The sequence below is a fragment of the Macaca thibetana genome, chromosome 18 (genome assembly GCF_024542745.1).
Source record: "Macaca thibetana thibetana isolate TM-01 chromosome 18, ASM2454274v1, whole genome shotgun sequence".
Taxonomy (NCBI): Eukaryota; Metazoa; Chordata; class Mammalia; order Primates; family Cercopithecidae; genus Macaca; species Macaca thibetana.
In genome coordinates this window covers 45,015,924-45,160,102 of record NC_065595.1, presented here as the reverse complement: position 1 = coordinate 45,160,102, position 144,179 = coordinate 45,015,924, and the positions used below count along the sequence as shown (strand labels likewise).

General features: G+C 38.6%; 1 protein-coding gene across 2 annotated transcripts; it reads left to right on the top strand.

Annotated features, from left to right (window-relative positions):
- Positions 1-45,016: 45,016 nt before the first annotated feature.
- Positions 45,017-125,729, top strand: GALNT1 (polypeptide N-acetylgalactosaminyltransferase 1). 2 transcript variants are annotated; one of them, XM_050767258.1, is made up of 12 exons: positions 45,017-47,499; positions 67,369-67,605; positions 76,413-76,587; positions 90,839-91,005; positions 96,602-96,809; positions 100,508-100,678; positions 102,667-102,784; positions 104,485-104,665; positions 105,610-105,749; positions 117,344-117,442; positions 117,949-118,083; positions 123,727-125,729. In XM_050767258.1, the coding sequence occupies exons 2-12, from the start codon at positions 67,467-67,469 to the stop codon at positions 123,871-123,873; spliced, it is 1,680 nt and encodes a 559-aa protein (XP_050623215.1). In that variant the 5' UTR covers positions 45,017-47,499; positions 67,369-67,466; the 3' UTR covers positions 123,874-125,729. The 2 variants fall into 2 exon arrangements, with proteins under 2 accessions (XP_050623215.1, XP_050623216.1); XM_050767259.1 differs by lacking the exon at positions 45,017-47,499 and having other exon boundaries at positions 67,367-67,605.
- Positions 125,730-144,179: the final 18,450 nt, after the last annotated feature.

Below are 144,179 nucleotides of genomic sequence, written 5' to 3'. Positions count from 1 at the left end.
ACATATGATTTGCAAATCTTTTCTCCCAAGATAGAGTATTTTTTAATGATGACAACTTTATTCCAAAGTGAAGTTTCCTTGTGGAACAGTAACAGGCTAGTCATGATTGACTTTGTTTCAAAATATTATATAAGTACTTTTAAAATAGTAACTTTTAACTTTTATTTTAGAATACTTGGAAGATGTAGATAAGCAAAAACAGGATAGTAAAATTCCAGAGATAATCTTCAGGGTTTTTTTTTTTGTTTTTTTTTTTTTTTCCGGGCAGTCTTTGGTTATGTGAAGAGATGCAATATAAATTTAAAAGTTTAAAAGTGGGACCACTTAAATATTATAAATATTAAGTAATCTCTTATTGCTGCTCTTGGTTGGCAAGCAATACGACACAAACCTCTGAATTATTTAAGTAGAGAATTAATTTATTAAAATAATGGCTGGTTATGCCTCGCGTGACTGACAGAGCCAGGGTTTTGTCTTCTATCTTCAGGGCAGGGTACAGCTGGGTATCGGAATTGTACCAAACAGTGTTTCCCAAGGGGGCACAGTGGGAGGGCCCATCTCCAGGCACTGTGCGGGAGCCACTTCCCCAAACAGTCCCCGTTCTGCAGGGGCCCGGGCGTTGTTGCCCCCGAGACCCGGGTGCCTGCCCCGGTGGTGCGGGTGGTGGGCTTCCGCTCTAGCAGTCCTCCCTCAGTCCCGGGCCTCCTGCATCGTGGTCGCCAGGCGCAGACTCAGCGCGGCTGACAGCGCTCCAGCTCCCGCGCTCGCAGCCGCCTCGGGCAGCCCACCGGGTTGGGGCGGCCCCGAGCTCGGCCCGGGGGCCGATCCGCTGTGAGGGCTCCTCCATCTCCTCCCACCCCGTGACCCGGTTGACGCGCAACGGCCCGAGTAGTCTTTAACTTGCTGCGGCAGCCTCTTTGTCCCGACCCATGGTCGGGGGCACCTCTCGGCCTGGCCTGGCCCTGCCCGTAGCTGTGTGAGCTGGGCCCGGGACTGGGCTGGGGGTCGGGGAGGGGCACCGCGCCCAACCCCGGAGTCCCGAGCCCGAGGGGAGTGCCGCGGCCCCGCGGTGGGCTCGCCGCAGCGGAGGGGGCGCGCATCCGGGTGAGCGCCGGCGCCCCCGCCTCCCCCGCGCAGCCGCACGGGCCGCCGCCGCCGCGGAGCACGCAGCGCAGGAAGGACCGCGCCCGAGCGGCCTGCGGGGCGCCCCTGCGGCCCGGGCCCGCCGCGCGGAGCAGCCCCAAGTGAGCGGCAGCTGCGGCGGCGGCGGCATGCGGGGCAGCCCGGAGTAGCGCGCCGAGTCCGCGAGGCCGGGCGCGGAGGCGGGGGCGGGCGCGGCGGAGGCGGGGCCCGGGCCGGACCCGCCCGCCCGCCGGGGGAACCGCCGGCAGTGGCCGAGGAGGCGGCGCGGCGGACGGCGGCCCGAGAGTAGCGCCCGCGCTGCGGCCCGCGGGACCGCGCCGCGACCGCCCGGGCCGGCCCGGAGGAGCGCCTGCCGCCGCCGCCGCCGCCGCCGTCGCGCGCCGAGCTAGGTGAGTGTTCGCCTACGGCCGGGCAGTCCCGGAGCCGCAGCGGCTTGCGCGGGTCGGAGGTGGAGGAGGAGGCCCCGCCGCGGCCGCGTCCCCAGTCCCTTTGTGGCCGGCGCTGCCTGGGGCCGGGGCGCGGGCACGCTCGGCGCGGGTTCGGGTCTGGGATCCCGGGGCCGTTGGACACGCGGCGTCTCTGGTTGGCAGCTTTGGCGAGCAGCGAGTTTCCGTCCTAGTTTGACATTGAGTTAGAACCGTTTTTCTTTAGAAGACGGAAGTTTGTTTTATTGACAAAAATAAAGCTAAATATGGCTTCTGGGTTCGGCCGTGTGGTACTTGGAACCGCGGTGCCAGCCTGACCCTCGCGGCGCCACGGGGGAGGGGAGGACACGCCGGCAGCGGGGGAGGGGGCTGCCCGGCCCGCTGCCCCGGAGGAGGACCCGGCCCTGAATTACCAAATGTTTGTGGTTGGGAAGTAGCGGACTTTAGGTAATGTGGCAGCTTTTCCTGGAAGAATGAATGAATGAGATGTCATTTACTCACCCATTATCAATACAATGACCATTTAAACATTTACCAGTAATTGGGATGATCTGCATTGTCATTGCTTCTCTCTGGTCAGCCTTGCTAGATGAGGTTCCCTTACCCCCAGATTTGTGACCTTGTCCTCTTTCTCAAAGCCACTAAGCTAACCAACCCGTCAACCAAACTCACTTGGCATTTTTTTTGGTCAAGTGGGCAATAGGTAAAGTAGCCTTTGTGAACTGTTTCTGGAGGGCAGAGAATGTCACTTTGATCATATTTTATGTTTAATACATTGCTTTATAATAATTCATGTCAAGAACACTGAGAGTTAGGAGGTCTTGTCATTTCACAGATGAAGTAGTGAAGGCCCTAAGAAGTTGCAACTTTTCAGGTCACAAGCTGAGCAGCAGAGTTGGGATTCAAACCTAGACCTTGTTAGTCCAGTCCTCTTTACATCACATCTGTGTCCAGACCTGGACTGTCCGGCGTGGGAGCTACTATCTACATGTGACTATTAAAATTAAACTTAAATTTTAAAAATTCAGCTTCTCAGTCACACTAGCCACATTTCAAGTGTTCCATAGTTTAATGTGGTTCTCTGCTACAATTGAACAGCCCTGGTCTAAATTACACATCCATTTGTTCTGTCAGTAAATATTTACTGAATGCGATCTGTCTATGAGGCACAATTTTAAGTTCTGGGTATATGGTGAATAAGGGAGACACAATGTCGTTGCCCTAATGGAATTTACATTTTATATGATCCTTTGAGGATGTTTCTTTCCATGGTACTCCGAGTCCTGCTATTCCAAGTGTGGATGGTGTACCAGGCAGCATCCCTGTCTCCTCAGACTCAAGTAATGCAGAATGTGAAGCCCCAGTCCACATCAACTGAATCAGTATCTGCTTTACCAGGATTTCACGTTATTTGTATGCACTTTGAAACCTGAGAAGCCTTTATTCAGCGTGCTGGTGATAACTGGGTTTAATGACTGTTCTGCTGGCTTGTTTGGTGCCTCTTAAGCAGCAGACTGCAAAACTCTTGGGAGCACTCACCATTTATGCAAATACTTGTTAAATGCCTGGCTTTCTCATTAGAGTTTAAGCTTTATGAGAGCAGAGATTGTGGCTTCCTTTTCCAGCCCTGTGTCCCTGGAGACTTTACAGTGCCTAGTAAGCAGTCAGCACTTGGTATAAATGCTTGTTGGATAAACGAATGAGTGTGCTAGGATACTTAAGCGTGGTTGTTAGCTGGGTGTGGTGGCATGCGTCTGTAGTCCTAGCTATTCCAGAGTGACAGAGCGAGACCCTGTCTCAAAAAAAAACTGAAAACCCAACAACAACAAAACTGGTTGTTAATCCCAAGCAGTTATGGGCAAGGTAATTCTCATGGCATCAGGTGAGAGAGCATGGAACCAGAGTCAAAATGAAGATAGATCTGTTTGTAACTTTTCAGTGGGACGCTCCAGCTACTCTGACTGGAGTTTTGCTCCTGGCTTACTTGCATGCCCTATCCCTCTTTTTAATAATATAATAATAATTTTGAATCTGAATCATATGTTAGTGCTTCATATAGTTTTTTAAAAATTTTGTATTTTTTTAGTTAGCTAAGTTCCAGACATTATTTGGATTTCACCAGTTTTTCCATTAATATCTTCTTTCTGTTCCAGAATCCAAACCAGTGTACTACTTTGTATTTAGACAGCATGTTTCTTTAATATTTGGTTTGTGACAGTTTCTGTCTTGTCTGGTTTTCCATAATGTCGGTGGTTTTGAGGAATACTGTCCTCGCTTTCTTTGATGGACAGCTTTCCATACTCATTCTCATGAAAGGTCACAATCAGGTTGACCCTGTTTTTGCTTTTACTTATTTATTTATGTAATACATACATCTGTCATGCTTATGTAACATACAACTTCGGTACTTTGTTTTCAGTAACGGATTTCTTGGATACAGTTCCTAATTGGTTGAGATTCAGAAGAGTGTTATACCAATGCAGTTATATATCAAGTTTTATTTTTTGATGGGTTAAGAGCTGGGCTGAGGTAGAGGTGGAAGGAAAGAGGAGAGATCAGTTAAAAGAGGCAGTTAGGCAAAGAGGGACCAAGGCAAAGGGAGTGACAGATAATGGAGGAAGAGGAGTATGGCAACTTCGTAGAAGAGAGTTAGGAGTGAATACTTACTGTTTGTTCATTTATTCAATTAGTATTTATTGACTCAGCGGTCCCCAATCTCTCGGGCACCAGGAACCAGTTTCGTGGAAGACAGTTTTTCCGTGGACCAGGTTGGGGGCCAGGGGAATGGTTTCAGGATGAAACTGTTCCACCTCAGATCATCAGGCATTAGATTCTCATAAGGCTTGTGCAACCTAGATCCCTCATATGTACAATTCACAGTTGTGGTTGCACTATGAGAATTTAATGCCGCTGGTGATCTGACAGGAAGGAGGGGGAGCTCAGGCAATAATGCTCACTCACCCACTGCTCACCTCCTGCTGTGTGGCCAGGTTGCTAACAGGCCACAGACTGGTACTGATTCACGGCCTGGGGGTTGGGGACCCCTGTATGGAGCTATTAATGTGTGCCACACCCAGTGCTGTAGTCTCAAGATAACTGAGGGATGGACAGCATTAAATAAACGTGCAAATAAGTACATAAATACAATTCATGATTAGTGCTACACAGAAGTAAAGGATGCTGGAGAGATTGTAGGTAGGGGGAACTTCAGGTTGGCTGGGTTGGGGAGGAGGGCTTCTCTGGGTATGTAACATTTAAACTCCTGCACCTGACTTTTGGGGACCCTTCAGAATTACCCTCCACATTTCTTATCCCATTTTTATATTATTTCACAACCCCCGACACATGCCTCTTTCTTCATAGGCACTTTGCTTATTTCTGGTTCTGTACCTTTTTATGTGATTTCTTCTCCTTCCCAAGATGTCCCCTTCTCCACCTCCTCTTGTGGAAGTGCTACCTGTTTTTCATAGATTTGCTCAAGGCCTTTCTCCTTGATGAAGTTATTCACTGTTGTTTTATGCCCCTTGAGTGTATGGTGTTTAAGGGGAGGGATAACCGTTTACATTTATATCTGTGTGTCCTCATTTAGTCCTCAATTACCTGGTTGCTCCCAGTGGTATCATTTTGTAAAGCTATAGTACAATTTTCAGACCCATAATAGTGACATTGAAACAGTCAAGGTACAGAAAACTTCCATGGTCACAAGATTTCCTTATGTTTTTTTTGTAGCCACACCTACTACCCTTCTACCTCCATCCCCTCCTTAAACTCTGACAATTACTAATTTGTTCATTTCTGTAATTTTGCCATTTTAAGAATGTTTTGTAAATGGAGTGTCTTTTGGAATTGGCTTTATTCACTCAGCATGATTCCCTGGAGATTAATCCAGGTTGTTGCATGTATCAGTAATTACTCCCTTTTCATAGCTAAGTAGTATTCCATGGTATGAATGTACTTTTATGGATCTTTTAACCATTTACCTGTTGAACATCTGGTTGTTTCTAGTTTTTGGCTATTGTGAATAAAGCTGCTGTAAGCTTTTGTATATGGGTTTTTGTGTGAACAGAGTCTTTATTTCTCTGGGATATATGCCCAGAAGTACAGTTACTGGGTTGTGTGATAATTGCATGTTTAGTTTTTTAAAAAACTGGTGAGCTGTTTTGTAAAATGTTCTAGAATGGCTGGAACATCCCAAAGTGCCGGGATTATAGGCGTGAACCACCATGCCTGGCCTGTCACCATTTAGCCATTCTGATAGGTGTGTAGGGATATCTCATTGTGATTTTAAAGTGCATTTCCTTGAAGGCTAGTGATGTTGAACACTTTTCATGTGCTTATTTGTCATCTGTATGTTTTCTTCATGGAACTATCTTTTGTTCATTTTCCAATGGGATTGTTTGTCCTTTTTACTATTAACTTTTGAGACTTCTTTATATATTCTAAATACTGGTCCTTTGTTGGGTATGTGGTTTGTCTCTAGCTTGTCTTTTCATCCCCTTGATAGGGTCTTTTGCAGAGCAAAAGTTTTAAATTTGTTAAAGTCCAGTTTCTCAGTTTATTTGTTTATGGATCATTCTTTTTGTTGTCAAATCTAGGAACTCTTTGCCTAGCCCTAGATCCTGAAGATTTTTCTCTTGTGCCTTTTTTCCCTAATAGTTTTGTGGTTTTACATGATCCAGTTTATGAAGCTGAGGTTTAGGTCAAAATTGTGTGTGTGTTTATACATGTGTCTATGGATGTCCAGCTACTTCAGCACCATTCCTTGAAAAGGCTGTCATTCCTTCATTGAATTGCCTTTGTATCTTTGTCAAAACGCAGTTGGAGCTGGGAGAGGTGGGCGTGGGCCTGTAGTCTCATCTACTGGGAGGCTGAGGTGGGAGGATCACTTGAGCCCAGGAGTTTGAGGTTGTAGTGAGCTGTGATTGTGCCACTGCATGCCATCCTGGATGACGGAGGGAGACCCTGTCTCTAAAAAAAAGAAAAAAACTCAGTTGGATATATTTGTATGAGTCTGTTTCTGGGTTCTGTAATCCTGTTCCATTGATCTATGTCTCTGTCCCTCTGCCAACATCACACAGTTTTGGTTACTGTAGCTCTTTGATAAATCTTTAAATGGGGTAGACTGATTCCTCCTACACTTTTTTCCCCCCAGTTATTTTAGGTGTTCTAGTTCCTTTGCTTTTCCGTATAAATTGTAGAATAATCTTGTTTATATCTACAAAAAAAAAAAAAAAAAAGTCTTTCTGGGCTTTTGATAGAAATTGCAGTAGACCTGTATCAGTATGGAGAAGATCGACATCTTTACTATGTATGTTGCATTTTTCAATCTGTGAACACAGGTTTTCTCTCCATTTATTTAGATCCTCGATTTCTTTCATCAGCATTTTGTAGTTTTATCATGCGATTCCTGTACATATGTTTTGTTAGTTTTTATTGGATTTGTTTTGTTACATTTGTATGTAAATATTTCTTTTTATATTTTAATAATTGTAACGGTATTTTTAGTTTTGATGTCCATGTACTCATTGCCAGTATGTAGAAATATAATTAACTTTCATATGTTGATTTTGTATTCTATGATCTTGCTGAACCTACTTATTACTTCTAGGAGTTCTTCTGGAGATTCCTTGGGATTTTCTATGCAGACTACCATGTTACCTGCAAAAAGGGACAGTTTTATTCTTTTCCTTTTTAATCTGCATACTTTTTCTTGCCTCTTCTTGCCATATTGCACTGGCTGAAATATCAGCACTATGATGAATAAGAAGGGTGAGAAAGGACACTCTTTCTGATCTTGGGGAAAAGCATTCCTTCAGTCCTTAGCTATGAGTATAATGTTAACTATAGAATTTTCATGGATGCTGTTTATCAAGTTAGGGAAGTTCCTCTCTGTTCCTATCTTTCTGAGAGTTTTTATCATGAGTGAGCGTTCAATTTTGTCGTGTTTTTTGTTCATCAGTTGATCTGATCATGTGATTTTTCTTCTTTAACCTGGACATGGTGCATTGTATTGATTTATTTTTTAAATATTGAGCCAGCCTTACATCCATGGCATGAAACTTGGTCACAGTATAACACTTTTCGTACATATGTTGCTGAGTTCCATTTACTAATATTTTGTTATGGAATTTTGCATTTAGATTCATGGGGGCGTTTAGCAGTGTTTCCCTCTCAGCACTGTTTTCTCTGTGTTCCACAAGCTTTGGTTTGTTTTATTTTTATTTTCATTGAATTCAATGTCTTTTTTTAATTTTGTCTTGGGACTTCCACTTTGAGCCATGGTATGTCGAAGTGGGCTGTTTAGATTCCAAGTATTAGGAAATTCTCCTTTCATCCTCTGTTTTCGGTTTCTAGTTTGATTCCATTTTGGTTGGAGAGCACACTCTGTGATTTCAGTTCTTTTAAATTTATTGAGGTTTGTTTTACAGCCTAGAGTATGGTCTGTCTGTGGGTCCCTGAATGAAATGTGTTTTCTGCTTTTACATCCTGTTGATTGATGATGCTGTTGAATTCTATGTCTTTGTTTGTTTTTGTCAAGGCATTCTATCAGATGTGGAGAGAGAAGGCCAGTTATTTTCTCTGGGTATGGGATTCTGTGTTGATAGTTCTTTCAGCCCTTGAAAAATTATACCACTTTCTTTTGGCTTCCATGGTTTATCAGGAGAAATCCACTGTCATTCTAATACTTTTTCCTCTGTAGAAAGGAATCGTTTTTCTCTCACTGTTCTCAGGATTTTTTCTTCGTCTTTAGTTTTCAAAAGTTTCATGATAATACATTTTGTTGTGGATTCTTTTGGGTTTATACTGCTTGGGGTTCACTCAGATTCCTGAATCTGTAAGTTTATGTTACTTGCCAAATTTAGGAAGTTTTCACCATTATTTTTTTGAATACTTTTTCAGCCTGCTCTCTTTCTCCTGTTCTTTCAAGACTCTGATGACTGGAATGTTCAGTCTTTTGTTAGGATTCCACATGTTTTTGAGGCTTTGTCGATTTTTCTTTAGTCCATTTCTCTCTTACTCATATTGGGCTCTTGTCTTCCAGTTCCTTTCCTGTGTCCTCCCCTCCCTTTCTGCTGCTGAGTCTTTTTATTTTGGTATTTTTCAGCTCTAAAATTTGCTTTAGGTTTTTCTTTATGTCTTGTATTTCTTTGTTGAGACTTTTTGTTTATTTATTCTTAATTTGTTTCAAGCATGCTTGCAATTATTGAAGCATGTCTATCACAGCTGCTTTAAAATTGTTGTCAGATAATTCTAACATCTCTCATCTTGGTGTTGCTGTCACCTGATCTCTTTTCATTCCGTTTGAGTTCATCCTGGCTCTTGGTATGATGAGTGATTTTTAAATTAAAACCTGGATGTTTTTATATTATACTATGAGATTCTGGATCTTACTTAAGCCTTCTGTTTTAGCTTGCTTTGTTTTGATACCACCCTGGCAGGGAAAGGTTGGTGGGGAGGGCATGTGGCACTGTCTAGTGATCACTAGGAGAAATTAGAAGTACAGGCTCCCCATTTAGTCTTTCTTGACCCAAGAGGTATGGTATCTTGTTTCCACCAGGTGGGAGTAGAGGTCCAGGATGTCTTGGGGAGAGGGTGTGTGTGTAAGGATGCCTTGTTACCAGCTGATGTAAATGAAAGCTTGGGCCACCTACTTGGCCTTCTCAACACCACCCTGGTGTGTGGGAAGTGGATGCCTTCTTATAACCTGGTAGGTATGTGAAGTCTAGGCTACCCACCTGGCCTTTGTTGGCATGGGTCAGGGTAAGGCCACAGTTTTTTTCGGTGATGTTGGTCTGGAGTAGAGTGGTTTTTTTTCCTATCAGTTTTCTGTCTCAGTAGGATGTCCCTTTCTTGGTCTTTTGACTTTTTTCCCTTCTGCTCCTGTTAATATTTCCAGGTTTCAGGTTGCTGGCATTTTCAACTCCAGAAAGCTGGGATATATGAGGCAAAAATAAGTCTCAGGGAACCTACCATTTTATTGTTCCTTGCATCCTGAGGTCCCTAGCCAGTCTGCCTTCTTCTCTCCACAGTTAAGAATCTTCTCATGTTTGTTTTGTATGTAATATTCAGAGTTTTCAGTTGTACTTAGTGGGAGGAATAGGGAAAATACATCTGTTTCATCTTCCAGAAATTGAATATTCCTGAAGGATCAGTTTGTAACGTTTCTTCTTTTCATGGGCTGATGTTTTCCTAATATATGTAAAACATGAATTGCAAGAAAAATGAAATTAAAAACCACAATATATAATTTCCATTTCAAAAATTATTGGATTCAGTAGATGTAACATTTATTATCTGTCAAACTACTATCAAAGTTTCTAAATGCTTACTCTCACCCTCTCTCCTTACCTTCTCATGGACTAGGTGAGTGCCAGTTTGCCATCTAGGAACTAGACTTTGACTAGCACTGCCTGGAGTGTTACTGCTTGATTCTTTTTAAAATGATAAACTAGTGATTAGCCATTCAGTTGAACTTCTCTGCTGTTTTTCGTGGATTTTTGTAGGGACGCCTTCAGTGTGAAGCCTGTTTTAGTCCTTAATGTGGAGGTATGTTTGGGATTGTTTTGAGGACAGATGTAGCAGCGGTGATGAGAGTTGAGAGTGCATCTCTGATTTCAGGTGATCCGTTTGTTCTTCAGTGTTTAGAATTCTTACAAACTTTTACAAATTATACATTCTTATAAATTGTTATAAGAATCCCTTAAATCCTTCGTTGTAATTTATGACTTCTAATGTTAGAGAACATATGATTGGTTTTGATTCTGTAAAGATGTCTAAGTATTGGCTTCCAGTATGTTAATCTTTTGATTGACAGCCCTGAGTATAGGACAGACTTCTGTGGGAACCAGAAGATGATTTGAAGACAGTTCTTTAGGTTTAAGCATCATGGAAGTTATGACTTCTCACTGAAAAAATAATATTTTTAAAGTATCAGTTCATTTGTAGAAAAGAGTAGAATTTGCATTGCATTGGTAGAGACACATACTAAGTTATTGGATTGTCCTTTGGAAACTACACATTATGTTCTATAATGTATTGTTTTCTTTCAGCTCAAAGGGTAGGAGAAAATTTCTGGGAATATTGAAACTCTCATTTGTCCATCCCTAAGAATTAGTGAGTTATCAGTAAACACTTTATTAACATTTATAAATCCCTGTGCATGGCAGGGACTGTAAAAAAGGTAGGAAGGTGGCACTGTCATAGTGGAGAGGCCTGATGCTTTGGAGATTGAAGTCCATATTCTGTTCGTATTAGTTTTAATTATTAGTTTTAATTATTTTTAATTAGTTTTAATTATTTTAAGTGTTTCCGTGCAAAGGAAACACTATCTGAAGTAATAGAACTGATATAGGGAGAGTAGCCGTGAGAGTTTCAACTTTTACTTAGACTGGGGGCAAAAGATGACTAAAACAGCTCTGCCACTGGGGATAGGAAATGAGGGTAACATGTTCTCTGATCTGAAACCTGTGAGGGGATTGAGAAAGTAGAGGGTGGTTAATTTAGACTGAGAGTCTTTGAACAGGGCTGGAAATCCTTTGATGAGCAACCTCTGGGGCATTTCAGTGCATGAGATGTATACATACTCCTGGAGAGAAAGGACCTTTGTGGCAGGAGCTTTTCACTCAAAATGCTTTGAGGAGGGGATGCAACACTGGCAGCTTATCAGCTGGTCCTTGTGCTGTGGTCCTGCCCTGTGCAGTGGTAATAGTTAGTTGGTTCAGACAGATGTGAATGTAGGCTGTTGATAATTGGAGATGGGGAAGCAAAACACAAATGAATCACAACTTAGAATATCTCTGGCCATATACCAAGCACAGTTCTAAGTGCTGTGCTTGTATTAATTCATTTGCTGTCTATAACAAAATTAAATGGCACTGAGAAGATAAGTGGTAACGCTGAACAGGTAAACCTGTCCCCATGTCTGTGCATTTAATGTGGCAGTCTGGCTCCAGAGATTATGGTCTTAACTGTCTAACTAGACTACCTTGCTCGGATAGTTTGGGCAAGATTGAAAGGGGCTTTGAATACCAACAAAAAGAGTATGGATGTTCTTTAGAATGCAGGAGGGAGCTGTTGAAGGATTTTGATGAGGGCATTCGTTGACATAATCAGAATTAAGCTTTAACATACATGTAGGTGAGTGATCGCTATTTCAAAAGACTAGAGGCAGGAAATGAGGCTAATGCACTAGTTCACGTGACTTTGTATGCAGGAGCATACAGGTGCATTTTTAGAAATGGAATCAGATGGTCTCATCCATGGGTGAAGGAAAAATAAGTCAATCACTTGATTTGTAAGGGGTGTCACCATTAACAACAATAGAAAAAAACAGACTTTGAGAATAGTTAATGAGTGTGTTTTGGGACGTGTCCAGTTGCAGGTATCAGAGAAGGATTCTAGTTGAAACTGTCCTGTAGGCATCATAGTTGGAGCACTGCATCTTGTTGGGAGAGGTCAGGTCTGGGGGTACAGATGAGCATCATCAGCATTGAAATGATGAAAATAGGGAGTGGTAGAAAGGGCTGAGTAATAAACCTGAGGGGATACTTACAGTTATGGGCCCAGAGGAGGAAAGTGACTTTTACATCCTCACTGGGCAAATATTTATTGGGTATCTGTTTGTGCCAGACACCGTGACTACAATGGGAAATAAACAGACATGGATCCTGCCTTTGTTGATCATACAGTTTAATGAGGAAGATAAAAATAGAGACAATTAAGTAAACAATGGGAGAAATGACATTTCAGCTGAGACCCAGAGGTCTAAAAGATTTTAATAATACAAAGAGTATGGGCAAGAGGATTCTGGTAAAAAAGAATGCTATGCACAGAGACTGTGTAGCAAGGAGGACTTATTCTGTTTAAGGAACTGAAGTACCAGTGTGGCTGAAGGGCCACTGGTGCAAGGGATGGGGGGGTGAGATGAAGGTGGGAAAATTGGCATGGGGTAGCTGATGCAAGACCTCATTCTCAGTGCTGTTGAAAGGTTTTGAGTAGGAGAAAGTTCTGCTTCTGATTTTAAGCAGATCACCTCTTCTGCAGTGTGGAGAATGGATTTGGGTGAGAGGGTGGAATGGTTTTGTAAAGGGGAGGCATGGAGATCAGTTGGGAAGCCCTTGCAGGAGACCTGGACTGAATGGTGGTAGTGGATATATCAGAGGCTGGGGATCAGACTCTGGTGTTTCTCTCGGCAAGCTCCTCTGGCCTTCACCTTAGTACCTCTGTTTTTCTTTATCATCGTATGTATCATGTTACCCCTCTCTGTTTATCACTGTCCCTTTTAGGCTGTGAATCCCTTAGGTAGGGATAGGGACCTCTTACTGGTCTGCCTACCACCTGAAAAGTGATCAGTAAATGTTGAATAAATCAATGTACTTGTCTTCATACTGAGGTCGTTTACCTGTTGCCGTTGTTGTTTTTCCTTGAGAGGCGTTGCAAGACGTGGGAGGCTGTGGGCAGGGTTCCACGGGAGAAGGAGCATGCTGCATGTCTGGGGCCTGTGAGGAGGAAGCACTGAAGAAATCTCTGTGGCATGCAGAGGTGTTTTCAGGTGTTGAACCACAGGGAGGTCTACGTGATTTGCTCATTAGGATCAGAGAGGGCAGAGTTGGGAAAGCCAATAAAGGAGGACTTAGAAAGAAGACAGTTGCTGATGTCCAGTGCTGCTGAACAGGCAGGAAGGTGAAAAGATTCTTTGCCTGCTCTCTGTAGTTTTTGCAGAGGGGGAAGAGCAGAAATCTATTACCAGGGGATAGGAGTGACAGCAAATGTAGACCATTCCTTGAGGAAGTATTTGGGAGAGGAGAAAGGAGGAGATTGTAGCTTGCATTTGGGCATTTGGGGTAGTTGAGGCAAATGGTTTTTAGGATAGGAAGGAGCAGAACCTATTATTTGTAGGTAGTAGGTTATGTTGAGTCAGGGTAGTAAGGTGTATGAGAGTCACTGAGGGGTGACTGGGCACAAGGAAAGTCAGCTGTGGTGACTGGAGATGGCAAGCACCCCATTGCAGGAGGGCAGCTCATCAGCTACTAGGATTTCGCTCTTTGGGTATGCTCACTCAGTGGTGGCAGATGATTTTTTTTTTTAAAACCAGAGAAGCTAGAATACAAGTCTTTTTTTTTTTTTTTTGAGATGGAATCTTGCTCTGTCACTCAGGCTGGAGTGCAGTGGCACAATCTTGGCTCACTACAACCTCTGCCTCCCGGGTTCAAGTGATTTTCCTGTCTCAGCCTCCCGAGTAGCTGAAACTAAAGGCACGCGCCATCACACCTGGCTAATTTTTGTATTTTTAGTGGAGATGGGGCTTTTGTCATGTTGGTCAGGCTGGTCTTGAACTCCTGACCTTAGGTGATCTACCTGCCTCGGCCTCCCAAAGTGTTGGGATTACAGGAGTGAGTTACCACGCCCAGCCTATAATACAAATCTTGATTTTTCAAGTGTAATGTCCTGATTTTTAAATGTTGGCAATTAAATCAGTTTTTCAATCTTTTTTGGGCAGGGGGGCAGGAGTAGGGGACAAAACCCTTGTCTCTGGCATAACTTTGCCTGAAAGTTACCTTGGGAGAAAGGGCTGATGGCATTGGTTGGTGAATGTGAAAGAGAAGAGGAGTTATTTGTGAAGCAAGGCTTCCAAGGCTTCTTTGTAAAGGAATGTAATTAAGTGTACAAGTAAAGAGTATTATCCTTAAAAAGGAGAAAAAACTCAGAGGAACAAGGGAATGTGAGGTAAAAGTGAGGTGGAAGGAACTCTGGTCTGATGAGGTGGGATTTCTCTGTAGAGAGGCAAGGAATATGTTGGCTGGTCTGTGGGGGTGTGCACAAGGGAAAGTAAAGGGCGAGAGAGGGCTTCCGGGAGAGGAGCTGTAAAGAATAGTAAGGCTTGGTCTGGCTAGTTAGTGTAGGTTTACAGGGGACTCCGCCGGTGTTTCAGAACTTTCTAATGTCACTATCCTAGAAATTGAAGCAGAAAAAGTGAAGAGTAGAACTTACCGAGGGTTAGAGATTGTATGTAAGGCTGAAAGGTCCAATGAAGTGAGAGATTTTTTGTGTGTCAAAGAGTACATAATTACAAAGGTAATATGACTTCTGTGTTGGAAGCTGAGCACATGAAACTAGAAGGCTGGTTAAGTATACTAGGAGGCAACTTCCTGCAGATGGAGAAGAACGAGTTTGGCAGGGGTGAGGGAACCTAAACTCCAGTGGTCAGGAGACCATGATGGCGGTGTATTTTATGTCTGGGTTTGGTTTTGGCCAAAGAGTAGTTTATGGTATGAACAGGCAGGTTGGTGTTGACACTTGAGATGGACAAATCAGGATTGAGGCCACTGGGGACTATAAGCTTGGGTGTTGCTGCTAACAGAGGTTTGAGGTGAGCTTTGGAAATGGGGAGGAAGATGGTAAATCCAGCGTTGAAATCAACTCATTAGGGGAGGCTAGATGGTGCCTTAAAGATCAGTGTCAGTATGAGGATAAATTTTTTGGGATGGGGCCTAAATGAAGAGGCAGATTCTGACAAATACACAATTCAAATTCTGTTGTTACAATATGATTTTTCAATAGCATGGAAAATACCCCATGTAAAATACTCTTAATATATAACAAAAAAGTAACGTAATATTTAATAATAATACAGTTTACATAATGAAATGATATATGAAAAGATTTTGCTTAGAGGAAAGAGAGGTGGAGTCTGCCTGGGACACACACACAGAGAAGCTGTCCCTGACCTGGTTTGTTCTGATTTACTAGCAACTCCCAGACTTGTGGGAGGTAACAGTGGCTGATCCAATCATGCCATCACTTGGGAGCCTGAAAGTACTTGCAGTACCAACTTTTTGAGGGATGACTGACTTGGAAAAGATCTTCAGATTTCCCTTAAACTTTTAACAGTGGAAGAACATTGATTTGTTTAGTAACCAGACCATAAACCTGTGGCAACAAGGTGCTGCATGTCCACTCTCCGCCCTCCAAACAAAACTAAATAGAAACATTGTGAATTTAGGGATGCTCTTTTCTCTTGCCTAGGGTTAACATGTTTTTGCATAAAAATACTATTGGCAGAGTGGGACAATAAGATAATTTTTTTTGCATTATTAAATAATGGCAGTTTTTTTCTTGAGAGAAAAAATAACATGTTTACATAGTAAGATGTCCTGACAATACCAAAAAGTATACAGTGAAAACCAATTGTTCTATTCTAGTAATTTTTTCTAACGTTGTAAATGGAAGTCATAAATATTTCTGGGCCAGATGAGAGTTGCCTCAAAATTCTTTTCTGAATTAGAATATTACGAAAAGATATGATAACTAAAGTAGATGGGAAAGAAATTACCAGTTGGGTGTGACTTGCTGGTAGGCATTTTTAAAAAGTCAAATTTGGGGTGCATTTTGAGAAATGGAAGGAGGTAGGGAATGTGTATTTGGGAAAGAGGGTGCTGTGAAGACACAGGATAACAGCAGAGTTTGGAGAGAATTTAGGATACTGATTTTAAATATAGAGATTAGGGTAGATTATGTTGGAGAAGAAAAAAGCGCAAAGAGTCTTTCACAGTCAGTGGGAGTTTATCTGAGCCCTGAACTAGAAAAACTATTTTCCCCGGAGACCCCAAATGGGAGCTCTAACTGTAGCTTGATTCAGATTGGGTCAGAAGGGTGGAAATAGGTAGACAAGTCAAAGTAGACAGGGATCTAGGAGACTATGGTAGTAATAATGTCATTCCTGGAATAAATTGTTGAAGGCTTTAAACCTGAAGCAAGCCAGCTAGGTAACTTTTATACTCTTCTCTCACTTCTGAATGTTCTTTGCCTTCAAATGCTATTGAACTGTAATAGAGTTTCATTATGAACTTGAACCTTATGTATGCTAAAAAAGTGTGTTGAGCTGGAGAGGTGGGAGTTGGGGGGAAGGGCATAGAGACTTGGCTCTTTGTAAAAGGTCTCCACCCTTGTGTACTTGTAGATACCTGAGAGAGAGTGTTATTTTTATTTTTATGTTTTTTTAAATCATCACAGAACTCTTTGAAAGGGACTTTATAAAAGTACACCCTAGAATTTCACCAGGCAGAAATTTCAGGTCCAATGTAGGTGGGCCCACTTCCTCCCATGCAACTCAACTCTTCACACCATAGTTCCTCACTTCTCTAGGGGAAGTCTCCATACCTTACTCCATTGCTCATCACATCTTAGTCTCTGGCTTTCTCACTGTACTTACTAAAACATCTTTCGAAGACTTACTATTCTTATCCTCAGCAGAGCTTCCAGTTCCAGCATGAGCCCCAGCATAGTACCTTCATGCTGTACTCCATTGACTGATCTTCATTCACTACTCCATTGGATTCTTTGGTTAGAGGCAGTAGAATCCACCTCCGCCTAACTTAAGCGGGAGGTAATTTATTGGAAAGGAATTAGAATCTCACAGAACTGATGGAATTCTAGAGAACCAACCTTGGGAACAGGTCAGTGGAAACTAAGGCAACTCTTGGGGGCTAGGAAGCAGGATTGCAGAAGTGGTCTGATCAACAGGTTACCACTGGGATGATTGAACCCAGTCTGTTCTTTCATCCTCGAATATTACTTGCCCAAGATTTAAGAGTCCTGGAGAAAGCATCTAGTTGGTGAAACCTAGGTCATGCTTGATGTACCAGTGGTGAGAGTAGGGATTTATAGTATTTACAAGAACCTCCAGGAATCCCTTTGGCATCCATTAGTGGGAGGGTAGTCATATGGAGTTACATTCTCGCTGGGATTATACAAGGACAGGTAATTTTCCAGCAGGAAATTAGGATGGGGGAGAGATGGATGCTAAGCAGCCAAAATGAAATACCTCCTCCAGACCCCTTGTCAACATTAAATAATTTTATGACTCTTTACATTCTAGTAGTTTACTTATATGAGACAAATAATGACAGTTTATTTAGTGCTTTTCTCAGTAGAATTTATATTGTGTCTGATATTGGCCCTTTACCTGCTGCTCCTTTAATTATGTCAACAGTCTTGTAATACAGGCAACTTGTGTGAACTGACCTGGTAGTAGGTGTCAGAGTCAGGGTGCAAACTCAAGCAATCTGGGCTACCTTGCTTGTATGTGGTTTAAAACATTATCAAGAATTAGTTAATACTTTTAAATGAATTTGGATTCACTGGTTGTTAGCATAACTGTACTTTTAAAATAATAGTCAAATTCATGTAATAAAACAGTTTACATCTTTTAAGTCACAACTTAAGTTCATCTTTTCAACATATGTATGTAAACGCCTTGAAATTAGGCATTAAATGCAATGATTCTTTATGCTGGGGACATTCTGAGACTTCACTTCTAGCTTTTTTGAACTATACAATACATCATTGTTAACTATAGTCACCTGACTGTACTATCGAACACTAGATTTTCATCTAACTCCCCTCCGCTCCCGTCCCCTCCCCTCCCTTCTCTTTCAACAGTCTTGCTCTGTTGCCCAGGCTGGAGTGCAGTGGCACGACCTTGGTTCACTGCAGCCTCCGGATTCAAGCAATTCTCCTGCCTCAGCCTCCCGAGTAGCTGGGATTACAGTGCCCACCACCACCCCCGGTTAATTTTTGTATTTTTAGTAGAGATGGAGTTTCACCATGTTGACCAGACTGGTCTCGAACTCCTGACCTCAAATCTTCCTGCCTTGGCCTTCCAAAGTATTGGGATTACAGGCGTGAGCCACTGTGCCTGGCCAATCTAACTGTATTTTTGTACCCAGTAACCAGTCTCTCATCTCCCCTTCTCCTCCCTACCCTTCCCAGCCTCTGGTAACCATCATTTCACTCTCTACCTCTGTGAGATCCACTTTTTTAGCTCTCACATACGAGTGAGAACATGAGGTATTTGTCTTTTTGTGCCTCGCTTATTTCACTTAACATAATGACCTCCAGTTCCATCCATGTTGTTGCAAATGACAGGATTTCATTTTTTATGGCTGAATAATATTCATGTGTATCTATGTACCACATTTTCTTTATCCATTCATCTGTTGATGGATGCTTAGGTTGATTCCATTGTTTTGGCTATTGTAGACAGTACTGCAATAAATACGGGAGTGTGGCTATCTCTTCAATGTACTGATTTCCTTTCTTTTGGATGTATACTGCACTGGGGTTGCTGGATCATATGGTACTTCTGTTTTTAGTTTTTTAGGAGCCTCCATGCTGTTTTCCATAATGGCTGTACTAATTTACATTCCCACCAACAGCATATAAGGGCTCCCCTGTCTCTGCATCCTTGCCAGCATCTGTTATTTTCTTGTCCTTGTAGTAAAAAGCCATTTTAACTAGGGTGAGATGATACCTCATTGTGGTTTTCATTTGCATTTTCCAGGTGATGTATCCAGGCATTTTCTTTTTCATGTACGTTTTGGCTATTTGTATGTCTTCTTTTAAGAAATATCTATCGAGATCTTTAGCCCATTTTAACAATTGGATTATTTGTTGTTTTGCTTTTGAGTTCCTTGTAATTCTGGTTATTAATCCTTCATTGGATGGATAGTTTACAGATGTTTTCTCCTGTTATACAGGTTATCTCTTCATATTTGTTGTTTCCTTTGCTTTGTGGAAGCTTTTTAGCTTTATGTGCTCCATTTGCCTACATTTACCTTTGTTGCCTGTGTTTTTGAGGTCTTACCCAAAAATTTTTGCCCAGACCAATGTCCTGAAGCATTTTCCCAGTGTTTTCTTCTAGTAGTTTTGTAGTTTCAGGTCTGAGATTTACATCTTGTTTTTTTTTTTTTTTTTTTTTTAAGACAAGGTCTCACTCTGTCATTCAAGCTGGAGTGCATTATGGCACAATCACAGCTCACTGCAACCTCGAACTCCTAGGCTCAAGTGATCCTCCCACCTCGGTCTCCTGAGTAGCTGGGACCACAGGCATGCACTGCCACATCCGGCTAATTTTCTGTATTTTGGGTAAAGATCTGGTTTCACCAGGCTGATCTCAAACTCCTGAGCTCAAGCAGTCTGCTCGCCTTGGTCTCCTAAAGTGCTGGGATTACAGGTGTGAGCCATTGCGCCTAGCCAGATTTAAGTTTTTAAATCCATTTTGAGTTGATTTCTGTATATGATGAGAAATAGCGATCTAGCTTTATTCTTCTGTGTATGGTCATCTGGTTTGCCCAGCTGGATTTATTGAAGAGACTGTCCTTTCCCCAGTGCATATTCTTTGTGCCTTTGTCAAAAATGAGTTGGCTGTAAATGCGTGGATTTTTATCTGGTTTTCTGTTCTGTTCCATTGATCTTTGTGTCTGTTACTATGTTAGTATCATGCTGTTTTGGTTACTATGGCTTTCTAATACATTTTGAAGTCAGATAGTGTGATACCTACAGCTTTATTCTTTTTGCCTGGATTGCTATGGCTATTTGGGGTCTTTTGTGGTTCCAATTTAGGATTGTCTTTTCTATTTCTGTGAAGAATGTCCTTGGTATTTTGATAGGGATGCATTGAAGCTGTAGATTTAGTATGGACATTTTCACAATATTAGTTTTTCCAATTCATGAGCATGGGATATTTTCCCGTTTTTAAAAAGTCCTCTTTAATTTCTTTCATCAGTGTTTTATAGTTTTCCTTGTAGAGATCATTCCTTTCTTTCTTTAGATTTATTCCTAGGCATTTTATATTTTTTGTATTTAATAGCTATTGTAAATGGGATTGCTTTCTTAATTTCTTTTTCGTTTTGTTTGATGTTGGTGTGTATTAATGTTAGTGATTTTTGTTGTTGATTATGTATTCTGCAACTTTACTGGATTTGATTATCAGTTCTAATAGTTTGCTGATGGAGTCCTAGGGTTTTCTAAATATAATACCATGTTGTTGCAAACAAGGATAATTTGACTCCTTTCTTTCTAATTTGGATGCCCTTTATTTCTTTTTCTTTTCTAATTCCTCTGGCTAGGACTTCCAGTACTGTTTTGAAGAGAAATGGTGAATGTGAGCATCCTTGTCTTGTTCCAGATCTTAGAGGAAAGGCTTTCAATTTTTTTCCCATTCAGTACAATGTTAGCTGTGGGTTTGTCACATATGGCCTTTATTTTTTGGGGGTATGATCCTTCTATACCATTAACATTTTATTAATGTAATGTGTCAAGTTTATTGACTTGCATATTTTGAGCTATTCTTGCATCAGTGGGAAGAATCTCACTTGATCATGGTGAATAATTTTTTTTAATATGTTGTTCAAGTTGGTTTGCTAGCATTTTCTTGAGGATTTTTGGATATTATGTTCATCAGGGATATTGGTCTGTAGTTTTCTTTTTTCGTTGTGTCCTTGTCTGCTTTTGGTATATGAGTAATGGTGGCCTAATAGAATGAGTTTGGAAGTATTTCCTTCCTTCTCTTTACTTTTTTGGAATAGTTTGAGTAGAATTGGTATTAGTTTATCTTTAAGTGTTTGGTAGAATTCAGCAGTGAAGCCATCAGGTCCTGGGCTTTTCTTTGATGGGAGACTTTTTTTTTTTTTTTTTTTTTTACAGATTTAATCTAGTTACTTTTGATTGGTCTGTTCAGATTCTCTATTTCTTTATGTTCTAATTTTGATAGGTCGTATGTGTTCAGGAATTTATCTCTTTCTTCTAGGCTTTCCAAGTTTTTGGTGTATAGTTCTTAATAGTCTTTAATGATCCTTTGTATTTCTATGGTATCATTTGTTAATGTCTCCTTTTTCAGTTTTCATTTTATTTATGTAGGTCCTCTCTCTCTTTTTTTTTTTTTAATGAGGCGGAGTCTCGCTCTGTCGCCCAGGCTGGAGTGCAGTGGTGCGATCTCGGCTCACTACAAGCTCCGCCTCCCGGATTCACGCCATTCTCCTGCCTCAGCCTCCCAAGTAGCTGGGACTACAGGCGCCCGCCAACACGCCCGGCTACTTTTTTTGTATTTTTAGTAGAGACGGGGTTTCACCATGTTAGCCAGGATGGTCTCGATCTCCTGATCTCGTGATCCGCCCGCCTCGGCCTCCCAAAGTGCTGGGATTACAGGCGTGAGCCACCGCGCCCGGCCCTCTCTCTTTTTTTCTTAGTCTACCTAAGGGTTTGTTGATTTTATTAATCTTTTCAAAAAACAACTTTTTGTTTTGTAGATCTTTTGTATTTTTTGGTCTCAATTTACTTTTTTTCCTGCTCTTTATTATTTTTTCCTTCTATTAATTTGGAGTTTTTGTTCTTGCCTTTCTAGTTACTTGAGGAGTACTGTTAGGTTGTTTATTTGAAATATTTCTACTGTTTTGATGTAGATGTTTATTACTATAAATATCCCATAGATTTTGATATGTTATATATCCTCATTATTGATTTCTGATTTTACTTCATCATGATCAGAAAAGATACTTGATATAATTTTGATGGATTTGAATTTGTTGAGACTTTTGTGGCCTGCCAGATGGTCTGTCCTGGAGAATGTTCCATGTGCTGATGAAAAGAATATGTATTCTGCAGCAGTTACATGTTCACTAAATGTGAGTTAGGTCCCTTTGGTCTAGTGTGATTTATATTGTCTTATGACTTAACAGGTTGCTGTAGTTTCTATTTTTGATAGATTTGTGTTTTAGTCATCATTATAGTGATATGAATGGTTTACACATTGCAATTACAGTATTGAGTATTCTGAATTTGTCTGTGTACTTTTACCAGTGAGCTTTATACCTTCAAATGTTTTGTTTTTGCACATCAGCATTATTTTCTTTCAGATTGAAGAACTCCCTTTAGCATTTGTTATGAGTCAGGTCTAGTAGTGGTAAATACCTTTAGTTTTGTTTGTCTGGGAAATATTTGATCTCTCCATGTCTGGAGGAAAGCTTTGCTGGGTCATCGGGGTTGGTAATTTTTTTTTCTTTAGCACTTGGAATATGTTGTCGCACTCCCTTTTGGCTTACATAGCTTCCACTGAAGTCTTTTGCCAGATGAATTAGAGCTCCTTTGCATGTCATTTGCTTCTTTTTTTCTTGCTGCTTTTAGGATCCTCTTTTTGTCGTTGAACTTTGAGAGTTTGATCATTATATCTTGGGGTAGTGGTGTTTGGGTTGAATTGTTTGGTGATCTCTGACCTTCTTGTATCTTTATATTTATATCTTTCTCTAGGTTTGGAAAGTTTTCTGTTATTTATTTGAATAAGCTTTCTACCCCCCTATTTCTCAACTCCCAGTTGAACACCAGTGACTCTTAGATCTTCTGTTTGAGGTTATTCTGTATATCTTATAGGTGTTCTTTGTTCCTTTTTATTCTCTTTTTTCCTCCTGTGACTGTATTTTCCAATATCCTGTCTTTGAGCTCACTGATGGTTCTGCTTGATCCGTTCTCCTATTGAGACCCTCTAATACATTTTTCAGTTTAGCAAATGTATTTCTCAGTTCCAGGATTTCTATTTGATGTTTTAAAAACATTTCAATCTTTGGTAAATTTATCTGATAAATTTCTGAATTGTTTTTCTGCGTTATCTTGGAGCTTGCCGATTTTCCATGGAATTGCTATTTTGAATTCTTGATCTGAGAGCTCACACATTGCTCTCTACTTAGGGTTGGTCTCTGGCGTCTTGCTTTGTCCTTCTGGGGAAGTCATAATTCCCCGTTTGCTGTTTCTTGATATATGTCTATGACTTCACATTGAAGAGTTAGTTTTTTTTTTCCAGTCTTCTCTATATGTCTTGTTATTCTAGCGTATGTTTCCTTAGAAGTTCTTTGCAGTTGACTATAATTTTCATTTATCCTAGATCACTGCCTCCTTTTTGGCACTGGATGGTTGGTGCCTTAAGTCTAGGTTTTCCTTGGCTCTTGCAGATACTCAGAGCACTGCCTGTCCCAGATGGAGGTGGGAGGGTTTTTCTCCTTACAAGCTTCCTGTGGGTTGAGGCAAGAACAGGGAACCCAAGCTGGTGGGGAAGCTGGCCTTTCACCTTGATCTCACTTTTTCCAGTGTAGAAATTGTGAGACGGAGGAATTTTCCATGTGCAGTGCCTAGCAGATTGGGGGAGGGGTATAATGGATAGAGAAGTCTGTTTCTCTTACTGTCTACTTGGAGTTATTCCACTTCTCTGTGACCCTGGAGATCTTACTAGCCTCAGATTCAAGGTCTGGGATACTGCTGGTGATATTCTTGGTACTGAATATTTGTTTTTGGTTTTCTGCAGAGGAGGGTAAAGCCACGTTGCTGCAATTTTGGTAACATCACTTCCTCTATATATTTTGAATGATAGCATCATGTATCTGTGACACACACACAATGTTAATTTATTAATTTGTTTTGAAAGTGTTAATGAGGCAATTCCTTACTTTCCCAAGACTTGTGGACTATAGATTAGGAAACCCTGGCTGTCCTCTTAGTGGCATGTGATTGTCTCCCAATCGTGACTTCTCTTCTTCCCCACTGTGTGGCAATCATTGGTGGACCCTGAGCTCCATCCCTCTACAATTAAGCCAACTCTGAACTTCACCCTCCCCTGGAACTAACAGTTATGTGAGCCAGTAAATTTCCTCATGTTTAAGCGGTTAGAGGTGGAATTTCTGATCTAAAGCTAAAGGGATCCCAACTGATGTAGTAATGCAGAATTAGAATGTAAGGAAATAAGAGGGTTTTTCTTTATTTTTTTCTTTCCAACTTTTAGGTTCAGGGGGCACATGTGCAGGTTTGTTACATGGGTAAATTGCATGTTGTTGGGGTTTGGTGTGCAAATTCTTTCATCACCCATGTAGTGAGCATAGTACTTGATTAATAGTTTTTCTATCCTCACCCTCCTCCTACCCTTCACCCTCTAGGCCCCAGTGTCTATTTTTACCCTTCTTTGTGTCCATGTGTACTCAATGTTTCGCTCCCACTTATGAGAACATGTGGTATTTTGGTTCCTAATCTTAGGATAATGGCCTCTATTTGCATTCATGTTATTGCAAAGGACATGATTTTGTTCTTTTTAATGTCTGCATGGTACTCCATGGTGTATATGTGCCACATTTTCTTTGTCCAGTCTACTGCTGATGATGGGCATCTAGATTGATTTCATGTCTTTGCTGTTGTGAATAGTGCTGCGATAAACATAAACGTGCATGTGTCTTTATGGTAGAGTGATTTATATTCCTTTGAATACATACATGCCCAGTAATGGGATTCCTGGGTCAAGTAGCAGTTCTAAGTTTTTTGAGAAATCTCCAAACTGCTTTCCACTGTGACTGACCTCATTTACATTTCAACCACATCGTATAAGCATTTCCTTTTCCCTGCAGCGGCACCAGCATCTGTTATTTTTTGACTTTTTAATAATAGTCATTCTGATTGGTGTGAGATGATATCTCACTGTGGTTTTGATTTGCATTTCTCTAACGATTAGAGATGTTGAACAGTTTTTCGTATGTTTACTGGCCATGTGTATGTCTTCTTTTGAGAAGTGTCTGTTCATGGTCCTTTGTCCATCTTTTAATAGGGTTGTTTGTTTTTTGCTTGATGATTTGATAACAAGATTTTTATGTTGGATATTTATAAGTTGAACACCAAGATACTGCTAAATAGGCTAGTCTCTCAACCTGGCATTTAGAAACTGCATAAATTTAGGAGTCAGAGGACCACCTGGGTTTTAGTTTCTACTTTGCCACTCCCTACCTATATCACTAGACCTAAATTTCCTGAACAATAAAAACAAGGAGGTTACCCTCAATAAACCGTAATTTACTTTTTATCTCAGATATTCTTTAATTTTGGAACCCATGTAAAATATCTGGTTAAATTTAATTAGGAGTTAAGAAGGTGAGGATTTTGCAGAACAGGCATCTCAGATCTTTAATGTATTTATTATGGTTTCATAGTCTAGTAGCCCCAAGATGTTCTGTTTCTGCAACTTTTCTGTAAATAGCACTGGCAAAGTCTTTTAACAGTGTTTTAGAAACTTTTTTTCTGACCAGGCACGGTGGCTCACGCCTGTAATCCCAGCACCTTGGGAGGCCAAGACAGGTGGATTGGAATTCAAGACCAGCCTGGCCAACATGGTGAAACCCCATCTCTACTAAAAATACAAAAATTAGCTGGGTGTGATGGTGGGCATCTGAAATCTCAGCTACTCGGGAGGCTGAGGCAGGAGAGTTGCTTGAACTCAGGAGGCAGAGGTTGCAGTGAGCCAAGATTGCACCACTGTACTCCAGCCTGGGCCCAGACTCTGTCTCAAAAAAAAAAAAAAGAAAAACTTTTTTTCTCTCAGGTGCTTAAAACAAGTAGTTTTTTTTTTTTTTTTTTTAAACTCTCAGATCTCCCTCCCTCCCTTCCTTTTTCTTCCTTTTTTAAAACTCAGATCTTCCTCCCTCCCTTTTTCTTCCTTTTTTTAATTGTGGAAAATTTCTAATATATGTAGAAGTATAGATAGTATAATGAACCCTCATATACTCATCATCTAACCTCAGTAATTATCAACATTTTGACAGCCTTAAAACCAGTAGCTTTAAAGTGCTTGCATTTGACTCTTCTAGATAAGAGACTTTTTTCCTGCTGAACTCTAGACCTAAGCTAGGCATCTCTTGCTTCAGTGTTTCAGTTGCCTGCATGTTTGTTTAAGGTACTGTTCTTTTTAGCATCATAAGAAGGTATGGCACTGTGAAAACTAGTCTTTATATTAGCAGTTCTGGCCAAACAATTATGAATATTTAGGCATTCATATTTGTACATATCAAGGTAGGATGAGTTATACTGTGCTAACAATCTACCCCAAAACCTCAGTGGCTTAAAACAATCACAAGACTTGTTGATTGACTGCGGCTTCTGTTCTGCCTCACCAAGCTGAAAGAGCAGTTACTGTCTTGATTGTTGCCAGCACCATCGTAGAAGGAAAGAGAGCAGGGCAAATTGTGTGCGGTCTCCTAAAGCTTCTGCCTGGAAGTGAATCATGGCATTTCTGCTCATGTTTGACCAAAACAAGTCACGTGGCTAACCTGTATTTATTTCTAGGGGACAGAAAAGTGCAGACTCATCATGTGTTGGTGAAAAGAACCAGAAATGTTTGGTAGGCAACACTAATGACTATCACAGTATTGTGAGAAATATAAAATTTCACCTGTCTTTCAACTTGATGTATAACAGCTAAGGCTTCAAGAATTGTTTACCCTCATTCGACGAGTGTAGGTAATAGTATTAAAGTTACCCTCATTATTTTCTTAGCTGTTATTTTAAAGCCAATTTTAGACTCGTTAATTAGAAGTCCTCAGAGAGGGAATACGAATTTCTAGATTGGATCCCAAATTCTTTCTAGGAGGTACAGACTTTTCCCTTCTCTAAGGTGATACAGTCAGTATACCAGAGAAGGGGCAGAATAGTTACAGCTTCTTTACTTCTTATTATAGGAAGACCTTGCCCATCGCTGTCCCTCTTCCTTTTTAAAGTAGGATTTTGATTCAGTTGTGACATGAGTAAAATCCCTGGTCAGACTCTTGGATGTTTCAAGTGGGGTTTGGGATTCCAGATCAGATCTCTTTGTTGATGTCTTTTTGGGCTGGGATTTGTAGATTGTGACCATCCACTGTGAGAAACATAGTCAGAGCACTGGCCATATTTCTATCACATTCCAGAGGAATCTGCCTGACCCCCACAATTCCTGCTCAGAGGTGCTCTTGGTCATATTTTATACCCTCAGAAGTGAGCACCAGACTCACGGCAGCCAGGTCAGAAGCACCTGCTGTGATATGACCTGGCTTGAAAAGATAAGTAGGCCGGCCACTCTGCCCTCTTCCTGAGAATTTAACTTCCCAGTCTAAGACAGAGGCCCTGAGTCTAACACAGTGCATGGGAGAGTAAAAAAGCCATTATCACTCATAGGCAGTTTGAGGAAATCAGAGGAAAAAAGTGAGGGCGGAGAAAAAGGAGAGAGCAGAGTTGACTGGGGATGAAAAGAGAAGGAAGAAGCTCTTGGAGTGTTGTCCTCATGGAGTCCTTGAGAGACACTAACCCTTCTGCTGGGGTCCTTGGTGGGGCCTTGTGTTCTGCCAGAGCTACTGCATTTTTGCTTCCTTCTGTGATGCCTTACTCTATGGTTGTTTCTGCCCTGTTTGGCTTGGGATTCCTGGTTTCCTTGCATGCATGCTATAGGATAGGATTGGGTGTTGGTACTAGTTTCATGCAGAGGCTTAGTGTAAGAGTAGCTGAAGCAAGGAAGAGGTACTTCTCTCTCATGTCTAAATCTGGACTTACACAGCTCATATATGAGGCTGGGGGCTGGTATGGTGACTCCATGGTTTTCTGGGATCTTAGTTCTAGCTTTCTTATTTGCTGAGTCAGGGGCTGGTCTTCATCCTCATGGTCTCAAACGAAACTTCAACTATCATATTCATGTTCCATGCAGTGGGATGGAGGAAGGGTGAAAGAAGGGTCATGCTGCAGTCCTTTTTAGACACTTGTGTGAAGTTATACTCAAGGCTTCCTCTCATGTATCAACTAGAACCTCCAACTAGTCATTCCAAGGGTAACTTGGAAATAATATATCTTTATTCTGGTGGTCCATGTACCTAGCAAAAATTGGGGGTTCTGTAACTGCTGAAAGGGACATGAATATTGGGGGATGTCTTGCAGTGTGCTTCATATATGTTTTAAAAATTTTTTTGATATAAATTTAGGGTCACTGCCAATTTTTATTTTAAAAATAGGGATTTGGGGAGAATTATCTCGAATCTATACAGCAGTTTTTATATTTTAACAATATCAAATCATCTAATCGCTATTTCTTAGATCCCTCTCTTTAGATATTTTAAAATTTTTCTCAGTAATATTTTTAATTTTTCAATGAAGTTGTCTTACTGCTAAGTTTATTCCTACAATTTTGTGGGTTTTGTGCTATTATAAAAGGATGTTTTAAGTTGCATTTCTAATTGTTTGCGGCTAATCTGTAGAAATGCAATTGATTAGATTATGTTGATCTTTTACTTTGCATGCTTATTAAATTTAATTTTTTTTAGATTTCTAAGAATTTCGCCCATAAATAACCATGTAATTTATAAATAGAGATAGTTTTATTTCTCCCATGCTTCCTGTATCTTAAAAGTAAACTCCCTGTTGCTTGAGGCCACCTCTGTGCCTTGGTATGAAAAGAGTGTAAAACACCACTCAGAATCTTCTTGTTTGATTTAATGCCTGTTTGTACCTGAGTTTCTGCTGTACTGATTATTTCAGCCAAACTAAACAAAGATTCACTTTGTTTCTTCATTTAATAAACGTTAGTGTCTATTATGTACTCTAGGTGTGGTACTAGGTATTGTAGACACAAAAGAAAGACACGAAAATGAAATACGTGATCTTTTCCCTCAAGGAGCTCACAGTTTGGCAGAGAGACAAATGAGTAAGTAAAAATAATATAGTATGATAAATGCAGTAATAAAGATCAACATTCAGGGTATAAAGTGTACATATACTACTAGAATGATGGAAAAGGAGGACTAGCTTTCTGCATCTTCCAGCTCTTATTTTTTCAAGACAGGAAATAACTAAGCACTAGCTATCACAGGAGCACTGTAAGTCCAAATGCAGGTGTTCTTTCTTACAGGAGCTTTCCAGTTCTTCCTTATTAGTGAACAGAGTAAAAGCTTTCTCTAAACAAATCCCTAAACCTACCACAGTAAAGAGCAATCACTTATGTATAATGCTTTATGTTTTAGAAAACTCTTCTCATTGCAAACCTAGTTTTCCAGAAATCCAGTTACCCAGTTTTGTCAGACTAAGATATCTTTTGGCATTTTTAAAATAGCAGTCTGTGTTTATTGACCAGTTTGCCACTGGTGGTGTGTTTTACTTTATATCTTATCCCTCTTTACTTTTTTTCTGCCTTTGTCTTTAGAAAGTTGGTCTTTGATTGATATTTTGGTACTTTAGAGGATAGCTACGCTAAGCTTAGATTGAAATGGAATTTTAATGCAAAAAAAAATTAGGTCAGTTAAATCTCTGTCAGTTTATGCAGAATATATGGGATAACATGAGATTAATAGAGCATTGTTTCTGCAGCCCATCTCTTGGGATGTGGAAATAGCTTTGCTTTTTAGACCTCTTATTTGAGGGGGTGTTTTTGCTCTTGGATAATTTTGTCTGGAGCACCTTGCTGCCCTTGAGCCTCTTCTGTGTGTGCTGTCATAGTATGTGTTAAATGTGTGAACTGAAAGCACTGCTATGCGTGATAGTTTACTTAGATAAATTGTAGCTCTAAATTTTATGTTTTAATTCTTCACTGTCTTGGCATCATAGATGTTGTTGGACAGTCCAAAAAAAGGAAGTTTTCCTATAAGATAATTATTTTTTAATGGAGGTTGGGCACAACATTTCATCAGAAGCATATTTCATCAGAAGCATTTGGGAGGAAACAGTGACCAGGAGACAGAGTGAATTAAAAAAAATATATTGATTGTAATCATCTGCCCACTCTTTGCTTAGTATTAATATCGTTAGATTCTTTACATTGAAGACATATATTTTAACACTGATATCCCAAATAATAATTCATGTTTTCATTATTTGAAAATGAAGTTAATCCCTAGGATTTGGTTATTCTTCAGTATACATTTGATCCTTTCAGATCGAGGTGGAAAATAGTTCTGAAAACCATTTTTCTGAAATGAGTGGAACACAGATCATTTCAATTTTTTTTATTTTTATTGTTCCTGGAACAATGAAGATACACTTTCATGGATCACAGAGTGTTCAGATTTCAAGGAATAGCACAGCTATATAATTTGTGAGGCCATTTCAGACAGAGAAAGCAACACCTGTGCAGACATGGAAGCCAGAGAAAGCGCGACATAATTGGGCAACTGGGAATGGTTGGATGTGAGTGAAGAGCAGGGCATGGGAAAGAGGTGCAGAGTGGAGCCAGGGTGTGGTCGCAGCTGTGATGGGCAGAGTTCCAGAGGCCTCTGCCTAGAAGGCCCTTCTGCAGGATCTCCCCGTGTCTGGCTCCCTGCTCTTCCAGGCTCCTTCTCGTTGCCTTGCCTCAAAGAAGCCTTTCCTGATCACCTAGGATAAAGTAGCCACCAGTCACTTGCTGACAAGCCAACTCCTCTTTTTGTTTGTTTATGGAGCATTCCTTACTGGCTATCACTTTTTGTTTATTGTCTGTGTCCTAGTGCTTCACTACAGTTCCATGAGAGCAGGGACCTTGTCTGTCCTGTTTATTGCTGTAGATCTAGAGCCCAGCATAAAACTGGCATTTAATAAATGTTTGTGATGTGAATATAAGTGGATTTTTTTTTATTATGGATTTTGAATTTTAGTTTGTGGGCTAATTGTTCTCAGTCATGTAGTTCTCTAAACCCTTTTACACTTTTAGAAATTACTGAAGACCCCAAAGAGTTTGTTTTGTAGGTTTATATGTATTGATATTTACCGTGTTAAAGATAACCTAGACATTTAAAAATAATTCATTTAAAATAATAGACTTGTGGTATATTAATGTAAACTTTTTTATGAAAAATAACTTTTCCAAAACAAAAAGTGAGAAGTGTGGCATTATCTGACATTTGTGCAAATCCTATTAATGTCTGACTTCTCATAGGTGGATTCTCATAGGTGGATACCTTCTGTTTTCCATTCAGTCTGTTGATACTGCATATCATGTAGCCTCTGGACCTCAGCCACATACTTAGGAGGGAATGAGAGTAAACAGGCAAATGGTGACTTGGCATAGTATAAAAATAGTCTTGACCTTGCAGACCTCTTGAAAGGGTCTTGATGACCCCTTGAGTTGGATAGGGTGGGGGGTCTTTGTACTACATTTTCAGAACTGCTGCTGTAGGTGGATGATTTTCAAACTTTATAGTAGCAGGAGTATATTTTCAAATATCTCCTAACAAGTTCCAATGCGTAGAACAGATAAAGGTGGAGCTGTTTTGGTTAAAGTGCATATGTGGTGGGAGTAGGGATTCGGGAGCAGGGGAAGTTCCCTGGAGCCATGCTTTCCCTTTCTTTCTGATTTTTTGGCTGAGCTACTAAGTTGGCCAAGGGATTATACCTTTACGGCAGGAATACTGTGTGAGAGAAAGTGAAGCAGTTGAACATACTGCAGAGAGTTTCCACCCTGTGCCATAGTTTAACTTTCAGTTATTTAATAGCTTTTTAATATTTTATATAAGTCAGTAGAAAACTTGCTGTAATTTGCAGCAACCTTATAGAAATATTTATGTAATCAAATATTATCTAACTCAGGTTTTTAAAAGACAGTTTGCTCTCTTTGTCCATCTGAGAGTATGTAAAATAGAATTCAGTCAAGGTCCAATACATAATCAGACAAACGTAAGGATGTGGAGGAAGTTTAATATTGGGAATTGGTCATCTAATTGTATGTGCCAAATGGAGGAGGAATTCTCATGGTCTTGTGAGTGGAGGGAATGGCAGCTGGCCAGAGGCTGCCTAGAGCTTGGACTGTGTGGTAGGCAGCACCACCACCAGCTGATGGTAATACATTGTTGTGATAAATGCAGTGTTTAACTGCCTTGGGAAACATTCTCAGCTCAGTCTATTTTGTTTCTGTGTGAAACTGTTTCTAATCTTTTTTGTCTCCAAAAAAGGATCCTGACAAAAGTTTCCCATAAAGCTTTTTCTTTTCTTTTTAACACAGTAATCCTGTCTCTAAGTTTTGTAGGCTTTGCCCTTTGGGAGTTTTATCTGACAGGCAATGTGAAGTGGCCTCATTACCATCATTATTTATTACCTGTATCATTAAAAAAGAGATCATTTATTGTATATAATTATATTACAGTGTTTATATAAAATATGAATTCTAGCTTTGTTGTCTGCCTTTTAAGAGAAGGAAAAATTGAGAGATAAAGAGAAAAGTAATGAAAATAATTACAAGGCTGCAAAATACTGTCTTAGGTTTGAACTTAAATATTTTTAAGATGTGATTTAATAATTTCACACATGATTCTTATGAAAAGATAGAAAACCTGTTTTAATGAGTTAAAAATAGGGTATATCTCCATAAAAGATAGAAGGAGATATAGTTGAACAATTTGCCTTCTGGATTAGGTTTAAAATTCAAAAGAACTTTGATACTAATTAAATTCAAATTATCTTCAGAAATGTGAAAGATAATTCTGCTAATTTAACCATTTTTTAAGTAAAGGCTTCACTCTAAGCCTATTATGTTTATTTTTATATTTAATTTTTTGAATAAATAGCATCATAAGTTTCCAATTAATATTAAAGTGTGCCCTAATTTCTTTTGAAGTAGATGGAGTCATGTAGTATTAACATATCTGGGCCGGGCGCAGTGGCTCACGCCTGTAATCCCAGCACATTGGGAGGCCAAGGCATGGATCACCAGACATCAGGAGTTCAAGACCAGCCTGGCCAACGTGATGAAACTCTGTGTCTACTAAAAATATAAAAAATTAGCTGGGCGTGGTGGCAGGTTCCTGTAATCCCAGCTCCTCGAGAGGCTGAGGCAGGAGAATTGCTTGAATCCAGGAGGTGGAGGTTGCAGTGAACTGAGATCACACCATTGCACTCCAGCCTGGGCAACAAGAGTGAAACTCTTGTCTCAAAAAAAAAAAAAAAATTCTGGAAGCAGCTCTCCATCGTACCTCAAACCAAGAGAGGAGGGCAGTACCCATAGTTTCTTAAAATTTTATGTTTAATAAAAATTAATTAGTGGTATGTTATAGGGAAGTAAGAAATGTTTAGTAATAGCTATCTTGTTTAAGATCGCAGCTCCTATCCACCAGGCACTCGTGGTCCTCCCTACCTGACTACTCAATTTTTTCTTTCTTTCCATTGCAATACCTTCTGTGCTATAATCTAGTTTACTTATGTTTATTATTTCCTGTCTTCGACTCTCCTCCTACAGAAGTGCTTTGAGTGCGTTGATCTTTGTTTAGTTTACTGATATGTACTTAGTGCCTAGAACGTATTTGTTAATTCAATGAATTGTTTTTCCCTTGGCTTCTAGAAGTAGATGTACATTTCTTTTGGGGAAAAATACTCAGCAGACTATTTAAAACTTTAAGAGTCTTCTGTTTTTGGCAGCGTGGCAGAATAGAGGTTAAAAAAAAGGTCCCACATTATGAAATGTTAAAAATACTGGACTTAATATTCAAAATATCTTTTAAGTGCATTGTTGAGCTGACAAGAAGTAAGGAAACTTTCCAGAGACCCAGAACAAGACATCTTGAATCCAGGGAGGTAAGTTAGTAGTGATACTGGCTGCCGTGCTAAGGGTTCTGGTATTTGTAAATCCTTGGAGACCTAGAACTTTGGCTTTTGCAGGGTGGCCACAGGGTACCAGACGATGTCTAGGGATCGAGCAGTTGCTAAGTAAGATCCAGAGACCTTTGTGTAACGCTGAAACTCCCTGAAAGGTGTCAGTGGGTAAACTAGGAAAAAACAAAAAACCTGTCCCTCAAGGGTTGGAAAAGTATGGGGTAGGTAGAATAGGAACAAGGTTGCCTGTTTCAGCTTTTCACCAGAAGGGTAGAATAACCTTCCCTGAAAAATTGTAACTGCAGTTCCACTGTAAACTGGATTTGGGGTCGGAGTTCATACTACCTTAATGGTGCGGAGAAGGGGAAACAAAGCCAAGAATTTAGTGAAAAGTAGTCTCAGGTCTCAGGACTGCGAATCAGATGAAATCCTCGCTGGAGAAATATGGGAACACAGGCCTGAGAGAACTGACACAGGTAAAGTTTCTTCCTAGAAATGCATTCACAATTTAAAAAGCCAAAAACACTTTAAGTAAACCATGAGTTAATCAGAAGAGCAAGGAGACCATGTAATGAGGCATTCAAACATGGCAGATATTGTAGTTGTCAGATATGGAATATAAGATAAAGGCTTAATATGTTTAGAGAGTGTAAAAATATGTCTAAAGAGCAAAAGACTGTCAAAAATAATTAGGCAAGTTGAATTCAGCAATATATAAAGGAAATACTGTATATTGAACAAAGAGTTTATTCCAGGAAGGTGAGCTTGGTTCTGCATTAGAAGGACTATTAATGTAATTATCCACACAAGCAGTTTAAAGTTAAAAAAAACTGTATCATCCTAAAATATGCAGAAAAAGAATTTATTAAAATTCATCTCTCTTTTATGGTAAAAACTCATAACAAACTAAGAACAGAAGGGAAATTCTGTAACCTGACAAAGGGCATCTGTGAAAAACCTACAGCAAACATAGTATTTGATAGAGAAACATTAATGGCATTCCTTTGAAAAGCAGCAGCAATATAAAGATGCCCACTGTTACGCTGCCTCTTCACGATTGCACTGGAGATACGAGTTAGTGCAGTAAAGCAACAAAGAGCTACAAGGCTATGAGGAATGAACAGAATGATCATTCCTTAGAGTGAATATAAATACCTTCATAGAAAATTCAGGAGTTTATTAAGTTGCTGAATATATGATTGATATAGTAAAATTTAAGGACTGATATCTAGAATCTGCAAGGAATGCCAATTAATCAGCAAGAAGATCAATATGGTAAAGTCAGTTCTATTACTCCAAACTAGCAGCATGCAATAATAAATGTAATAAAAATATTTCTCAATAGTAAAAAAAAAGCCACGTAGGAATAAATAGAAAAAGAGAGGGCAAGACCTTTAACTAGAAAGGTATAGAAATATATCGAAAGACATTAAGAAGACCTAAATAAATGTGAGGACATACCGTGTTCATAGAGAGAAAGATGGTTTCCTATAAACATATCAGTTAATCTGTCTTTAATATATGAATTTATCGCTGTTTTAAAAAACACCCAGCAGGGTATGGTTTTGTTTGTTTTTGTGGAATTTGACCAGTTAATTCAAAAATTTATTTGGAAATACAAAGGGTCAAGAATGGCTAAGACATTCCTGAAGCAAGTACTTGTCTTACAAGATTTTAAGGCAGTGTAAAACTTTAATCATTGAGATGGTGTAATATTTGGACAAGCATAGACAAATAGATAATGGAAGGAAATTAAGGCAAAAACCAGAACTCTAAGTACATGGAAACCTAATACATGAGAGAGCTAATGTTACAAATCAAGGAAATGGAATACTCTTTAAATGGTGTTGAGATTATTAGCCACATTTTAAAAAATGGTAACACTGTATTAGAAATAAACAATTTCAGATGGATTAAAGACTAGATTGTGAAAGGCAAAACTTAAGCCTTCAGATGAAAATATTAGAGAGTATTTTAGACCTCAGGCTTTGGAAACCGAAAGCACAATTGTTGAAGGAAAAGGTTTATTAATTTGGCTGTACTAAAATTAAGATCTCTTGGGTTTTTTGTACACGAAAAGGAGAGTGTAAAGACTAGTCACAAATACGCAAGTAGAAGATATTTCTCATACAAAGGACAAGGATTTTTAAAGTCACAGTAATGCACACACCCTTTTGTCAGTACCCATACATACGTAAGTGTGAAAACAGTTAACGGCAAAAGAAAGCAAGAACTGTTTCTTAGGAGAAAAATGAATAGCCAGTGTTGTTTTCAGGGAAATACAAATTAAAGCTACATTGACAAAATTGTAAAAATTGGACATTGTCAAGTATACCACCGCACTACTCCATGGCAGAGGTTGGCAAACTTTTCTGTAAAGGGCCAGATAGTAAGTATTTTAAGTATTTTAGCCTTTGCAGGCCATACAGTCTCTGTAAAGGCCAACAACTTTGATGTTGTAGTGCAGAAGCAGCTGAAAAACCATACATAAATCAATGAGAGTGTCTGCATTCCCATAAAATTTTATTTACAAAAATACTAGTTTGCCAGCCCTTGCTCTATGACACCAAAGTTAGTGAACTACATCAATATGGATGAGTCTTAAAAACATAATGTTGGATTTAAAAGGTCGCAGAAGAATACATTATAATATGATTTAATATATGTAAATTGCAGAGGTAGACAAGGTAAAGGATACAGGTTTGTGGGTTTCCTCATAGTTGCTGGGACATGACTAATTTTGAATTCTGGCCTTGATGTTTATAGTCTATGTGACGCTGGCCAAATTACCTAACTTTTTAAAGTGTCAGTTTTCCTGTCTGTAAGATGGGGCACATGATAGTACCTGGCTTACTGGGTTGTTGGGAGGATTGTTAGACAGTGCCCATCAAAGTGCTCAGCACACAGTAAGTGCTTGGTAATTGTTGTTATGCTTTTATTCTCCTCTTTAATTTATATCTCTATTAAAAGAAATATAGCCGTTATTGCTTTGGAAACTGTTTTTTTTTTTTTTTTTGTCTGACCTGCATTGCATATGGCTAATGAGAAGTACTAAGACTTGAAATATCCTCACCTGAAGTCTCGAGTAATGTTTGATTTCTTTTGCTTAGCACAGGTTGTAAAAACCTGCTAGTGTTTTAGTGTTGTGTTTAAATCTCCACGTTCATGGTAGCTTGCTGAATACTTGGCAGAAACAGCTTCCAGTGCCACGTAATCTTTCTCTGTGGCAGTTAGCATCATCCCGGACTCCTTTTTCAGAGCTCTGTCCTCCTTTGTATTGGCACCACTCTTCACATTTCGTGAGTTCTCAGACCTTCCAGTCCTCTAGTATGATCCACCCCTCAAACTTCTGACTCTTCAGCTTCCTCAACTGAAAACGAAGATAAAACCCACTTGAAAGGGTTGTTATTACGATAAAATTCTCTCTGTAATGCCTAATCATCCACCGAGGAACCTTGTAACCATAGATCCTGACTCATTTATGCCGGAGTGAGATGTGGTGTGAAAACAAACAAAACTTTATGAGTAGTTCCTTCCCCATTTGAGCAGCAGTGATGGGTGAATGTAATGCAAGCCGCACATTGCAGACATTCAGACAGCTCCCCCCTCCATTTCCTGTCTGTGGCTACTCTTCTCTAGGCTCTTCTCTCACACCACCAAGAATCATTTATTACAGGTATTTATATTGACCATTTCCTCCCTGAAGACAGTGACATTGTATAACTCATCTTTGTTCTCATATGGTCTGGTAAAATGCTTGGCATATAGTAGGGCACTTACCAAGCTTGTTAACTGAACAAATGTCTACTATATGCCTTGATTTTGTTCACAGAACACCAGTGTATGCAGTATTTGGCCTGCCAAAGTAAGATGTTAAATCCACTGATAATCCTAATTTAGCTTTTAGCTCTCTGAGACAAGTTTAAAAGTTACTTCTTTGTTTTAACATCGTATTCTGAGAAATTCTTATATAAAAGTAGACAGAACAGTGAAACGAGTCCCCTTAAACCTGTATCCATCCTCCACATTCAGCAAACACATTTTCCCACTTGTGCTCCACCTCTCAATCTACCCTCACTCCCCTGCTCTCAAGCCCAAGTATTTTAAAGCAGTAGAGATCATCATGTCATTTTACCTCTAACCTCCTTCAGTACAGATCCTTTAAAATGAGAACATTTTGAATATGACCACAATGCTACTATCATTCCTAATTAACAGTGATTTTTTAGTAGCATCTATAACCCAGTTCATAATGGTATTTCCTCAGTGGTCCCTGAAGTTTCTTTTTAAGTTGATTTGTAGATTCAGAACTCAAACAAGATCAACATAGTACATTTAGTTTTTTTAAAAAAAGCTTTCCTTAAAAAGAAATAAAACAATACCTATTTTAAAAATTATTTCTCTCCTTTTCTTCTTTTCTTTGTGATAACTCTTTCTTCAGGTTAGGGTTCTTTGTAATGAAACCATTAACTTTGCTCTAGCAGGTAAAGGTGTCATCTTTTAAGACTGCTTTGCTGTTCTTTTTTTTTTTTTTTTTTTTTTTTTTGATAGCCAAGCACTTAACATGTATAGAGAGCACTACTGCAGTTAACAGCACAGCAAAATGCAAAACTGTTAACTGTTTTCTGATCTTTCTTGTGCAATGAGATAGCATTATGTGCAGTACTGTTAGGAAAATAATTTTACATCATTTTCATTCATCATAATTTTACATTATTTACATTAAATGCAGTCTAAACCTGTAAAATAATCTTGTATTCATTAAAAAGTATATGTTCTTTGGTATATTTAAATAGTTTAAATATATCTGTAAAATTTTTTAGTTATTCCTCTTGAATTTATGGTTAGGGTCTCAAGAAGGAAGTTTGAGACTAGACTGTAACGTGTGTTTGAAAAAGACTGCTCCTGGATGAACTTAATTTTTAAATTCTCTAAAGCTCAAGTGGAGAAATGACATCTGCAAAAAATTTATCTTTTCGTTACATTATAGGTAATAAAGACAAACATGTGTAACTGTTTAGTGTATTTAAAAAGAAAGGAGAGATAGCTCAAGTGATTAGAGGGTTTAGTAGAATACAGTTTTGATAATTAGAATTTTAAAAAATAATACAGAAGAAATGTTTGAGTTATTGATGTGAATTAAATAGCAGGTTTATTTCAGAGGGTTTTTTTTCCCAACAGTTTACTTAACTTTCCTATTACATTGTTAAGATGTCAACTTAATTGTACTGCACTGGTTTTGTTTGTTTGTTTGTTCTGAGAGCGGGAACCAAATCCTATAATCAGCCCCCTAAAGAGCTGAAACAAATATCAAGAAAAGACACTAGAGATTATCCCCTGGAATGGATCTTAACTGATAGCAATGCAGAAGCAGTCTGAGACTACAGGGCAGACCGAATTGAAGGAGGGAGGCAGAGAATAGCTTTTCACAGGAAAATCAGCAGGCAAGAATGCAGAACAACCAGTAACGCTATAAACTAAGAGAAGTTAAATGACATTAGGGAGAGACTAGTAAGAGAGAAACCAAGTTAGAAAAAACAGCAACTCAAAAACTGATACACCAAATCACTGATTAGTTAAGGGAAAAAGGAAGGGTATGGTTGTTTTGCGGTGTGTGATACCTGTGATAAATCTGTAAGGTAGAATTTGTGACTAACCAGAACACTGTCTTTCTGTAACATGCTAATAAATGAAAAGGTGTTTTGTTTTGTTTTTTCAATGGTAACTAAATATTTCAGGCTATTATTAGGGCCAAAAGTCTAAAATCTGCCCTAACTCAAGTTTTGGTTTTTATTTGGTCTGTTTAGCAAATCTGAAAACTTTCTAGATCTCAAAAGTCGCTTGTCAGTAACCAAGTAACATCAAACAGTGTATTAAGGAAAGTAGTTCTCAAAGGAACCTTCATGCATACAAATGTAAAAAAAAAATTTCATCTAAGGGTACTACTGTTTTTTGAGATTTTTTTTCTTCTTTTTCTCCTCACAGATGATCCAGTTGTGGAGGAGGAAAAGTATGGCACTGAGCTCTGGGGAATGCATGGAAAAAAAAAAGAAAATTGGGAAAAGGGAGTGACAACAGAGATTTCCATTTAGTCTGCAAATTGTTTTTGGTCTTTCTCATCCGTAGTGCAGCGCCAAGAGACTGTGGGATCATACAGTCTTGTTTGTTATCCAAACTGGCAGTGGCAGTACTGATGACAACAGTGTAGTAACTGTCTGCACTCAGTAGTGTCATTGGCAAACTTCTAGTGAATTCTTTATCCACTCTGGTGGGCCACCTCATAGAGTATACATGTTGTCTTTGCTTTTTAACTTGATCTATGGACCAACACTTGTTTGTGGGTAACATTTAAGAATCTCTGTTTAAAGTTTAGAAAGTAAAAGGTTTTTTGAAATAAAAAATGTAAAGCCTATACAAAAGTACCATTAGCAGACGATAAGGAATAAGCCATGAAGCCACCTCTCCCCTATGTGTTGTCTTATTTTTCTGTTTTGACTGATTTCCTTCTGTGTTTGTTAGCATTAGGTTTGGCAGCATGGAAAAGGTCCCTGTATTCCCTCTTCCCCCACAAAAAAGGTGCTTTAAACAAGGTAGAGGTTTTTTCCTCTCAGGAAATGGCAGCTATGTGGTCACCAAAGACCTAGCTCCTTTTATCTTTCTGTTTTGCATTCTTTAGCTTATGACTTGCCTTCTCCGGGGTATCTCCTGGTTGCAAAGAAGGTCCTTGCAACTCCATCTGTTGTGTTTGTTTTCCAGGCAGCAGAATCAAGGAGGGGTGAGGGCAGAAGGGCCCTTCTCTCCGTGAAGTTGGTCCCTTTAAAATCTTTCCCATATTTCCACCCAGTGATTTCTGATATTGGCCACCCTAATCTTCAAGGCAGGCCAGAAGATGTAAATTGTCACTTTTAGTAATACAGCAGTTTGATTTGTAAAAAAAAGAAGAGGAAAATATTGAATGAACAACTAGCAGTCTGCCACAATTTAGATCTTTTATATAAAATAATTTCTGATATAGTTGAAGTCCTTCCATCCCTCTCTCCTCAGAAACAACCACTAGTAAGAATTTGGTAAATTATTCTCGTGCATATTATTTTCTACAATGTTTGTGTCCATAAGCAGTCTGTTTCATTTTAATATGTTTTAAAGCTGTATATTAATGGAACATACTGTACATATTCTGCAAATTGCTTTTGTCTCATTCAACATTGTTTACTGATAGTGATGCACATAATTCTAGTTTGTTTTTCTTGCTATATAGTAATCTATTATATAGTTCATGTGTACATTTAGGTTGTTACTTTTTTTTTTTTGCCGTTGTCAACAATCCTGCAGTCATTTCTCTTTATACTCATGTGTAAGAGTTTCTCCAGGGACTGCAGCTAGAAGTGAAATTAGTGAGTGAGAGGGTAGTGCTTTCTTCAGCTTTATGAGATATTTATGAGATAATATTGCCAGATTGCTCTACAAAGTGGCTGTGCCAAATTACACTTGGAACAACAGTGTGTGAGTGTCCCATTTCCTTGTTTCTTACTAGTTGTGTTTTTGCCGGTTTGATGAGGTCACATTCATTTTCCTGAGTACTACGGAGATTGAGCATATTTTTATATCTTGTCTTATATGTTCCGTGTTTATGATTCTTTGTCTGTGATTTGCCCATACATATCTTTTGGCCATTTTTCAATTGTGTGTGTCTTTGTTTTATTTATTTATTTATTTATTTTTTAGAGACAAAGTCTCGCTCTGTTGCCCAGGCTGGAGTGCAGTAGTGGGATCAGAGCTCACTGTAGCCTCAGCCTTCCAGGCCCAAGTGATCCCCCGACCTCAGCCTCCCAAATAACTGGGACTACAGGTGCATGTCAACACACCTGGCTAATTTTTTTTTTTTTTTTTTTTACTTTTTGCTTTTTGTAGAGATGGGGTCTTCCTATGTTGCCCACGCTGGTCTCGAACTTCTGGGTTCAAGTGATCCTCCTGCCTTGGCCTCCTACAGTGCTGGGATTATAGACGTGAACCACCGCAATTGGCCTGTTGTTTGTTTTGGTTTGTAGAAGTTTTTAATACATTTGGATACTAATCTTTTGTTCATTATCTGTATTATGAATATTTCTTCCCAGGCTTTCGCATATCTTACGATGTCTTTGGTTATATCAAAAATTTTAATTTTTATGTAGTAGAAATTATTCATTCTTTTGTGGCTTGTGCTTTTTGAATATTGCTTAAGAAATTCTTCTGATGTAATGATGTGACAGTAGTTGCCTGTAGTTTAGAGTGTTAGAGATTTATGCCTTTAAACCTTTAAAATGTTTTTTTTGTATGGTATGAGGTAGGAATTTTACATATGAATGAACATTTACTGAATAGCCCCCCCTTTCACATGGATTTATAGTGCCATCTCTGTCATATATGAAGTTTGCATATTCATGTGGGTCTGATTCTGGGCTGTCTTGTGTTCATTGGTCTTTTCATCTTTGTCTGCCTGCATATCACACTGATGTAGTTACCATATCTCGATGTATGGTAGACAGAGTTCTCTCACCTTGTTGTTGAAAATTGTAATGGCTTTCTTGGCTTTCCTCTTCCATGTAATTTTGGGATCTACTTTTAAAGTTCTATTTAAAAAACTATATTGAGATTTTGATTGGAACTATAGTAAGTACACAGATTAATATAAAGATAGTTTTTTCTTTACTATAGAAAACCTTCCACACGTAAGGATAATATTCCTTAATTTTTTGATAGATCTTTCTAAGCAATTTTCTTCTTTTTCTTTTATTATTATTATTATTATTTTTCATTAAGAGATAGGATCTCTGTCACAGAGGCTGGAGTGCAGTGGCATAGTCACAGCTCACTGCAGCTTCGACTTCCTAGGGTCAAGCAATTTTCCCCCCTCAACCTCCCAAGTAGCTGGGACTACAAGCATGTGCCACCGTGCCTGGCTAACTTCTGTATTTTTTGTAGAGACAGGGTCTCCCTGTGTTGCCCAGGCTGGTCTCGAACTCCTGGACTCAAACAGTACTCCTGCCTCAGCCTCCAAAGTGTTGGGATTACAGGCATGAGCCAAAGCACCTGGCTTAACAATTTTCTAGTTGTTATTGGTACAGAAGACTTTAATCGAATTTTGTATGTTCATCTTGTATCCAGCAACCTTGCTGAATTGTCTTTATTTTCTTGGATTTTCTTTTATTTTTTGTTCGTTTTCTTCTTTCTGATTCTAAATCTTTTTTTTTTTTTTCCTTATTGTACTGTGCTAGATAGGGTCTCTAGTACATTTTTGACAGGAAGAAGTAATAGAAGACATTTATCTTTGTCTTTTTCCTAACTTTAACAGTGAGTAGTTTTTTTAACTGTAGATTTGGGGCAGATATCTTTTGTCAAGTTAACCAAATTCTTATTTCTAGTTTTCCATGAGTTCTTTCGTTTTAAGTGTCATAAAGGACTGCTGAGTTTTACTATTTTATATAATGTGTAAGTTGTTTACAGCTATATATTATAGTTCCTCTTACCTACACCTCCTTTCTTTGTTCTAATCTTGTCATCTTTCACATCTTCATATAAGTTGTACAACACAGAATTATAACTTTTGTTTTAATTGGTTATACAACTTTAAGAAATGAAGAGGGACGAAATCAGGCTTTTATATTTATTCATATATTTACCGTTTCTGGTGTTCTTCGTTCTTTCTCACAGATCTGAGTTTCCATCTTGTGTCATTTCCCTTTTACCTGAAGAACTTCCTTTAGCATTTCTTATGGTACACATCTGTGAGAGATAATTTGTTTTGACATTTCTTTACTTAAAAATGTCTTCGCTACGTATAATGAGAAGTCATCCTTTTTTTTTTTTTTTTCCTGTACATAATTTTTTTTCCCTGTGGATGCTTTGAATATTTTCTCTCTATCTTTGGTTTTCAGCAGCTTAAACAAGATGTGCTGTGGTTGTGGTTTTCTTTGTATTTATCTGCTTAGGTTTCACTGGACTTAGACTTGAAATTTTGTTCTTCCCCAAATGTGGCCATTATCAAGGTTTTTTTTTTCCATGTAGTTTTCTTTGTCCTGTTTCCTCTGTTCTCTCCTTTTGCAACTCTGATTTCACATATGTTAAATTTTTTGCTATACCACAGCTCACTGAGGCTCTGTTCATTAAAGATTTTTCTTTCCTCTTCAGATGGGATAATTTCTTTTGATCTGCCTTTACATTGACTAACCCTGTATTCTGTTGTTTATAATCTGCTGTAATCCCATCAAGTGAATTTCCCATTTCAGACTTTATATTTTTGTGTTTTACGTGATTCTGTGTAGTTCTTCTTTTATAGTTTTAATTTGTTTGATAAGAGTTTCCTCTGTTCATTATTAATTTCTTGAACATATTTATAGTAGGTACATTATAGTCCTTGCCAACTGATTTCCACATCTGGATCATCATCTGTTCAATACCATTGACTGCTTTTTTGACTCAACTTTTCTGTTTATTTTCATGCCTAGTAATTTTTTGTAGACTGGATATTGTGGATAATATGGTTTTTTTTTTTTGTTTTTTGTTTTTTGTTTTTTTTTGACCCTCAGTTCTTTCTTCTCTTAATGAATATTGATTCCTTGCTGGCTAGATTTAAACTCCGAACTCTGCCTCCCTAGCATTGGGCAACATCATGGATACCTCTGTTCAGTTCTTTCAGCCATCTAAATGTTCCTTTTCTTTGGAGCCTCTGGAGTCTGCCCTGTGTTGTATGATTCAAAGTCCAACTAAAGATGGTAGTGAAGTTTACATACATATTTTAGGGTTCTTACTTTTCTAGTATTTCCTCCCTCACTTTCCAGTTGCCTGCTAGTTCCAGACCTCATCCTTTGATGCTTCAAGCCAATATGATTGTGACTTCCTTCTTGAGTTTCAGTAACTCTGCACAGTGTAGGCTGGTAACTGCCGTTATTTGTGAGTAGGTTAGTCTAGAATAAGCTCCTCTACTTTTCTGTGTGTAAGTCTCTCATGCTTTCACTTTCAGCTTTTCTGAATCCTTATGTTTTTGGTGTTTGTTTCGTAAATAGCATTTAGCTTGTTTTTTTTTTTAATCCAATTTGACAATTTAGATATATGTAGTCATTTTGTCTTAATTTTAATAACTGATGTTTTGGGTTTTATTTCTACCATTTGTGCTGTCTATAGGTGTGGTTTGTCTATTATTTTAAATTCCTTTCTCATTTAAAGTGATTGATTTTCTATTTCCTCCTTTTTCAACTTTGATTTTTAACTTACACATTCTGTTTTTATTTAACTCATTGTTATCTTTTAATTGTCAACATATTTGCTCTTTAAAAAAGCTAAAATTAATCTTTCTACCCTATCCCTAAATACAACGACCTTAAAATGCTTTCATTTCAATTGCCTTTCTTCCTTCTCACATGATACTGTTTTCTGGCATTTTTATTTATTTACTAAATAATTATTGAACTCTTCTATCTTGTGCCAAGTACTGTTCCAGATGATGTAGTAATAACATTAAACAACATAAAGCTCCTGTCATTTTGCAGCTTACAAGATAATAAATTAATTAAGATACATTTTGATGTAAGTTAGTAGTTGGTGCTACAGTGGAAAGTAAAGCATTAGGAAAAAATAAAGAATAACATTGGGGGTGGAGATGCTGTCTTGTAGATGAGTTTCTGCTCTCTTCAGACATTTCATAACATCTTTAGGGCTCAAGTATGAAAAACATAATTCCCATGCTGGGCATGTTTACAATCTAACCAAAGAGTCCTGGGGAAAAGATACAGATATGGAAGCCACTGGCACATGGCGGGTGAAGCTGTGCCACTGATGAACTTCCCAGGGAGGATGTGTATAGTGTCAGGGGGCTTGAGAACAGATCCGGAGAAGAGTGGGGAGCCAATAAAGAAGACTTCAAAGCGTGGTCAGAAAAGTAGAACAAGAAATGACCCTGGGAGCCAAGAGAAGAGGCTTTATTTTATTTATAGCCTGTCTATGCTAAAAAATAATTTAAGATGGCTAAGATATCAAGTAGAATGAAGCTGAGAAAGAGACTTGTGTTGCTAGGTAGGACATTACAGGGACTTGATTAACAGACGGTTTCGCTGAAGTGAAGACTTGCCTTAGGGATAGAGAATAAAGATTTCTTGTGCAGAAGATGGTAAAGGAAAGAAGAACGAATAGAATGATAATTGGAGAGGTTGGTGTTATATCAAAAACATATAGAAAATCTTAGAGATTTGGGGGATTCCATGACCAGAAAATAACATGGGCCCCTGGCCTGGAGGAAGTTCCTGCTGGATCCTTTACTTCCCAGACACTGTTCCCCTGGTAGGCGATGTATTTTCCTGTGTCTGAGTTCAGAGTGGGGAAAAGATGCATATTTTTCTGAAACTCTAACACAGTGTTCTGTTGTAATGATCTGGCATTCATCTTCGTGCGATTAAAAATTAAAATATGAGAAGAAATTAATGACTTACCTGGCCTTTGCTCTTCATACTCCTTAGCATGACAATTAAGATTTCCTTTGTTCTGAACACACCCCTTTAGTTATATCTCCCAATTAATTCTTCTGTTTGCTGTTCCCCAGACATTCCCTGCAATTTCTTGCCTCCCTATTTTAACTCACACTATTTTGTTGACTTGAGATATTATTTTGCCTTTCCTGACTCATACCAATTCTCCAGTCATTCTCCCCACCAGTTTCTCTTTTTTGTGCACTATAGCCCATCACAACTCTTAGCATCTTTTGCAAAGATTTAAGTTGTGAAATGACATGCAAACTCACTTTATTATCTCTCCTTCTATATTGCAAGCTCGTTGAGGATAGGGACTGAACATTTTTTATGTTTGTGTGCATCAGACTGCTTAGTGTAGTGTTTTGCACATATTGGAGAAAGTTTGAGTGAATTAGGGATATGTGATTCTGTGATAGACTAAGTAATGCCATGTCTGAGATGAGCAGGTCATATACCAGGTTCTAGTTTGTAGCTCTTAAAGTTTATGTTGAAGTTCTGCTTCTTTGCAGTCTCCTGTAAAAGTAGAGTCCTTAATTTAGGTCCTCCACTGATTTGTATCTTCATTTTTTTCTTGACAGGATGTATACCTATATAAATCAGTAATTGTAGTTGTAGATTGGTGTATCAGGATGCTTTTCACTGTAGTAGCAGAATACCCACTGTAGTAGCAGTTAAATCAGTGAGGGCTTTATCATCTTGCATAACAAGAAGTTCAGACGTGGGGAGGTCTGGTCTTAGGGTTGGTCTGGCTCCATGAAATCATGAGCATCTGGTGTGCTCTCCATTTTTTCAATTTGTCATCCTCAGCATGTCAGTGATGGCATGTTGGTGATGACTTCCTTCATGGCCTCAAGATGGTTACATTACTTCTAAGCATACACTACTTCTGTACTCTCCAACAGTAACCAAAGGTTGAAAAGTGTAGTTTCTCCTTCAACATCTCTATGAGAGATATAACTTTTTCTGAATGCTTCCTAGCAGACCTCCCTTTGGGTCCCATCAGTCAGGATTTGGTCACTTGTATTAGCTAGAGGAATGGAATGACCGTGGTTGGCTTGGGCCAGTCAGGAATAGGTGACCTAGCAGAGAATAATCACTTGAATTCAGCTGGGGGTCCAATGCAATGAAAAATGTCAGGATGGGATAAGGAACAGTGTCTCCCACAGTGCTGACTAAGGGGGGAGAATAGAGTTATTCTGAGACAAACTGATTTTAGGACTTTATTTTTCAACAGGAGATGTGGGACATGTGGATTTGGGATATGAATTCATTTGAAAAACCACTTTGGGGTAAGTTGATAGTTGGGAGTGAATGACTTTAGGGCTCTCCTTCCCTTACATTAGGGTTTGATCTTACAGCTAGCTTCTTAGGTTTTAAAAATTATGTTGATTGGACTTTATGCCTCATAACAAACAAGAGAATGGCTTGTACTAAAATCCCAGTTTAGTAATTTGAGAAATGTAACAATAAAGCATAGTCCCAATACTAATTAATTAGTATACACACTTCTGATTAGGGAGGTCAATCTGAAGGCTAAATAAGGACCAGGTTCAGAAATTGAAAATGTTATATAGGATTTAACCTGCTTGGACTTACCCAGTAATCCTGTCATGTGATCTGGAAATCATTCCCAGAGCCAGTGTTGAAGATACAGGGTGAAAGTTTGTCTATGAGCTTTGCTTTGCAGTGTTCCAAATGACCATTTGAGTTCTTGTTGCATAAGTATACATGAGAAAGGCTCTCCATTGTTTATTTAATCTGAGAAGGTGCCTCTAGAAATAATACCATTTAAAATTTACCAAGTGTGTACTGTCATGTACGAATGTGTTGTTCATTTTCTCATTTAGTTTAGTGCAATGGGACTATAAGGAAGATATGTTTTTCTCATTAAAGGAATGAAGAGGCTCAGGTTTTTGCAAATATAGTAACATTGCGAGGAGTCACATAACTAATAAGTGTTGGAACTGAAATTTGAACTCATATTTAAATTTCAGCATTTGGCCTAATAGTCACTTACTTCTGTCTTAATATGCTGATTTTGTATGGGTTCCCAAGACCCACCCCAGGTTCAGTGATTGGCTAGAAGGACTCACACGATCCAGCATACAGTTGTACTAACAGCTAAGATTTATTACAGCACAGGAAAAAGGTGCACGGGGTGAAGTTCAGAGGAAAACAGGCACAGGCTTCCAAGACTCCTCTCCGTGTGGCGTCACACAGGATGTACATAATTCCTCCAGCAATGAATCGTGACAACATGTGTGAAATGTTGTCTACTAGGGAACCTCATTAGAGAGTCAGTGCCCAAGATTTTTGTTGAGGCTGGTCATGTAGGCATCTTCTGCCTAGCACATACCAAAATTCCAGATTCCCAGAAGGAAAGCAGGTGTTTATACAATGTTGTTTCTAAAGTTTAGGCACAGTGAATCACACTTATCATTTAGGGAAAGTTTTATATCAGTGTAGGGAACTGTTCACCATTCAAGCGTCCACATGCCAGCCAAGGGCCAATCTCGACAACCAAGTCCTTCTAAGGATAGCAGTCTTACGCCTGTTAACTTTTTTCCTCTATGCTGATTTATTCATTTGAAGAAGTTGTGATTATGATCATTCAGCTTCTGACAAGTAATGAGAAAAGTAGGTATGATGACAAACTAAATTCTTTAATGGAATCTGTTTTGTGGAGGGTGGAGAGGTCCCAGTTGCCACTGATTTTCTGGAAGGATGCACGCAACATAAAGTTGTTCTCATGACTCAGGTTTATTACAGCAAAGGATACAATGCAGGAAGAAGGTAAATGGTAGAGAGGGTAGGCATAGGCTTCCAAGTCCTCTCTCTGTGAGAATCACAGGGACATGCTTTTCTCTCCAGCAGTGAGTGATAGAGACACATGCAAGATGTCTCTAGCCAGAGAAGCACACAAGTGTTACAGTCTAGAGTTCTTACAGGGAGCTAGTCACATAAGCACATTCCTACCATATGACCAGCTCTGGTAACTGATACTTGGGACCCCACACCAGACACCAGGTACACATCATAAATCTTAATGATTACTTTAAAACAATGCCGACAGCCTGGTACATCCTGACTCACTGCCTGGAGCACACACAAAAAGATCATTAACAAGTGACTGTGAACAATCCAGGAACATAGTTCTCAGAGTTTGGCTAGGGTCATTGCCGTGACTCCAGGAATCCGCTAGAGATTAGCACGACCTAAGTAAAATGGACCTCCTGTGTTAACTCTATTCACACAGTTGAAATACTGTTGGATTTGTTGAATGCAATATTTAATGCTAGATATAGTCTTTATAATATGATATTCTAAACGTAGAAACAATAATTGATAGTAAAATAGCTGACCAATTTTATTTCTCTGAGAAGTTTGTAGATTTTTTTAAAATTAGGGATTTATAGGTTCTTTTCTTTTAGGGTGACTTTTGGATTTCCTATTTTTGTCCACAACTATTTGTATTATATAATGATATGTGTTATGTTGAAGGGTAATACAAAAATATTAACTTAAAGACAGTTATTTCAAAATTAACCTTCACTTTGTGAAGGTCTTCCTTGTGATTGGCTTTACAACACAATGGGATCCTTTTTTACAGAATTTCCAGATTCGCAGAAATACCAGTTTTGCAGAAAGCACATCAGCCATGTTTTTTTTTTTTTTTAAAAGAATGTCTGATTCTAGGATATGGAGTCAATCTTTGCTGCTTTATTTATTGCTAGTCGAAACCTGCTTTATGTTATACAAAAACAACAAGGAGGATGGGGACAATCCCATGCTTAAAAATGGGACATTCTGAGTTAACATAGTTAAATAGATTCCCTTACTTTTCCTTATTGCAGAACTTTACAGACCCTTTAGTAGGACAATATGCAATGTGAATCTACCAGGACAAATAGAGTATAAACTGTATCCTCGTCTTACTTGACTCTGGAATCTCTTTAGTGAGAACTGTCTCAGTTATTGGTCCTGCAATAACAGTGTTCTTTAGAACAAAGTGGACCAGAGGGAAAGAATGTCTTAAGGACAGGGAAAGTCCATTAGAGGGTTTTAGGTCAAAGAGAGCCAGAAACAAAATAACTGTAGAAAAAACTTACTTTAAACAAACAAAACCTTGTATCATATGCTGCTTTCTGGTAAAACCTTTTCAGAAACTTCCCTATCTTGATGTTTCTTTTCCTGTCAGGTTTCCTTAGTTGATATTTCTCTTTTGTAATGTGAATGACATGTCTCTTAGATTGGTGTTTTAACAGTGTGATTAGATGTGGGTCATTACCTTCATGCTTGTACCACCTGTAGTACCTGATGCAGTATCAAGAACATCATTTGCCAAGACTTAATAAATATCTGGAGAGCATGAAATGAGTTGTGACTCAAAAATACAGGCATGTCCATGTTATCGTGCTTTGTTTTATTGTACTTCACAGATACTACTTTGTTTTGTTTTGTTTTTTTTCCCCAACAAATGGAAAGTTTGTGGCAACCCTACACAGAAAAAGTCCATAGGCACCATTTTTCCAACAGCATCTGCTCACTTTGTGTCTTTATGTCACATTTTGGTAATTCTTAGAGTATTTCAGAGGTTTTCATTATTATATCTTTTGTGGTGATTTTTGATTAGTGATCTTTGTTGTTATTATTGTAATCATTTTGAAGTGCCACAAACTTGTGCCCATACAAGACGGCAAGTTTAATCAATAAATGTGACTGCTTTTCTGACTGCTCCACTGACCTTGACCAGCCGTTTGCCTGTCTCTCTCACTCTCCTCGGATCTCCCTGTTCCCTAAGATACAACACATATACCACCACACTCTGCTAAGCAACAGTATTGAAAGGATGCAAATTAATAACCCTACAGTGGCCTCTAAGCATTCAAGTGAAAGGAAGAGTTATGTGTCTCTCACTTAAATCAAAAGCTAGAAAAGATTACACTTAGTGAGGAAGGCATGTCGAAAGCAGAGATAGGCCAAAAGCTGGGCTTCTTGCGCCATATAATTTGAAAAGTTCTGAATGGCAAGGAAGAGTTCTTGAAGGAAGCTACGCCAGTGAACACACAAATGATAAGAAAGCAGAACAGCTTTATTGCTGATAAGACAGTTTTAGTAGTCTGCATAGATCAAACCAACCACAATGTTCCCTTAAGCCAAGCCTAATCAAGAACAAGGCCTTAACTCTTCAATTCTGTGAAGGCTGAGAGAGGTGAGGAAGCTGCAGAAGAAAAGTTTGAAGCTAGCAGAGATTGGTTCAGGAGGTTTAAGGAAAGAAGCCATCTCCACAACGTAAAAATGAGTGCTGATGTAGAAGCTGCAGCAAGTTATCCAGAAGATCTAACTAAGACTGTTGGTGAAGGTGGCTACACTAAACAACAGATTTTCAGTGCAGACAAAACAGCCTTCTATTGGAAGAAGATGCCATCTAGGACTTTCATAGGTAGAGAGGAGAAGTCAGTGCCTGACTTTAAAGCATCAAAGAACAGACTGACTTTGTTAGTAGGTGATAGTGCAACTAGTAACTTTAAGTTGAAGCCAATGTTCAGTTACCATTTTGAAAATTCTGGAGCCCTTAAGAATTATACTAAATCTCTTCTGCCTCTGCTCTATATATGGAACAACAAAGGCTGGATGACAGCACATCTGTTTACAACATGGTTTATTAAATAATTTAATTCCACTGTTGAGACTTGCTACTTAATAAAAAAGATTCCTTTCAAAATATTACTTTTCATTGAGAATGCACCTAATTACCTAAGAGCTGTAATGGAAATGTACGATGAGATTAATGTTTTCATGCCTGCAAATACAACATTTATTCTGCAGCCCATGAATCAAAGAGTAATTCTGACTGTCAAGTCTTATTTAAGAAATACATTTCATAAGGCCATAGCTGCTGGGTCTGACCCTCAGACCCTTACCAAGCGACACACTCAGACACAGGTATCCAGTGAAAGAGCAGGCTGGGGGACCGGGGCTGCTCATGGATCCCAGGGAGGGTGTTGTAAGGAGTTGTAGCAGCCGTGGCCATGATAAACTGGTGCTGCAGGCATTTATTTAGTACAGATATATTGACAAAGGCCTTGAGTCAACATACTTGTGGGTAATTAACATGGTGTCATCCCCCCCAAGAGCAGTCCTGCACTCAGATGATTAAAGGCAAGGTTCCAAGGCCTAAGTAAACTAACTTACCTAGATCAGTTTCTTTACATCTCCTTGTTATCTAACCTAAGCTTTCAGGCACAGGGTAAGAGAATCTGGCTGCCTTCAGCCAAATCCTTTTCCGAAGCTTTTATAAAATCTCCCGGCCTTCCAAGAAGGTTTGCATCTTTCTACAATTTTTCCCACCACATTGACCAACACATAGCTGCCACAGACAGTGATTCTTCTGGTGGATCTGAGCAAAGTAACAGGAAAGAGTTTCACCGTTCTAGATGCCATTAAGAACATTTCTGGTTCATGGTAGGAGGTCAAAACATTGACAGGAGTTTGGAAGAAGTCCAGTTCAACTGCAGATGTGGTGGCAATAGCAAGAGGACTAGAATCAGAAGTGGAGCCTGAAGATGTGGCTGAATTGCTGCAACCTTAAGATAAAACTTGAATGGATGAGTAGTTACTTATGGATGGGGAAAGAAAGTAGTTTCTTGAGACAGAATCTACGCCTTGTGAAGATGCTATGAACATAGTTGAAATGACAACAAAGGATTTAGAATACTCCATAAACCTAACTAGATAAAGCAATGGCAAGGGGTTTGAAAGAATTGACTTCAATTTCGAAAAAAGTTCTACTCTGGGTAAGATGCCATCAAACAGCATTGCATGCTATAGAGAAATCTTTCATGAAAGGGAGAGTTGATGTGGCAAAGTTCATTTTTATCTTATTTTAAGAAATTGTGACAGCCACTCCAGCAGCAATCACCCTGAACAGTCAGCAGCCATCAACACTAAGGCAAGACCCTCCACCAGCAAAAAAGTTACGATTCACTGAAGGCAAAGATGATTGGTAGTATTTTTTAGCAGTAAAATTTTTAAATTAAGGTATGTATATTACTTTTAAAGACAATGCTGTTGTGTACTTACACTACTATATAGTATCAACATAACTTTTATTTGTACTGGGAATCCAAAATATTTATGACTCATTTTACTGAATATTTGCTTTATTTTGGTAGTCAGGAACCAAACCTGCAATATAGCCGAGGTATACCTGTAGTGAAACTTTGTTTTTTAAAGGAACAACAATATAGTAGACATAAAAGTTAGGTGCTATGCATTTATTTTTAGTAATGATATCATTTTGGGAAACATTTTTGGAATTTTATTTTAAACTTCTCTTAGACTTCTTTTGAGTTCGGCTCTTTTTCCCATCAACATTAACTTACTTTTTGTGATCTTTATGCTTGTTTGATTTGTAGAATTGTTCCACCATAAATATTTAAATACTTCTAACTACTAGATTTCTTTCTTTTTTTTTTTTTTTTTTTTTGGTCAGATGAAATCTTGCCCTTGTCTCCCAGGGTGTAGTTCTATGGCGTGATCTCGGCTCACTGCAACCTCCACCTTCTGGGTTCAAGCAATTCTGCTGCCTCAGTCTCCCGAGTAACTGGGATTACAGGCGCCTGCCACCATGCCTGGCTAGGTTTTGTGTTTTAAGTAGAGACAGGGTTTCACCATGTTGGCCAGACTGGTCTCAAACTCCTGACCTCGGGTGATCCGCCCACCTCGGCCTCCCAATGTGTTAGGATTACAGGCGTGAGCCACCGTTCCTGGCCTTAACTACTAGATTTCTTTTGCAATATTTGTATTATTATTTTAAGTAATTAAATGATCAATCATAGCTACTGCATTTTTTTTTTTTTTTGCCTTATTAAAACCTACCCTTTAAGATCAGGAATAAAACAAGGATGCCTGTTGTCACTTTGCTTGTTCAATATGATGTTAATACTAGAAATCTTCGCAAGGTAGCAGAATTTAAAATCAATAAATAAAAGCAGAGGTGCATTTCTATAAATCAACAATAAACAAAGTGATACCGTTTCAGGTAGGAAAAAATATGAAGTATCTAACCAGTATTTTGTAACAAAATTTGTGTTAAACCTTTAAAAGAAAATTATAAAATTTTATTGGAAGATGTTAAGAAAGGTATAAATAAATGGAGAGAGAGAATATTTTTATAAATTTGACGATGCTATTAGAAAGATAGCAGAGCTCTCCAGTTATTTATATTTTTATATCAATCTAGTCAGAATCATGACAACTTTTCTTTTTGGGTTGAAAAGTTGATTCTAAAATTTTTGAGGAAGACTTAACAGGTCAGGAGTAGCCAAGGCACTCCTGAAAACTTTGTGATAGGTGAGAAGACTTATTTTCACCATATATGAAGAATTAGTATAAAACTATAAAAGTTAAGATGACAGTATGGTATAGGGAGAGGTAGAGCAATAGAAGAGAATATGGAAACCCACAAACTTGGCTTGTGACAAAGTTGGTATTGCACTCCTTTAAAGACAGCTTTTCATAAATAGTTCTTGACAACTGGTTATCCCCATAGGAGGGAATGACATTGAATCCGTACTTACATGGGAAAAGCAAACCTTTAACATTTTTAGATATTAAAACATTGTTTGTAATGATTTCTAGATAGAGAAGATTTTCTTAAAACACAGAAAATATGAACCATAAAAGATGCTTCTTTTTTTGTTTTTACAGATGGGGGTCTTGCTATGTTGCCTAAGTTGCTCTTGAACTTCTGGCCTCAAGCAGTCCTCCCAACTTGGCTTCCCAAAGCGTTGAGACTATAGGCATTAGCCGCCATACCCAAACAAAGATACTTCTTTTTTATTAACATTGGGAAAAGGGCTGGGGACGGTGGCTCATACCTATAATCCCAGCACTTTGGGAGGCTGAGGCGGGAGGATTGCTTGAGCCCAGGAGTATGAGACCAGCCTAGCCAATATGGGGAAACCCTCTCTCTACAAAAGAAAAAATACAAAAATTAGGTGGGCATGATGGCGTGTGCCTGTAGTCCTAGCTCGGGAGGCTGAAGTAGGAAGGATTCATTGAGCCCAGGAGGTTGAGGCTTCAGTGAGCCATGATTGTGCCACTGCACTCCAACCTGGGCAATAGAGGGAGACCCTGTCTTCAAAACTGTGGGAAAAGATATTGCAGTACATTTAACTCACACAAGACTACATTAGGATCTTCACAAGCTAACAAGAAAAACACAAAACAACACATCTAGCAGAGTAGTGGACCAGACTTCAGTAGGCACATTAGAGAAGAGGAAATGGAATGATCAGTAATGTCAGAGATGGTGGGGAAATGCAAATTAAAACTATATTAAGATACCAATTAAATCAGATTGTCAAAAATAAAAATGTCTGACAGTAAGTGTTGTCAGTGATATACCACATCTACCACATCCAGTGATATAACAGTTCACATCTGGTGGGTGGTTTCAGCCACCCTGGGAAAACAAATTAGTGATATCTGATCATATTGAAAATATGCATACTGTGTGACCTAACAACCATACATATATACTTTATTTAGATCAGGGGTCGGTGTGATGACTCATGAGTTAAGAATGGTTTTTAGCATTTTTAAGTGGTTGGGAAAAAATAATATTTTGTGATTTATAATGTGAAAATTATATGAAATTCAAGTATTGGTGTCCAAAAATAAGCTTGGAATATTGTCACACTCATTTATATACCTCTTACAGATGCTTTCATGGTGCAACACTAGAGTTAAGTGGTTGCAACAGACATTGCATGGCTCAAAAAGCCTAAAATCTTTATCATCTGGCCCTTTGCAGAAAAACTGACCTCTTCTCTAAATAAATAGTCTTGCACATACGTACTAGTAAACATGTTCAGGAATGGTCATAGCAGTATTGCTTGTAATAATGGAAACCTAGAAAGAACCCAAATGTTCGTTAAGGGTAGAGTGGAGAAATATGGTTTGCTAAGCCAGTGGAATACTATTCAGTAGTGAAATGGAATTGGATGCATGAATGGATCCAAGCATATGGACGAATCTCCTAGCATATGGATGAATCTCAGAAACAGTGTTAGAAAAAAGCAAGTCAGGTTTTTCCACTTATAAGCAGTTCAGAAACAGTGAAGTATAAACAAGGGATTGTTAAAGATACTCGTGAGGTTAAATTATCAGGACAAGGAAGGACTGTAAGTTAAGAATAGGGATTGCCTTTGAAGAGTTGGGGAAAGGTGGGATTTGAGAGGGAATTATAAAAGTCATGTTCTTATTGTTAACCTAGGTGCTGGTGATGTATGTTGTATTGTGATCATTTATTTCTGTGACACATTTTATATGTACTCTTTTGATATTTTATAAGTTTTTGTGATCTGGGGCATTAAAAAGTATCTTTTCAAATAGTATAGTCTGTCTCATAATATATAATTATGACCCACAGAGGGGAAGCTCATCAGCAGACTAGAAGCTGCTTTTTACCTATAGCCCCCTCTTCCCTGGTTCCCCAAGCATTCTGGTTGTATCAGGAACCCAGTTCAGATTTTCTTAAGCAGAAAAGGGAACTAATAGGAGGATTCCTTGGTGGGTCACCGAAGCCAAGGAAGAGTCAGGGACTTGGTCACTGTCAGGGCGCTCTGCCTTTCACCTGTATGTCTGTGCTTGGCCTCGTTCTTTTTAGCTGCAAGTGGCCTTCTGCACGTTGGGGGCAGTGTGACTGAGCGCAGTCCTAGAGCACAGCCTTCCAGGTGTGCGACTCAAGAGGCCAAGGAGTCAGGTCCTGTGGTTAGCCTGGCTAGGTCATTTAACTATACTGTGGCCAGGCAACTGGATCTGTTACCAGAAGAAACCCTTGAAGGAGGGGAGGAGGGGTTAAGGGTCAGAATCATGAGCCAGGGAGCCACCTTTGTAACTGTTACATATGTATTAAGTGTAAAGCAATATGTGTGGCATTTTGTCACACCTTTGTGTGGATATTAGGGCTGTTTTGCCATTAACACTAAGATGCCGTGATGTTGCCTAAGACATGACACAGACATGGCTGAGGTGGGAAGAGGGGTTAGAAATGTCTATTGAGCGTATTACCTGTTAAAAATCAAAATACAGCATGATCAGCTCTCCTACCACTTTACAGTCACACCCGTCTCCTTCCCTTCTTCCCATAAGGACATTTAAGGCATTAAGTACTTGAGTTTAAATAGATACTACAAACTTGGTTTAAAACATAACATGTATCTGGCCAGGCACGGTGGCTCACGCCTGTAATCCCAACGCTTTGGGAGGCTGAGGTGGGCGGATCACGAGGTCAGATTGAGACCATCCTAGCTAACACAGTGAAACCCAGTCTCTACTAAAAATAACAAAAAATTAGCCAGGCGTGGTGGTGGGCGCCTGTAGTCCTAGCTACTCGGGAGGCTGAGGCAGGAGAATGGCGTGCACCCGGGAGGCGGAGCTTGCAGTGAGCCGAGATAGCGCCACTGCACTCCAGCCTGGGTGACAGAGTGAGACTTCGTCTCAAAAAAAAAAAAAAACGTAAAACATAAAACAAATCTATTATTCTGAATGATTGGAAGGGCATTTAACCCACTGGTGTTTAATTGAGATGCAAATTTGTAGGTAGTTTGTATCTTTTGCTTTTCTGTTTGCCAGGTTCTTTGCTTTGAACATACATTACTTTACAAACAGGAAAAATATAAACTTTTAAAGGTATTGCTGGAAGTCAGATTATCGTCTTAAAAACTGACATTGCACTCAAGACACTAAACACTGTATTCCCTAAATTGAAACATTTGAGCCAATATATTTTGTAGGAGTTTATTTACATCATGACTACCCAAAATGATAAGCTTGTTCTTCTGACCTCTAAACTTGAGATAACACCTGGGAAATAACTACAGAAAGAGAATATCCAGGTTTTAATGAAATTTTGTGAACATCAATCTGGGCAGGAATTTTGGATTGATTTTTTTTGCTAATTTTTGTTAAATGCTTACGTTGAATAAGAAGATTCTAAGACCTGAAAATTGGTTCTCCGTTTTCTTTGTCTAGTGAATGAGGCTTCTCAGTGCTAAATTTTGATCAGTAATCACTTGACAACTCAAAAACGGTGGCAGAAGTGTTGGCCTGAACACTTTATAGGAAGCTGGGAATATAAATTGAAGCCTACGGGACTGGAGCCGTACTCACTTTGGCTAGTAGGGTTAGGCCAGAATAGCTGCTACTTGGTTTTGACAATTTTGGCTTCAGTTGTCTTTCCACAGATTCACTTTTTTATTGCTATAAGGTAGGATCCAAGTTTATTTTTTTAGTTATATGGAAAGCCACTTGTTCCTGCATCAATTTTCTTTGTAGTAGCATCTTTTTAGTTTTCACACTTGTATGAATTTGTCTTGGGGTACCATATGGTTTTAAGTACTTCTGCTTTATAATTAAATCTAGTCCAGGCCAGGTGCAGTGACTCACACCAGTAATCCCAGCATTTGGGAGGCCGAGGCGGGCGTATCACTTCAGGTGAGGCGTTCGAGACCAGCCTGGTCAACATGGTGAAACTTCGTCTCTACTAAAAATACAAAAAGTAGCTGGGCATTGTGGCATACGCCTGTAGACCCAGCTACTTGGGAGGCTAAGGCAGGATAATTGCTTGAACCCAAGAGGCAAAGGTTGCAGTGAGCCAGGATCCCACCACCGCACTCCAGCCTGGGTGACAAAGCAAGACTCTGTCTCAAAATAGATAAATAAGTAAATGAACAAATAAATAAATAAATCTACTCCCCAGAGCCTCATTTGGGTTTTGATCAGAATTATATTGAATTTATAGATTAATTTTGGGAAGAACCTGGTATTCATTTTCTCATCTATTTATTAGTTAGTTGTTCTTTTGTATCCTTCAATAAAGCTCCACAGTTTTCTTCACCTCTTGTACCTATTGGGTTTTTATAGCTATTTCGAATGTGGTTGTTTTGTTTTGTTTTGTTTTGAGATGGAGTCTCGCTCTGTTGCCCAGGTTGGAGTGCAGTGGCGCAGTCTCAACTCACTGCAAGCTCTGCCTCCCGGGTTCACGCCATCCTCCTGCCTCAGCCTCCCGAGTAGCTAGGACTACAGGTGCCCACCACCATGCCCAGCTAATTTTTTATATTTTTAGTGGAGACGGGGTTTCACTGTATTGGCCAGGATGGTCTCGATCTCCTGATCTCGTGATCCCCCTGCCTCGGCCTCCCAAAGTGCTGGGATTACAGGCGTGAGCCACCATGCCCAGCCAATTTATTTTATATATTCTAGTCAGTTATTACTACCATATAGGAACATGACTGATGTTATATGTTCATCTGTATTCATCTGTCTTGATGAAATCAATAATTAGCTCTAATGGTTTATCTATTGATTCTTAAATAATTTCTGTGTAGAAATCGTACCATCTGTAGATGATAATTTTGGCTTTTTTCCCCCTAAGCCTTATTTCACTTTCTTGTCTGTTGCTTGGACCTTTAGTATGATGTCAAACTGAAGTGAGGATACATAACTTGCCTTGTTTTAACTGAAGCTCCATCATTAAATATGATGTTTATTGTAGTTTAAAGAATTCCCTTTCTAGTTCTAGTTTGCTGTTGAAGTTTTCTGTTGCTGAGTAATGAATTACCTAAAAGTTTAATGGCTTTAAGCAATGAAGTTATCTCATATTTTCTTTGGATCAGGAATGGAAGAGCAGTATGTTAGTGCATTTTTACAGTGCTGTGAAGAACTACCTGAGACTGGATAATTTATGAAGAAAAGAGGTTTAATTGACTCACAGTTCCACAGGCTTACCAGGAAGCATGACTAGGAGGCCTCAGGAAACTTACAATCATGGCAGAAGGTGAAGGGGAAGCAAGCATGTCTTACCATGGGGGAGCAGGAGAAAGAAAGAGATGGGGGAAGTCCCACACACTTGTAAACCCTCAGATCTCCTAAGAACTCACTCATTATCACAAGAACAGCAAGGGGAAAATCTGCCCCCATGATCCAGTTACCTCCCTCCAGGTCCCTTTGCCAACACTGGGGATTAGAATTCAACATGAGATTTAGGTGGGGACACAGAGCCAAACTCTATCAAGCAGCTTAGCAGGATATTGGCTCAGGATCTTTCATGAGGTTGTACTCAATCTGTCAGCTGGAGCTGCTGTCATCTGAAGGCTTGCCTGGGGCTGCTTTAAAAGGGGTCCCACTTGCCTGCCTGGCAGCATAATGTTGGTTGTAAGCAGGAGGCTTCAGTTTCTTGCTATGTGGACCTCTCCATGGGAATGCTTAAGCATCCTTCTGACTCTTTCCCCAGAGTGTGATCAGAGAGAGAGCTAGGGGAGGCCATAGAGTGTTTAATGACTCAGTCTTCACTTCCATCATATTCTGTTGGTTAGAATCAAGTCACTAGTAGTCCAGCCCACACTCTCGGAGGAAATTAAATGACACAAAAACTATTTTGTGTGTTTCTTTTAGTCTGTTTGCCCTCACAGAGTAGCATAAGTCAAGGGCTTCTGTCTGAAAATCTTTACCTCAGGCCTCTCCTTTGAGCCCCCGAGTGTGTATCCAAGCAGCCATGGTAGCATCTCTCATTGAAGGTTCAAAGGCAGCTCATACTCAACATGTCCAAAATCACACTTCCTATCTTCTCCCCTCCAAAAATTGGTCCTTTTTCACTGGTCCCCATTTCCATGATTGATACCATTCTCTATCCAGTTGTACAAGCTAGGATTGAGTTTGTCCCGTCATCTCTCTTGACTCTTCCCACTTTTATCATCTCCAGCTTCATCTCACATCACAGTTTCCTTTTCTTTTTCTTCAGTTCACTAGCTTTTCAGTGTTGGGCTCCTTTCTGCTATAGAGCCTTTACTATTCACTGCCTATAATGCTTATTTTCCCTCAAACCATGTCTTTCTGAGGGAAGCCTTTTTGACAAAGTCAAATCTATTATAGATGTGTGTAGAGCTGTGTACCTTCTTTCAAAGCAGTTATCACAATTAGAATTTCACATTTATATGATTGATTAATGTCTGCTTCCCTGGAGCCAACTCTGAACTTCATAAGATCAGGGAGTGTGTGCATTTTGTTCCCCTTGTATTCCCTGCATTTGACACATTCCCTACATTTACTGTTTGGGTGATTGAATGAGTTAATAAGTGAATGAATACATTGTTAGATTATAGTTCTGTTTGAGAAATAGAGCAAATAAAATATAAAAATAATAAAATAATCTGGACTCTATTGTGTTAGAGGATAACACTTGTCTTTTTAAGTCTTTTAGTTTTCTTGGCAGAAACTTTAGTTGTTAATTAAATGAATAGATTTGTTGAAGGGTCTCATATGTAATACTTCTGACTGGTTAGTATGATGTAAAAGTAGTGATCCTGGCTCTGGGTGACTGGGAGAATGCTTTGTTCTCAGGAGAGAGGAGTAAAGCATGGATCCAAGAGAATGAAGCTTTGTTTTCTTAGAAAGTTACTATTGAGCTGAGATTCTCTCAAAATTTCTGCAGAGCTTTGGTTAGAAATATGAGGGGTAGGAGAAAATCATTTGGCCCTAGAAAATACTGATTAATCTTCGGGAAAATTTGGCATATGATATTAAGAACAGGATCAGGGTTGGGCGTGGTGGTGCATGCCTATAATCCCAGCACTTTGGGAGGCCGAGGCCGGTGGATCACTTGAGACTAGGAATTCCAGAGCAGCCTGGGTAACAAAGTGAGGACCTGTCTCTTACTAAAATAAGAAGAAGAAGAAAAGGAAGGAAGGAAAAAAGGAAGGGAGGGAGGGAGGAAAGAAAAGAAGAGAAAGAAAAGAAAGAAGAAGAAAAGAATTGGATCAGAAGTTTACTGATATGCAAATGGGCCCTGACTTAAGATTTTTTGTCTTTACAAGAGTGTAAAACCATCAGAATTTATAGGTAATGTATGGTATTCAGTAAATTGCATAAGATATTCAATACTTTATTGTAAAATAAGCTTTGTGTTAGATGATTTTGCACAACTATAGGCTAATGTAATTGTTGTAAGCACATTTAAGGTAGGCTAGGCTAAGCTATAATGTTCTGTTGGTTAGTTGTATTAAAGGCATTTTCGACTTTTGACTTAAAATGTTTTCAACTTATGATGGGTTTATTGGTACATAACCCCATCATAAGTCAGGAAGCATCTGAAATTAATCACTATACTTTGATATTAACTCTACTTTTATAACTTTAAAAATAAGTAGTTAAATGCATTTCAAATGGAAGGTTTTAACTTACTGTGGTTGGAACAAAATAAACAACTTTAAGTTACTTCCAAAATGAATTCTGGTATGCATCTTTTGAGAAAACATAAAACAGTTTCTCTCTTTGTAAAACTGGCATTATTTCTTTGAGATATCCTTTCCCCCATGTTTATTTATTTTTAAGTTGATTGAGATTGAATTTATATATGGTAAAATTCTTTTTAGGTTCAGTTTTATAAGTTTGCACAGTGGACACAGTTGTATGATCGCCACCCCAAGGAAGTTATGGAATGTTTTCATTGCCACAAATTCATTTATGGGCAATCCCCTATTCCTTTTTCAGCCTTTGGCAGCCACTATTCTGATTTATCGCTGGTTGCTGGGTGGTGTTTCATTGTGTAAATATAGTGCAATTTGTTTATCCATTCATCAGATGATGGACATTTGGATTGTTTCCAGATATTGATGATTATAAGTAAGCTGCTATAAAGATTTACGTACAGGGCTTTGTGTGGATATATTTTCCTTTCTTCTGAGTGAACACGAATGGGATTACAGATTCTTATGGGGAGAAACTCAACTGTTTTTCAGAGAGCCTGTACCATTTTGCATTCCCACTGGCATTGTATTAGAGTTCCAGTTGCTCCAATTCCTTTCCAGCACTTGTTATTTTTCTTTCTTCTTTTAGCTGTTTTCATCAGTTCATAGTGGTGTTTCATCGTGGTTATAATTTAATGTTGAACTTCTTTTCATGTTCTCATTTGCCATCTGAAAAAAGTGTTTGGCTCTTTTTGTAAAGTGACAGTTCAGACCTTTTACCCATTTTATTGAATTGTTTGTTTTCTTATTGTGTTCTGACAAATTTTTTATATATTCTGGATACAAGTCATCTATTAGATATGTAATTTATAAATATTTCTCTCAAATTTGTAACTTTATTTTCTTTCAAAGAAAAATTGGAATTTTTAACTTAATCAATAAAAGTGTATCACCTGAGCATAAACAGATATTTTCTTAATGGTGTCTTTTGAAGATTAATTAGGAAGTCCAGTTTTGTTTTGTTTTTTTTAATGGTTTGTGCTTTTTTGTTCTATCTAAGGAATCTTTGCCTAAGCCAAGGTCTCAGAAGGTTTTATTCTATGTTCTATTCCAGATCTAGTTCAAAAATTTGAGTTAATATTGATATGTGGTATAGGATATGGGCCAATATTTGTGGGGGTTTTTGTATATGGATATCTAATTGTTCTGGGACCATTGAAATAACTATTAACAATGGACTGTGTATGTGTGGGTCTTTTGTAGAGAGCAGGGCTTGGCTTAGTGCTAAGGTTAGCACTCACTGGTGCACTGTTGTCACCAACAATGTTGTCTGTTGTGACAGACAGTGCTTTGGCTGTGCCAAAGATTCCCAGATGATGTTGTCAGTCTTCTCCTCTTGGAAGAGTGGGAAATTGCTCAGGTGAAGGCAACACCAGCAGTCTCTGAAAAATGTGGGATGTTCATTCTTCAAACTTCTTTTGTTTCCTGAACCTTATTAAAGGTCTCTGGGCCAAATGTAAAATTCCTTTTCAGGGCCTCCTAGATTATGGCTCATCTTTTTGAGCAAGGAGATCATGTTATTATTAGTTATTAATGGCTATCATGGACCTAAAAATATGATTTATGACTTAACAATGCATTCATAATTTTGCATCATAACTTTTTATAAAGAAACTGCCCCCATCCCTTTACCTTGAAGAAAAAAACTTCAAAATGTAATTTTAAAAGTCTGATTTTGTAATATATTAATTTTTTCTAGTGATGAAAAATACTGTACCAAAAATACAAAATTGGCCTTGAATTTCTTGGATCAAATAATGAAGTCTGAAGACATTTTTAGTATATTACTTTGGGGTTTGATGTCCTATAATCTCTTAAAGGGCGGAAGTTTGTTGTTGGACAGTTCAGCTCTGACTCTTCTCCCCACCTGCTGATTTGTTCTGCGACTGAGCTTTGTGTGCCTTTTGGAACAAGAACTTGGATTTCTTTGTATCCTTCATTTCAAGGACAGTGAAGGACACACAAAAGTTGCTTAGTAAGTGGAGAATAAGGAATAACTTTACAATAATGGTGGCAATAAAGGTAGCAATTCATTCCTTAAATACAGTGTACTAGCTTTCATTAAACAAATTGAAATAATAATTATTTAATTATATATGAAAACTAGAATCTTACCTGCAATGCGTCATGCAAATTAACAATCTTTTAAACAACTCTTTAGAAAGAAAAATTATCTGCCATATTTAAATAAATGTTTTTTCATTCTTTTACATCTTATATATTTGGCAACATACTTGGAACTTTATCTTCAATTTTCTAAAGACATAAGTAGCTTTATTTTTTTTTCTTGAACATAAACAACAGAGTAAAAAAAATTCAAGTTCCTTACATGTTATTTGCTCTTCACCAGATTTCTTTCTGATACAGTTATGCTGTTTTAAATGAATCTCAAAGAAACATCTCTTGTGCCGTTTTGTCTTTTTCTTTCCTTCTTCATTTAGAAGATGTTTTCTAAGAGTTTTCTCTGAAGCTTGTAGAGCTGAGCAAGCCTTCTATGACCTCATTCTCTTGCGGGGAACAGTAATAGAAACCGCAAATTACCAGTGGCTTTGTCCTAAGAGCCAAACCCTGTGGACATTCTTTCTTTGTTATCTCAGCCTCATAGAGGGTCTAACATGGCTTATCCATACTCCTTCCCTCCTCTGACTTCTAATGCCTTTCTCAGAGGGGTCTGTCTTCTGCAGTATGTGGAAAGTGATGGGTTTCCTGGAGTTTCAGCCCCTTCTTTTCTCTGCCTGCTTCGTTGGCCACCTCGTCCCCTCTGCTGACCCCGGCTGCTGCTTGTGTATGTATGTTTAACAAACCTGCCTTTTCACATCAGACTCAGTTACTCCCCTGACTGCCTGTTGACACCTCGACTTGAGGCCCCTCACATTCAGTGTGAACTAACTCAACTCTTGATTTAGTCCGTATTTCCTTTCATTATTGTATTACCATCATCCATCTAGCTAGTTATCTTGGCCTTAAATCTGGGAATCATTTTTTTGCCTCTCCTTTATCTTCCTTTCTCCTCATACCCCATGTAGAATGTGCCAGACACCCCTCTTCTCCCAAACACTTCCCCTTCACTGCACTTCACCTTCAATCTTAAAAGCTAATTGCGCACCCTTGCAAAACTTAAGTAGAAGTAGATGAAAAGTTATATTTACATTTAACTATTCTGCAGGCATTTTTTAAAAATAGGATTTTAGAGACCGTAAAACCACATTTGAAATTCAGATATTGCACCAGCAATCAGGCTGCTCTGCCAGTGATCAAAAGAGGCAGCTTTTCATATGAAATAACACAAAATATAAATGTATGTATATAGTTTATCTGGTGAGAACTGTTGTTCCTTGACATTGTACACTCTAATGCTTTAGGTTCTCCCCTCACCTCAGTTACCATAGTTATCAGTAGTTGCTCGCTACAGGTGACCCAGTATCAGGTATTGAGTAAGCATGATTTTCAGGTAAGAACATGACAGTAGCATCCTTGTTTTCATCTTGCAGTCGGGGAGTATTGGTTTGGTGAAAGGAGGAATATGGCAAGTGATCAAAGTCCCTAGAGAGATGAGCATAAATAATGACTTTACATTTATAAGTATCACTTAGTGTTTTCTCAGGTTGCTCTCTAGCAACCCTTGTGAAGTAGGCAAGAACTGCTGTATGTATTTCATGGATAAACTACAGGCCTGCCCTGAATTGTTCACGTAAGTGCATCTCTGATGGCCACCATGGAACTTGTTGCATAAAGTTGTCCTTGTAAGAAGCTGCTACCTTGCCCACACTCTGGTCCGTCCAGGGCGTCTGCATTTGTAGCTTTCAGCATGGACACAGTGCGAACTCTTGTTTCCTCACTCCACTTCATAGGAATGCACTTGGTTTATATTTCCCCTGGTCTTCAGTGACACAGGCTTTGAGCCTCAGAGTCAGCTGCTGAGCGGGAGATTCTCCACCTCTCTGAGGTCTCTCAGGCTGCTTCAGCATGCTCCAGGATGAATTCCTTATGCTTAAGACGCCTATGCTCAAACTATCCCAAATGACTTTTCAAAATTGTTAACAGTTCCTTTAGTCATTTTCTCATCATGGTATAGCATGATAAAGGGAGATAGCAGGGTGGGAAATGGAAACTAAAAACAGGGAAGTGTATAAAATTGTCAGAGCCAAGACTAAATGTCAGATCTTATGACATATACTTTTCTTTCCCATTTTACTTTCCACGAATCTGTTTCCTGAATGATTGGTGACTGTTGCAGTTTTAGATTGAGATTCAGTGTAAAAGAGGAATGAGAGTTAGCTCGGGAAGCTACTGTAGTGCGGCTCCAAGGAGAACTCTTATTAATTCTTGAGCCTGGGTACTGAATGCGGACAGTTGAAATGCACTTGGAATCACTAGTTGCCTAATCCCCTATGGTAATTAATAGCTTAACTTTTGCCTTAACACATAATGTAGCAATTGAGTAGAAAGGTAGTTAAGACCCAGGTGTTTGATGAGTGTGAAATAGTAGCTCACTGTTGTTTTAATTTGCATTTCCTAATTGTAGGGAATTGAGCACTTTTCTACGTGTTTGTTGGCTGTTAGGTTTCCGTTCTGCAAAGTACCTGTTTATATCCTTTACCTGTTTTCCTATTGGATTGTTGTATATTGATTTGTAGGAATTATTTATGTAGTCCTGATACTCTTTATATATTTTATAAGCATTTTTCCAAGTCTGATTTTCAAACATAGTCTTCATAGTGAAATTTCTTATTCTTAATGAAATTAATAATTTATAGTATTTAATGTTTATAATATTAAATTAATTTTATAATTCACTTTTGAGGTTCTGAATTTTTAAGTTAATCTTTTTTCCTTTCTTTGTAGGGTATGAATGTGATTTCTGATGAAACTGGATTGGAATAATTTTCATCTTTGTATATTTATATATATATTTTTAAATTTTGCATTTGACTTAAAGTGCCATGAGAAAATTTGCATACTGCAAGGTGGTCCTAGCCACCTCCTTGATTTGGGTACTCTTGGATATGTTCCTGCTGCTTTACTTCAGTGAATGCAACAAATGTGATGAAAAAAAGGAGAGAGGACTTCCTGCTGGGGATGGTGAGTGACATTTTATAATACAGCTGTTTTAATCAGTATATCACTGGTTTTTACTAACTAATTTGGGTAATATAAAATTTTAACTTTTTTAGATTAACAGATGTCCCTGACTTCCTGTAGGAGATACGATGATCATATTGATAGTTCTCAAATGGGTTCATCCAACACTTAAAAGCATTAAAGTATCATGTATAGAATTGCTAAATTCGACTTTTGTGTTCAATATTCAGTGTAGTTAATTTCTTACAAGTTACTTTATGTTACTTAATAATGTGGGTATCTCATAGTTGGGCATATCAAAGTTGTACAGAAGATTAGTGTAATGCTGAGTGGAGCATTAAAATTGCATTATAAGGTATCAAAAGCGATTACTCCAGCCCTCCCATCTCAGTCCTAAGGGGAAGAAGTTTTTATAGATAGATGTGATCTGGAGAGGTTTTTGTTGTTGTTGTTAATGTTGTAGATAGCTCCAGTTAGTACTTCTAGGGAGAACTTTTAAAAAGATTGGGTGATAGACTAGAGGCTGGAGTGAGATCATTGCAATATCTAGTATGGAAAGGAAAGAAAATATACAAATATAAAGGAGGGAGGGAATAGGTAGTACTGATATTTTTGTCAGAGGACTTTGGAAAATTCAGTTTTAAACTCCTTTTATTCAACAAACAAATTCTTTTTTTTTTTTCATTTTTAACCATAATGAAAATGACTGCATTGCAGGAGTCAGTAATCCAGTTGTTGTGGGCTCTGAACTCTGTGATTAGTTATAGAATACATGGCTGTACAGCAGTTCTACTATTTTTAGAAATTATATACAAATAATTACTCTTTCAACATGTTTTAAGCATATAGCCACATTTAAATTTTTTGCACTTTTATAATGAGAAGGGCCTTTGATCCCCCAAAACTTACAATAGAAAAAAATATTAATTTGTATTGTTAACTGTACCAACTTAACTGTAATTGTTATATGTGGGCTTACATAACTGGTTCTATTTATATCTTCCTGGGAAATCTGCCTAAAATTAGGCTCAGTTGCTAGTACTGAATTCCAGTAATGCCTAGGCTAGTTCTTAACTTAAATTTTCACTTTTTTGAAAGGTTTTAATACATTTTTCATCCAAAGTCAGCCTGTTAGTTTGTATATTTACTTTATAGCTCTGCTGTTTAGTATCTTTGTTGGGTGACAAAATGTTGCCTCCTTAACTGTTGCTAGAGCTGTACTCATGCCATCTGTGTTTAAAACAAAGAACAGGTATTACCATTCATCAGTCAGAAACTTGAGTATTCTTTTCCCAAACAGAATGGAATAAATTTCCCCTCACCCTACCTTAATTCATTGCCATTTATAATAAGCTCCTGGTGTTCTATCTTAAATGTAAAGACTTGACAGTGAGAAAGAATAGGCTCTGTAGCATGTGAAGATTCACTTGAATGTTTTTTTGACTTTTATATGTGCTGGGCAAGGTACTAGGTTTTGTTGATACACAGTTGAACAAAAAAATAAGACAAAATTCCTCCCTTCAGGGAACTCACAGTCTAATGGAAGAGAAATAACAACAGTAAATACCAGTATACTAAATATCACTTTAGGAATATGCACAAGAGTAGAAAGGAAGGAACGCCTTGGGATGTCTGAGAAGCTGCAGTAAGGAAGTATGTTCCAGCTGAGTATCAGCTTGAGCAGGTGTTTGTTAGGTCTGTTGGGAGAGGGGAAGACCTTCCAAGCAAAGGAAAGAAGGATGTGCAAGATTAGCAAGTGAGAACAGAGTTGATAGGAGAACAAGAGCACAGGATGAAGCTTGGGAGATGGCAGAGGCCATGTCACACAAGGCCTTTTATGGCATTGTAGGGATTTTGGACTTCATCTGTAGACAGCGGCATGGCGCTGAAGCATTTTAAACAAGGGAGTAAGGCCTGATTGGACCTGGACTTCTGGAAGAATGCTTTAGTGGTCATGTGACTGATGGACTGGAAGAGAACGAGGCAGGTAGCGATACCAGTCTGAGACTGTTGTGAGAATTTGGAAAAGAGCTTGGAACAGACACTAAAATGACATTGGAGACGGAGAGGAAATGAATATATATGAAAAGTATTTAAGTAGTGGAATTTACATAACCTGGGGAGCCATTGAATATAGGGAATAAGAGAAAGAGAAAAGGCTAAGGTGGCTTTCATGTCTCCATGGTTGGAAGAATTGATGTTCCTCAGAAGAGGAGCAGCTTTGATAAAAAGGTGGATGCATGAAGTTGAATTTGGATTTTTTTTTTTTCATTTTTCTTATTTATTTATTTATGAATGAGATGGAGTGTCGCTCTGTCACCAAGGCTGGAGTGCAGTGGCACAATCTTGGCCCACTGCAACATTTGCCTCCTGGATTCAAGCAATTCTCCTGCCTCAGCCTCTTGAGTAGCTTGGGTTACAGGCGCATGCTACCACACCCAGCTAATTTTTGTATTTTTAGCAGAGATGGGGTTTCACCATGTTGGCCAGGCTGTTCTCGAACTCCTGACCTCAGGTGATCCACCTGCCTCGGCCTCCCAAAGGGCTGGGATTACAGGTATGAACAACTGCACCCAACCTCAGTTTGGAATATATAACTTTGAGGAACTGGTAGAGATGTTCTGCAGTAGAGGATGGTCAAGATGGAGAAAACAGATGGGAATTTAAGCCTTGTCTATACATGAGGCTGTGCACGGTATGTGTAGAGTTGGAAGACACAGACTCCCTGTTGGAGAGCCCCTCCTGGAGGGTCACTGAAGGAAGAGAAGGCTTCCCGAGAAGTCAGAGTAGAATGAAAAGCCCCAAGGAGTAGGTCATAGAAGCCCAGTCAAGGGTGGTGTTTGCTCAGAGATTTTACCTGAGATAAAGTGTTTCTGATAGGTTTGGTATAGGGCTTCTCGTGACCCTAGCAAGTGTCATTTCAGGGATGGTAACTGTGGAAGTCAGTGGATTCTGGATTCGATATACCAGAGAAACAGTAGGGATATGGCTGTTCTTTAGGAAGCTTCAGCATGAAGGGAAGCGTGTAGTATACAGTAGTTATAAGAGAGAAATGGAGCCGAAGTTGGTTTTCTATGTATTTATTATTATTTGTATATGTTCAGGAAGAGGTTTAAACTATAGGGGAAAGGAGGGATACTTGAAAGAACAAATTCTCAGCAGATGAGACAGTGTGGTATCAGAATCGTGAAAAGGATTCTCCTCAAAGAGCATTCACAGATTATTATAATTTTGACAACCACTAGTGGTGTAAGTTTCAAAGAAAAAGACTGGGTTTTGTACAGAAGTACAAGCTAAAGGAGCAATAATCTGAAAGTAGCAATGTAGAGGTATGAGATGGCATCATTGCCTCTGGAGGAAAGGAGAATGAATCATTCTCCCAGAAACAGTTGGTTAATGGACTCTGGAGGAGAGCTAGACTTCAGTTAAGTCTGAAGATGGAGGCTGTGTGTTGTGGAGACCAGACAGTAGAGAGACTTTACAACAGCCTGGGGGTGTCAGGGTGTTCAGGGCACAGACTGAGAAGGACGTCCCAGTGTGAGAGAAGGGCTGAGCAGCCGGAGGGAAAGTACATAGCTAAGGGGAGATAATCTTTGAGGTCCATGGTAGTCTTAAGGGGAGAAATGATTAGGGGAAGAGCACAGTTGATGCTAATAAGCAACAGTTTGAAAAATCTGCTTTGATGTGAAGTTTCAGTGCAACAGGTGCTGAGAGGTCCTAAGTCTTCAGAGCCCAGAAGTTATTAAGGTTCTGCTAGTGAAAAATTGCTGTGGTGAATTTGAAGAGATGTTTACTAAAGAGGATCAGGGAGAGGGGATGGGTAATGGCACCAAGGATGCCAACTTTCTAGTGGAATTAACATGTGCATGACCTCAGAGTTTCCCTCTTTTTTTTTTTTTTTTTTTTAAAGACGGAGTCTTACTCTGTCACCCAGGCTGGAGTGTGATGGCACGATCTCGGCTCACTGCAACCTCTGCCTCCTGAGTTCAAGCGATTCTTCTGCCCCAGTCTCCCGAGTTGCTGGGATTACAGGCAACCGCCACCACGCCCAGCTAATTTTTGTATTTTTAGTAGAGTCGTGGTTTCACCATGTTGGCCAGGCTGGTCTTGAACTCCTGACCTCAGTTGATCTGCCTGCTTCGGCCTCCCAAAGTGCTGGGATTACAGGTGTGAGCCACCATGCCTGGCATCGAAGTCTCTCTTGATAGAACACATAGGGCCTCCTGGATCTTTGTTTTGAAACAACCAAAACAACAACAAAAAGCACTGAGCATTGTAACACTCCAGAGTGACTGTTTCAATATTGGAAGCACCTAATTTCTGAATGTTCTACTTTACAGCTCTGATTTCGGTGAAATTTAGCAAATTCTATTCTCTGGTGTGAAAAAAAGTTTCCTAGGTTTGAATAGAATGGATTGATGTCATTGTGATAGTGCTGAAGGCTTCCTGTAACGTTGTTGTTGATATGCTGTACTTAAAGAGTTTTCTAAGATTCTTCTATTTACCTGTTACTTGCCTGCTTCAAGGAATAGTGGGCCAGACTTTGGTGATTCCAGAGGGGTTTGTTTTTTTCTGAGTAGTTCTCTTATAGGTCTATACTTGTATTTTATACCTAAGGCTATCTGAAAATAGCAGAGTTCTCCTGCTGCTAGAGTTAGATTGGGCTCCCTTGAAAGAATACGAGTGGTGGGGATTATGGCCTAGGAATATTTTTACTACTCTTCTGCTTACCAGAATTAGCTCATTTATCCACTTTATGGATTTGGGTGTTATATAGAGTGTTCAGTGTTTTTAAAGATGCAGTTTCAAGTAGTGATTGATTCTTCCTGTCAGTACTGCATTTTTAGATCATTAAAATATTAATTATTTAACTTTTCATGTACTTATGCTGGAATTATTTCAACTGTTGAACATTAGGAAGCCTTGGAGAACATGGTTTATAGAAAAAACTTCCAATGGTTAAAAACTATAAAATATTACTAGTAAAGGCTATAATAATTTCATAACAAATTTTTAAGTGTTGATATTTATATATGCAGCACAGGTAAATTGAACATGAAATTGGAAATTGACAAGGATGTTGAAGTAGCAGAAAGTTACCAGTGAAAGTTATAGATGATATTTTGATGTTTAAAAAATCAGTGTGCTGCATTTTATTGCATCCTACGTACCTTTGTTTATAGAATATTCTGTATACCACTGTAAAAGTGATAACATTCTAGTTACCATTGTGAGCCACATTCCAATTTCAGAGATGTTAAAATGTAGGAGGAAACATTTTGAAATAGTGAAATATAGTGCATAAAGACAGTAAAGATGTTAATTGTATAGTAAGATCAGAAAATAGTTTTGGAAAAATGATTTTAGCCTTTTATTAGTATATTTACCCCCCAAAAAGAAGTCATATAACTTTGTACCTCTTTACTTTCATGAGAGAAACACACATAAGAAATTTGAAAAATACCTTAAAGTGTATTCAAAGGCATGCCAGTGGTTTATGTATGTTAATCTTATTTGGAGACTTTCAGAGTGAACCTCTGGTTTTCTTGGTAAATACCTTTTCTAAATCATGATACTTATCTACAGTGTCATGTAAATAAAACTTAACTGAAGTATATAATAAAATGTGTTTGTTCTCACATAATACTTTGGAATGACACCTTTGTCCCTCCCTTGTCAAAGTGATTCGATTCTTAGAAATGAGCTGCATGTGGAATTTTATGCAAAGATATTTTATTTAGTTCATGAAATGACATCCAAACTCATTTCAGTTTCTTTCTAATAAAATTTTCACAGAACTAACTTGTAATATACATAGAAGACTGGCAGTAGAGTACATGGAAACTTAATGCTTACCATCTTTTTAGTTGCTTTCCAATACTGTAAATGCATTAATAATAGCATATATTCACTAACCACATGCATTTCATCCAAACTCGTTTGCCAAGAAAATTCGTTTAATGACAAATTTAATTCTGTAGGATATTGTAATTTCTTATTAATAATTAGAGTATTGTGGATTCTCTAAGTCATGCAGTAGACATATAACTTTTGATTAATGGTAATTTTAAATGTGGCTCTGAAATTTCATATGTAATGGTAGGTTAGAGTACATAATGCAGGTACTGTGTTAGATTTTCAGATTATTAATAAATATCAGGTGATGAAATGTGCAAAATATTTCATCAGCAGGATTGTATATGCTGTACATTTTTGCCTGATCCTTTAAGATCGCAAGACCGACTTTAAGTTTCTGGTTATATAGTTTCATATGTAATAAGCAATTAAGTTTATGTTTTGTAGTATTTATAGTAATAATTTCTCCAGTCGTCCTTAATGCCCCTCCTCCACCTTGAAAATTCTCAAACAGAAACAAAAGTAGAGAGAATAGAAAATTATGGCTGGGCACAGTGGCTCACACCTGTAATCCCAGCCCTTTGGGAGGCGAGGTGAGTGGATCACCTGAGGTCAGGAGTTCAAGACCAGTCTGGCCAACATGGTGGAAACCCATTTCTACTGAAAATACAAAAATTAGCCAGATATGGTGGTGCACGTATGTAATCCCACCTACTGGAGAGGCTGAGACAGGAGGATCACTTGAATCTGAGAGGCAAAGGTTGCAGTGAGCCAGGATTGTACCACTGCACTCTAGTCTGGGTGACAGAGTGAGACTCTGTCTCAAAAAACAAACAAACAAAATTTAAACTCTCATAGATCCATCATCTGGCCTCAAGAGTTGTCAACTCATGGCTAGTTTTGTGGCATGGATACCTCTTTCTCTTTGTCTCCCTCCGACCTGTTTTGTTGTTGAAGAAGAAATTGAGGTATTTCTCATTTCCAGTTTCCTGCAGTCTGGATTTGCATCCCTTTAATGGTGCATGTCATGTGCCTTTGTCTCACATATTTCCTGTGAATTAGGTCTAGAGGCTTGATCAGGTTGAGGATCTTTTTCCCCCTAGCAAAAACACAGATGGTATATGTATATGTTAATACTCTTCATTTAAAAATTGAGCAACGTGAAAACGTTTCTGTTTTCATTTTTCTGTAACGCATTATTTTATACTAAAATAGGGCATGGGTAACAGAAGGATATTTATAATCAGGGCCACTAGATGTCTCCCACCTACTCTTTATGTTTTCTGTGCAATCCACAAAAGATCTTTGTCACCTTCAGACCTCTGCTGGTTCCTTTTGACCCCTGATATACCAGTCCCAAAATCTGTTGGTTGTTCTTTACTTTCGGAGGAGACTGGCAAGTAGAAATGACTATACGAGTTTTACAATTTATGATTTTTAAAGCTTTAAAGGCTTATTTTGTATGGAGCATTGCACTTCTGTATTTGTATTATAGTTTTTACTACACTTGTTGATGATTTTTGTCATTGAGAATTTAAAAAAATTCTACCAACCATTATATTTAAGGAGCTTACTTACTGGGCAAATATTAGGCAGGACTTGTTTTTAAAAACTTGTTTTTACTTGAGTTTCCTATAATTTTTAAAGTGATTTGTTCCTTGTAAAAACACAGTTTATCCTGAGAACAGGGGAAAACTAATGCACACTTTTTTCATCATCATTCTCTGAAATCTGTTTTTAAATTCTGGACATGGTTGAGGACACAATGAATAGTTTCACATCCTGCAGCTCTGGTATTGGTCGGTGGCTTTGTACCACTGGCCGAAACAATCACCTAAATAAAGTCAACTTTACCAGCTAGTCTTGTTCTTGCACAGATGAAGCCTGACTGAAGAGAGATGGCTTTTCTGCACCTTGATGCCACTATTTTTGTTTAGAAATGTTTTGAGGATGCCTAAAAAACATTCTACAAGAGAATAAAACTTTAGATTTTTAAAATAAGTAATGCATAAAATGTATTTTCATCCCGTTTTTGGCCCCACCCCATTCTTTAGCCATCCCTTTTAGATGAGAAGTTTTTAACATAGTACCTTCCAAATTTAATGAATCCCAGAACCTGTTTTTCTTGGATATTTATTAACATCTCAAAAGCATATAATAAGGAACAAAGCTTGGGAAGTGCTCATCAGGCACATTGCTCTTTTTATGTCTATATCAAGAGATAACATTACTTTTGATGAGAATGCTTGTTCTAATGGGAGGGGTACATGAGATAGGTTTGACAATCATTATAATGAGAGATAGTAATTGGTTAGAGACATAAGAACCCTGGATAAAATAATGTCATAGTCAAGAGTAGTAAATAACCACTACAGAGAGATTCAGAAAAGCTACAGGCAAGAGAAGCCATTTTAGTTGGGCATGGGAAGGCAAATAGGAATTTGGTGTTGCAGCGATGGAAGTGGGAACGGGATGTGAGCAAAGGCATGGAAGCAGGAAAATGTGAGGCACGTTGGAAGGAAGGCAGTGGGTGGCTGTTTGACCAGAAGATGAAGTACTGTGGGGTGGGAGAAGAAGGCCTAGCAGGTGATAGGTTTGGAAAATTAGGTTCAATTCCACATTACAGAGGTTGGACTCTAGGAGGCCATAGGAATAACAGTGAAGTCTGCACTTTAGGGAGGTCATTGTGGGAGTAGCTTTTGAGATGGGAGCCAACACCATGCAGTGACTCAGGTGAGTGGGGCAAGGTGAGGAAGTCTTGAATCAGGACACTGGTGTGGAGGTGGAAGACAAGACAGCCCCTTGGAAGGGTTAACAGCCTTGGAGAGGGTGGGCCCAGAAAGGGGTCTGGTTGTTGAGGGCACAGTTCAAACACAAATGTTATTAAATAGAATCATGAATCAATCAATTGCTATGAAATTAATGTTAGTTAAGTTTCCTCCTATTCTTAGTTCTAGAGCCAGTACAAAAGCCTCATGAAGGTCCTGGAGAAATGGGGAAACCAGTCGTCATTCCTAAAGAGGATCAAGAAAAGATGAAAGAGATGTTTAAAATCAATCAGTTCAATTTAATGGCAAGTGAGATGATTGCACTCAACAGATCTTTACCAGATGTTAGGTTAGAAGGGTAAGTACCTATTGTGGTCCTGATAGTAAGTGAATGAAAAGTATGTTCTGAATTTTCAGTAAATTGCACTTGAGTGCTGATTGTTCTTAAGGCAAATGTTATATCACTATGTTACTACTTACCCCACTTAGAAAATAATTAATGCTGATAGAAATAATATCTCAAGCTTCTACTGATTATTAGCACTATGTATTTCAGGCATTGGAAGATAATTATTTATCTTAATGGATTAGTAGAGGATTTTAAACTTTATTATTACCAAAATACTCACATACTCAACTTTTTACAAAAGATTTAAGTTGTATGTAACTTGAAACAGTGAAAAAAACAGTCATAAGTGCACAGTTCGCTGAATTTTTGCTATGTATACACCTGTGTAACCATCAGCCAAATCAAGACATAGAATGATCCCATCACCCTTGAAAGTCTCTTTATGTTTTTTGTAGTCAGTACTTCCATCCCCAGAGGCAGCCATTATATTGACCTCTCTAAACATAGAGTAGTTTTGTCTCTTTTTGAACTTTTTATAATGGATCCACACCATTTTTTGTGCCTTTAAGATTCATATTGTTGCATATATCAGAAGTTTATTCTTTTCTACTGTAGTATAGTGATTTGTAATATGAATATGCCATCGTTTATTTATACATTGATAGACCTTTGGATTATTTCTACTTTTTGACCACTATAAATAAAACTGTGGTGACATTCTTGTTCATGTCTTTTGGAGGACTTAAGTGCCCGTTACTGTTTGCTATATACTAGAGAAAGGAATAGATTATGCATTTATATAGCATTAGCATGTGTTACCAGACATTTTCCCAAAATGTTTATACCAATTTACACTCCTATCCGCAATATACAAATTAGATGTCTAGTTGTGCCGTAAGAAGAAGGTAATACAAGGTACTAGAGTACAATAGGCTGAGTTAAAAGCAAGCAAACTACAGAAAATAGGTAGAGTAAGTGAACATATACATTCTGTGCTGAGGCCCCCTGCACTCCTTGTTCCCATTGATGCTGGCAGCCAAGTTTGCCTCCTCCAGAGAAGAGACTGGAAGATCTTTCTCATCAGAATTGGATAGCCCTAGAGAGAAGGGTAAGTACCTAGTGTGGTCCTGAGAGTATGTGAATGAAAAGTATGTTCTGAATTTCCAAGAAATTGCATTTTAGTGCTGATTGACTTGGGAAAGTTTCCAACTTAATGGCACAGCCTGATCACCCTTACGGAAATGCATAGTCAGTGAGTCCTACTCACGTGTTTAGGCCTCATATTCAGCCTCTTGGTCTTGCATTCTTAGTAACAAATAGATAAGCAAAGAATACTAGACATCTCAGGAAGCCCTCAACAAACAGAAAAAAGCAACTTTGAGGGAAGAAAAACTATTAAGGTAGAACACATTAAGAGAAATAACTAATAACCTCAACAAAATAGAGAATATATTACAACCATAAAATAAGAATAGGATACTATTCAAAAGTTACACTGAGAACCAGAAAGAGCTTTTGAAAATAAAAAAATGAAAATAAAAATGCAACAAAGAGATGGACAACAGTAAAATTATATGAACATTGAAATGACAATCAGGAAATCCAATATTTTAATAATAGGAGTCTCAAAAAGAATTTTAAAAATAGGGAAGAGAAAATTTATCCACAAAATTTTCCATAACTGAACTGCACAAATTTTCAAATTGGAAGAGCCCACCAACTTTTTGTGACAATAGATGAAGATAGACTGCACTCCAAGACATTGTGACTTTTAGAGAACACTGAGGATTTCAACTCCCAAGGGGGAAAAAGAAAGACCTTTTACAGGTTTCTTAAGAGGCGAAAGCAGGTCACAATCAAAAGGGTTATTAATCAGAATGCCTTCAAACTTCTCAGCAGCAACTCTAGAAACAAAGGAGCAAAATTCTAAAGGAAAATAATTTCTAATCTAAAATGTTATATTTAGCCAAACTTGCAATAAAGTGCACCGGTTAAATGAGGATATTTTTGGACATGCAAGATCTCAGAACATTGAACTGCCACACATCCATTCTCAGGAAGTTACTAGAGATAGGACACTACCATTTAAAACCTTAGTTTTAAATAAACTAAGGACAAGAAAGACATAGAATGTAAAAAACAGGAGATTCAGCTTGTGTGAGAAATGGTGAGAATGACCAGAAGATGATGAAGGGAGAGCCTGAGTGAGAGTTGCACAGGCAGAAGCGACCAGCCCAGACGGAGCCGGTGAGAAAATTCCAGAAGAGACTTCAAGAAGATGCCACTGAAGTTACACCTGATATGGCTGAATGTCTACAGTAGATTTAGACAATTGATGGGAAGTTTGGGATTAAAATACATAGAAAACCACAGTAAGAAAAAAAAATTAAATGGGCACTACCTTCAGGGAAAACTTTAAAAAACTTGTTCAGAGAAAACAAAAGTAATCATGGTTTACTACTACATGGCTTAGCCATGAATAAGTCATGATAAGGTAACTGTTGAATACTGTGCATGTAAAAATTAAACAAAGGAGATGAAGAGTATCTCTTTATCCAGCAAGTTGATTAAGTGGAGATCCGTCAAAAGAAGCTTAATTTGTAAAGATTTTTCACAAACTGTTTGCTTTCCTGAAAATTTAAACATTGTTGAAGAAAACTGGAGACTCTCCACAGTCTACAGTTTAAATGATGCTTGTATTATAAACAACCTTACACTTCGTTCAAGAGCCTCAACTATTATTGTTTCTAGTAGAATCGTTTTTGTCATTTTAATAACTCCCCTACGTATATCACCACTCTCAACACATGTTATTAAACATTTATGTCTTTTTGTCTTGATGTGGTTTTTGAAGATACTTTTATTAATGAGTACCTTCTAAGTGCATTGTAAGTCACCAGGTTTTGGACATTGAACAGCTTTATGATACTAGGAACAGTGTTGAAATGGTGTGATACAAATGCTTATGCACCAAGTTTCACACTTGATGATCAAGACTCCTCAGACCCGACAAAGTCCACTTTTGTGAAAGCTGCCAGTACATAGTCCTTCTGGCCAACCACTGGGTCTCTGTGGGACTGGGCTGCCTAGGAGGTAGTGCAGAGTCACTGCTACCACTGAGTAGCCTTTTTATGTCTTCATTCCATCTCTGGACTGATACCCTTTTTTTAAAAAAAAAAAGTTTTAGAATTTTTATTATGGAAAATTTCAAATGTATACAAAAATAGAGATAATAATGTAATGAACCCTCATGTATTCACCACTCAGCCTCAGCAATTCCTAACAGTTTTGTCTTATGAATTCTTATACCCTCTGAGATGTCCCCCAACAATCTTTGCCTCCTGGGATTCACACCTCTTTGTAGTCTCCATGTTGCACTAAGATTGGTCTGTTTGAGCAATAGAACATGGTGCAAGTAAAATGAAGTATCTCCTTCAATATTATGTTATCAAATATGCTGTGGCTTCCACATTGGTCTTTACTCTTGCTGTGATCATTTGCTCTGGGATAAGCCCCTGACACAATAGCAGCAGCCCTATGTCGACACTTGTGTGGTTTATGGCTTTTTGTGAACAACCAGGTAAGTAAGATTAGAAGCATATTCTCTAACCCCAAGCAAAGACAAAACATTTCTAAATATTTTGGTATGTAGCTCTGAAAGATAAGGACTCATAGAAAAGAAAAATAAAAATCATGATACCATTTTCACCCCTAAAATAACATAAACATCCCTTCATATCATAAAATAGTTAATATTCAGACTTCCCTAGTTATGACATACATATTTCTTTTTTTATAGTGTAGGTGTCAGGATCAAAATTGCAGCTGGTGGATATTCTCTTAAGTCTCTTTTATAAAGTCTGTAGGTTCCTTCTCTATCTTTTTTCCTTACAGTTTATTATTTGAAGAATCCAGGTAGAATACCTCACATCTTTTCTCAGCCTACATTTTGCTGACTGCATCACTGTGGTGTCATTGAACATGTTCTTCAGTTCCCTGTCCTGTGAATTGGTAGTTAGACCTAAAGGCATATTGTACCAATATCCTTAAAGTCAAGTAAATTGTGTGCTTGTGGTATTAAAAGTGTGAGATCTGGCCCATAATATGCATTGTTATTGGACAGGTTCATTACATGTTTCATTTGTCTATTTTCTCTTTTTGTAGCTCATGTTAGCTAGGAATTAAGTGCATTGAGGAAGAAAATATGTTATCAAAGTTGACAGTGTGAATGCTGCATATCAAAACTTGTGGAATGAAGCTAATTCCATGCTTAGGTGATAATATGTACCGTTAAATACATATGACTTTTTTTAAAAAGAAGATGGAAAATTACTGAACTAACCATCTTAAGAAATTAGAAAAGGAACAAATTAGAATAAGTAGAAGAAAGAGTGGAAACTTAAAGCTTGGAAACTTAGGAAATAAAAATGTACAGTAGAGGAACAGCAAAGTCAAAAGTTCATGGGAAAAAAAAATGTTAAAATCAAGAAAATAAGGAGAGTCACAAATCCATATAAGGAGTGAAAGCTGGTGTCATTACAGATCCAGACCTTAGAAGATAATATATCACAAAGATGAGAAATTATAAAGTAGAATACAAACATCAAGTATAGAGGCTCAACAAAGCTGAAAGTTCTTTGGAAAAAAATCAATAAAATAATAAAATCAAAAAACGCCTTCCTAAATAGCAAATAATGGTATGAAAAAGACAGCATCCCTGCACATCTTGCAGACATTTGAAAGATTATACGTAGATTTTATGAGGTTTTTTAAATAGTCAAACTCATAGAGGCAGGGTGTAGAATGGTAGTTGCCAGGGTTCAGTGGCAGGGGAGAAAGGAGGAGATGCTGATTAGTGTTTCAGTTATGCAAGATGAATAAGGACTAGATATCTGCTATACAGTATTGTGCCTGTAGATAACAATACTGCATTGTACCCTTAAAAACCTAGATCTCATGGTAAGTGTTCTTACCACAATGACATAAAGATAAGATTATAAGTGAATATTATAAATAACATCCCAATTTTTAAAAATTTAGATGAACTTACTAGTTCCTAGAAAAATATAACTTAGTGAAACTGACATCAGAGAAAAGTAGAAAATATAAGTGTTATAGCTATTAAGTATTGTTATAGCTATTAAGTGTTATAATATTAATATAAGCTATTAAATTAATTATTTAAAATCATTACACACGGCTGGGCACGGTGGCTCACGCCTGTAATCCCAGCACTTTGGGAGGCTGAGGCAGGCAGATCATGAGGTCAGGAGATCAAGACTATCCTGGTTAACATGGTGAAACCCGGTCTCTACTAAAACTGCAAATTAGCCAGGCGTGGTGGCACATGCCTGTAGTCCCACTTACTCAGGAGGCTGAGGCAGGAGAATGGCGTGAGCCCGGGAGGTGGAGCTTGTAGTGAGCCCAGGTCACGCCACTGCACTCCAGCCTGCGCGACAGAGCAAGACTCCATCTCAAAGGAAAAAAAAAAATCGTTACACACAGACACTCACAAAGTCAGACATAAACACAGACTTCCAGGCATAGATGGCTTTGCCAATGAAAACGAAGCAACATATCAAACTTATTTCATGAAATCAGCATGATCTTGATATGAAAATCCAACAAGGTTATTACAACAAAGAAATATTACAGACCAGTAATCTCGATATGGATGCAGATTTACAAGTGAAATCCAGCAATATAAATAATACATTAAAAATCAATTGGTTTATTCCAGGCATGTGAAGTTGGTTTAGGATTTGAAAATCATTTAGATTCACCACATTTATAGGGAAACAGGTGGTAAGTTATGTGATCATTTCATTAGATACAGGAAAAACATTTGATAAAATTTGTCACTGTCATGATAAAACCCTTTAGCAAACTAGGAATAGAAGGGAACTTCTTTAATCTGACAAAATGTTTCTAGAAAAACAAAACCCTCCCAGCAAATATCTATATTTAATAATAATTTTGAAAGCTTTCCCTTTGAGATCTGGAACATGACACTGATGCCTGTTAACACCACTTCTGTTCAGTGTCGTACTGGAGGTCTTAACCAGTGTAAGGAGGCGAGCAAAATAAGTAACTGTTACAAGGATTGGAAAAGAGGAATTAAAATTTGTTAAAATGTATTAATTTAAGAAGTTCATTAAAATTTTATTATTTGCAGTTGACATGATTGTGTATAACAAAAATCCAAAAGAATTAGAGGATTAGAATCAAAAAGTGTTTAGAGACTGGGCACGGTGATTCACACCTGTAACCCTAGCACTTTGGGCACCTGAAGCAGGAAGATTACTTGAGTCCAGGAATTCAAGACCAGCCTGAGCAACATGATGAGACCCCATCTCTACAAAAAAATTATATAAATAGCTGGACACAGTGGTTCATAGCTGTAGTCCCAGCTACTCAGGAGGCTGAGGCAGAAGGATGTCCTGAGCTCGAGAGTTCGAGGTTGCAGTGAACCATGATTATGCCACACTGCATTCCAGCCTCGGTGACAGTGTAAGACTGTGTCTCCAAAAAAAAAAAAAATGTATTCAGCAAGGTTGAAGATTTTAAGGTTAATATTAAAAGGAAAAATAAATTGCATTTCTGTGTGTTGTTTTCTTACAAAAGCTAGGAAATAAAACAATTTTAAATAATACTTATAATGCAATCTGAAAATATCAGATATCCAAGAAAGGCTTTTCAGAGTAAACTCTAAAGCAAAGAAAAATTAAATACCTAAATAAATGGAGAACTATCCCACATTCTTGGGGTCGGACTCCTTAATATTATAAAGATGTTGGTTCTTTCCACATTCATTAGTAGATTTAATGCAGTTCCAATCATAACCACGTTTGCATATGTAATTTGACCAGTTGATTCTCAACTGTGACTGGAAATGCAAAGACCTGGAAGAGCTAGACATTCTTATTGAACTATTAAGATTTCCTAGAAAACTATAATAATTAAAATAATGTGGTATTGTTGCAAGGATAGACAAGCAGATCAGTGGAACACAATAGCGAGTTCATGACCAGTCCAATACATACTTGAACACTTGGTTTAGGACAAAGGTGGCACTATGTGGCAGTAGGAGAAGGATGATCTTCTAAAAAATGAACAAATGAGTTATGCTGGGCCAACTTGATATAATTCAAGACAAAACTGAAACTGCATCTTTACCTCACACCATACAGAAAAATCAATTTTATATGTATTACCTGAAATAAATGTGAAGGCAAACCAGCAAAGCCCTAAAAGTTCACATAGGAGAAAATAGATCTTTGTGATCTTGGCATAGGAAAGGACTTTGTTTTAGGTGTATTTCTACTAGATGGCTGGACTTTTTTCTTTTAAATGACAGCCTACCATTTATTTATTTAATTTTTTGCTTCTCTCGTGCTCATGTTCATAGGCAGCCTACCATTGAATGGACTCTCACTATGTATGTACACGCATATATATTTTTGAGGAACAGGGTCTTGCTCTGTTGCCCAGGCTGGAGTGCAGTGGCGCAGTCACAGCTGGCTGCAGCCTCAACCTCCTGGGCTCAAACGGTCATCCCACCTCAGCCTCTCGAGTAACAAGGACTACAGGTACATACCACTACACTTGGCTAATTTTTTAAATGTTTTGTAGAGATGGGGGTCTCACCATGTTGCCCAGGCTAGAACTTTGTGTTCTAAATTTAATCTTTGGTTTTTAATAGATGACTTTTGTGTATATTATGACTTGATCTACATGTATTATGACTTGATATATTTGAACTTCTTTTATGTTGAACCATATGAAACTGATATTCAACCACTTTTGACCCATGAAAATGACAGTTTCATAAACTTTGACCTAATAAATCTTGCTTTCTGTTTAGTATCTTTTTCCTTTTTTTCCTCTTTTCCTGCTTTTCTAATTGATACAGTTTCAACTGGTAAAGTTTTAGTATTCATGTTTTTCTGTCTCTTGGTTTGGAAGCTGTATACTTTTCCTTTATTAGTAAGACCTATGTATCTTGTAATTGTGAAGGTGTAGATTTATCTTTATGTGTCTACATGTTCAGTGCACATAGTGTACTTTTGATGTGAGCACTGATATTATTCTTCAATTGTGGGACATTCCTAGCTGTAATCTCAAATACTGCTGCTTCATTATTTCCTCCAGTCTGTTCTTTTGGAGCTACTTATATGCATATACTAGAGCTTCTCAATCTATACTCTTATTTTTTCTCTGTTTGTTCCTTTTCAAATTGTCTCTAGGTAAATTTCTCATTAATATCTTGATAATGGCAAAGTCCAAGTCTGGCTCTGCCATTTACTGGCTATGTGGTTTAGGACAAGTTGCCTGACTTTTCTATACCTCAGGTCCTTATCTCTAAGATAAGGAGAATTACAAGGGTGGTTGTGAGGATTTGTAAAGTGCTTTGCACGCTTCCTGCAATCTAGGATACAGAGAAGGCCTCTGTTCAAGGAGTGAGCTCCACGTCCCTATTTGATTCTCAGAAGAAGCTGACTCCAAAGGGACTTTTCCATCTCCACTTTTTTTTCTTTATTTTACTAGTCATTTCCTGACTTCCAAAGCAGATTCACAATGAAATGCCAAGTGGTAAATATTAGATAGTATTTTCTTAAGCCTCAGCTGTGCTGGACAGAGGTAGTCAGCTGCTTTCCATTCCTGCTCCCCTATGTGGAAGGAATGATGCTGTGGGATGGCCCCTGGAGTGCAGCTTTTTCACCACCTTTTGGAATCCAGAGAAACCTTGCTTATGTTCTAAGACACGGGCTTAACTGGTGTGTAGCTGGCTGTGTCCAGATCATCCTGTCTGCCAATAACTTCTACTGCCTTGTACAGTCTCTAAGGGCACGTTTCCTGAAGGAAACTGGAGGGAAGAATGACATTATTACACTGTTCAGAAGAGTTAAATAGAACCAACAGTCCCTGAATAACTTTCCTCATGTGTAATCTTAGGGAAGGAAGTGTAAGACAGATTCCAAATCATCTAGTAAGCCAATTCCATCCTATATAGTTAGTCTTAGATATTTAAAAAGTAATTTTAATAACATTTATTGAATGCTTTATTATATACCAGTATTATACACATTGTCATATTCAAACAGATGGGCAAAGTAGTAGTAATGTGCTCAGTTTACAAATGGGGAAACTTGGACTTAGGGAAATTAAATGATTTGTCCAAAGTACAGTTAGTAAGTGACGCAAGTGAAATTTGAATCTAGGTCTCAGGGTCAAAATATGTGCTCTGAATCACTGTGCTTTGCTCTTACTTTTATGGTTAGATCTTAGTTGATCTTCTCTGAATGAGAGTATACAGAGAAGTAATTTTGTAACATTGCCAAACACTGCCTGGCAGGTAGCCAGACATTTTATGAAATATGAGTTGTCATTGATAAATGCTAGTGACAGATGAAATTTAATGGGGGAAAAAGAATACATTGAAAATCATAGCTTGAAGGGACATGGAGGAGAGCATCGGATTATACATGCATAGTCACCTTGGTGTAGAAATTTCTTGAAAATTCTTTTCTTGGCTCTTTTTTCAAACTATAGTTCTTGACATATATATGGATGATTGATGAGCATTACAAGTTTTATCATAAGTTGTGGATTCAGCTTGTAGTTCTGTTACTAGCTGCTATCATGAACAATCTACTTTATTACTTTAAGCTTCAGTTTCCTCATCTGTAAAATTTGGAGAGTAATAACTCTGTCTTAGGGTTGTTACAAGCATACATGGGATAATATATTTAATCCTCTTAATGCAGTTTCAGGAACTTAATAAAAAGTCAGCAGGACCTTTTCAGGCCAGTGCCCTGAGATAAGATAAATAGAGTAGGACTTTTTTAGTAATGGGGTCTCACTTTGTTGCCCAGGCTGGTCTCAAACTCCTGGGCTCAAGTGATCCTCCTGCCACAGCCTTGCAAAGTGCTGGGATTGTAGACATGAGCCACTGCATCCAGCCAGAGTAGGACTATAACAATAGAAAAATATTAGTAATAGTAAGTACCAAGCAACTTCTGTAGCTCTATATTTCTGAATTGTTAGGTACACTTATGTGTTATTTAATGACTGGGGTATGTTCTGAGAAATAGGTCATTAGACAATTTTGTCATCGTGTAAACATTATAGAGTGTACTTACACAAACCTAGATGGTCCAGCCTACTACACACCTAGGCTATACGGTATAGCCTATTACTCCCAGTCTGTAAACCTGCATAGTATATTTCTGTACTGAATGCTGTAGGCAGTTGTGTAGTACAGTAGTGCTTGTGTATGTAAACGTAGAAAAGATACAGTATAAATATGGTATAAAAGATGAAAAATGGTACACGTGTATAGGGCACTTACCATGAATGGAGCTTGCAGAAGTGGAACTTGCTCTGGGTGAGTGAGTGCTGAGTGGATGTGAAGGCCTAAGACTTTACTGTATACACTGCTGTAGACTTTATCAACACTGTACACTTAGGCTCTACTAAATGTACTTTGCATATTAAGTAATTATGCTAGTATGTTGATGGTGGCCACAATGACACTAGGCCATAGGTATTTTTCAGCTCCATTATAATGATATGGGACTACCATCATATATGTGGTCTGTTGTTGTGGGGGTGCTGTTGAAGTTCAGCGGGGTGAATGCCCTGGTTATCCACCACAGTCCACTGGCAGCCGCACAGTTTGAGGGAGAGGAAAACAAATGGAAGCACGCTGGAACCGGGGAGGGAAGTATCTTCCTCCTGCATTGTCCCTCCAGCACCTTCTACCTACAGAGCTGAAGTATGCATCATGCATACTGCAAAGGAGAAATGCTTATAGGGGCTGGTTCCATTATCACAGTGCAGGTAGTAAAAGGTGTATTTCGAACTAAGAGGCAATACCTTGATAATGGGCACACTACATGGCAATGATGAGTCATCTCCAAGAGCTAATGTATTATGTGTTTGTGGATGCTTGCACTTTAAAAATTGTTTTAATTTATAAGATGGTAAACGTTAATAGCCATAATCCACATACACAAAAGCCCTTTGGGGTCCTCAGTTTCTAAGTGTGTAAAGGGATTATAAGTCAAAAAGTTTGAGAACTGTTGCTTTATATTACTCCCTTTAAGTAATGTTCAAAAAGTCAGGCAAAACTCATCAGTAGTACTAGAAGTCCTGTAGAGTGGTTACCTTAGAGAGGGGCACAAAGGAATCCTCTGGGGTATTGGTAATGGTCTGTTTCTTCATCTGGGTGCTGACTGCTTGATGCTTTCACTGTGGAAATTCATTCAGCTGTACACTTATGATTTGTCAACTTTTTGCATGTATATATTTCAATAGAAAGTTTAAGACTATTCCATTTCTTCCTAACCTATACCTTGCTGTTAAACCTATATGTAACTTTTAGAAATTAGCATAAACTGGCCAGGCGTGGTGGCTCACGCTTGTAATCCCAACACTTTGGGAGGTGGGTGGATCACGAGGTCAGGAGATGGAGACCATCCTGGCTAACACGGTGAAACCCTGTCTCTACTAAAAATGCAAAAAATTAGCCGAGCGTGGTGGCGGGTGCCTGTAGTTCCAGCTACTCGGGAGGCTGAGGCAGGAGAATGGCGTGAACCCGGGAGGCAGAGCTTGCAGTGAGCCGAGATCACGCCACCGCACTCCAGCCTGGGCGACAGAGCGAGACTGCGTCTCCAAAAAAAAAAAAAAAGAAATTAGCACTTACACTGGCTAGTTTTCATAACTGAGGATAAAAGTCTCACTTGGGCCAGTGTGGAAGAAAGCTGCTTCCTGAACGTGGTCTGTGGCCTTTCTCCTCATCCTCAGCTCTGTGTTCTATGAACCGGTCCCCCTACCCACCTCACACCCTGAAACACAAAAGGACAGGTGGTTTCTCGATTGGAAAAGCTTAGCTAGAATGCTAAAAGGCTCTTTGGTTCTTCTCAAGTACCTTGTGGCTCTTCCAGGTTAGGGGTGTGTGTTTGTGTGTTTTTGTACCTGTTCTGAGGTTAATTATGGTTGTTTAATATTTTCTCTATGTTTTCTCATTTGCTTTGAGAGAATATTAACTTTTATGAACTCGTTATGGCCTCTGATTAACCATTTGATTTAAAAAAATTATTTCATTTTTATCTGTCCTTCTGGCTCGTAATATTGCTTCTCCCTCTGATTCTTCCATCCAATTTCTTTCTAGTGTTCTTATACTCTTATAATCTTACTTCCTTCCCATACAGTTTTAGAATTTTATTCTTTAACATATCATACAAATAGTAAATTTGGGTTATCACTTCTCTTCTGCAGAACCTGCTGTCTCCACATTTTTCTGTCTTCCTTTCTGTTTCCTAGCCATAGACATGGCTAACAGTACCATTTGTACACTATACATCTTTCGTGCATCACTTGATTTTATTATTTTACTTTATTTTGGTAAGGTAGCAACTACATGGCCACTTTGGCTGTTTCCTGCTTCCCAATTCTACGATAATAATAAGTAGGATTCACTTGGGAAAAGAGATTGTATGTGGCATAATAAGATTCAGCTAAATAATATAAGAAACTCTTTTTCTGATTCCCTTTTACCCATACATAGGCCATTCCTGACTTCAGAGTCTTATTCCAGGAGTCTGTGCATCAGGAATTCAACATATAGCTTGCTCAGCTATGATGTACCTGAAACTAGTACTAATTATAATACATAAATATTGTAGCCACCATTTATAACAGAGTTTTGATGGGAAACTATTTTCAGAAGTATTATTAGTACTGCTGAGAACACATGTTTTCCCCTCTCGCCTAGTCTTTTGGGCCCCACCTCTTTAGTCTAGACTTGGAAGGAGGGAGCTGCAGACAGGGTGGCAGGCTGTGTGGGCCTTCTTGTGGTTGTTAGAGTGAACATAGGGAGTGGGCAGTGAAGTGGAAATGAGGTTGTGGGTAGAGAGGAGGTTACTGGTAGTAGGAGATGGAGACCATCCTGTGAAAGAGGTCTTGGGAGTGGTGAAGAGGGAGAGAGGGGCTGCAGTGGAATATATCGAAGGACAGGAACAGCTACTTGTTGCTCCTTGTCTCCTGGGAGAGAGAAAGGACAAGGGCTGTTGGGGCCCCTATGGTGACTTCTTCTTTCAACCCTTTTACCTTGTCATCTTTTTACCCTTCCTTTTTCCTTTTCTTCCAACTGCCAGCCGGCAGCCCTAGGGTAGAGTGTTCAATAAGAAGAGTTATTTCAGCAGCTTCAGAAGAGGAGTCTTGTTTGTGTTTTCTTCATTTCCTCCCCATCCTTCCCTTTCTTCACTCCCACTGACAGGCGATTACAGTTGAGACTTGAGGAGCTTGAGAGAGAGCAGGGAATAAAGGAAGAAAGAGGAGGGTGGAGCAACTGTTAGAATTGGGGATACCTGGGAGAGAATTACATACGCACTGTTTAGAGCGGGCTTACGTTCTAAAGCACATCTCTTGATCTCAGGTTACCTACTGCTGTTACTTTCTCTAATAGGCTGTTATCTAGTAATTTTATCTAGCTAACAAGGTTGAAAAAGAGACCATGTTGCCTAACAAAGTGCTAGAAACATAAAATTATTGTGTGGATTTCGTGTGCATATCTTTTGAGTGTGTTTGGTATTTCTGATGATTGCATGCTCAGGCATAAATAGTCTTTACTGAACGAGGTACATGTTGATATTTAATTATGGAGGTGGCAGCAGCAAGAATTGGAGCAGCAGGGCATGGGCTGTGGAGTCTTCAGTCAGATTCTGCTGCCTCCTCGCTATCCCTGCCCTGTTTCTTATCTGTGAAATGTGGCTGCACGTATCTGTCTTACAGAATGACTAGGAAGATTAAGAGCCTGGTACATGATAGGTACTCACTAAATATTTATCTTCTTTTGTGGAAGGCATATTTTTGTTTAGATTATTAAACTGTGTAAACTCCAGTGGTTCTGATTTTTTTTGTCTAATAGGGTCCTTGAAGTACAGTCAGTTTTGGGTAGATAGCTTTATTTCATTCTCTATTAAAGTGAATCACCTGAAAACATTCATCAGGAGGAAGTACCTAATTTTAAGAATATAAATGACATCTTTGAAATAATTTTAATCTAAATATATCATTTTAAATAGGTGCTATTTATTAAACACGTAACATTAACCAAGACTTAAATAAAAAGGTACCAAGGATCCCACCCCTAGAGCAAACTGCTTTTATTGTTCTATCACCCCTTCTAGTCCAGATTCCTTTATTATGCAATCTTAACAGTCACTTTTTATAAAGGCATTTGCTTTGTCTCTAGGTGTAAAACAAAGGTGTATCCAGATAATCTTCCTACAACAAGTGTGGTGATTGTTTTCCACAATGAGGCTTGGAGCACACTTCTGCGAACTGTCCATAGTGTCATTAATCGCTCACCAAGACACATGATAGAAGAAATTGTTCTAGTAGATGATGCCAGTGAAAGAGGTAAATTTTAAATTTTAATGCCAATAATTTGCTACACCTTTTGTCACTAACGGTTAAAGCTAGTTGCTATAATTTTTAACCTAATAATTTTATACAAAATTCTAATTTATCCCAAAAATACAGCATTTGGATTCATTCACATATGTAAAAAAGTACACTCTTGTGAGACTTAAAATATTTAATTAACATTTGATGTGTGTTGCATCTTAATCTTGTTTCAAAAGGAAATAATGCTATATAACAAACTATTATGCAGGACAGTGAAAAAACTCTCATCATTTTGTTAGGATTTTCTCTGTGGGAAGCTGCAGGACTGAGAGTAGAGACAGACTGGATTCTGCTTACATCCATGAATGGAGAAATGTAGCTCCATGTTTAGTAGGAAATATCTCTGACAGCAAGATGGAGCCTTAGCTGGGTGAACCTTTGTTCTCCAGATTTTTCTTAGGTTTCCCTATTTTCTCCATTTCTAAGTTTCAGGAATGATCTATAGCTAGGTACATAAAAGGATTAGGAAGGATGAAAAGGTAGGATGTAATATGACTGTCATAATAAATCTCTACAGACTGTTGCCTACATGTCCTTCTAGGAATCTCAGAATTTTTCACAAGCCTAAAATATCCCAAACTATAGCATGAAATACTCTTTGGGAAAGGACATATTAATTAAAGGTGCCTGGGTCAATATTATATATTCTGAATCCTTACTAGAGATTTCACACTACAGAGTACCATATAGAAAAGGCTCCGCTTAGTCCATCAGTAAAGAAACTAGCTTAACTTAGATACCCAGCATTTCCTAATTTTCTTATTCATATCTCATCTCTAGGAATCATTGGTGTGTGTTCCACCAATGATCCTGTGTTCACATGAGAAAAATTTAGAGCTACAGAAAATAATTTCCTACTTCTTTTCTTCATCAGCCTTAAATGATCTACCGTTTTAACCTCTCTTGCTAGTATCTTCGACTTTCTTGCCTATTCTCCCATTGCATCTGCTATGATTTAGTTAAGTATCATACTTTCTCCTTCCTGTGCCCACACTGAATACATGCATTTAATAGAAATTAAGTTTATTCATGTAAAATATCAATTATTTGGAGTAATTAGTACAATAAAAACTATTTAAATCTTATTACTTTGCCAGATTATACAGATGCAAATGAAGAATAAGATAAATCCTACCTTTTAAATTAGCCTATATCTTACATTTTTAATCAAATTAAAGAGAGAGTTTATAATCACACAAGACATTTAAATAGTATAATACATGACATAATTACATGTCAAAAGGAATAAGAGCTGTTAAGAATACCACACGTAAAGAAATAATTGTTGACAACAGAAGTATAAACCTCATGTGGATAATCTATTTGCTAGGAGTTAATCCCTCTGTAAGAAAATTAACCTAAGTTAAGGAGGAATATATACAAACATTTATCCTGCAAATGACTTGTGCTTGGTTTACTTATATGTTAATATTTGCTGGATTAAATATATTCTTCCAGAAGAGATACTTAACCTGAGATAAAATGGATTATTTTTTCATTTCCTCATTTGTTTTTCTCTTGTTCTGTGAATGCCCAAGAAGGCTGTGTAGAATAATAAATTTTTATAGGATATGACCTAATTTAAAAGGTACAGAGTCCCACAACAAGTGACAGAGAAACTCACCTATACCAGTTCTGTCTTTCCTTCCCCTCATGCAGACCTCACCTAACACCCCAGTCTGTGTACATCTGTGAGAGGAAACTGGTGTGAGCAGGTGTCTACCTCACTGCTCCACCTGAGGCTTAGTCTCTAGGCGGGGTCCTGGAGTGCCGCTCCAGAGTCCCTGCTGAGGGGTGTGTTTCTCCTTTATCTTCCTGCCTTGGAAGCCTCAAATATCCAGGTTACCATTTCTGATATCTGGGAGACACTAGATCTTTGTTTTTGTGGTTATAATTTGCAGTCTTGCTTTCCAGGTTGAGAATCATCTAATGTGTTTTTCTTTGGCTCCATTGTTTAAGTCGTAATTGTTAGACCCAGAAACCAGAGCAAGCTCTTTGCTTTTATGTAACTCTTTAAATCTGCTTTTTTTTCCTATTCATGAGACACATCCAAGGCACCATCATTTCTCACCCGGATGTGGAAATAGGCTAACAAGTCAAACTAATGTCCCCATATACTCTTACCCCCTCCCATCTAGATGTTCATCATGGTGCCTCCAGAGTGAGCTTTTTTAAAGCATGCAAATCTGATCATTTCGCTTCCATGATTTAAACCCCTCCACTAAGGCCTGTATGACCTGGCCACACCTGGCAACTCCAGTCACACTTTGAACCATTCCCATACTTATTCCCACTGTCCAGTTTTCTTCTTTCAGTTTGTTAAAGAGTATCATCCTTCTTCCTATCTCAGGGCCTTCGCTTGTACTGATTCTGTTCCCTCTCCCTGGAACATTGTTCTGTAGGGAACATTCGTCTCCACCATCTATCTCCCCAGCATTGTCAACATTGAATCATCCATGCATCAGAGTTCAGCTCAGATGTGATATATTTAGAGAGGCCTTTCTTGACCTCTCCAGACCTGTCATGTCTCTCTGAAAACATCTCATAACACTCTACTCCTCTGCAGCTCTAACCAGGGTTTGAATTATTTATTTGTCTGTTTAATAGGTATCTTCCCCCAGTAGACTGTATACTTTGTCAGGTCTGTTGGCTCACCATTATCACCTCACTTCCCACAGTGCCTATACATAACAACAGTCTAGAATTATATAATGAATGGGTGAAAGAATAATGTACGCTGGTACATTTAATCTTCACATTTACTTCTTTTCTGTGCAAACTTCCTAATTGGGTTGTATAGCATAGATAGTGTGCCCATGGCCTCTGAATACTTGATTTCAGGTTAACCTGCTGAGTAACTCTATTAAAGAAGTATGAAGTAGGTGCTGTAATTATTTGTTTTATTGATGAGGAAAATAAGGCTTAGCATGGTAGATGAGTATCCAAGCCTTGTATAAATCCAGAGCCTGACCTCTTAACTGTTGTGTACCTCACTTCTGATTGCTTCTGGTGCAACTTTACTGTTACAGGATCTGTAATAAAGTAAGAATTTGGACGAATCCCTAGTTTATTTCAGAAGTTATGTAATTTTCATCTCAGAAAGTTATCTTAAGACTTAGAATTTATGTAATGTTTCTAATCTGAGAAGACTATTATTTTTTCATTTTATACAAAAAGCAGAGGTTTATATTTAGTAGAGGTTAGGCATCAGATTTATTAGACTCTGATTTCCTTATTCTTCCCTACTACTCTTTAGAGTTTTGGCTAATATTTCTCAGACATTGCTGTGAACAGTGAAATTTTTCCCTGATGTTCACACTCTCTGACAATCTCATACCCTGAGAAATGCATAGGGATCCATTTATAGGCCAATAGTTATAAAGATGTCCTAATAAGAAGATTCTCCCTTGTTTTTGATGTAATAGTAGCTTCTAACTATAATCTCTTAACTCATGGCTTCATTTTTATAAAATGAGACTTGGATAGTTCCTAATTCCCCACCCAGCCCTGAGTCCATAATTCTATATTGACTGAAAAGAAGACACCTATATCCTAATGTTATTGTGTGAAAGCCACAAAAATGTCAAACAAAGATGCCAAGAAAATTTGTGGAAGAGCAAATTTTATGAGTTACCAGACCACAGAATCATGCATCTTTTTTTAAATTTTGTTCATAAACAAGATAGTATAGCTTTCAAAGACATGTGGGACTTGGGGACTAGATTGCTTTAGTTCTGAAGAAACATTTTAAACTAATATTTTTGGAAAAACTTGTTGGGAGACACATTGTTTATGACACACCCAGTCTTGATTGATCTAAGGTACTAGATTATATCTTATCCTCTACTGCATGAAATTCTATCAAATTCTGGATACAAAGTATTTTAAATTTGCGCTTGATCAGGTGCTTCCACAGACCTGAATTGTTCTCTCTATAGAGTTCCCTTCTAGGATTCTCCTGTTGTAGATAAAAAGATGGGCTTTAAAGTCAGCCTGACCTGGGTTTGAATCTTGGATCCATCCCTTAACAAGCTGTATCACCTTAATCAAATTCATGTAATATGCTGAGCCTTAGATTTTCATTTCTAAAGTATTCATAATAACACTTAACCTCATAGGGTCGTTGTGAGCATTAAATGAGATAAAGTATATAATGAGACTAGCATTACATATGTTAACATTGTGCTAAACAGACACAAAATGTTAATAGGTACTACAAAATGTTGCTCTTCTCTGGGATTGGCACTACCCTTACCTTTTTACTCAGAATCAAGTTAGATCCTTCTGACCCTAAGACTTGGTTCATAAAATCACAGTGATATCTTTCAGATAACTTTTTAGCTCAAATATTAGAAAATATATTAGCAGAAATGGTAAAGATCAGTGTTTTGGTGTAGTGGGACACACAGGCCTTTCTCTTTTACAGCTTTTATATCCCTGATTGTTTCATCATTGAGTCATTTTGTCTTGTTGAGTCAAACAGGCAAGAATCATTTTACTCCCATTTGTCTTTTCCACCTCACTATGCAGGAAGCCTTTTGGATCTCTACTTTTAGTATTTAATTAATAGATGTAAGGATAATCTCTCTAGGGGTCCCAGTAGTTTCATCTCAAATATTTTCTTCCCTGGAGAGATTATCCTCATACTTACTGTATGGTGACTAGTTGGAAAGGCATTTGGCCATATTACCACCAATAGCTTCTCTAGCATAAATTCTGTAAACCTACCTGATCTGAACAATATTTTCTCTTTGCTTTGAGGAAGTTGCACCTTTTCTGCTTTTTAAAGTCAGTTGTGAACTTTGGAGGAAAGGTTTGCCTTATCCTATATGCTTGCCTGTGTCCTGAGGAGCATAACCTCTTATCTGAACTCTCCAGGATAGCTATTGATTTCATACACCCACATACTCTCCCTTTCCCCTTTTGCCCCCTTTTTCTCTTATCTTCTTCAATTGCCCTTTCCTTTTTAAACTTCTTTTCTTAACACCTAACTGTCGGTTTAAAGATCTCTATTTGGCATTGCAGTTAACAGTCCAGCATTTCTTTTCCAAGCGTTACCTCACTTTCTGCCTCCTGATTTAAAAAAAAAAAAAAAAAAAAAGTGTCGTCAAAGACTGTGGTAATCAACAAGACAGTTTGTTTCCGCTTTCTCAATTTTCCGAACTCTACATATTACATATTCTGTGTCTTCTCTCTGTTGAGGTCTGGATTTAATGCTTTCTTTGTATTGCTGATCCTTAAGCATGATTAGAAAAAGAACTGAGTCTGACAGAGTTACTTAGTGAAACATAGGAGCATTCCTATCCTTGGTTAAGTCTGAGCCCAAAGGCACTCTCCTAATTCTGCATGTAATAAAATAGAGGCAGCTCTAGTCCATTCTCTCGGGGAATATAAAGGCTTCCTTTAGCAAAATGGGTTTGTGAGTCAGGGAGCCTTACTGAGAGTGTTCAGTAAGGGTATGTTGAATAAATATTCCAAATCAAAATTACTTAATCTGAATAGTGCCAGGCCACACCTGTTTTCATGTTTTGTTTTGTTCATTTTCCAGACTTTTTGAAAAGGCCTTTAGAGAGTTATGTGAAAAAACTAAAAGTACCAGTTCATGTAATTCGAATGGAACAACGTTCTGGATTGATTAGAGCTAGATTAAAAGGAGCTGCTGTGTCTAAAGGCCAAGTGATCACCTTCCTGGATGCCCATTGTGAGTGTACAGTGGGATGGCTGGAGCCTCTCTTGGCCAGGATCAAACATGACAGGTAATTTTCTGGTGTCTGTAAGTTTGTTTTTAGTACATTTGTCCTAAACTATCTGGTTAATTGCCAAATTCTATGTTTTTAAATAAATATAAAAGTAATTTCCTCCCAAGTTTGCTTTAAAATATCTGTGTAAAGGACTCTAAAGAAAATATCTAGAAGACCACATTCTGAAGCCTGGCATGAATGTTTGCAAACTGTCGTGCTAATAGGGAGTGATTAGGAAGCATGTCGTTGGAATGTATACTATATGCTCTGTTCACCAAGCTGGAGCAGAACAGATAGATGGTGAACTCGGGGAAGACAGCATAAAACCCTTCACTTGTCCTTGCTCTCTAAAGCTAACACTGGAGCAGGCAGATCCTCTCAACTTGTAGTGCAGCAAGAAGTAGAAGAGAATGGAGAGAAGCACATTGTGTCCTGAAATGCTTAATTTTATATGGAAAGCACCATAATCTTGGATAACACAGGAAGAACAGTGGTGTAATGAACACCTATGGTTATAGTTTTTCATGTTACACATTTTTCAAATAACTCCTTATTTCTGGCTTAGTTCTTGTGCATCAGGAGAGAACTTGACTTCAGTCTGCTACATCTATGTTGGTTGAATTTCTGCTTGTCATTGTAATTTGAGGTAGAGACTATCCTTGTTAACCTTTAAGTTTAGATTTTAGTGGAGTGAACTTTTACTAATCAAGTGGAGCACGGTGGGAGCTAAAGCCACAGCATCTATTCTATTTGATAGCAAATGCTGGATCTACTTTTTTTTCCCATTCAAAGATGAATACATAGGAAAACTCAGCATTGGGCCAATCAATGGGAAAGTAGAGCAGCTTTAGAAAAAAAAAAAATTCCCTGAAGAATCAAAAGAATAACATATCCCTGTAAATTCTTTTCTTTAAATAATAGATGACTGTTTTAGGGAATATTTGCTTGCCTGAAGATAATACATAACCCATAGAGAGAAAGCAAGGTGAGGTGATGACAGAAGTATGGAAGGGAATCAGCTGAAATAGCAACCACAGTGACTTCCCGTTTGGGCTGTATGGTGGACTTGATATTCAGAATAACTTTTCCAACTGAAAAAGCTGGATAAAAGGCCAAACAAATTTTAAATGCATCATTGAGTTGGCACAAAAGTAAGAAATTTGCAGATCTTGAAAAGAAGTGAGAGCAAATGTGCAGTCCAAACACTAAAGCCAGCTTTCACTGGTAGGGTTTCTGCTGAACTTTGGGGACACTAAGCTTCTGCCTTGAGAGACAAAAAGATGGAAGGATAGGAGACAAAACCTAGGAGCTGCCTCAGGTGAGAAGGTTAATAGCAAACACCTGTATAAAGCTGGGATTTTGAAATCTATATCTTAGTATAAGGCAAGAATGAAAAATAAATCCCACCACATCAGAGAAAACTTGCTGTCTCAACCTTGGTATGCAGTGGCAGAGGGGAAACAAATCTTCCCTAAGAATTTGTAAACAATATAGAAAAGGAATGAACAAAACTCTTTTTATGAGGCTGGTATAACTGTGATATGAAAACCAGAAAATACTACAAGGAAAATTACAGAGCAAACCTGTTCATGAATGCTAGTGCAAAAATCTCACAATACCAGCAAACTGAACCAGCAATACACACACACACACACACACACACACACACACACATATGTAAAAAACATATCATGATATCATGCCTGCTTGGTTTAGCATGATATTACAAAACTAATTCATTTAATACATCCCGTTAATGTATTTTTAAAACTGTGATTACAAACTTATTAAACACCTCTGATCACTCCTATAGATACTGAAAAAGGGTTCACTGAAATTTAACATGAATTTATTATTAGAAAATACTTAGCAAACTATTACACAGTGGAAGTTTAATCCAAGAAAGGACAGCTTAAAAAAAAAAAAAAAGCCTTTGCAAGCAGAAATCATGTTAATGGAGAAATGTTGAAAGCATTTTTTAAAAAGATGTGGAACAAGATGTTAATGCCCTCAATCACTTCAAGACTTCAGGTATTATTAGAAGTCTTTCATAGGTTTTGCTGTACTACAATAAATAAAGAACATTTATTTATTGGAAAAAGGAAAAGCATTGTTGTCAATTGTATATGTGTTTGTGAAGAAAACGAATCTGTACATAAAATAATAGAAACAATAAGAATTTAGCAATGTTGCCAAACATGAGATTACTATAGAAAAGTTCAGGCTGGTGCAGTGGCTCACGCCTGTAATCCCAGCTCTTTGGGAGACCAAGGTGGGCAGATCATTTGAACCCAGGAGTTTGAGACCAGCCTGGCCAACATGGCGAAACCCCATCTCTACTAAAAATACAAAAAATTAGCCATTCATGGTGGCTCATGCCTATAATCCCAACTGCTTGGGAGGCTGAGGCGGGAGGATCACTTGAACTCAGGAAGTCAAGGCTGCAGTGAGCCAGGATTGCACCACTGCCCTCTAGCCTGGGCAACAGGAGTGAGACTCCATCTCCAAACAAAGAAAAGTTTATTTCACACCAACAAGGAATACTTAGAAAATATAATGTAAAAAGAAAAGATACCATTCGTAATAGCAATAGACTACACGTAGGAATATGTTTACCAAGATTGACTGAAATTCACAAAAAAATCTTGAGAGAGAGGTGATGTTCATGGATAGGAAAGTCAATATCATAAGAGTATCAGTTCTACCCAAATTCATATATAAATTCAGTGCATTTCCAGTTGAAATCTCCACAGAATTTTGTTTGAGAGACTGTACAGGCTGATTCTAGCATTAATATGGAACTGTAAAAAGAAAAAAAATAGTTGGGATGCTTCTGAAGAAGAATCAGATCTAAGGGGGCTTACCCTACTATGCATCAAGACTTATTTTAAAGCTGTGTTAATTACAGCAGTGGTATATTGATGCAGGAATTCACAAAGAGACTAGTGAAACAGGGTAGGGTCTAGAAACCCGCTCATTTTTGTATGTAATCTTCATTTATGACAGAACAGGCACTCATAGCTGTGGCAGAAGAAAAAGGGACCATTACATAAATAGTGGTGGAACAATTGGTTATCCATAGAAGAAATAAATGAAGTTGGATATTTGCTGTATATCATAGTTAAAATCAGTCCCTTGAGGATTAAAGACTTAAATATAAAAAACAAAAATATGCTTCTTTTTAAGACAATATAGGAGTATGAATGAAAAGGGGAGGGATTATCAACCAGTAAATAATTATGATGCTAGTTTGATGTGAGATTGAGCATGAAAGTTTTCACCATTGCCTGTAACATTATAGAATGTATTTTTATTTTAAAAACTCTTAGGCCCAGGTGCAGTGGTTCATGCTTGTAATCCCAGTACTTTTGAGAGGCTGAAGTAGGAGGACCCCTTGAGCCCAGGAGTTAAAGACCAGCCTGGGCAACATAGGGAGACCTCATCTCTACCAAAAAAAAAAAATTCTTTTAATTAGTTGAGTGTGGTGTTATGTACCTGAGGTCCCAGCTACTCAGGAAGCTGAGGTGGGAAGATCATTTGAGGAGGTCGAGGCTGCAGTGGGCCCTGATTGCACTACTGCATTCCAGCCTGGGTGACAGAGTGATACCCTGTCACAAGGAGGGAAAAAAGTAAAAACACTATACAGTTGTTCTATAGTTGACATTAAACAGGAATGTTTTGAAGGATTTTTAAACTTGCTTTTATGACATCAGGAGAACAGTGGTGTGTCCTATCATCGATGTGATCAGTGATGATACTTTTGAGTACATGGCAGGCTCTGATATGACCTATGGTGGGTTCAACTGGAAGCTCAATTTTCGCTGGTATCCTGTTCCCCAAAGAGAAATGGACAGAAGGAAAGGTGATCGGACTCTTCCTGTCAGGTAATTAATTTGTCAAATATTTTCCCTAAAGTGTCATTGGCAGAAGGTTGTGGAGCTCTGGGAATCATATCAAATGGATCAGTGTATTTTGAGAAACATGAAGCATTCGTATACCTTACGGTAGTTAAGGGCCATCTTTCACATATGGGAGTGTTATAAAGAAGGATTTCTCCTCTAATAAAATTAGACATTTTTACTTATTCTGTAAATCTAGTGCACATGAGAAATGATGACATGCATTGTTTTTTCATTCCTTTATGAACATTCTGCAAATGTGTAAGTCACATCTATTCTTTAATTCAGTTATTAAGGATAATACTACTTAGCTTAATTAATTGTGTCAGTATGTGAAACTATTACCTAAAACTGGGTCCTTGCATTAAAATGTGCGATTTTAAATTCAGACTTGTACCATCTGGATGAGTTATTGACTGGTAAAGTTAGAAAAGCTTGTATCAAACATAAAAATAGCTAGAATTGACACAAAGTATAAAAAAATTCATTAATCCATTTATTTTCTGATTTTTTTTTCTCTACTTGGTCATATATAGATTTTTTTTTTTCAGGATGGAATAAAAATCCTCATGCTCTTTTTAGAACATGAAATTGAGACCTTTGAGCTCTTCTGAGCCATCCTAAAATTTATCCCAATTATATCAACCTGCTACTTCTGTATTAAGAGTTCCTTCAGAACCAGGCTTCAGCTGTCTTCTGTTTTTGGGCCTCCTGCATCTGCCTTCCCTTGAATTCAAGTCCAGTTCTGGCAACACTGAAGAGATTTTCCACTGACTGTGTGCTATTTTCCTTAGCCTGAGTTCTTAGTAGTGCAAGGGACTTTTCTTCTCTTTAGCTGTTAGTGCAATTCACTATCTAAATCAGGGGTTCCTAAACATTTCAAAGATGACAAACTTTTTTGAAAATCTGGTAAAAGCTATGGGTCTTCTCTGATGGAGAAAAATGCACATGTACATACAGAAGATTTAGCACACAAAAAACTCAGGTCAAGAAACCCCTGTATTAAATGATAATTCTGAATTTTGGGCTGTTTCTTTTAAACCCTTTTCTCATTCTTTTTTTCTTCTAAAATCAAAATAAGTCCAAACCTTTTTTTGAAACAGCTGTTTCCTCTGGAAAGGCAATGAGTACATTTTAGGGTTCATCTTAAAATACAGTTTTCGTGGTATCTTCGGTCCTTGTAACTTAATTATTTTTTCTCCTGGTTGGAGTTCACTTTTTCTCCATACTTGTTCTTTATAAAAATCAAATGGGCTGATATTCATTTATTTAAATCTTCCTTCATTTCTTAATCATTTTTCTGCTTAATTTCACATCCCCACTCTTTTTTGCCTACCTGAGCCCATTTTGATGAATTAGGCTCCTCTTTTGCAGAAAATATACCATACAGTCAGGAAGGAACATATTGATTTTATTCTATATTTTGTCTCTGTCCTTAAAGATTTCTTATGGGTATTGGGAAAAGACCTCGTTGTTTCCATCCTGTTTATCTTATGTGTTTAAAATATTTGCCACCCTTTAGAATGTGGCATGGTAACTCTAACCTGAATCTGCTTGGTTAATACAGTCAACTGCCTTGAAGTTACTAGGATCCATGGAATGGGTGCACAGTCAGGTGGAGAGGATTGTGAGGAATAACTTTAATTTAAGGAGTTTGAGATCTAAACTCAGTTAGGACCTGAGGACCAAGCCAAGAAAGATAGAAAGTACTCTTAGAACTGTGACAGAGAGGGATGTCTGGGCAGAAGCATGACACAGCAAGTCTAGCAGTCAGCATGACCACGGTATGGGTCATGTCTGAAGACCAAATAACAGCATAAAACACAGAAAACCCCTAAGGCCTATGAAAGTTTATGAAGAGTATGAGAATAAGTACTTACTCAGTAGTTATAAATAGTTATGAAACTGCTTTTAAAAACAAAAGCTGATTGTAAATTTTAAATTGCTAATGGTATAGTGTTATTGAATTTCAGAACACCTACCATGGCAGGAGGCCTTTTTTCAATAGACAGAGATTACTTTCAGGAAATTGGAACATATGATGCTGGAATGGATATTTGGGGAGGAGAAAACCTTGAAATTTCCTTTAGGGTAAGTTCCCTTCAAAAAAATTAATCTTTTATTTAGCCTCAAATATAGATGTGCTTTGATTATTCGTGTATCTCTACATAAAAAATAAAAATTGAATTTAATACAAGTTTAATGTAACTTCAGAACCTTCGGTCCATAAAAAAGACTGATATTAAAGGTTCATTATAAACTACTGAAGCAAATAATTTAGTTACCTTTGAAGTCCAGCTATAAAACTTACACAAGATTCCCTAGTTGTTTTTAATTTTTATTTTCAAGGAAGTAATTTAAGCTCTAAAAACTAATATGTAGTTTGAATATGCTACTTTGGTACTTTACTCTCAAAAACATAAATTTCACATTTTGTAATATGCTTTTTATTTTAGTGTGAAAACTTTTTTATATAAAACCTAGTCACTTTACCAGCTTTATATTTTTCAATAAAAAGAAAAACGCAAAAGAATTCTAAAATGACTCTAAATTGATTTAACCCAGTCTACATATAAAGTCTTTGCATTTCATGTTCACTAGAATCAACATATCATTTAAATGGCATTGCATATTTTTTACAATAACCAACTTTAGACACATAACTTATTATCGTGGAAGTCACACTGACGTGTACTGTAATCTGAACCAGTGAGCTCACTTTGTTCCCAGTGAATCGCTTTGCCTTCTTGTCAAAGAGAGGGTTGGACTCTAGATCATCTTGGAGATCCTATCCAGCTCTAACACTTTATGATCCTGGGAAAACTTGAAGGTAGGAACACTGAATATTTAACAAAATCAGAACTTTCCAAAATGTTATTTTAATTGTAAAGAGTTATGAGAGTTTTAACTTGTTTGGGGGAATATATTTTGAAAGGAACAGAAGGATTTCATTAAATTAAGGATGTAAGCACATACTCGATCATCTTTCTTTTACCCCTTTTTTTGTTTTTACTGTTCTAACAAAGACAACAAAACATGCTTTTACTCTCTCACTGAAGAACTTACGATGGATCTGGTTTAGATTCCTAGGTTCGGTTTCATGTACAAGCCGTGACACAGGTTTGGAGAGGGGTGAATAGATGAGAATCTGGCTGGCTACTCCATGGTCAGGTTTTGTTTGGTGGTTGTTTTTAACCATGAATCACATTAATACATTATATACTCTGTACATACAAAACATGAAATTTAAACATTTTGTGAAACAGTATGTCCTTGTTAACAAGTATGGGTTGCAATTCATCAATTTGAATTTATGATTCTCTTAGGAATAATGGTCTGCAGTTAGAAGAATACTGCTCTAGATCTCATGTCTTTTCTGTATTTAGCCTGTAACCTATGTTTTCTTTATTTTAGTCTTCAACTTTTGGTTTGATCAGAACCTAAATTAGAGAAATATTTCTCTTGAGGAAGCACTGACTTTGTAACCTAACCCTACAGCCAGAGCCCACCATGTGCCCCTGATTTTGTGAAATTCCAATGGTGGAACCCAATAGATGTCAACACTTTTTTTTTAAACTATCAATGTCATGTATGGTCTTAGCTGTTATTTTCAGATTTGGTAGTATGGAGGTACTTTGGAAGCTTTTTACCAGTAACTACAATATGTTCCATTTAAGTTTAAACAAAAGCCAAACCCCTATTTAACTGAAAAGAAAAATGCTCTGGGAAAACTAAGGTGAACATTTCCTGATTACTCAGCTACATCTTATGGTCATCTCTGCTGTTTTCAGATTTGGCAATGTGGAGGAACTTTGGAAATTGTTACATGCTCACATGTTGGACATGTGTTTCGGAAAGCTACACCTTATACGTTTCCAGGAGGCACAGGGCAGATTATCAATAAAAATAACAGACGACTTGCAGAAGTGTGGATGGATGAATTCAAGAATTTCTTCTATATAATTTCTCCAGGTTAGCATTGTTTTGCATTAGAAATACCAGACTGTACCTTTCTTGACCCTGATCCTGGAGGAGAAGTAAGAAGGGTGGAAGTGAAGCTTTGAGCAGAGGTGAACACCTACCTCATAAGGTTATTGTAAGGAATGAATGAAATCACACACAGTATAGAAAGTGCTTGGCAGAATGCCTAGAATAATATATAATTAACAGTAATAAATTATCCAGGTCAGTGTTGCTAGCCCAGATTTTACAGATGTTCTATTTTTTTTAAAAACCTAACCGCAACATTTAATTTATTCCTGTGAAGTTTCATCTTGTTAAATTTTCAGCCATTTTTCTAGCTTGCATGACTTTTTCTTGATTCTTGGAGTTTTCATTCAACATAACAAAACCACTGTTTTTGCAGTGGGTCATAAGCATTCTCTATAAGCAGGCCCTCGATGCTGTCATAGGAGGCTTTCATCAAGTATCACAAGGCCACCGAGAGCCCAAAACATGCCACCACAAGGGCCTTCTTTCCAGGAACTTTGCTACTCAGAGTTTTGTAGAAACAGTTGTTCCATCAGCTATAAGTCGGCCTGACATTGTTACTTAGTCCATCCTTATTTTTCAGTTACTGCAAGACTGTCAAGTGGCAGAGCGCACAATTCAGTGAGTTGTGTGAGAGAAGCCTGACTGCAAACAATTGCTCTGTTTAATATTTGAGCAAAATAGACCTTGATTTTCTTGGTCTATTTTCTCACATAAATGTAATTTTTCTCTGAAAAATTAAAACACATTTAATGTCTTTTCCTTGCTTTATACTTTTGGTGGATTCATGGTGTCTCACTTGGTATAGTTACATATCACCCAACTGATACCACTGTTCTCATTCATCTGGCTTATTAGATTCAACAATAAACATGTGTTACCTGAAACAACACTAATAATTCAGAGTCAATTATTTCTTTCAACAGGTGTTACAAAGGTCGATTATGGAGATATATCATCAAGAGTTGGTCTAAGACACAAACTACAATGCAAACCTTTTTCTTGGTACCTAGAGAATATATATCCTGATTCTCAAATTCCACGTCACTATTTCTCATTGGGAGAGGTAAGAAATACATATATATTCTATGTGGTTATTATGTTCTTACTTTTTTATACTAAAAAAAATAGAAGTTAAACTTCCAATAAGGAAAGTCTAAACAATATTCTTTTTCCCATTCCTCCTCCCTAAAAGTTGATTTCCACTGAGTTGATGCATTTGGAGATAAGCTGTGTACTGTGGAGTCTGTTTTTCCCTAATCTGTGTGTAGTGATGTGTTTCCTAAACAGACTGTACCATCTGCAATTGTGAATCTGTAAAATTTGTACATATATATTTTTTTAAAAAAAAGACTTCTGTGCAGGTCCTTGTGAACTTGTAATTATAAGATGGCTTTTAGAAAAAAACATGAAGCCAAGTAGGGAAAAAATCCAACCTTTTTGCGATAGAAATCAATAGAAGGACAAGATTTCCTTTTATAAATCACAGCAGCAAATGATGATATGTGTAGACAGGGCCACAACCAGGCCTATCCCAGGATTAAAGCTCAGGAAAAGTGGCCTCCCACTCTGAAGAAGATTGTCACTTCTTCAGTCCTTTCATTCATTCAACAAATATTTGAGTAGCTAGTATATGACAAGTACTATTTTAAGTACTAGGAATACAGCAATAAGTAAAGCAGAGATCCTGTTCTTGTTGATCTTACAGTCCACGAGTGAGACAGATTATGAAAGGCACACAGTATGTCAGGTGGTAATAAGGGCAGAAGGGATAGAGAATGACTGGCAAGTGAGTGTGGGTAGTAGTACTGTTTTATGTAAGGAAGTTGAAAGAATAAAGAAGTTGAAAGAGTCCTGCCAAGGTGATTTTGAGCAGAGATCTGAAGAAAGTGAATGAGCAGGTCATACGAATTTTTAGGGGAAGAGTATTCTGGGCACAAGAAAGAACAAGTATAAAGGTTTCTGTTTTTTGTTTTTTATTTTTTTGAGATGGAGTCTCGCTCTGTCACCCAGGCTGGAGTGCAGTGGCACTGTCTCGGCTCACTGCAAGCTCCGCCTCCCGGTTCATACCATTCTCCTCCCTCAGCCTCCTGAGCAGCTAGGACCACAGGTGCCCGCCACCATGCCTGGCTAATTTTTTGTATTTTTAGTAGAGATGGGGGTTTCACTGTGTTAGCAAGGATGGTCTCGATCTCCTGACCTCGTGATCCACCCGCCTCAGCTTCCCAAAGTGTTGGGATTACAGGCGTGAGCCACCGCGCCCAGCCTAAAGGTTTCTAAGATGACGATGTACTAGTGCGTTCCAGAAACAGCAGGGAGACCAGTTGTCTGGAATAAAGTGAACAAAGTGGAGAGTAGTAGAAGGTAAGGTCAAAGACATAGTGAGGTTCAAATCATATAAAGCTTGTAGGCTATAGTGAGAAGTTTGCATTTTGCATTTTATTCTTAATCAAATGGAAGCCATCGAGAGATACCAGCAAACTTCCATTAGAAAAGGATCACATTGTCTGCTATGTGGAGAAAAACTATATGGAAACAGGAGTAGAGCTGGTGTACTGTTGGAAGGAAGAGAGTAAAGGATTATGTAAGGTTTCTATCAAGCTTGAGACACTGTAGAGCTGCCATTACTGAGATGGGAAAGCCTACAGGAAGAGCAGATGCTCAAGGGAATCAACAGTGTAGTTTGGGACACATTAAATTTGAGATCCAAGTGAAGATATGAATTGGTCTTTACATTGAAGAATACTCAGTTTGGGGCCGAGCGCGGTGGCTCACGCCTGTAATCCCAGCACTTTGGGAGGCCGAGGCGGGCAGATCACAAGGTCAGGAGATCGAGACCATCCTGGCGAACACAGTGAAACCCCGTTTCTACTAAAAATACAAAAAATTAGCCGGGCGTGGTGGCGGACTACAGGGTCGCAGCTATTCGAGAGGCTGAGGCTGAGGCAGGAGAATAGTGTGAACCTGGGAGGCAGAGGTTGCAGTGAGCCGAGATCGCGCCACTGCACTCCAGCCTGGGCGACAGAACCAGACTTTGTCTCAAAAAAAAAAAAAAAGAATACTCAGTTTGGGGGAGAGGTTGTGATAGAGATGTAAACTTAAAGGTTGTCAGCATATAGGATGGTTTTTAAAGCCACGAAACTGTATGAGGTCATCTGAGGAGGAGAAAATGTTAAGTATGTCAGAGAAGACCGAGGACAATGCCAGAGGGAACGCCACAGTTTAGAAATCATGGAAATGAGAAGGAATCAGCAACAAAGATTGAGAAGGAGTAGGCATTGAAATAGGAGAACCTAGAGAGTGGTGTCTCCAAGACTAAGGGAAAGATGATGTTTCAGGAAAGAGGAAGTGATCAGCTGTATGGAATACTGCAGAGAAGTTGAGGAAGATGAGTACTTAGAATTGGTGATTGCATTTGGCTAGGGAAATGTTATCAGTAGCCTATCTCACAGTGTTGAGTTTCCCATGGATGTCGTTAAAAACCGTGTTTTTAAGAGAGAATGGAAGAAGCAACATAGATGAATGTTTACAAGTCTTGCAAGAAATTCTGTTGTAAAAGAAGAGAAATGGGTGGTAGCTGGAAGAGAATATGGGCTTAAAGGGGTTTTTATTTGTTTATTAAGATAAAACTGTGCTGATATGAGCAACCCAAAAGAGAAAATTTAAAGATGCAAAAGAAAGAGCCAACTTAACACCCATTAGGATGGCCACTATCAAAAAAAAAACAGACAGTGACACATGTTAGCAAGGATACTGAAAAATTGGAACCCTTGTGCGTTGTTGGTGTGAATGTAAAATGATACAACTGCTATTTAAAAGCAGTATGGAGGTTTCTCAAAAAAATGCTCAAAAAAGAGAACTACGATATTATCCAGCAATTCCACCTCAGGGTATGTATCCAAAGGAAATGAACGCAGGGTCTGAAGAGTTATTTTTACTTATATGTTTATAACAGCACTATTCACAATAGCCAAGAAGTGGAAGCGCCCCACGTGTCTGTTCATTCTGGTCCAGCTACCAATGCCTAGGCATTGTCCAAAATTGGGTCAGTTCAAAGGAAAAAACTCCTCATTCTTGGTTCTAAAGACAAGCTACAGAGTGACTGCTATAAATCTTGATAGAACATACAATGGAATATTATTCAGTCTCAAAAAAGGAAGGAAATTCTGATACATGCTACAACATGGATGAACCTTGAGGACATTACGTTAAGCATAATGAGACAGTCACCAAAAGAGAAATACTGTATGATTCAGGCAGCTAGAATAGTCAAACTCATAGAAACAGAAAGTAGAATGGAGGTTACCAGGGCTACGGGAAGGGGGTAAAGAAGAGTTACTTCATGGGTATAGAGTTTCACATTTGTAAGATGAAGAAGTTCTGGAGATTCGTTTCACAACAGCATGAGTATATTTAACAGTACTAAACTGTACACTTGAAAACAGTTTAGATGTTAAATTTTATGTTATGTGTTTATGTACCAGAATAGAAAGAAAGAAGGGGTCTGTTGTTATAGGAGTCGTGTATTTGGATGGATAGGAGGTGAAATCTGTACACAAGTAGAGGGTGTTGGTATGGGGTGGGAAGAAGAGAGGTCATCTCCTGTCATAGGAAGGAACATAGGGGAATGGGAACAAGTGCAGGGCAGCTGTAGGTTTGGAGGTGGAAACTGGCAGTTTGTGGTGGAAGTGTGAGGACCTTCTCATCTGGTGGCTTGTTTCCTCAGATTATGGGCTGAGAGTGAGGAAGCTGTTGGTGAGGGGAATTGGGGAAAGAGAAAAGGATGTAAAACAGAAATATAAGATAAGGGAAAGCAAGTAGATCCCCGAAGGAAGCCAGATGGTGGCGAGTTGGTGGAGCCGTCTGGCCTGGTGTTTTTCCAGTGCCAGGGCAGGCACAGACTTCTGCATTTATCCTTAACCATTACTAAGGCCATTTCAGGATTGACTTGAGCTCCCTACCTCTGAACTTCGTTGTGATCTAAGGAATTTGTTTTCAGACAAGTGAGGACTACATTGAGTTTCTTGAGCCCTTCATTCTCACCGATGCCTCATTAATGGGAATGTGTTTTCCTTTGCTATAACCTCGTACTGGTCAAAGGCGGCCCAGGGTGAGTGGTGCGCCAGCGAAAGATTTCTAGCAGTCATTCTGCAGCTTGTCTTTAGAACCAAAAATGAGTTGTGGGTTTTTTTTGTTTTTTTTTTTGTTTTTTTTGTTTTTATTTTGAGCTGACCCAATTTTGGACAACGCCTAGGCATTGTTAGCTGGGCCACAGTTTGGGCGTGTGACAAAGAAACACTTGTCTGCTCCATGGTAGATGGCTGCCAAGGCAAGCTTGCGTCTTACCTGCCTCTTGCCAGCTGGCTTCTGGGCAAGTCACAGCATTTACCCTCTGTGGCCTGCTTGTTGTCGCCTTATTAACTTAGCAGCTGGTCTTAAGCCTTGTACGCCCTTAATCCCAGGCCACATCCTCCAGGTTAAAAGTGTCATTTCTAGATTGGAGGTCATTCTTGAGAGTACCCACCATAGTGCAGCCAGGGATCTTACGCTTCTGATCACAGCTTCACCCATGTGAGCCTTCCTTTGCTAGCAACAGTAATTTAGCCTTTTATAGATCTCTTGCCATGCTTCAAGGGTCTAGGGAAACCTGAAATCATAGGATTTTTGAGCAGAAAGGGAAGTCAGAAAATGTAAATATGACTATGGTAATAGATATAATTGAGACCCTCTGGCTTCAGCTAACTCTGACTTTTGTAGTTCCTGTAGAACCTGAATAAGTGTGTTTCATCGTGGTATCTGATAGCTGTTAACCCAGGAGCTGAGTATTCTAAACAACAACAAAAAGTAAACAATCTAGACCTTTACTGGTTTAGTCAGTTTTAGGGGCTGACCAATTGCTTTTCCAGGCAGATCTAATAATCCTAACATTTACTGAGTATGTACTTTATGTCAAGCACAAATCTGAATGCTTTATGAATATTAAAGCACAGTACTGTAGAATTGTGCTGTTATTCCCACTTCACAGATAAGTAAATTGAGACACAAATAAATAGTTTAAAAAACACGGCTAACCTCACAACCATCTGGTTTGAGAGCCTGTGCTGTTAACCCTTAATGTCGGTATTCTTTCTCATATCTAACCAATACTTCCCTTGCAGCAGAGAGTGGAAAAGTGAATCTAAATTCACTAATACTAGATGATAAAAATGCTTTAACAAAGCTCTTACATTGTCCACTCTAATAAGATAAGATACTGATTCTGGAGGAGACTAATAGTAGAAACAAAGAAGCTTAAGCTCTCACCCTTGCCTGGTTTCCTACGAATGAGTGCATTCACAATTATTTTCCATTTCTCATGTCAAAAATAGTATTTTTAAAGTAACAGGTACAGCTAAGTTGCCACTTCTGAAATGGGGTTGAAGAGTTGCTGGGTCTGTGGATAAAGGAAAGAAAACCAACAGTTACTGTGTGCCTACTATGTGTCTGTATGTGTTATCTCAATTAGAGCACTTAACAAACCCGAGAGAGAGATTTATCCCTGCTTTACCAATGAGAAAGGGTTCTTATAGCAGTGTTTTCAGTTCTGTGTTGTAAATAATATTGATGTCTGATGTCCCCAAGGTGCTCAATTAGAAAGGCGAGGTACTGGGGAGAAGAAGGTAGATTTTGAGGTCAAATATGTTTGGGTAATACTATTTTACATCTTACATCCATCTGTACCACCATTCCCCACTCCTACCAAGAGTCATGGTATATTAAAAGGCTTTGAGAAGTCCTTCAACAAAGAAACCTATTTAAATTTTATTTATCTGGTATTTCCCAAACATATCTGATCATAAAACACCCTTTTTAGTGGGGCACCTTGCAAGATGCTGTTCTTCAGATTGTGGTTTTTGGAATCACAATCTTAGAGTAAATAACCTGCTCAAGGTCTCATAGCTAGTCAGGAATGAAGCCCCATCTGCATGTCCCCGAAACCTAAACTCTCACCTCTACAACTCTTTGAAAGTGTGGATATTCACACACTGTAAGTCAGATATTGCTATGATTCAAGTAGAAAAGTTTGTTTCTAACAGCTCCTCACCCTTTATGATACTCTCAGTCTGTACATTGTTTCTAGATTGTTTTGGCTTGACCCAGTGGCATGCCTGGCCACCCAAGGAAAAATGTGTTAATCAGCCATAAACAATTCCTATGAAAAGTACCATTAACCCACTGATCTTTCCCCTTGAAATAACTAAATCTCCTAGGATTTACACTGTTTCAGAAAGTACAAACCAAACTTGGGCACTTTCCACATGACTTTCATAGGGTGGCCAAGGGTGTGAGAACGGGGGTTTATTAGCATGTTGTGCAACTTTTCCCATCATTGACAAGTAGCTCCTCACAAATGGTGAATGATTTTCTCCTGTGTGTCAGGATCTAGACCTGCACATCCAATGTGTCAGCTACATTGAATTTAATTAAAATTAGGCCATGCCTGGTGGCTCACGCCTGTAATGCCAGCACTTTGGGAAGCCGAAGTGGGTGGATCACTTGAGATCAGGAATTCAAGACCAGCCTGGCCAACATGCTGAAACCCCATATCTACTAAAAATACGAAAAATTAGCTGGGTGTGGTGGCACACATCTGTAGTCTCAGCTACTCGGGAGGCTGAGGCACAAGAATTGCTTGAACCCTGGGGGTGGAGGTTGCAGTGAGCAAAGATCGTGCCACTGCACTCCAGCCTGGGTGACAGAGCAAGAGACTGTTTCAAAATATAAAATCATATAAAATAAATGAAAATAAATTTAATTAAAATTAAATAGAATTTAAAGCCCGGTTCTTCAGTCACAATAGCCACATTTGAAGTGCTCAATATCCACACATGCCTAGTGGCTACCATATTAGCACAAATATAGACATTTTCATCATCTCAGAAAGTTGTACTGGATGGTGCTGGAGACATTAACATCTGCTGTTTTAAAATAGCCACACGGCCAGGCGTCGGTGGCTCATGTCTGTAATCCCAGCACTTTGGGAGGCCAAGGTAGGTGGATCACGAGGTCAGCATTTCAAGACCAGCCTGGCCAAGATAGTGAAATCCTGCTTCTACTTTAAAAAAAAAAAAAAAAAAAAAAAAAAATTAGCCAGGCGTGGTGGTAGGCGCCTGTAATGCCAGCTACTCGGGAGGCTGAGGCAGAGAATTGCTTGAACCCGGGAGGCAGGGGTTGCACTGAGCCAACGTCGCACCATTGCACTGCAGCCTGGGCGACAGAGTGAGACTCTGTCTCAAAAATAAAATAGATAAGATAAAAAATAAAATAGCCGACCCAGGAGGTTACCCATCTGTTTGTATCATATACTGCTACCCTGTCATTTCACTCATTTCTCCTTCCTAGGTCCTAAGTTGAGGTGACCATATTTGCCTTGTCAAATCCAATGTTTTCAAATCTTGTAACTAATGTATGCCCCCTCTAATTCTCTCTACTCTGAAATAATTTGGAATTATCATAATTCATAAGGAGGTACCATATCAAATTCCCAAGCCACCCTGTCAGTAGATACCTTCCTACCTGGTTAAGGAGAATATCAGGACCATATTGATATTCAGGAGTATCTACTTCAACCAAGAAAATCTCCCTTCTTTTCCCGTATCAAATCTGCCTTTTATTTAGGGGTTCCTGATAATTTAGAATCTCAGTTGCCGTTAGATGTTCTGATGACTACTGAATATGTTACCAAACAATGCTCACTTCTTGCTTTTCTCTTTCCAAGATAGTCAAGAGGTGACTTGAAAGGAGTGAACTAAAAGGAATTGGTAGTGTAAGACCACTAAGCAGTTAGCTGTAGACTTGTGTGTACACCAAGAGATGGGATAAAATCCTCTGAAGAGTGGGAGACTCCAGAAAAAATCTGGCCCATTCGTTCCTTAGATTGAACTTCAAAATACCCCTTATCAGAAGGTTGTCACTATTTTTAGAAGTCCAACAAATAAGACATTTGTGTAGAACATCCTTACAAGCTGGTCCTCAATTCTTGAATGTATTTTTTCTTCCTTCTGTATTTTCCAAATTCTGCTGTTTTAAAATTTTTTTCAAATGTCAGATTTTGAATAACCAACCGAAATACCTATTTTCATCCCAGATAAACTTGAAACAAGTATGTGTTGTCACCATTTCTGCCCTCCACGTCTCATTAGAAAGCTAGTAATTGGCTATATAGCCTTTTATGGAATTACAATTTTGAGCATTTATTCAGCATCCCTAGAAAATGTTTGTTCCTCATTTTCCCCTTCTCCAAAGGCTCTTCAAACTTAACTCCCAGCAAACAAACCTATTAGATGGTCCTCTCCCTCCTAGAATCCTAAAGGACAAAACTTACCCCATAGTCATCGTAATTTTCCATGTCCTTGAGAAAAACATCTTACACGCCTCATAGATGAGGTAGTCCACATGTATCACTACACAGAAAAGAAGAATATTCTCTGAAAACTCTATATTTTCTAGCCAGGCGGTATATAAAAGGACCCACCTGGAGAGCAGATGTCCCTTCAGCTACAAAGAAGCCACATATTTGTTGAGCCAAACAGAATCCTCTGTCCTCTAATGTGAAATTCACTTAGGGACTCAAACATCATAGCTGTGCTCTTTCAGGAGTGTTATCTCCAGTTTCTCCCCTGTACATTGGAGGACTGCCTCCAGGCCCCACCACGAGCCTGAATCTGGGTCTCTGACCACGCCATCCACCTCACCTGGGCCTCACTGACCACATGTTGATGCAGTTTAGTTGCTCTTTAGTCTTTTTTTTTTCCATTATTATTATTATTTTTAATTTTACTTTAAGTTCTAGGGTACATGTGCACAACGTGCAGGTTTGTTAACATATGTATACGTGTACCATGTTGGTGTGCTGCACCCATTAACTCGTCATTTACATTAGGTATATCTCCTAATGCCATCCCTCCCCCCGCCTCCCCGCACCCCGCGACAGGCCCCAGTGTGTGATGTTCCCCTTCCTGTGTCCAAATGTTCTCATTGTTCAGTTCCCACCTATGAGTGAGAACATGCGGTGTTTGGTTTTTTTGTCCTTGCGATAGTTGCTCTTCACTCTAACAGCTAATGGGAAGCAGTGGTTTCCAGTCCTTGGAGAAACTCCACTTTGAACATCTAATGGTCAGTAGTAACCCCAAGGGATAGAGGCCCAGATCTTGCATGTTGGGAATTAGTTGTAGGAATCTTGTTAAGGGTGGTATAAGCTGTTACGTACAAATCTCTTACAACAGTGACTAGCACAGAAGCACAATGAATTTACTGTAATTATTAGCAGGATCACTTACAGAAATAAACTAGCTAAGTTTATTTATTATAAGATACTTAAAACATGATAGGAAAGCCTATTAAATTTCAGGAGAGTTTCATTTTTAAAAAATTTTATTTATAATTATAAAACAGAGGCAGGGTCTCATCATGTTGGCCAGGCAGGTCTCAAACTCTTGCGCTCAAGTGATCCTCCTGCTTCGGCCTCCCAAAGTGCTGGGATTCTACATGCGTGAGCCACCAAGCCCCACCATGAATTGCATTTTTTAATTTGTTTTGAATTTTGGTAAAAGGCAATTATTTAAACAAATGGCCATTCCATATGAGAGCAAGAGAAGCTGAAGATAATGGTGTTAATCTAATAATTCCTGTGGCATTTATCATCTTTCTTTAGCAACCTTTGCATCTGCATTTGGGGGAAGAAATAGAGGAAAACAAAATTGGAGAGTTTATAATTTTTATCAAAAGTATAAGGAAACGATTATTTTATGTGAATGTATGAGATAAAGACTCACCTTGTCACAATATGAACTATTTTTTTTTTAACAGGGCCTTGCTGTGTCACTTAAGTTGAAGTGCAGTGGCCGTCATAGCTCACTGCAGCATTGAACTCTTGGGCTCAAGTGATCCTCCCACCTCAGCCTCCCAAATAACTGGGACTACAGGCGTGAGCCACTGTGCCTAAGTTTTTTTATTTTTATTTTTCGTAGAGACACGGTCTTGCCATGTTGCCCAGGCTGGTCTCGAACTCCTTGTCTCAGGCGATCCTACTGTCTTGGCCTCTTAAAGTGCTCGGGTTATAGACATGGGTCACTGTGATTGGCCCAATCTGAATTAAATTATTTTTCAAGTGAGGTAGCCATCATCATCTGGTATTAATTGATCACCTATCAGGATTAAGGAAGGTGTGCTTTATGCAAATTGGTATTTAACCATAAAATCTTTTACACAACCTATTTATATTGTGTAAACATATGCCTCATAAACAACCTATTTATGAGGTAATAGGTTTCACAGTTAAAATAATGGATAAAAAATGATGATGTAAATTATATGGTAAAAGAACTCCTGGAAACTGATATGATGTATTGGACCCCGAGAAAAAAACATTTTGAAATTTCTAGCTTGAATAATTGGACAAGTTGTAGAAATATTAATAAAAATAGGAATATCAGGAAAATGGGAAATTTTTGGAGGAATGATAATGAGGTTTGTTTCAGGTAGCAATTCTCAAGAGGGGATGAGGTGGGGACATATTAAAATGTGAAGATGATTTAGTGTTCATATTAGAAAATAGAAAAATTCTGTTTTGAATGAGCCGAGTTTGAGATTTTGGTGGAATAGCAAGATGGATGTGACTAGTGGTAAAGTAACAGTGCAGATTATTACAGTCTCTGAGCCTGCTCATGCTGGACTCTGAATTAGGTGCCTGGATACGTTGCCTTACATAACATCAGCATAGAACTGACATTACCCCCCAGTTCCTGATCTCAAAAGGTTTAGGTAACTTGTATTTAAACCTGAGTCTTGTATGTCAGAACCCTAGTTTTTATTCCTGGCTGCCTGGGAATATTGGAATAATATGCAGACTGTGTATTTGTTTATAGAAGTAACTGGCTTTTTTGTGGTTTTAACTTTACCCCTACTTTATCTATCACACAAAATTAGTTACCTTTTTAAAAAAGTCTACATGACAGATGTGGTTTCTCTTCTGGCTTAACCTGCTGACAATACCATACATGGGAATAGATTGAAGACTTTCAGATGTCTGTTAATTTACCATATGCTTTTAAAACTGCAACAGTTTAGAGGAAACAAAATAACCAGGAGCATTACCTAAAATATTCCTCCTAATTCTGATGACTGACTAAAATTCCTTTTACGGAATCCACAAATGTCTAGTAAAAGAGTAGAGTTTGTACCACACTACGCTTCAGCTTCCAGGAAAGACAAATTCCAAGCTCTTTGACTAGAGTCACCTTAGTCTCTCCTAAGTCAGAGTAGTTATCAGAATTAATGTTCCTGTCTTCATTGATAATAGTGTCCTCAGGGAGTTAATTGCTTTAAATCATTAACCAAAGTAGAGTTTTTTGAAGTCAATACGAATTTGAAAGGAATAACTTGAAAAAAATGAAAAAAAAAATTTTAAGGATTTTCCCCCCATAAACACAGAAATTGCATAAACAGTTTGTAAGACCTTTCTAGACAAATGAATTTTAGATAGCCAGACAGTGATAGGCCAATAGGCCATTTCAGAGTAGTGCCAGGAAAAGTTTAGGTTGGTTTTTAGTGTATCTGTGTGTTTGTCTGTCTAATTAACTTCTCCAACTCCTGATATTTTCATTATTCATTGTCCCATAGATACGAAATGTGGAAACAAATCAGTGTCTAGATAACATGGCTAGAAAAGAGAATGAAAAAGTTGGAATTTTTAATTGCCATGGTATGGGGGGTAATCAGGTGAGTATCTTAGAAAACTCTTAAAAGGGATAATTTTCAGATTTGTTTTTACTTTGCCTTTTTTATCCCATGACATCATTCAGGAAATATTTTCCTTCCTTTAAAGAGAAAATAATAAAGACTTTTAGGTGAAGGAAGCTTTCAATCCAGTGACTTTTTTTTTTAATGAAACATTTGTGAAAGGCCCATTGTGAGAACTGTATTTACATTGCTGAGCACAAAATTTATTTTGCCCTTTTTATTCAAACAGATGACAACCCTTGGCAATACATTCAGTGTATACAGAGAGCTCAAGGTCATTTTCGCTTCACCTTGTAAGCAAGAAAATTAGTAACATAACATCAGTGTAAATTAGTGGTAGCTTTTCTGAGTCACTTTATTCTTCATTACTTAAGTACATAAATCATGTACGTTGAAATACTTGTATTTTCCCTGACAGGTAATTGGGCATTTAAAATGCTGACTAATTTATTTTTTCTGTTTATGTGTGTGCATTTTATTTCCAGGTTTTCTCTTATACTGCCAACAAAGAAATTAGAACAGATGACCTTTGCTTGGATGTTTCCAAACTTAATGGCCCAGTTACAATGCTCAAATGCCACCACCTAAAAGGCAACCAACTCTGGGAGTATGACCCAGTGGTAAGTTATTTATGCAGTTGCCTATAGTAATAAAATTATGTGTGTCACTGGGTATATTTATATACTTTATAGCTAAAGGAATGAATTCTTGTGGACCTTGAATATGGATCAAACTTGTCTTATACACTAAATATTGACAGGTGGGAAAAATAAGTAAAATAAACATGTTTTAATTCTCCCTAATAGTTAAATTTTAGTCTTATAAAATCACAGTTGCCTCCAATCCCTGGGTCCTTGTTTGTTGAGTAGCCACCGTTCCTTCTGTATGTCTTCAAGTTCTATAGTCTAGTTTGGGAGAAATGAGGCAGAAAGTAGGCTTTTAAAATTACTTAATTAAACACTTAAGTGAAAGATAAGTTTTAATTAATAAAGTTCTCTGGCTTGTGATGATTTCTCAGTGACATACATAACAGAACCTTTCATATTTATCTTTCCTTTTGTCTGGAACCTTTCTCTCCACCCACCATCAAATGAGCTCACATGGAAGTACTTAAAAGGTATTAGTTCAATTAGAGCATCCATGGTAAACTTACCTCTTTCCACCTATTTGCCTAATTTTTCAACTTGTGCTTTTGCCTTGTGGTTCTGGAACCAGCACCAACATCTTTAATATCTCTTTCTCTGGTTCTTTTTATTTTGGCTTAACTTCTCCAAGGGATTTAGTGCTGCTAAACAGATGATTTTTTTTTTTTTTTTTTTTTGAGACAGGGTCTTGCTCTGTCACCCAGGCTGGAATGCAGTGGTACAATCACAGCTCACACAACCTCCATCTGCCAGGCTCAAGCTATCCTCCCACCTCAGCCTCCAGAGGAGGTAGGACCCAGGCACATACCATCATGCCCAGCTAATTTTTGTAATTTTGTAGAGACGGAGTTTCACCATGTTGTCCAGCCTGGTCTTGAACTCTTGGACTCAAGCGATCCACCTGCCTCAGCTTCTCCAAGTTCTGGGATTACAGGCATGAGCCATCATGCCTGGCCTGATATTTTCTAATTTTTTTTTTTTTTTTGAGATGGAGTCTCATTCTTGTCGCCCAGGCTGGAGTGCAGTGGTGTGATCTCAGCTCATGCAACCTCCACCTTCCCGGTTCAAGCTATTCTCCTGCCTCAGCCTCCTGAGTAGCTGGGATTACAGGCGCCCACCACCATGCCCAGCTAATTTTTGTACTTTTAGTAGAGACGGGGTTTCACCATGTTGGCCAGGCTGGTCTTGAACTCCTGACCTCAGGTGATCTGCCTGCCTTAGCTTCCCAAAGTGCTGGGATTATAGGCATGAGCCACTGCACCCAGCCTGACCTGGTATTTTCATATCCTCTTATCCCTTGGCCGTAAGATGCACTACTGTTTATGTTCTTCTCTTAGTTTGCTCTCTGTTCCTTTTGTTGGCCTGGCTCTCTCTCCTCCTTCATCCTAGTCCTTAAATGGAAATGTTGTCCAAAGTTACTGACTTTGGCCATCTTTCTTCCCTATACCGTGTCATACACCAACCATGGTCTACTTTAATCATCAATATGCTGTTCTGTGAACATACCTTATACTTTCCTAATTCACAGCTAAGATAATGTGCTTCCCTCTGCCTGACAAACCTTACCCATTCTTAAGAATCCAGCTTTGACGTCACTTCCATGAATCCTAGCCTGAAATTAACTCTGTCAATCCTAACTTAATTAGTCATCTCTGACCTCTATAAAGCTGTACTTCTTTGTAGTTATTTATCTAGCAATTGTTTCTCCACTATTAGATTGTTAGATCCGAGAGGACAGAGATCATCTTTTATAAATCCTGGGTCTCCTTTCACAATGTCAGACTATAGAAAAAATAATATTACCTATAATAATAGCTCAGTTAATATGGCCATTGGAAATGGCCTGAATGTGCTGTTCCAGGGTTTCCCATGGTATGTGCTACTGCCATTTTGGGTGTGACTGCCCCATGCATTGCAGGGTGTGTAGCATCTCTGGCTCCAGACAGTAAGTGCTAGTAGCACCCCATAGCCATTGTGACAACCACAAAATTTTAAAAATGAAAAACCTCTTACTTTTATTGGAAAATGACAGTATATTAATTAGGCAGTATTTTTTAAAATGTATTTATTATAGCTAAAACAAAGAGGGATTTATTTTTCTTACATAAGTCTAGAGGTAAGTAAATTCAGTGGCATAGTGATGTCAGGGATAACATTGTTGTAATATTCTTAGATTTTCCTTGTGGCCACAAGATGGTTGCTGCAGCTCTGTCACATCCCAACTCCAGGCAGAAGCGGGAGGGGAAGGGGAATGGGACACTACCACTGTTGTTGCTCTTTATTAGCGTTACTCTTTATTAGCAAAGTAAAAGGTTTTTCTGGAACCCCCTTAGCAGGCTCTACTTATGTCTTATGGACCAGAACTTCATCCCATGGTGACCCCTAGCTGCAAAGGAAGCTGGGAAAGCAAGTCTTTGGTTTTCTAGTCGTTAGAGTGTGAGATGGCCAAGAGAGATACAGGGATTGGGAAGGACTGTTGGCTAGCCAACCTACACAGTCTACCACAACAGTATTCCAAAAGTAAATGTTTGATGAGACAGGTAAAAAGCTGGAGATAGAGTATTTAGAAAGAGCCAGTTATGAGTGTGAAGTTTTAAAACTGGTAGATCACTTTGCAAGGTTTTTTCCCGCTGAGATAAAACATTAATACTGGGAGTTGATTTCTCCCAGAAGCAGACTCCAAGATAAAGTTGAGCATTCAGGATGTTTATTAGGGAGCACTTTTTGGGTCAATACCTGTAAAAGGAATACCTCCCTCTCCCTGGGCAGAGGGAGAAGTTGAATTGCAGTGCAGGTCCAACAGCCTGAGCAGACTGCAGGGGAAGCACTGGAGGGGGAACAGCCCATCAGAATCATCCTGCCTCCATCCATTGAAAACACAACAGTCTAGAAAAATAACAGAATACTATGTCAATTATCTGTAATCTAAAATCATGAATTCTTAGATTTCAAAGTAACCCTAGAAATTAAACCCAGGATACTTTTTATACAAGTAGAAATTGAAACTCAGAATTAATTTCCCAAGGTCCGCAAGCAGCCAGATAGTATGACTAGATCTCAAATCTGGAATTTTTGATTCTAGATCCAGGTTTCTTTGTACAGTCCCACACTATTTTCAATTAATAGTTTTGAGTCTTCCTTATATTACATATTACATGAAATTTATAATAAGGCACTGGGCTCTTTTGCTTTGACTGCTTATAGCTGTCCTTTCTGGAATAAAATGCAGATTTTAGACCTAGTTGCATCTAGAGATTAGGAGTAGGTTCTAGGATGCAGGCAATGATTAATTATAGCTTTTATCCTCTTCTTCAGAGGTGTACAGTTAGATGCTTGTCACCTGCTTGTCCTGATGCCTTAGTCCAGCTCTCTGGATGGAGACTAGCTGGTGTTGCCTGAGTCCTCTGAGGAGTGCTTGATGACAGCATCCTACCCACAGGGTTCCAGCCCACAAGGCTGTGTGCCTGCTGTCAGCAGCCAGAGTTGTATCTGGAACAGGGTTCTACACCAGAGTCTAGGCTTCCTGGGGGTGCTTCTTACCTTCCAAGTTATGGGGATTCTGTCCTGATGTCGAACAGTTAAATACTCAGCACAGAGCAATAACCTATGTCTTTGTAATGGGTTTATTTTAATGAATCTAGATGAGTGAAATGCACATTTTTAGAAATTGGGTTGAAAGAGACCAACTCTCCCAACTAAATTTTTCATTGTGCTTAATTGGGGTTTTTTGTTTTTAGTAATAGTGACCATGGGCCTGATGAGGGAGGCCACTGGGGTAAGCTTTGCGGGAACTCCCAGAATCTTTGAGAGTTTCTCTTGTTTTGGTCTTTCCTGAGACTGAAGGCATTGGCAGCAATGTGCACACTGAGCTGCAGTGCTCTGGCTGCTGGATTGTGTCCATGACTGCTCAGGACGTTGCTAGGATGTTGTGTTTTCCAATAATAAGCATTACGCTATAAATGCAAATTACCATTGTATGTAAATGTCATTGTACCATTTATCAAGCATTTACTCTGGGATAGGCAGCACTTCATGTACATTATCTCAGTGTTTCCTCATGAAACCCGGTGAGGTATTTTTGTCCCCTTTTTATAGATGAGGAAACTGGGTCTCAAAGAGTTTAAGTTTTTGCTCAGAAGCATATAGTTGGTGTGTGACAAATCTGGAAATCACCCCAGGAATGTCTGACTGCAAAGCCCCTCCTCTCAATAAACTACACAAAGTCTGCATTTAAAAAAAAAAAAGAAACAAAAAAAAATTCCCACAGCCTTGCTGACTCTTCCAGGTTCTAGTCTTACATTTGGAAGCATTAAAGATAGAATCCTGAACCTAAAGACATTGTCAACAGTGACATCTGCAAAGGTAGACTGTCATCTGCCAGGTCCTACTTTGACCACTACACGGAAGAATAATAAATGGCTGGAGGCCTAAGTAGTATACAATTATTAGATTTTGTTTTAATTTCTAATAGGTGCAAAAAAGGCCTCATGAAAATGAAATGTTTCAGATAAAAGAACTACATTAAAATAGAGCCATGAGTAAAAGAATCAGATAACTATGTGTTAAACATTTTACATTTCCTTCGAGTTAATTTGCATTCGTAGAGTAATGCTTAATGCACATTCCTGTATACAACTACTTTGAAGTCCTTAACATGACCAGAGCATATTATCACAATCATTGATGTGGATCATTGTCAACTATCTATCTGTTAATTCTTACCTGCCCTGCCCTTTCAAAATTATCCTAATAACATGTTGCAGCATCAAATCTAGAACTTAAATAAGTAAAATATATAGCTATGTCTGTTAACTATTTATTAAGAATCTCCTTGGTAGATGAGGCACTATGTACTTTATCTTCATTATCTATGTAGTTTCCCAAAATCTGCTCAAAATATGGAATGTGATCCTGATTTTTAAAATGAGAAACCTCAAGTTACCCAGGCTATGAACTCAACTCCACATTCCTGTGCTTTTCTTTCTGTACCACACCATCTCCTTTAACCACCAGGATAGCCTCTGGGTTTGCTGTGGACATAGGCATAAGATTGACTTTATTAAATCTCAGCTGTCTCAACATTTTTACGATTTTGAGTTATCAGAAACACCTGAGTTTCTAAAAACTTGAGCTTTGAAATCACAGAATTAACTTGAACAGCCTTATAGAGAAATGAAACAATTTTGAAATAGCTGTTTGAAAATAGGTTGAGAATCCTAAATTAGGAACCACTAATCTGGTCTTTTTTTGTTGTTTAGGAAACTGAAGCACAAAAAAAGAGAAGCTTCTCATAGTGTTACAGAGCTTATGCCAGAATTAGGACTTAGAATTTAGGTCATCTTGCAGCAAGTCAAGTGTACCCTACTGGACCCCAGTGCCTTTCTCCCTCCCTCATACCTCTTTATCGACCTACCTGCCTATCTATCTACCTATCTCTTCTTCTCTCTCTGTATATCCATCCATCCACCTACCTACTTTTTCTCCATTGTCTTTTAAATAATTTATATTACCAAAAAAACCTGCTTTTCTACAGAGGAATTTAATAATCACCAAAACTGATGCTTGAGGTGTTTTGTTTTCTTCCACTCTCATGTTAAGATTTTTTTCTGTTACTTTCAGAAATTAACCCTGCAGCATGTGAACAGTAATCAGTGCCTGGATAAAGCCACAGAAGAGGATAGCCAGGTGCCCAGCATTAGAGACTGCAATGGAAGTCGGTCCCAGCAGTGGCTTCTTCGAAACGTCACCCTGCCAGAAATATTCTGAGACCAAATTTACAAAAAAAAAAACACGAAAAAAATAAGGATTGACTGGGCTACCTCAGCATACATTTCTGCCACATTCTTAAGTAGCAAAAAAGGAAAAGTGCTTTCCTCCTCTGCAGGATGTAAGGTTTATCAGCCATTAAAACTTAGACTTCTCTAGCTTTTCACTAGCTGTGAACCAGCCTTCCTGTCCATGGACGTGAAACTGCATAGTAATGAGACTGTGCACACTGATGTTTACAAGACTGAAAGAGTCTTTCTCCGAAAATCATGGTAAAGAATATTGAGACAATGAAAAAAGTCAACAAAATATGCTTTCTGGAGAACTGTACCTTTTATGGTTTGCTTGCACATCAGTAATTTCTGCTGAACGTGCTGTCATAATGAAGAGATTTCCAAGATTTTTTTTCCTGATTAGAACTGGTAGCCAGTATATTAAATATTGATATAAAAATAAAAGAACTGGAACCAGATTCGGAATCATGAAAACAACATTTTTACAACAACACAAAAAAACTATATTAAACAGGGTTTAAAGGAAATTAAAACAGAACTATGAGAAGTACAATTTGTTATAGTATAGTATCAAATTTCTATCTAGATTTTATACCTCAGTGGGGAAAAATAACTGATTCCAATGACATTCATTTTGTTTTCATCTGTGATAGTCATGGATGCTTTTATTTTCCTTGGGGTGCTGAAATTGAGCTGAAAAAAAAAAAAAGGCTCTTTGAATATAGTTTTACTTTCTCTCTACAGTTTTGTTTGGTTTGTGGGCTGTTGGAATTGTAATTTTTAATTGCCTTCTAAAAAATGGAAATTTAACAATGTCTGATCTCAACTGAACAAATTAGATGTTTCAGTCGCTCCTGGGTCAGCCAGCTTATAGATTGACACGTGCACACACACACACATTTCTTACCACATTTCCAACTTCTTGACCCAACTGATTATGCTAAATACCCAAGATTCGTACTACTGTACCACAGATTTGTTTTCACAGCAATAAATCTTCAGTTCTTTGTTTATGATTCCACTTAACAAAAGGCCTGCAGAAGTGATTTATTATTTGGGTATTTGGAGATAATATATTTGATGGTTTTTTGGAAAACCTTTTTCACTCCATACTCAGATATGCTTCATTGTCAAGTGCATATTTAGATTAGATTACTGAATTGTAATGTTTATCTGCTGCTTTTTTTTAAATAAAATTTGACTGAAAATGTTTAATTGGCATTTTTTAATGACTTAGCCAAAGAAGTGCAGCTATTATTCCATATTAATAGGCCTGCATTTCTTTTCCTAAATTTTAGGCTAAATCAGTTTTATTTTTCTCTGATTTTTTTTTATACCACAGAATCACCTGAGTGTCAGTTAAAAGTTGTCAATTAAAAGGTAACCTTTTAATCTCATAGGAGGAATCTCATAAAGACATTTTTCCTGATATGTAGAGCAGTCTGTTGGCAAAAATGCATATATTTTCTTTCATATTTGTAAAATTATATTTAATGGAATTCTTTTCTTTGATTATCAAGGACTTTCACTGCAGGCAGTGCTATTTCTTGTGCCTACGAATGTTTCCGAAAGTCGCATCACTAATTATATTTGCGAGGTTGAGTGTACACAAAGTTTCTCATATCCTGTTCAAGTTAATCAACATCAAGCACATGGGGATGCTTTAGGGTGAGGCTATAGTACAAAATGCATAAACCATGTCCCCAGGAAATTTGAAAGGAAGCAGGTGCTGGATGGATTTTTTTTTTTCCTTTTCCATGAGCTGTGTTAACTCTATCTCCAGTAGGCCTAATGCTTGAATAAGCAAGATGTCTAATCAATAAATTATTTTCATGCTCAGAATTTCAGGTTTTTGTACTCCAGCATAGCTTGGTCTTATTTCTTACTGTATGAAAGCTTAACAGCAATGTGATTTAAGGTTTTGTTTTGTTTTTTAAGTGGGAGATGTAAGTGATTTAATTCATGGGTACTTTTAGAACCTGATAGATATTCCCATTGCCTTTATTTTTCTAATTAAAGAATTCCTAAATACTTTGAAAATACAAAATATTCCTGTATAGTTGTGCCTTACATTGGTTTTATTTGAAAGAGTGGATCCCTGTTTGTCATAATTATTTGTAATTTGGCAGATGCTTATCACTCTATTATAAATCAAATTGGGAAGAAAAGGATGAAAAAGAAAACAATGACTGGGTACTGGCTCATACCTGTAATTTTAGCATTTTGGGAAGCTGAGATGGTGGGACCACTTGAGGGCAGGAGTTTGAGGTTGCAGTGAGCTATGATGGTGCCACTGCACTCCAGCCTGGGCAACATAGAAGAAACCATGTCTCTAAAAAAAAAAAAAAAAAGATAAAATGAAGGATGAAAAAATGGGATTATTATTTAACCAGTGAGGAATTCTTAAATGTGACAATTAAGGATAATTTGAATCTCACAAATCTATTCATGCCAGTCCCAGTCTATTTTAATATATCTCTGTCTTAATTGGCATTCTTGAGAAATAGTGCTGCCATTGAACATTGGGAATATTCATCCATTCTGCGGATGGAGGACATCATGCAGGCCATGTCCTCATTGCTCCCATTCTGCGTTTAGCTGAAAAACAGAGGTTCCTCTTTGTAAGGATTTGATGCTCTTCTCATCTTCCAACAAGTATAGCAAGAACAAATTTAACTCTATAGTTACCTGTTCTTCAAAGGAAAAAGAAACTTAGAAGGTAGTGTTTCTGAGGTCATAACTGTGAGGGGTTGTATACAAAGAATGAGTCACTTTTTAAGCCATTTGGAAAATTAGATCTGTTTCTAATTAGATGACATTTTCTCCATTCTCTGATTTCTTGAAGATTGCCAAGCATTTGCTTGATAATCTACCAGGACTGATAATTTTGCAGAATATGAGGCAAATATATGAAATTCAGTTGTGTATCTCTACCCTAGCAACAAACACTTGAAAATTCAACGTTGAAATATGCCATTTGTAATAGCATCAGAGAAGTCAAACTTCTAAGTAGGAAGAAAGTTAACAAAAGATGTGCAAGACCTCTACTCTGAAAACTACAAAACAGTGCTGGGAAGAATTATAGAGCACCAAAATAAATAGATATTCTATGCTCATGGATTGAAGTACTGCATAATGGTAAGATGACAGTTCCCCACAAATTGATATCTAGATTCAATGAAATCAAAATCCCACAAGGCTATCTTGTAGAAATTGGCAACTACATATATGAAAATGCAACAGACTCTTAAGTAGCCAAGATAATTTTGAAGAAGAAAAATAAAATTGGAGCACTTGTACTACCCAATGTCAAGACTTGCTCTAAAGCTACAACAGTTAAGAGAGTATGGTACTAGAGTTAGGATAAACAACAAATAGATCAATAGACATGTCCAGAAATAGACTCACATATATATTGTTATAGGCTTTTCAGCAAAAACAAGCTATTCAATAGAAAAAGGAAAGATTTTTCAGTTGGAGTTGAAGTAACTGGATGTCTGGTAAAAAGCAATGTTGATGCCTTCTTCATACTGTGTACAATTTATTCGAAATGGATTATAGAACTAAATGTGAATGGCAAAACAATACATCTTGTAAAAGGAAACACAGACTATCTTCATGACATTGGGGTAGACAAGGATATCTTAGGCGAAGATATCTCAGGAAGGTTAAACAACAAAACTGACAAATTTCATCAAAATTAGATACTTCTCATCAAAAAGATACTTTTAAAGTGAAAAGGCAAGCCACAGCCTAAGAGAAAATATTCACAATACACAGAACTAACAAAGGAAAGCAAAGAACATTTTAAACCATTGTAACATCTGCCCAGTTTAACAATGAGTGAATTGAATACATACTTCACAGAAGCTCTCCAGATACAGGGGTAGCATAGAAGTGGCACTCAAACATCAGCCATCAGGGAATGTAGAATGAAACCACAATGAAATACCACTGCATACCTGCCAAATGGTGAGAATGTGGAACAACTGATAGAAGTCCAAGATGGTTTAATCACCTCAGGAAACAGTTTGCCGGTTGCTTATAAAGGTAAACATAATGCCTACCCTGTGACTTAGTGATTCCACTTTTAAAGATCTACCCAAAATAAATGAGGGTATGTTTTTACAATAAGACTTGTACAAGAATAGCAGTTTTATTTCTAATATCTCCAATCTGACACTACCCAAATAACTGTCAACAAGCTACTAATCAAGTAATGGTATATTTATACATTGGATACTAGTCTGCCATTAAAAGAATGGGCTGGGCTTAATGGCTAACACCTGTGATCCTAACAATTTGGGAGGCCAAGGCGGGATCACTTGAGCCCAGGAGTTCAAGACCATCCTGGGCAAGATGGCAAGACACCATCTCTACAGAAAAATTTAAAAATCAGCTGGGCATGGTGGTACACGCCTATAGTCCCACCTACTCAGCAGGCTGAAGTAGGAGGATCCTTTGAGCCCAGGCGTTCAAGCCTGCAGTGAGTTGTGATCATGCCACTGCACTCTAGCCTGAGTGACAGACTGAGACCTTGTCTCTAAAAATAATAAAAATGATATACTGGCAAAACAATGTAGGTAAATCTTTAAATCATTGTTGAACAAAAGAAGCTAGACATATTCCATTTATATGAAGCTCAAAAACAAATATGGAATGGTTATCTTTGGGGGTGAGTATAGACTGAAGAGCATAGGAGAACTTTCTGGAATGATGGAATGTTCTATATCTCGATTGCAGTAGTAGTAACATATACATATATATGTATGTGTGTATATATTTTAAAATATAGTGAGCTGTATACTTGGGATATATGCATTTTGCTGTATGTAAAGTATGCCTCAATAAAGTGCTGGGGAAGGTGATGAAGGTATTCCACCTGCTGGCATCAAGGTTTTCTGAAAAGTCCTGCACTGCTACAAAACATCCAAAGGCTGAATAAGTTACCACAAATATACTTTAAAGTGGAATACTGAACTTACCGGAAAATACAGAAAATTCCTAAAGACCAGACAAATTTGAAAAATGATAAACATGAACTTCGATGATAATTGTAACTCTTAAGTATGAAAGCCCTCCCTCTTCTAAGAACAAAGTATAATGCCTAGAGTTTGGGGGCCTGAACAAAGTTGGGTAATTAAACCAAAGATACAGCTGGGCATGGTGGCTCACGCTTGTAATCCCAGCAGTTTGGGAGGCCGAGATGGGTAGATCACCCGAGGTCAGGAGTTCGAATCTAGCCTGGCTAACATGGTGAAACCCCATGTCTACTAAAAATACAAAAATTAGCTGGGCATGGTGGCACACGCCCGTAATCCCAGCTACTCAGGAGGCTGAGACAGTAGAATGGCTTGAACTCAGGAGGCAAAGGTTGTAGTGAGTCAAGATCACACCACTACACTCCAGCCTGGGTGACAGAGTGAGACTCTGTCTCAACAAAAACAACCAACCAAAAATCCCTGCATCTTCAGTTGGAATATTAATAGGTGTTAACACCTACAAGTGAAGGGTGGATAGGGAAGTCAGCCTCTTGAAACCAAAGGGTAATCTGACTGACTCTGCCCCTTTTCCAGGTAGTACATGAGATGATGGTGCCGCCTCTGTAATCATAGGCCTCCTTTCACGTAGATCAGGGATTTAATGCCACATTCATGAAGTCCGCAGATCAAGAAAATAAAGTGAGTCTTAAGATTTATACCACTTCCTGAAAACCATCAGAATAAAACAAGTCTTGGCAAGGCACAGTGGCTCACACCTTTAATCCCGGCACTTTGGGAAACCAAGGTGAGTGGATCACTTGTGGCCAGGAGTTTGAGACCAGCCTGGCTAACATGGCGAAATCCCATCTCTACTAAAATACAAAAATGTGGTGTGGTGGTGCCCCTTTAGTCCTATCTACTTGGGAGGCTGAGGCATGAGAATTACTTGAATCTGGGAGGCGGGGGTTGCAGTGAGCCGAGATTGCAACACTGCACTCCAGCCTGGACAGAAGAGCAAGATTCTGTTTTAAAAGAATAAAGTCCTTTGAAAAAAAACAAAAAAACAAAACTGTCAATCCTGACCCCCATACTCCCACTAACTAAATTCAGATACGAAATTACTATCAAAAAGAGGAAGTAAGCCATCATGTGTGAATATTAACAAAAATTGATTCTAGCTTCTGGCAATGCAAGACTAGCTTGTATCAGACTAAAGCTTAGTAATAATTTGGAACGAAATATTATTTAGAGTGATGCCCCAGGTAAGTGAACAGAAACTGTAGGGCATTTGATCCCTGTTAAAAAGGTGTTCACTGGGTAAGATCTCAGCTTTTTCCCAGAGAGTGTCCACCATGCACTCAGCACACTGAAGGTAGAGTTCATGCAGATGGTGACGAATAATATTAGGCTGAGGAGTCAGATCTTATTTGAGAGCAAACAGAGGCTGGAAATTGAAGAAGGAAATCCTAGACTGCAAGGAATCGGAAAAAGAAGTCCCCAAATCTACATACAAACTTCCCTCAGATGGTTGGCTGATTAAATTTGTGTGCACAGAATGAAACTCCAAGATGGTCACAGAAAACCACCAAAAGGCAGAAAGATCTGAGCAGCGGTCTCAGCAGTTGCCCAGCACCACAAACACAGATTGAAGTTCAAATTTGGAGGGGCTTGATAAACACTTAACTTTATGTTGAAATCCAACAAGGGCATGTATAAAAATTAAGACCACGTCTAAGACCTTAGGGCTGTTTCTAGAGCCAACTACAAAATGGAAATCGACCACATCTAATAAAGTGGCTATTTTATTGACTATTTTTGAAAATAGTCAATAAAAAAAGCAGACCCACTGGTGACCTAGATGTTGGAATTGGCTGGCAGATTCTTCAGTGTTTTAAAAATGTATACAGAGAAATGTGGATATAATAAGTAAAACGATGGGAAGTTTCAGAAGAGGCCTGGAAACTAGGGGGAAAAAAATCCTAAAACCAAAAAGTATCTAAAATCAAAAATTCATTGGATGGGATTTACAGCAAATTGGACACACACAAGAAAGGATCAGTGAACTTCAGCACAGGTCAATAAAAAATGTCCAAACTGAACCACAGAGAAAAAAGATAAAGGGATTAAAAAAAAAAAAAAACAAAAAAAAACAAAAAACAGCCTTGATGATCAAATACATGCATTGACCTGGAAGGAGAGAAGATAGAGAGTGGCGGCTCTGAAGGAGACTTGTTTTCTCGATTCTGTGGTTGCTGGCAATTCTTGGCTTGTCAGATGCCTCACTGCAATCTCTGCCATTGTATTCACTTGGCATTACTCTCTGCATGTTTTTGTGTCTTTCTTGTCTGCCTCCTCTTATAAGGACACTTGTTATATTGAATGTATAGCCCAGTCTAATCCATTATGACCTTATCTTAACTGGATCTGCATAGACTGCAATGAACCGAATTGTGTCCACTGGTAAGAAAGACATGTTAAGTCCTACCCACTAATACATCAGAATGTGACATTATTTGGAAGTCAGGTCTTTACATAGGTAAGCAAATTAAAATGAGATCATTACAGTGAACCCTAGCCCAGTATGACTGATGTCCTTATTAAAGGGGAAATGACGGCCGGGCGCGGTGGCTCACGCCTGTAATCCCAGCACTTTGGGAGGCTGAGGCGGGTGGATCACGAGGACAGTAGATGGAGACCATCCTGGCTAACACAGTGAAACCCCGTCTCTACTAAAAATGCAAAAAAACTAGCCGGGCGTGGTGGCGGGCGCCTGTAGTCCTAGCTACTCGGAGCGGGGGCTGAGGCAGGAGAATGGCGTGAACCCAGGAGGCGGAGCTTGCAGTGAGCGGAGATCGCGCCACTGCACTCCAGCCTGGGCGACAGAGGGAGACTCCGTCTCAGGAAAAAAAAAAGGGGAGGGGGTGGCACGGAAATGACACAGACACATGGAGAAGGAAGATGATGTGCAGATACGGAGAAACACCATCCGCAAACCAAAGGGTGTCTGAATCTACCACAACCTAGGAGAGGCATGAAGCAGATAACCCCTCACAATCCTCAGAAAGAACCAACCCTGCCAACACCTTGATTTTAGGCATCTAACCTGCAAAACAGTCAAAAATTGTTGTTTAAACCATTCAATTTATAGTACTTTGTTACAACAGCCCCAGGAAATTAATGTAAGTCATATTTCTAAACTGAGTCTCATGCTGATATTCTGAATAGATGAAATTCGGATACACTATTCAACCTAATACATCTACTAAATGTTTAAAGAAGAATTAACAACAATCATTCACAAACTCTTACAAAAAGAAGAGGGAACAGTTCTCAATTTTCTGTGAAGCCAGCATTACCCTGATATGAAAACCAGACAGACGTAACAAGGGAAAACAAAACAAGCTAAAGACCAATATTTCTGATGACTATACAGGTATACCTCATCTTACTGCACCTTGCAGATACTGTGTTTTTTATAAATTGAAGACTTGTGACAACCCAGCATCAAGCAAGTCTCACCGTGCCATTTTTCCAACAGCGTGTGCTAACTTCATGTCTCTGTGTCATGTTTTGGTAATTCTTGCAATATTTCAAACTTTTTTATTAGAATATCTGTTAAGGGGTTCAGTGGTATTTGATGATACTATTGTAATTGTTTGGGGGCATCACAGACTACACCCGTATGAGAGGATGAACTTAAATGATAAATTGTGTGTGCATGCATGTGTGCGTGCATGTGGCCTGTTACACTCATTGGTCCTTCTGCTGTCTCTCTCCCTCTCCTCAGCCCTCTTTATTCTCCGGGACACAACAATTTTGAAATAAGGCCAATTAATAATCGTACAATGGCCTCTTAAGTGTTAGAGTGAAAAAAAGAGTCACATATCTCTCATTTTAAATTGAAAGCTAGAAATGATTAAGCTTAGTGAGGAAGCCATGTTGAAAGCTGAGATAGTCCAAAAACTAGGCCTCTTGCACCAGTTAGCCAAGTTGTAAATGCAAAATAAAAGTGCCTGGAGGATAAAAATGCTGCTCCAGTGAACACACAAATGATAAGAAAACAAAACACCCTTATTGCTGATAGGGAGAAATTTTTAATGGTTTTAATGGTCTGGATAGAAGATCAAACCAACTACAACATTTCCTTAAGCAAAATCCTAATTCAGAGCATAGCCATAGCTGTCTCCAATTCTATGAAGACAGAGCAGAGAGGAAGCTGCAGAAGTAAAGTTTGAAAATAAAGAGGTTGTTCATGAGGTATAAAGAAAGAAGACATCTCCATAACATAAAAGTGTAAGGTGAAGCATCAAGTGCTAATACAGAAGCTGCAGCAAATTATCCAGAAAATCTAAGATCATTGAGGAAGGTGGCTACACTAAACAACAGATTTTCAATGTAGACAAAACAGCCTTCTGTTGATTGTAGGCATCTAGCCTAAAATGGAAGAAGTTGCCATCTAGGACTTTGATGGGTAGAGAGGAGAAGTCAATACCTGTCTTCAAAGCACAGACTGACTCTTTTGTTAGGCGCTATTGCAGCTGTTGACTTTAAGTTGAAGCCAATGCTCATTCATTCCAGAAATCCTTGTGCCCTTAAGAATTATGTTAAATCTACTCTGACTGTGTTCTACAAGTAGAACAACAAAGCCTGGATGACAGCATATCTGTTTATAGTTTATAGCACGGTTTACTATTTTAAGCCCACTGTTGAGAACTACTACTCAGAAAAAAAGATTCCTTTCAAAACATTACTGCTCATTGACAGTACACCTACAGCTCTGATGGAGATGTACAAGGTTAATATTTTCATTCCTGCTAACACAACATTCATTCTGCAGCCCATGGCCAAGGATTAATTCAGACTTTCAAGTCTTATTATTTAAGAAATAAGATTTCATAAGGCTATAGCTGTCATGGATAGTGATTTCTCTGAAAGACCTGGGCAAAGCAAATCTGAAAAGGATCCACCATTCTAAATTCCATTAAGAACATTCATGATTCATGAGAGGGGGTCAAATACCAACACGAACAGGAGTTTGGAAGAAGTTGATTCCAACCTTCATGGCTAACTTTGAGGGATCCAAAACGTTAGTAGAGGAAGTAACTGCAGATGTAGAAATAGCAAGAGAACTAGAATTATCCTGAAGATGTGTCTGAATACTGCAATCTCATCATAAACTTGAATGGATGAGGAGTTACTTCTTACGGATGAGCAAAGAAAATGTTTTCTTGAGATGAAATTCTCCTGGTGAAAATGCTGTGAACATAGTTGAAATGACAACAAAAGATTTGGAATATTCCATAAAGTTAGTTGACAAAGCAGAGGCAGGGTTTAAGAAAAACAACCCCAATTTTGAAAGAACTTCTACTGTGGGTAAGATGCTATCATACAGCATCAGAAAAATCTTCTGTGAAAGGAGGGCTCAATCAATGTAGCAAATTTCATTGTTATCTTATTTTAAGAAATTTCTACAACCACCCAACCTTCAGCAACCACCACCTTGATTAGTCAACAGCCATCAACATTGAGGCAAGACTCCACTAGCAAAAAGATTAGGACTCACTAAAGTCTCAGGTGAACATTAGCATTAAAAAATGCTAAAAAGCAGTAAAGTATTTTTAATTAAGAATGTACATTGTTTTGGTTTTAGACATAATGCTATTGCACACTTAGTAGGCTACAGTATAGTGTAAATGTAACTTTTATATGCGTTGAGAAACAAAAACTTTGTGTGACTCACTTTATTGCAATATTCACTTTATTGCCGTGGTCTGGAACTGAACCTACACTATCTCTGAGGTATGCCTGTAGATGCAAATAGCCATTACAGGATACTAGTAAACCAAATGCAGCAGCATATTAAAAGGATTATACACCATGATGAAGTGGTATTTATCCTATGGATGCAAAGTTGTTTTAACATTTGAAAATCAATCCATATGATACACCATGTTAACAGAATAAAGAACAAAAGCCACATGATCATCTTAATAGAGTACAGGAAATCCAACACCCTTTTATGGTTAAAACAACCAAACAAAACTGGGACTAAAAGGGAACTTCCTCAATTTGATAAAGGACCCCAATGAAAAGTCCCCAGCTATCATCATATTTAATGGTGAAAGACTGGATGCTTTTCCTGTAAGATCAGGAACATGCAAGGATGTCTATTCTTGCCACATCTATTCAACATTAATATTATACTGAAAGTGCTAGCCAGAACAACTAGTCAAGAAAACACACCCAGATTGAAGAGGAAGAAATAAAACTATTTTTGCAGATGACATTATTTTGTATCTAGAAAATCTCAGGGAACCCACTAAAAAACTATCAGAACTAATAAATGAGTTCAGCAAGGTTGCAGGACAAAAGATCAATATACTAAACTCATTTGTATTTATATACACCATCAATGAACAGTTCAAAAATGAAATTTTTAAAATTCCATTTAAAATAGTACCAAAAAATAAAATAGGAACAAATCTAATTAAAAAGTGCAAAAGAGGGACAAATGGCCAACTAGATGCAGCCAGGAAGAGCATCCTCCACTAAGAGAGATCAAAATATAGAGTAAACCATCATACTTTGAACAGATCTTTGTGGAGAAAGCACTGAGAGTCAAATGGAGAGATGATGCAGACATCAGGGCTGAAGAGAGAGGAAGCTCGGAACCCTGCATGGGGTTGCCAAGCTCTGGAACTTATTCCTGGCCCTGAACAACTCCTAAGAAAGGGTTGGATGAAGTAACTGCAGACAAGCCCATTCTCATTACAGATCTCCAAGATCCTAGCTGCAGGAGACCCTATGACCCCCATGGACATATGAGTTGGCAGGGGAAACTGCTTGGAGAGTCAGCAGAGATAGAATTTGAGCCTCTTTGCATGGGGACGGCTGTAACAAAACATGGCCATAGATGGTCATCCCCCAAGGCTCTACATATTTCTCTATGAGACTGTAACCTTTGTTGACTACTGAACCTGGAGAGAGCAGGGCTGTCTTTCCTGCATGACCAGGGCATATCTGACCTGTGCACCCACCTGTCCACTGACCGATCCCAGAGTCCCTTTCTGGCCACTCCCATAGGAGCGGGCACACAGCACAGCCTACTCTGCCCCAACAGAGTGTTTTCACTAGCAACTACCACTACAGCATTTTTGTTGGCATCCTGGGAGGACCTGGAGCGCCCCCAGCTCCTGCATGGCTGGTGCTCAACCTTGAGGGGCCAGACAACAAAGCCATGGACCCGCTCCTAATCTCCTAGGGTTAGAGCACGCAGCCCAGTACTGAACAGAGATCTGTGGCCGAAACTTAAGTGAAGGAAGAACCCTCACTCTCAGTGCTGGGAAGAGTGAGGCAGGGGTTCATGGGCTGACACAGGAGCTGGGTGTGCCTGCTTCTGCTGGGCCAATCTAGGAGGGGTGTGGCCTGTCTGGCAGCCACAGCCTCTCCCCAGGGAAGCCTTGTGGCCCTGAATGCCTAACAGCCCAGCAATCTGGGTGCAGAAGGCTTGGGGCAAAAGCTGGTCAGGCCAAATTCTGGGACACTCATCAGAAGGAGACCTATTGGTGTGTGATGTGAGGACATCCTGTGTCCAAGTGTCCTCATTGTTCAATTCCTGCCTATGAGTGAGAACATACCATGTTTGGTTTTCTGTCCTTGCAGTAGTTTGCTCAGAATGATGGTTTCTAGCTTCATCCATGTCTCTACAAAGGACATGAACTCATCCTTTTTTATGGCTGCATAGTATTCCATGATTTATATGTGCCACATTTTCATAATCCAGTGTATCATTGATGGACATGTGGGTTGGTTCCAAGTCTTTGCTATTGTGAATACTGCCGCGAGTCCCACTGCTGACTGCTGGCAAAAAAAACAAAAAAACAAAAAAAAATCCCCCGAGGGTTTCTAGCTTCATCCATGTCCCTACAAAGGACGTGAACTCATCCTTTTTTATGGCTGCGTAGTATTCCATGGTGTATATGTGCCACATTTTCTTAATCCAGTCTATCACTAATGGACATTTGGGTTGGTTCCAAGTCTTTGCTATTGTGAATACTGCCGCAAATCCCACTGCTGACTACTGGCAAAAAAAAACCTAGACATGGGCACCACACCAGCTGCAGACCCACAACAACACTGCCCTGCCCAGAGATGCTCCACCCTTGACCTACTGCATCAACAGACCACCCACAGACCACAGATATACCCCACAACCTGCTCTCACTCTGCCAAGCACACAGGACTTCAGTGGGCCTCCAGAGAGCTGTGGGTCTCCCGGTGACCTAACCTTTGGCTTGGACCACCTCAAAGGGAGGGAGGAGCACAGCTCACCAGAGCCCCCTTTGAGGCCAAGGAAAGGCAGGCATGGCACCAGTGATTGGAGGGGGCTCCCTTAAGAGCCAGGAATGGACTTGGTGAGGGGATCGTCTCTCTCCCAACCCTGTCTGCCCCACCAGAGAGCACTGCTGCCAATGCATTGAAATACACTGAGAGGCACATGGCTCAGCTAGAGTCTATCTACAAGCCCTTACTCTTTTTCTCTTTTTAAAAATTATTATACTTTAAGTTCTAGGGTACATGTGCACAACGTGCAGGTTTGTTACATATGCATACATGTGCCATGTTGGTGTGCTGCACCCATTAACTTGTCATTTACATTAGGTATTTCTCCTAATACTATCTCCCCCTCCTCCCACCCCACAACAGGCCCCAGTGTGTGATGTTCCCCATCCTGTGTCCAAGTATCCTTATTGTTCAATTCCCACCTATGAATGAGAACATGTGGTATTTACTTTTCTGTGCTTGCAACAGTTTGCTGAGAATGATGGTTTCTAGCTTCATCCATGTCCCTACAAAGGATACGAGCTCATCCTTTTTTATGGCTGCGTAGTATTCCATGGTGTTTTTGTGCCACATTTTCTTAATCCAGTCTGTCATTGATGGACATTTGGGTTGATTCCAAGTCTTTGCTATTGTGAATAGTGCCGCAATAAACATATGTGTGCATGTGTCTTTACAGTAGTAGCATGATTTATAATCCTCTGGGTATATACCCAGTAATGGGATCACTGGGTCAAATGGTATTTCTAGTTCTAGATCCTTGAGGAATCACCACACTGTCTTCCACAATGGTTGACTAGTTTACAGTCCCACCAACAGTGTAAAAGTGTTCCTATTTTTCCACATCCTCTCCAGCACCTGTTGTTTCCTGACCTTTTAATGACTGCCATTCTAACTGGTATGAGATGGTATCTCATTGTGGTTTTCATTTGCATTTCTCTAATGGCCAGTGATGATGAGCATTTTTTCATGTGTCTGTTGGCTGCATAAATGTCTTCTTTTGAGAAGTGTCTGTTCATATCCTTCACCCAGTTTTTGATGGGGTTGTTTGATTTTTTTCTTGTAAATTTATATAAGTTATTTGTGGATTCTGGATATTAGCCCATTGTCAGATGGGTAGATTGCAAAAATTTTCTCCCATTCTGTAGGTTGCCTGTTCACTCTGATGGTAGTTTCTTTTGCTGTGCAGAAGCTCTTTAGTTTAATTAGATCCCATTTGTCAATTTTGGCTTTTGTTGCCATTGCTTTTGGTATTTTAGTCATGAAGTCCTTGCCCATGCCTATGTCCTGAATGGTATTGCCTAGGTTTTCTTTTAGGGTTTTTTATGGTTTTAGGTCTAACGTTTAAGTCTTTAATCCATCTTGAAATAATTTTTGTATAAGGTGTAAAGGAAGGATACAGTTTCAGCTTTCTACATATGGCTAGCCAGTTTTCCCAGCACCATTTATTAAACAGGGAATCATATCCCCATTTCTTGTTTTTGTCAGGTTTGTCAAAGATCAGATGGTTGTAGATGTGTGGCATTATTTCTGAGGGCTCTGTTCTGTTCCATTGGTCAATATCTCTGTTTTGTTACCAGTACCATGCTGTTTTGGTTGCTGTAGCCTTGTAGTATAGTTTGAAGTCAGGTAGCGTGATGCCTTCAGCTTTGTTCTTTGGGCTTAGGATTGTCTTGGTAATGTGGGCTCCTTTTTGGTTCCATATGAACTTTAAAGTAGTTTCTTTTTTTTCCAATTCTGTGGAGAAAGTTATTGGTAGCTTGATAGGGATGTACAAGCCCTTACTGTTAAGCCTCATCTACTGATTGCAGCCTGAACTACATCACCAAAAATTCTTCCCACTTTCATTGCCTGTGAAACCCAATGCAGGGTTCTAGCAACAAGTAAAAATCCTGTATGGAGCCTTGGCCCTCTGAAAGCATCCAGAAACAAAGCTGATCAACTATAGTCAACTTACACCACAGTCAAACCCTCAAGGGAAATAAAGAACATAAAAAGCCCCATACAAATGACAGCAACTTCAAAAGATAAAGGAACACCAGCCCTCACAGATGAGAGGGAACTAGCACAAGAACTCCGGTAATTCTAAAAGCCAGAGTGGTTTCTTACCTCCAAACAATTGCACAAGCTCCCCAGCAGTGGCTCTTAACCAGACTGAAATGGCTGAAATGACAGATATAGAATTCAGAATCTGGATAGCAAGGAAGCTTAAAAAAAAGAAAAGAAAGAAAGTTGAAGCTAAAAAAAAAAAAAAAGAAAAAAAAAAAAAAAAAAAAACAGGAAAAAGTTGAAACCCAATCCAAGGAGAACAGTAAAACAATATAAGAGTTGAAAGATGGTATAACCTTTTTAAGAAAGAACCAAACTGAAATTCTGGAATTGAAAAACTGACTACAGGAATTTCAGAATACAATTGGAAGCATTAATAATAAAATAGATGAAGCTGAGGAAAGAGTCTCACAGCTCAAAGACTGCTCCTTCAAATAAGCTCAGGTAGACAAAAATAAAGAAGAAATGAACCTTTAGAAATGAACAAAACTTCTGAGAAATATGGGATAATAAAAAGGGACCAAACTTATGACTAACTGGCATTCCTGAAAGGGAAAAAAGAATAATCAACTTGGAACACATGTTTGAGGATATTGCCCATGAAAACTTCCCCAAGCTTGCTACAGAGGTCAACATGCAACTTCAATAAATTTAGAGAACCCCTGCAAGATGCTATATAAGATGACCTTCCCTGAGATACATAGTTATCAGATTCTCCAAGGTCAACACGACAGAAAAAATCTTACAGGCAGCTATAGAGAAGGAACAGGTCATTTACAAAGGGAACCCCTTCAGGCGAACAGTGGATATTCCAGCAGAAACCTTACAAACCAGAAGAGTTGGGAGCCTCTTTTCAGTATTCTGAAAGAAAAGAAATTCCAACCAAGAATTTCATATCTTACCAAACTAAGCTTCCTAAATGAATGAGAAATAAAACCATTTTCAGACACACAAATGCAAAGAGAATTCATTATCACTAGACCCGTCTTATAAGAGGTCCTTAAGAAGTGCTAAATATGAAAGCGAAAGAACAATACCTGCTGCCACAAAAACACACTTGAGTACATAGCCCACAAACACTATAAAGCAACTACACAAGCAAGCCTATATAACAACCAGCTAATAACAATAACAAGATCAAATCTTCATATATCTATATTAACCTTTAATGTAAACAGACTAAATTCCCTAGTTAAAAGGCATAGAGTGGCAAGTTGGATAAAAGAAAAAGACCCAGGTGTCTGTTGTCTTTAAGAGACCCATCTCACATGTAACAACACCCATAGGCTCAAATTAAAAGAATGGGCCGGGCGCGGTGGCTCAAGCCTGTAATCCCAGCACTTTGGGAGGCCGAGGCGGGCGGATCACAAGGTCAGGAGATCGAGACCACAGTGAAACCCCATCTCTTCTAAAAATACAAAAAATTAGCCGGGCGCGGTGGCGGGCGCCTGTAGTCCCAGCTACTCAGGAGGCTGAGGCAGGAGAATGGCGGGAACCCAGGAGGCGGAGCTTGCAGTGAGCTGAGATCGCGCCACTGCACTCCAGCCTGGGCAAGAGCGTGAGACTCCGTCTCAAAAAAAAAAAAAAAAAAAAAAAAAATTAAAAGAATGGAGAAAGGTCTATCATGAAAACAAAACAAAAAAGAGCAGGAGTTGCTATTATATCAGAAACACAGACTTGAAGCCAGCAGTGATAAAAAAGGACAAAGAAGGGCATTACCTAGTGATAAAGGGTTCAATTCAGCAGTACTTAACACATGACAGTGGAGCACCTAGATTCATAACAAGTTCTTATAGACCTATGAACAGACTTACCCACATAATAATAGTGGGAAACCCAAAAACCTAACTGACAGCATTAGACAAATCATTGAGGCAGAACACTAATGAAGATATTCTGGAATTAAACTCAATACTTGACCAGTTGGATCTAATAGACATCTGGAAAATACTCTATCCAACAACCACAGAATATACATTCTCCTCATCTGCACACAGAATATACTCCAAGATTGACTACACGCCATAAAGCAAGTGTCAATAAATTTTTAAAAAATGAAATCATACCAACCACACACTTAGACCACAGTGCAATAAAAACAGAAGTCAAGGGGGGTGCACCCAAGATGGCCAAATAGGAACAGCTCCAGCCTCCAGCTCCCAGCATGAGCGACACAGAAGATGGGTGATTTCTGCATTTTCAACTGAGGTACTACGTTCATCTCACTGGGGCATGTTGGACAGTTGGTGCTGGTCCACAGGTGCAGCCCAACCAGCGAAAGCTGAAGCAGGGCGAGGCATGGCTGCACCTGGGAAGCGCAAAGGGGAAGGGAATTCCTTTTCCTAGCCAAAGGAAATTGAGACAAAAAACACCGGGAAAATCGGGTAACTCCCACCCTAATACTGCGCTTTACCAAGGGTCTTAGCAAATGGCACACCAGGAGATTATATCCCACACCTGGCCCAGAGGGTCCCACACCCATGGAGCTTCCCTCATTGCTAGCACAGCAGTCTGAGATCTAACTGCAAGGCAGCAGCGAGGCTGGGGAAAGGGTGCCCGCCACTGCTGAGGCTTAAGTAGGTAAACAAAGCCTCTGGGAAGCTCAATTTGGGTGGAGCCCACCACAGCTCAAGGAGGCTGGCCTGCCTCTGAAGACTCCTCCTCTGGGGACAGGGCTCAGCTAAATAAAAAGCAGCAGAAGCCTTGGCAGAGGTAAATGCCCCCGTCTGACAGCTTTGAAGAGAGCAGTGGATCTCCCAGCACGGAGGTTGAGATCTGAGAATGGAAAGACTGCCTGCTCAAGTGGGTCCCTGACCCCTGAGTAGCCTAACTGAGAGACATCCCCCACTAGGTGCAGACCGACACCTCACACCTCACACGGCGGGGTACACCCCTGACGAAGCTTCCAGAGCAAGAATCAGACAGCAACACTCGCTGTTCAGCAATATTCTATCTTCTGCAGCCTCCGCTGCTGATACCCAGGCAAACAGGGTCTGGAGTGGACCTCAAGCAAACTCCAACAGACCTACAGCTGAGGGTCCTGACTGCAAGAATCAGACAGCAACACTCGCTGTTCAGCAATATTCTATCTTCTGCAGCCTCCGCTGCTGATACCCAAGGAAACAGGGTCTGGAGTGGACCTCAAGCAAACTCCAACAGACCTACAGCTGAGGGTCCTGACTGTTAGAAGGAAAACTAACAGAAAGGACACCCACACCAAAACCCCATCAGTACATCACCATCATCAAAGACCAAAGGCAGATAAAACCACAAAGATGGGGAAAAAGCAGTGCAGAAAAGCTGGAAATTCAAAAAATCAGAGCACATCTCCCCCTCCAGAGGAAAGCAGCTCATCACCAGCAATGGAACAAAACTGGATGGAGAATGACTTTGACGAGTTGAGGGAAGAAGGCTTCAGTCAATCAAACTTCTCAGAGCTAAAGGAAGAACTACATAACCAGCACAAAGAAACTAAAAACCTTGAAAAAAGAATAGATGAATGGATAACTAGAATAATCAATGCAGAGAAGACCTTAAAAGAACTGATAGAGATGAAAACCATGACACAAGAACTACAAGACAAATGCACAAGCTTCAGTAACAGACTCGATCAAGTGGAAGAAAGAGTATCAGCAACTGAAGATCAAATGATTGAAATGAAGCAAGAAGAGAAGTGTACAGAAAAAAGAGAAAAAGCAATCAACAAAGAAGAAATATGGGATTATGTGAAAAGACCAAATCTACATATAATTGGTGTGCCTAAAAGTGACGGGGAAAAGGGAACCAAGTTGGAAAACACTCTGCAGGATATCATCCAGGAGAATGTCCCCAACCTAGTAAGGCAGGCCAACATTCAAATTCAGGAAATACAGAGAACGCCACAAAGATACTCCTCGAGAAGAGCAACTCCAAGACACATAATTGTCAGATTCACCAAAGTTGAAATGAAGGAAAAAATGTTTAGGGCAGCCAGAGAGAAAGATCAGCTTACACACAAAGGGAAGCCCATCAGGCTAACAGCAGATCCCTCAGCAGAAACTCTCCAAGCCAGGAGAGAGTGGGGGCCAATATTCAACATTCTTAAAGAAAAGAATTTTCAACCCAGAATTTCATATCCAGCCAAACTAGTTTCATAAGTGAAGGAGAAATAAAATCCTTTACAGACAAGCAAATGTTTAGAGATTTTGTCAACACCAGGCCTGCCCTACAAGAGATCCTGAAGGAAGCACTAAACATGGAAAGGAACAACAGGTACCAGCCATTGCAAAAACATGCCAAAATGTAAAGTCCATCGATGCTAGGAAGAAACTGCATCAACTAACGAGCAAAATAACCGGCTAATATAATGACTGGATCAAGTTCGCACATAACAATATTAACATTAAAAGTAAATGGACTAAATGGTCCAATTAAAAGACACAGACTGGCAAATTGCATAAAGAGTCAAGACCCATCAGTTTGCTGTATTCAGGAGACCCATCTCACATGCAGAGACACACATAGGATCAAAATAAAGGGATGGAGGAAGATCTACCAAGCAAATGGAAAACAAAAAAAGCAGAGGTTGCAATCCTAGTCTCTGATAAAACAGACTTTAAACCATCAAAGATCAAAAGAGACAAAGAAGGCCATTACATAATGGTAAAGGGATCAATTCATCAGGAAGAGCTAACTATGCTAAATATATATACACCCAATACAGGAGCACCCAGATTCATAAAGCAAGTCCTTAGAGACTTATAAAGAGACTTAGACTCCCATACAATAATAATGGGAGACTTTAACACCCCACTGTCAACATTAGACAGATCAATGAGACAGAAAGTTAACAAGGATATCCAGGAACTGAACTCAACTCTGCACCAAGCGGACCTAATAGACATCTACAGAACTCTCCACCCCAAATCAACAGAATATACAT

Bases quoted from the DNA above. Each gene is read 5' to 3' on its own strand.
- GALNT1 (XM_050767258.1), top strand. From the start codon at position 67,467: ATGAGAAAATTTGCATACTGCAAGGTGGTCCTAGCCACCTCCTTGATT. The intron at 91,006-96,601 runs GTAAATTTTAAA...TTCATTTTCCAG, and splicing joins AGATGATGCCAGTGAAAGAG to ACTTTTTGAAAAGGCCTTTA. The intron at 104,666-105,609 runs GTTAGCATTGTT...TTCTTTCAACAG, and splicing joins CTTCTATATAATTTCTCCAG to GTGTTACAAAGGTCGATTAT.